The 144179-nt window shown below is 38.4% G+C and overlaps 4 protein-coding genes across 14 annotated transcripts in view; 2 read left to right on the top strand and 2 right to left on the bottom strand.

Annotated features, from left to right (window-relative positions):
* The first annotated feature begins 25319 nt into the window (after positions 1-25319).
* Positions 25320-35418, top strand: LOC136838707 (protein EURL homolog). 3 transcript variants are annotated; one of them, XM_067104116.1, is made up of 5 exons: positions 25320-25590; positions 25870-26052; positions 30363-30473; positions 31088-31150; positions 32495-35418. In XM_067104116.1, the coding sequence occupies exons 3-5, from the start codon at positions 30365-30367 to the stop codon at positions 32689-32691; spliced, it is 369 nt and encodes a 122-aa protein (XP_066960217.1). In that variant the 5' UTR covers positions 25320-25590; positions 25870-26052; positions 30363-30364; the 3' UTR covers positions 32692-35418. The 3 variants fall into 3 exon arrangements, with proteins under 3 accessions (XP_066960217.1, XP_066960215.1, XP_066960216.1); XM_067104114.1 differs by lacking the exon at positions 25870-26052 and having other exon boundaries at positions 25418-25590; XM_067104115.1 differs by lacking the exon at positions 25320-25590 and having other exon boundaries at positions 25698-26052.
* A 6405-nt stretch (positions 35419-41823) lies between these two features.
* Positions 41824-109411, top strand: LOC136838708 (intraflagellar transport protein 74 homolog). Of its 8 annotated transcripts, none has more exons than XM_067104118.1 (15): positions 41828-41953; positions 70458-71335; positions 72371-72427; positions 74525-74670; positions 78981-79151; positions 82959-83036; positions 83441-83603; positions 84428-84624; positions 91730-91906; positions 92420-92545; positions 93906-94007; positions 94146-94345; positions 97145-97268; positions 104293-104517; positions 105458-109411. In XM_067104118.1, the coding sequence occupies exons 2-15, from the start codon at positions 71275-71277 to the stop codon at positions 105671-105673; spliced, it is 2043 nt and encodes a 680-aa protein (XP_066960219.1). In that variant the 5' UTR covers positions 41828-41953; positions 70458-71274; the 3' UTR covers positions 105674-109411. The 8 variants fall into 8 exon arrangements, with proteins under 8 accessions (XP_066960226.1, XP_066960219.1, XP_066960221.1 ...); XM_067104117.1 differs by having other exon boundaries at positions 41877-42241; XM_067104120.1 differs by lacking the exon at positions 72371-72427 and having other exon boundaries at positions 41869-41953.
* A 25684-nt stretch (positions 109412-135095) lies between these two features.
* LOC136838919 (uncharacterized) lies at positions 135096-138937 on the bottom strand. The gene is made up of 2 exons (XM_067104610.1): positions 138903-138937; positions 135096-137949 (listed from the first exon to the last, which is right to left on the bottom strand). Exons 1-2 carry the CDS (start codon positions 138935-138937, stop codon positions 137406-137408), a joined length of 579 nt encoding a protein of 192 aa, XP_066960711.1. The 3' UTR covers positions 135096-137405.
* LOC136838709 (uncharacterized) overlaps positions 135096-144179 on the bottom strand; it is a 500953-nt gene continuing 491869 nt past the window's right edge. For both annotated transcript variants that reach the window (XM_067104127.1, XM_067104128.1), the window contains exon 22: positions 135096-137949. The gene's annotated coding sequence lies outside the window, so the exon portion shown is untranslated. The remainder of the gene's footprint in view (positions 137950-144179) is intronic.

Raw genomic sequence — 144179 nt, forward strand, 5'->3', positions numbered from 1 at the left:
CATGCGTGCTTGCATGCTGTGCAGCTATTTCCAATTCAGCGGAATTTCATACAACGTTGCACATTTCATGAGCAAAACAACCGCATACCTACACAGTGTGGGCTGCACAGTGTGTGTGACTTATTCAAGGATGTGATGGTGACTCGCTCTCATGTTGCCTCTGAGATAAGGCTGTGTTTGTCAATCAGGCTAAATTCATATTCATATGAGTACGCAGGTCCTTTAGTTGCCAGTGTGCATATTCAAGTTTATTTTGTCTACGTTTGTGCTAAGGCCAGGCCCGGTATGAGAAAGATTCAACTCTATGACCTTGTACTTAACTAATATAGTACTAGTCTGTCGATCTACGGTTATAATACCAAAGATTCAGTAAATTATGTAGCTTCGTTTATATTGGTTGAAGTTTGATGTGTTTTGTTATCCCATAAGCAGTGGCTGTTTTTCTTGACATGACGTGAGGTAAACACCACAGCGAAATTAGTGATCCGCTAACTCCACAAACTTTATGTTCGTTATTTACGCCTCCTAAATCTCACCCGTCTGCTTTATCTATCTATCCTTGCTTTAGCTTCGATTTTCATATAACAAAAGAGAGCCATCAGCTTACTTTAATGAGTCGAAAACAATTAACAAAAAAAGTAAACTAACTGACCATGACGGAGAGTCAGGGTCAAGACGGAAACTGAAAAGTCCCGACCTTACTGTAGCCTACCTTTATTCTGTATATACTGTATATAGGAACCAGTGGTGAAAGAGGCTGACCACAGGGCTGAATGACGACAAGCCTAAACGAGTTTATAATTAGTCGACTATCGACCTTACACAGGCAAAATACATGGATGCAGGCTCGCTCAAAAAAGAAAGGCATTTGCACCAAGTTTAAACTTCTGAGGTTCTGACGACTCCATTATATGCTTATGTGGATTATGCCATGGTTTCGTCATAGCTGAAATGAAAACTTCTAAGAAGATATGAAAATGAGCCTAACAAAAGAAAAGGAAAATTGGTAAGATTAACTGCCAATCTAGCACTACGTGGTGGATGGTGGGCCTACGGTCTGCAGGGAGTGCCAGCAGGAAAATGATGATCAGAATTATGAAAAAAATTTAATCAAAGTTGCATGTTAACAGTCATCATTGGACCAAGTTTAGCTGGTGGCACGATCTTCAATCATGAAGGAATTTGCCTATCAGAGAAAATAGGCTCAAAGTTTATACATAACCGTGACCAGTTCAGAAGTGAGTATAACATTAAAATAAATTCACTTCATACAAGAGTGAAGGACATGAGGGATAGCCTGGTTAGTTTAAATCTTCCAAAAAACACAACATTAACAGAAATCCCCATTAGAGGATCAGACTTATAATGGGCATGACCTCATTTTTAATCTGCTCGGAGCCAGATTTAGAAGTAAGGTCAAAAGTTCTCGGACCACTTCCTATGGTGAACATTGACATCGCCCACAAACACGAAAAAGAGGCTTTCCTGGTAACTTTTCTTATCTTAGCCATGACGATAAATGCAGCGCAAATAAAGGTTTTTATGACTGCAGCAAACTTCTGCAAGTTTGATCTCATGAGAGGTCTTAAGAAGAACTGAATAATAGATTAACTAGGCACGGGCGCGGCACATCAGATTCACGATTCCCGTGTAAACAGAAATAACGTTCTTGACGGGAAGTACAACGGACAACAGCTAGACATCTTAGACCGAGTTGGCCGTTGTGGAGTGATATCCACAACACCCACAATAACAGAACAAAGAGCAATGATTATTTTATCATGACTCCCATACTCTGAAATGTATTTGTAAACTTTTTGCAGAGAGTGTTTTGAGATGTTGCTTTGTTAAAGCAGAACAGTAACGACAAAACTACACTCTTTTTAGTTTCCAGTATGAAGGGGTGATATCTTTCAACCCTAGTCGACATAGTTAGAAGAATGACCTTCTTACACAGGTCATCGTTTCAAGAGAGAGAGAGAGAGAGAGATAGTAAGGGAGGGGACAGTGTTCAGTACAATAATTAATTATTGTACTTTAGCTTAGTCAGTAACCACAATCCATGTTGACTCACTGCATCATTTTTATCATAGCAGAGTCTACACTGGAGACCAATTGACGGTCTCTCTCTCTCTCTCTCTCTCTCTCTCTCTCTCTCTCTCTCTCTCTCTCTCTCTCTCTCTCTCTCTCTCTCTCTCTCTCTCTCATAAACGCAAAGGAAGAAACGCAAGTAGCCTACTGTCGGATGGAACTTCAGATCTGACAAGACTATAGATTATCAATCGTAAGAACAACTCACCAGATCAATTTGTTGACTCACCAAGAAGAAATACATAGTTCAGTATATTATTCTAAAACGAAAAAACAGATGTGAGATGAAAGAAATGTGAATATTTACGTTAATTTTTCTTTTAACTTTCACAAGAATTGGTAACCAAAACCAACTTCAACTCAGCGATTTTGAACCAGATATCAAAGAAGGCATCACGGCGACCCCATATAAAAATGGGAACAAGCTGGGAAGAAGAAGAAGAAGAAGAATTGCAGGAAATTTAAGAACTTGCACATTACCCAAACTGATAACATAAGAGCATCGTAGCTTCTCTGATGCAATGAAACAATATGCTGGGTATGATATGACGTCTATAAATACTATCAACTTACGCACGTGCGTAGTTTGTGGCGTATCACGAACGTACGAACTTACTCCCACAGGTTAGTCCCCGCCCCCCCAACCATGCCTGTGAACACCTGGCAGCATCTGGCATTCTACGTCTTGAACTCCCCCCCATCCGTAACTTATTTATATTTATTATGCAAAATAGTAAAATGGCGAAAGGAACATTACCTCATGAAACAATTAGATGTGACGAGTTACCGTAACATTTAGACGCAGTTTCTCGCAAATTGGTCTCGGCAAGATCCCTGTAGACATGGATTTTGGTCTAGGCTACCACAAATGTTCTGTCCATAGTCAATTCCCTTCTTTTTCCCCAAGCCTTCATAAATAGGAAGGTTCTGCACAAATTTTTCTAGAAGCTGATTAATAAATAATTAGTACTAGTATACCAACTTCATAGTTGAGCATACGGCTAATCTTAAGAAACTGATGAAGCACTTCTATCGAATAGGCAGTAATTATATATAGTAGCGTAATAACTTTGCAATTAACTAATAGTACAAGTAAAGAAAGGAATTACTAAAAGTAAACAGAAAACTCAGAATATATCAAAATCGTTTGCATATCCTGATAAACATCAAATGAGACTTCAAATATTAAGCAGCAGGCTCAAAAGATTTTACTCCCACGGGATGTTCTATGACAAAAATAATTTACGTTTAACTATACGCATCTACCAAAGTTCGTGTGTGGTGGAGAGTACTTTTTTGTGATAGTGACTGGAATACAGTATGAATACGAAGGTTGAATATAAATCTAGTTACACTATGCACTTAAAAAATAGCTTACATAAATTATTGGAACACTTAATTCTGTGGATTCAGAGTGGTTACTCCATTGATCCCACTAAAGTTGACTTTCGTAAATACAGTCAGTAGAAAAGGAATGAAAATAAAAGAAAAAATTACATCCATTTAAAAAAAAAGGCAAAGTTGACAAGCTTACACAAAACACACTTAAACGGGATCCATTTTCTAAAATAAAAACCTCATTGCAGAAGCTTTTCGACAAAGCTGAAGGATGGAGAACTGTGTTGAAGGAGGACCTCACCGACTGCTATTATGCAAATTAATGTGAGGGTACATTCGACTAGGGGCGACATGGATGCTCATGATTCGTTTGGTCAATATCATGACGGCAGACATTTAGAATTTACGTTAAATGTTGTCTACTTAATATTTAAAAGCAGTTCTGTTACCAAAGGAGCTACCTGAACATGCCCTAAAAAAAAAAACGTTCTTTAACATTCGTCTGTGCTAGCAACTCCTCTAATTTGTCTATTCTTTATGAGAATGTTCTAGAAACGAGAGGTTGAGTTATTTGATTAGGAATTATATGCGTCACAACGGCCGAGAGAGAGAGAGAGAGAGAGAGAGAGAGAGAGAGAATGGTAGGGTAGAGGGGATGTGATGTTTGCATATTCAATACGGCCAAGGTGTCTTGTCACACAAGTGTTAAAGGCGCCCTTTTCGCTCATCTAGTTTCCGTGACATCAGTTAATAACGAATACTTTTCTTCTCGGCTATATATTTAGATTAGATACCCTCACGAATATCTTAATTAATTCCAGACATCGTACAGATTGACATATGTTACTTTCTGCCCCTCACAAGATCAACCACGATGCAGGAGTGAGTCTAAGTTCTGAAAGAAGCATGAAACACTTACATCTATTTTTTTCTCTCTTCTCTCTTTCTCTCTCTCTCTCTCTCTCTCTCTCTCTCTCTCACCGTGTATCACTCTCTCTCTCTCTCTCTGTGTATCGCCTCTCTCTCTCTCTCTCGTTTCATCGAAGTTCACCCACCGAATCGAATCGCACTCATTCTCACCAAATCAATTAAATGGACCATTTAAAGAAACGCAATAGTTTCTACAAAAATAGGTTTATTATTCAAATAACCCAACAAGAAATGAATAAAACAAAGCAAAGATTAAAATGCATAATAAATGAAATATCGAGTTAGATAACTAAACTCTGAACTGCAAAACACTTCTGATTAAAGAAGTCTCACTATGGCTAATAGCCTGAAAATATCCAAACTCACACATACTCCCCAAATCAATAATTAGTCATGTCAAAAACCAGTCTACCACATGTTATTCGAAAAACAGTCCACACTGTCCACCGACATCTGTCCACAGACATCTGTCGGAAGAATCAAACATGATAGAAAACTCCCAAAAATATATGAAATGCAAAACACAATAATGGAAAGTGTAAAATGCATAGCCAAGATATGGCAAACGTAACATGACAAAACAATAATATAAAAGAGGTATGAATATTCATATTAAATCTCCCACACCAGTTCAAAAGTTCATAATGATTAGAAAATCATGGTAAAAATCACAAGTTCAATTTTCTCCCATAAAAACAGAGATTTCAAAGTCTACCTTATCTGCCGATTCAAAGCCTGGATCCTCTCCAAAGCTACGTCTAGACAACTGCAGTTCTATCACGTTAATGAACGATCAAACTCACTTTTAGGGCAGATTTTGGCGTAATCTAGATCAAATTAACGCACGTACTCACGAATATACATAACACTCGGAAGATCACCTGACTGGCAATATTGCTGAGGAATCAAACTATTTGTTGAACACAAAGATTTTACCTCGAGTCTCTCGACCTACTTCCATCTGACTCCATAAATTCTTTCATCACATCTTAAAGCATTGAAGCTATGAAATGCATATATGTGTCCTTTAAAATTGTAGCAGCCATATTTTCTGAAATAGAGCTCGGCCACCACATAAGAGCGTCTCGCTCTCTCCTTAACGGCAAACTAAAACAAAAGCATATGTATAAAACATAACAGAATAGAGCTATGCTCAATTAGCAATGTCTACTGCACTGCAGCTTTAAGGACTGCTCTCATGACGCACTTCCAAAGTCACTGGGGTTGAGTTCTTAGAGCCTTTACATGTAATCTTACAAACACGAATAAGCTTTACTACCCCCACAACAAGAATTATCAGTAAAATAGCTATTAAGACAATTAAAATTGTCGGCATAATATATTCCTGATACTGGAACATCACGGAATCGTCAATGTCTTCCAACGGTGGAACCGTCATTGGCACCTTGGTTGTAGGTACCTCCACTACCAAATGCTCGTTATGCGTATGACGCATAATTATCTTCTCGGAACTGTTGAATACAGCACGGCTAAGTACGAGAAATTCCGTAGACAGGATTCTGCAGGATGAATCAAACTGCTCGGACCCTCGATGAACGATGATCGTCGACTTGTTGCTCTGGCACATCATTGTAACTGCATACTCCTTGCAAAAACACAGCAGGAAGAGTACTGGTGGACTCAATGTGGTAATCTCGCAGGAACTGTCTAAAGTCACATTCTGTCGGAGTCTGTCTATGAACTAATGATAATTCACAACCACCCACAGACAGACACAACTCGCAACTGGAAAATACTGTCTGTCACACACACTTCTCTCTAACTAAAGCACAACTCGTCTTATAATCAACTCCCGAACCTTGATATTGATCTCCCAAAATGAACATGGTCTCTAATCTATCCCATGTCACTACTGAGTCTCCCAAAAACACTCGAAAAAGGTCTAATAACAAAAAGGTTTGATGTTCCAAAAAAACACTAATGGTCTAAGGTTTCATGTTACTGAACCAAACAAAACTACTAAAAACAAATGAACTAATTCCAAGTGTATCTCAGAATGTCACTCACTGAGTCTCCAAAAACACAACTCTAAGGTCTAACTCAAAGGTTTAACAAAAAAAGGTTTCATGTTACTGAACCAAACAAAAACTAATGCAAAAGTCAAAAACAATGTGAACTAATTCCAAGTTTGTATCTCAGAATAATCACAGTCAACTCACTAAACACAACAACTCTACGGAACTCACTCATAAAAAAAATTCTATCCAAACAAAAAAAAATACTCGAGAATCTATCCAAACACTAAAAGGTATCATATCTCGTAAAAGACATGAAAGTTCTACTCCGGTTAGCAAATATTTCGCAACACCTGACTAACTCTCAACAAAATAGCAATTGACGTAATGGCAATCGCTCCCATGATCATAACAATTACAATTACTCACAATACAGCTCCTTTAATTAAAAAAAAAAAGAAACTGGAAAAAATCCAAACACTCAAATACGATCTCCCAACCGAAAAAAAAAAAGATCAGACTTGTTCGGTCCGATATACTAAGTACCTCCCCAAAAAAAAAAATCCTAAACAACACACATATTGCGTCAGATGATGAAACACATCATAACACAATAACACACTAACACACGGGTCAAATCTCGTATGAAATTAGCCCATGTCTCAATTCCTAAAATCATTCGAAAACAAATGATTAAGAACTTCAACATCCAAAATGAACAAGAGAAAAAAAAAAAAAAAAAAAATATCATATATATACAAATATCAACCCATTTATCCTCTAACTATATACAAATATACAAACGTTCCATTACATCCCAACTTTCTTTAACTTCGAAATATGGGTCAATTTCGTCACTCCAGTGTTTACATCTTTAACTACAAATCTATTCCCTCTTTTGATCTCTACAATCTCAAAAGGTCCGTGGAACTTCGGACTTAATTTATAATTCAGATCATTCCGAACATTCACTTTAACAAACACTCTATCACCCATCGAAAAAGCTACTCCCCTCGATTTCGCGTTACTTTTCTCTACCATTGCACGCGAACTAAGTTCAAGTTCTTTACTGATACGTGCAAATCTTTCTCTCGCTGTATTTATCAATGAAGTGACCGTAACATCACCCTGAACACACTCTGGTAACAAATCAAAAGGTCCTTTCAACTTGTATCCATACAAAGCTTCTGCTGGAGATATCTTAATTGTGTCATTCATCATAGTATTGATACTATATCGCACTTCATCCAAAGATCTGTCCCAATGTGTATCGGAACCTCCCACCGTCATGCGCAAAGCTTCGATTACTTTCCGATTCGCCCTCTCACACAACCCATTTGCTTCAGGTCTATACGGGATTATAGATACTTTCTTTATCCCCAACAAATTAGCAAGACCGTCTAAAGTCTTATTAATAAACTCCCTACCATTGTCTGTGATCAGACATTCTGGAACACCATATCGACAAATTATCCCCTTAAAAAACGCTATAGCAACTTCCTCAGCTGATTTGTATTTCAGTGGGAAAATCTCGACAAAGCGAGTCAACTCATCAACAACTACTAATAAATGTCTATAACCATAAGCGGACTCTGAGAAGTTACCCAGAATATCCATATGCACTCTCTGAAACGGCCTATGTGGTATGGGATATGAACCCAAACGACACGACACTGTCGTCGCTGGCTTATTCGCATTGCAAATAGCACACTTCTTCACAAAGGCTTCTACTGCGGAAAACATATTTTTCCAAAAGAACTTTGACCTGACGTTTTCATACGTCTTGTCTACACCCAAATGAGGAGAACCAAATTTACAATGTACAATGTCTAGAACTTGTGGTACTAGACTCTCTGGCACGATGATTTGTGTAATCTCCCCCATGCTTCGAGTACTTCGCAAGTTATACTTAACTTTTCTCACCAATAAATTATTCTCCAACTCTAGACCAGAAAAAGGCAACTTATACCCTTTCTTCGGTGAAACTCCCTTAAGAAATGCCTTAGCATCTGACAACAATTTATCTTCATCTTGCTTTTGTTCCAGCAAGCCTATGTCCCAAGTGACATTTTCACCCGTAATATAACACACTGCGTTACTCTCACTATCACGAATAACAATCTCTCCCGAGACTGCCGACTCACTATTTCTCCCCGAAGTATGCACTGTAGGAACGTGTATGTCCTCTACATGCGATCTCTCAGAACTACTAATATCAGAGACATTAGACACCAAATATTTACTCTCTTCTCCCACACAGGATTCGGTGTGTATTTCCTCATCCTCGACCGGAAAATATCTGCTCAATGCATCTGCAACTACATTATGCTTACCTTCAATGTATTTGAGGTTTGCATCAAAATCTCTCAATGTTAGGAACCAACGTGCTCTCTTGGGCGACAAATTTGGCTTATTAAAAGCTCTAACAACGGTTGATGATCTGTAAAAATCTCAACTTTATTTCCCAACAACAACATCTTAAAATGAACAAGGCTAGAGACGACTGCGAAAGCCTCCTTGTCCACAACTGACATCAGCCTTTCGTTACTACCACGTGTTTTGAACTTTCTGCTATAAAAAGCAATTGGGTGTAATTTCCCCTCAAATTTCTGCATCAAACACGCACCTATACCTTCCTGACTCGCGTCAGTCACTAAGGTGAACGGTTGACTAAAATCTGAAACTTCAAAACTGGTGGGTTCACCAAAGCGTTCTTAAGCTTCTCAAAAGCTAATTGTTGACTATCACCCCAAACAAACTTAACGTCTTCTCGTAACAAATCTGTCAATGGAGACGCTATTGTAGAAAAATTCCGCACAAAACGGCGAAAGAAACCCGACATACCTAGGAACGAACGAATCTGTTTCCTGGTTTTGGGAACTGGAAAATTCACAATGGCTTTAACTTTCTCATCATTCACTCTAACTCCCTCTTTAGAGATAACATGTCCTAAATAGACAATTTTTCTCTTCAGAAACTCACATTTGGCCAATTTGACCTTTAACCCAGCGAACCGTAATCGCTTAAGGACTTCTTTTAACACCTTTAGATGTTCTTCAATTGTATCTGTGCATATGAGAATATCATCCATGTACACAAACACCGACTTTCCTAACAAGCCATGAAGTACTGTGTTAACCAGTCTAGTAAATGTTATTGGGGACCCTTGTAATCCAAAAGGCATCCTATTAAACTCGTAATGTCCCTTTGGTACCGAAAATGCTGTATATTTACGGCTACTCTCACAAAGGGGAACTTGTAAAAACCCTTGCATAAGATCTATAGATGAATATATATTCTTGCCACCGATCTCAACAAACAAATCAGGCAAACAAGCTACCGGATATCTATCTGGGCATGTTTTTTCATTCAATTTACGAAAATCTACACAAACTCTGATACTACCGTCTTTCTTAGGAACTGCAAGCAAAGGAAAATTAAACGGAGAATTGGACGGTCTGATAATGCCTTCCGACTCCCACTTCTGAACTTCTTTTTCTACTTCTTCTCTGATCTTAAAAGGAATTCGATATGCTGGAATATATATGGGATTTGTACCCTTTTCTAGGCGGATTGAATGTTCTAAAACATCTGTAACTCCTAATTTATCTCCCTTCAAAGCAATGATATCTAGATATTCTTTCAACACTTTCTCTACTTTATCTGAATATTCAGGATAATCAACTTTAGCCAAGTGTTCATGTAGAACCTGACTTCGGAACTGTTGCTCCTCGTTAGGAAACATATTCCCGTCTCCACAAAAACTCACTAATTTATGCTCTTCATTAAACTCTTCAAAATCAATTACATAAGTACCCTTGTGATATTTTTTCACTGAGTCTTGATAGCTAACTAATTCTACTGAAGTCACGCCTGCGACTGAAATTTCATTCACTGACACCGTACTCACAACGTCTTTGAATTTCTCGGTTCCCTCAACAACGCACACTTGAGAAGGAAACTTTTTCTCTTTCAGCGACACTTTAACTAATGTAGGAACTCGCGGTTGCAATTCAACATCTTCCAACAAAAATCCTTTGAAAGATCTTTGCGGAATATCTTCACTCTCTAATGAATGTGTTACACATGTCTCAGACTGTGTCTTAAGTTTCTCACAAGTTTTTTTCCTGTGTATATATGGAACAAAACAACCTGACTCACCTATTGTAATCCCCTGAACTCCCGTAAGAATGTTGATGTTATGTCGCATACAAGAAGGGTGTCCTAGCAAAACCATTTCACCTAAGGCTAATCCTTCTATGACCAAAAATGATTCTACTATTGTCTTTCCACCGATACAAAGCGTAAGAAATGACGAACCTAAAATATTCAGTTTCCTCGCTTGTACATCACACACTGTCTCACTAGAAGGGACTAATTTGCACTCTGGAAACCTCGAGTGAAAAAGGTCAGCATTTACTAAGTTAACTGAGCTACCAGAATCAATGAAAATAGAAATTTCATTGCCATTAGAGAATCCACGTACAATCGGCCTAGGTTCTAGTGACTCTACGACCTGATTAGTCATTATCCTGTGTCCGTTTTCGAACTTATCTTGTGAAAATTCTGCTGTTCCTTTGTGTATCTAGAACTTGCATCATGTGGAATTCTCCTGTCATATCTAGAAAAACCTCCCGGGACTTCCCTGAATAATCTCTACTCTTTGTGGCTGGGCAAAATCTCCATCCATGATCTGAAGATTTGCAAACTGAACAATATCTCACTCTGCAATTTGATTTACTATGGCCTATTTTATCACAATTAAAACAACGTATCGTTGTGACTGATCTCTCTGGAATTTTCTTCGATTCTACTCGTGCACATGTCTTCGCTGTTGCATCATTTCCCGAATGCGAGCGACTATCATTATTCTGTGGTTTGGAAACCGCAGCTGACATCTTTGCACCTCCCTGTACAAAACTACTGTCCAGTGTCGGGCATTTTGCTAGATTTTTGTTAATCTGTGCAAACAAAAAGGATTCGTCTGTATCCTGATCAATTCTCTTATCAAAACTATCTACAATTACATCTGGGACCGACGTTAAAAGGCAAGCAAAGTGTAACAATCTTTCAAAATTATCTAAGGAGATATTATTTCCAGTTACCCATGGAGAACCTGTTATAGATTTCTTTAACTCAACTACTGCATCAAATAAATTCGCACTGTATGTGACTAGTGAATCATTGCCCTTCTTTATTTTGAGAAACTCTCGCAAATTCCGAACTGCGCATTCACGTTGAACTCCGCCATAAGTAGCTCGTAGAAATTTCTGCAGTTCATTCCAAGTTTTACACCTTCTGAACCCGAAACTGCGTGCTCGTTTCCCAATATCTCCTTTATCTAAATCCAGAAATGATTTAGCCTCTGTTAAAGCTTCAGCGCCATTCGTAATTTTCTTGGAATTCAGATAATTGTTCACTGACTCAATGAAAGTTTCTATATTTTGGGTTGGCTTTCCATCAACTAACCCTTTAAAATTTGTAATTCCCGCACAAATGTTCGTCACTTTATGCACCACAATTGATTGGGATGTGCTTGCTGCATCGTCCGGCATTTTGTGAGTAATCACACGCCCTGAGCGTAACAACATAAAAAGAGAAACCAAAAAGAACACTAGAGAAAGGCACAAGTTACCCCTCTAAAAGAAGAATAGAAAACGGCGTTCTGCGCAACTTACGAGAATGGGGTACTTACCAATTTTGAAACAGAAAACGAAGTACCTATCTCTCAACTTGCTAACCTGTGACGTCACCCCTACTCGACAGCGAAGAAAAAAAAAGACACCCAGCGCGTTTCTAGTTGAATCATCACTTTGCGTAATTAACTCACAATCGCCACTATTCACACTTATTTGGGTATTTTGTTAACCCCAAAATTGCTCTAGAGATCATCCAGATCTATTTCACAACTCCCCACTCCCAGTACTCGAATAGAAACGGAAAAAAAAGGAAAGGTTCCCCGTATTTCACACGTAATCACGACCTACTCAGTCATTCAACACTGACCCGTCGCCTTAGCTCTTAGGTGAAGTCGCCTATGCCTTGGGCATCAACGTTACCAATTAGTCTATTAGCAATCTCCCTCTTTCGCCATCATTAAAGACATTAAAATCATGCTGCCACCATTTAAAATCAAAAGACACCGCTGCTGCCGCCATTTCATTCACCATTTAATTCAGACGGCTGCCAAGGACATTCATTTAATTAACGAGGACAGAATTAACACCTTTTTGAAGGTGTACGTAACGTGCTCCAACGATCTTTATTCATGAAACGGAGGCGTATGAACGTTCGCTCACGGCAACACTTACATCTATTTTTCTCTCTTTTCTCTCTCTCTCTCTCTCTCTCTCTCTCTCTCTCTCTCTCACCGTGTATCACCTCTCTCTCTCTCTCTCTCTGTGTATCGCCTCTCTCTCTCTCTCTCATCGTTTTCCGAAGTTCACCCACCCGAATCGCACTCATTCTCACCAAATCAATTAAATGGACCATTTAAAGAAACGCAATAGTTTCTACAAAAATAGGTTTATTATTCAAATAACCCAACAAGAAATGAATAAAACAAAGCAAAGATTAAAATGCATAATAAATGAAATATCGAGTTAGATAACTAAACTCTGAACTGTAAAACACTTCTGATTAAAGAAGTCTCACTATGGCTAATAGCCTGAAAATATCCAAACTCACACATACTCCCCAAATCAATAATTAGTCATGTCAAAAACAGTCTACCACATGTTATTCGAAACAGTCCACACTATCCCACCGACATCTGTCCACAGACATCTGTCGGAAGAATCAAACATGATAGAAAACTCCCAAAAATATATGAAATGCAAAACACAATAATGGAAAGTGTAAAATGCATAGCCAAGATATGGCAAACGTAACATGACAAAATAATAATATAAAAGAGGTATGAATATTCATATTAAATCTCCCACACCAGTTCAAAAGTTCATAATGATTAGAAAATCATGGTAAAAATCACAAGTTCAATTTTCTCCCATAAAAACAGAGATTTCAAAGTCTACCTTATCTGCCGATTCAAAGCCTGGATCCTCTCCAAAGCTACGTCTAGACAACTGCAGTTCTATCACGTTAATGAACGATCAAACTCACTTTTAGGGCAGATTTTGGCATAATCTAGATCAAATTAACGCACGTACTCACGAATATACATAACACTTCGGAAGATCACCTGACTGGCAATATTGCTGAGGAATCAAACTATTTGCTGAACACAAATAATAAATTTAGTAGCAATGAAACCTTTCGATAAACTAAATGGAACGCGTTTTTATCATCCACGCAGACATAAATCCACGCGGTGGTAATTTGTAGAAAGTGTCGTCTTCCTTCGAGGGATTTACGCCAAAGTGAAAATTTCAAAACACGGCCTCATAAGAACTTTTGTAAAGTTAACTGGTGCCCAAGCCTTTGCTCCATTAAGCGCTATTGCATATTATTACTACATCTTGATAAGACCTGGATGATCCATCGCGCGAAGACGAAGTTCTGATTCCAGTAACTGGACCTATCATCCTTTTGTTTAGCCGGAGATGAGACGTTGCTGAAAAGAGCAGAAACTTCATGAACTACATTTTATTTACTACCAGATGCTGGACAGTTTCTCGTGCAATTTTGAGGTTTAATCTTGCCAAGGAATTTCGAATTACTAGAACAATTTGTCGAAAAGAACCATCCCTCTATACAGGAAAAAAAAAATCACTGCTATGTCCAAGCTTCTCGCTGTCGTAGTATTGTGACAGAAACTGACTGTCTCCTGAAGAGGGAGGAAAAATGAAAAACTGAGATTATAATGACAGATACTGACACATCTCTTCGAATAAGATCAAAGCAAGCACAGGAATACGGTAACGTTACTTCAGATGCAATGACGTCAGAGTACCCAAGATTTCAGTCAGGCGACGGAGGGGTGAAGGGGAGCAATAATTTATCGCCACACAAATTTTATCGTTATTTCTTTTCATAAACCAGTGCTAAGGTCTTGTCACTGGTTTGCAAAGTAAGAACATATGATCTAGCTTTGTGTGTATGTGTTTATTTTCATAGACCAATGCTAAGATCTTGTCACTAGTTTGCAATGAAAGAGCATATAATATAGCCTCGTGTGTACGTGTTTGTGTGTGTGTGATTGCGTGTGATTGTGTATCGTATTAAAAGTTATTTTATACATCATCGCTCTGTGCAACTCCACCACTCATGTCTTTCCTGTGGTTCCACTTCCACAAATCTCCAGTCATCTGCCGTTCCTGTCTTATATTTTTTCTAACCCAAGTAGGCCTAGGTCTTCCAAATCTTCTGGTGCCCGCAGGAGTCCAGCTGACACTACATGTAGGCCTACTGTTCTTCCTAGGAGTTGTGTGAAGGGCATGTCCAAAACCATCTCCAGCTTCCTTTCATCGTTATCTCATCTAAATAAAGGACGTCCGTAATTTAGTTTGTGGAATCTTTTCCCACCCTATCATGTCATCTGACTCCTAATATTCTTCTTAAAGCTTTATTCTTAGGCCGACAAGTTCTTATAGAGGCAGTTTAACTGTTATTCCGTTATTCATGTCAGTATGTTAATGCAAATCTTACTAGTATACATACATACATACATACATATATATATATATATATATATATATATATATATATATATATATATATATATATATATATATATATATTGTGTATATATGTGTGTGTGTGTGTGTTTGGTTAATCATTACTTCTGGATTTTGATTGTTCAAAGATCAAAATCTGACGGCAGAATGGAATGCTTGCGTGACATAAAAAATTATTTCAAGAGAAAATCTGTTCAAATATTATCTGGAAACGGCAATGAATTTAAAGCATTATGAGAAATTCATGATGCAACTTCCAGTTCAGCTGCTGACGTTTCTACCCTAACAAATTGCTTTATTTTTTCAACGAAAACTGAAATTTACATCATAATTTATGCGTGTGATTTTGCATACAGACTCCAAACTCTGATGACAGGTGTAATGAAACGTGGAGATCGAAAGCCGTAGGTTTATATACTTCATTCAACAAAGATATCCTTCCATTATCCCGTGTCTCCTAGGGACGAATATCGATATTAAAATATCGGCACTATGTCGATATTAAATGAAGGATATCAGTATCGATACCGAAGAGGCAATATCGATATTGGGAATTTGGGAGTGGAGCAGTGGGCTGCAGATATATATATATATATATATATATATATATATATATATATATATATATATATATATATATATATATATATATATATATATATATATATATATATATATATATATATATAATTATTCAAAGAACTCGAGTTAATCTTAGACTGCAAGACGAGATGGAATAGCCTTATAAGCATGATAGAAAGATTTCTTAAGCTCAAGTAATGCATACCCAAAGCATTGCGAGTAATTCGTTCCACTGAGACCATTACTTCAAAAGACTGGGAAGCTTTGGAAGAAATGAGTGATGTGCTTCGTCCTTTTGAAATAGCTCTTAAAGGTCTGTGTTCAGGAGATACAACACTTTTGACTGCTGAAGTCTCCTTCAAATTCATAATAAAGAAGCTTTCTGAGAAGAATACGACACTAGCTAAGTCATTAAAAGAAAGCATGACTAAATACTATTCTTTAAGAAGACAACCCGAGATAGTAGGCCTGCTTAAATGTCTTCATGATGCTAGAATTTGAAAGCTCAGCCTCAGGATGATGAGCTTTTTAGCCTTTTTTTCACCTCTTTCTAAAGCTATACTCAAGAGAACAGCAGACAGACTTTTGAAAAGGCTATCCACCAAAAACAGCGTACAGTTGGATCAGTACGAAAAAGAAAGTGTAAGCCAACAAGAACCTTTCTGCTCCAAAGAGGTTGAAATAGCAAGTGGGAAAGAAGCAAAAGATGACCATTTAGTAGCAGAATTTTTGCAAGACATGGAGGAGCTACAGGCAGTTCCGCTAAGAAAGAACCTTCAGCAATTTCAGACTTAAACATTGAATTCAAAAGCTTTGAGGAAACGTTTAAAAGAACAGAAAACCTTGACAAGCTCTACAATGCTTTACTTTCAATGAAGCCCACACGCGTTGAATCTGAAAGGGCTTTCTCAGCAGCGGGGCTTTACCTCACGAAATTGAGATCCAATTTATCTGAAAATTCTCTGAACAGTCTATGTTTTCTGAAGTCAGTATTCCAAAACCTAAAAATAATTCTTTTGTTTTAATGAAAATTATATCAATTTTGTATTAGTTAGGTACTGAATTTTCTTTCTATAGAATACTATTTTTATAACATAAATTAATTGTATCCAACTGATAAATAGTTAAATACCCATTTTCATAATATGCAGTAAATTTTTAGTTTGAATAAAGTCCTAATCGAAAGTCTATTTCAACTTGCTAGAAAAAACAATGATATACTTTTTAACTAGTTATTCTAAAATTTGAAATTTCTGTTTGAGAAAGTTTTTTTTTGTTATTATGGATTTGCTGTACGTAATTGAAAAAGTTATTAATGTTTTTATTTTCAGCTATTGAAGGCTAGGTATAGGACAAAAACCATTAAATCTTGGATCAATAAAATATATAATTTTTATTTTTTCCTTATTTTCACATTAAATGAATGCAAATTTTTCTTAATATCGATATCAATATCGATATTTAGAAAATAATCGGTATCAATACTGATACTGAAATTTTTGATATTTCAACATCCCTAATGTCTCCTCACTATTTTATATTTATTTCACGACACAAGATTTTGCGGAATCAGTACTTGATAAAATCTGTGAAATGTAGGGTTAAAAATTCTGATTGTACCCCACCTCATGACTACTGTGTCTTGATTTTGAAGGTCACAACATCTCGAAAGCTTTGCAAATTATAGAGACGTGGTAAGACTGGGAATATCTGAATATTACCTTTAAGATGAATAACAAGGTATTGAAAAATATCTTTGAAAATATATCAGTGAAGTCATTAACTTGCATTAATCTCATAACCTTCGGTCTATCAGGGGGAAGGCTCATTGCTTATTTGGTAATAGCTCTCAAAACATATCACAACTGAACTGTTTAATCCAGTTAATTAGAATTACGAGCCGTGCATTAAAATGATGAGCGATATTACTAGGGGCTTTAGGACGGAAGAACGAGGCATTGAAACTTTGGTAGGAGGAACGGGCTACAGGCTCAGTACATTCGTCAGTTCAGTCCACGTTGGGGGAATATGATTTGTTGGCACAAATTCACTGCACTTCGGAATGTAAACAATACTGCTGAGTGTGAATGTACGATATTTGGAACCTGACATTGCAATTGGTATCTAGCGTTGTTATTCACATTATACAGTGCGTTCTATATATTGTAATTGTATATTTTGTAAATATTATTTTATATCTAACAATTAAAACATGATTTTCCCACGGAAATTACCTCGCCAAGTTGAGGGGTGGATACAGGCAGGGCTGCCACTCGCACTTTTCAGAAAACCCCAGATTCAGATGGAAAAAAATACCCAGATTGCTAAACAAAAAACCCAGCGCTATATATATATATATATATATATATATATATATATATATATATATATATATATATATATATATATATATATATATATATATATATATATATATATATATATATATATATATATATATACATATACTTAGTACCAGATAATTACATTAGACATACCCGGGATATAAATAATCTGAAGAACCTCAGGCTTCCAGTGACTAAGGGGATGGATGGAAAAGGCTCACGTTTGTGTTTCTAGATCCGGATCGCTCTCAAATTCAGATACTTTTTGTAGGGTCACTTCTTTTGAATTCTGCAGATCTTTCAGCCGTTTTTGAACCTTTTATGACAAACACCGTCCTTTACATCTTTTACAAGTTCTGATGTAAGTTCCCAACTGTCACTACTAAGACCACCTCTGGTAATTGCCTGTTTAGCAGGCAGCTTGTCTCGCACTGAATAAGGCTTGAGAGAATTTGTATTTTTTTATTTGACTAAATTGACTTGAGAGAAAACTCTTTCTACGGAGGCAGATGAGTGTGGAATATTGTTAAATTTGTCATAAAGCAGGAAAGCTTTTCAAATTTGGGAATATCAAGGCCATCCCTTATTCGCCGTCTACGTCATTCAATTCCTTTTCAGGGACAATTGATGGAAAACTAATTGCTAATTTGACAAGAGATATTGGTGACTTTGCAGTATCAAGAGCCAAAGCTGGATCCAAGATGCTTAAATTAGCAATAACACCATCTTCATGAAGAGGGAATCTTTGCTTAATTTGTTTTGATAATTGAACAAGAAAATTTAGGTAAACTGTTTTGAAGGTTTTCTCTACTTGAACACCAAGTGGCTCTTTTCTTCATAAAGCCATTGCTCTGCCACCTATGTACAAATCATCAAGTTTTTTTATAATTCTTTTCATTCATTATGTCACTCTCATTAAGTTCAAAGGATGCCATTATATCTTGTTTAATGAAACAATTCAAAAAGTTAGCATATTCAAGTGAAACCATTTTATGAAGTACATGCAAACTAAAATGTTCAGATTGGAATTCTGTATTCAGAGCATTTACTTTCTGCAGTATACATTCCAAGAAAACAAGTATATGCTTTGTTCCTCGGTTGTTCATTGTTTTATAAATCCCATTTGCTCCATCAACTACGTCTATTTTGGATTCAGTTTGAAAATAGAGCAATAAAGCATCCCATTGCTCCAGTATGACCTTGATCACATTACCATGGGACAACCACCTAATTTGTGCAAGCTTAGGAATTTTAGGAGGTGCTACTTTTACTGCATCTTATTTACAAAAATATCTTACTTCAATATAATTTTACAAAAAAAAGAAAAGATATCCGAGTAAAAAACCCAGAAACCAAGAAGGGAGGCAAAAAACCCAGATCTGGGTTGAAAAACCCAGGAGTGGCATCCCCGGATACAGGCTCCCGTCGACCATTCTTATCAAACTCATCATTTCGGCCTAAACATAGCAAGAGAGAGAGAGAGAGAGAGAGAGAGAGAGAGAGAGAGAGAGAGAGAGAGAGAGAGAGAGAATCGGCGTACGAAATATAACCTTTTGCGTTCTCCAGAAAATATTTGCCTAATCTTACTCTGAAAATACTAAGGTTGGTGAAGTATTCTGGCTCAATAGCCACATTTCCTGCTTTTAAGGTCTTATCTAGCATACGAAACCGATCAGATATTTTGAATATTTGAATCAGGTACCTGTCCAGGATAGGCATTACCTGCTCCTCATATCCACTCCAGTAAAAAAATAATTATTGCTAAGTTATTTAGCATTAATCGCTGAAAAGTAGCGTTCCAGTGTGCTAATTATCATAGGCCAATCTTCATGCAATAAAGTGATCTAGATTCTAGACCTAGCGTATTCAGAGTCTCTTGATTCAAATATCTCTGGTGGAACTCCAAGTTTTAGATTAGATAAGACTTATATACAGAACAACTAAACCCGGCAACGAGGTTTAATTGTTTGGTTATGTGCGATTTTCAAATGATAGCTAAAATAATCTTATCTTGGCGTTTCATTGTCTCGTGGCTTTCGGGATACCACGACAATAATTGTCATTGCGTAACTTATTTACCTCTTCACAAAAGATAATTGTCTATTAGCAGACGACGGCAGAATAGATCTGTTAGACTAAAATATGTTACTATATCGATATAAATATCTAACTGAAACATCCAAAATCAAACGAACATGATACAATAAAATATAAATTAGACCAGACCATAGACGGAGGGTATATATCTGGAGATGCCGTCTGTATACCAGTACTACATAGTTCGGTGGTCTTCCACCAGGGCAGCGAGGCAGAGCCTAGCGGCCACCTTTAAAGGTCTGGTAGCCGCGCAAATTGAACAGGGGCTTTGTGCAATTGTGAATTTTTTTTTATCCTGAACCTTCAGTGAGTAAATTTAGTGAATGCTTAGTGAGTGTTTATGGTTTAATGACTGTTTAGGATTAAGTGGATGTTTAGTGACAGTTTACTGAGTGTTTAGGGTACAGTGAGCATTTAGTGCATGTTAAGTATATCTTAGTTTAACCAGATCACTGAGCTGATTAACAGCTCTCCTATGGCTGGCCCGAAGGATTAGATTTATTTTTACGTGGCTAAGAACCAATTGGTTACCTAGCAACGGGACCTACAGTTTATTGTGGAATCCGAACCACATTATAGCGAGAAATGAATTTCTATCACCAGAAACAAATTCCTCTTGTTCTTCAGTGGCCGGTCGGAGATTCGAACTCGCGACCAACAGAGTGGTAGTTGAGAACGGAACCCGCTCAACCAGCGAGGAACTATTTGGTGCATGTTTAGTGTTTAGTGTATAGTGAGTATTGAGTATTCAGTGAGTGTTTAGTGTTATTGAACGGAAGTATATAGTTAGTGTGAGTGCATAATAAGTGTGTGTGTTTAGTGAGTGTGAGTGTATATATATAGCCTAGTAAGTGTAAGTGTTTAGTGAGTGTAATTATAGTGTGAGTGTTATTGTTTAGTGATTGTACATTACTATTTAGTTTGTGTTTAGTGACTGTAATGAAAGAAATTCCTGTAATTTACAGGAACCATTTATGCTAGACATTGCTTAGATCCAAGAGCAGATGCTTAGGCCTTGACCACCATGGTTGGAGTTCTTAGGTCAACCTGTCTTTGTAAGGTAATTTTTCTTTGTGAAATTGGGCCAAGTAATAATAATAATAATAATAATAATAATAATAATAATAATAATAATAATAATAATAATAATAAACAAGATAAAAGATAATATAATAGTAATAAAGTATATGGCCACCCGAGGTCACACGTTCGGCAGGGAGATCGCCACTCCATGTTATTGACGCTCTCTGGACCAGACCGAATATCTGATCGAGTTTTCGTAGTGCTGCAAATTAGACCTATACTTTGAGCTCCCAGGATATAAAACTGAATTATGTGTATAACGATGGAATAACTGGCTTTTCGGAAAGGCTATTCGAAAAGAGTTCCGTTTACCTAATGTTTCTGTAATGATAACCAAGCTTTTACGAAGCAGAAAGGTACTGGACATTGTACAGCACTACATCATTCATTTCCTTACATATGTCCCCAGTTCATTCGATGGTGTGGGACCGACCTTGATTTTTGGACAAAATTAGCACGTATTCCTCGCACAAATTCATTTTCTGTCCTACGCATTAGCACAAAGGCATCATTATCTTTGACAATGTTGAAATGAAATCACCGCAAGCACACAAATATGATAATATTAATCAGCTTGGGAACATCAACAGACCTCCGGTTACGGTCCGCTTGTTAGTTTCTTCCAGAATATATCACTATATTTTTTTTATAATTACACAAATTCTATGGACAAATATAACTTTGCAATTGTATTTCATTTCATGTCAATTCACTGTCTTGAACAAAATGTCTTGTCTCTTTGGAATCCACCAAAGATTATAGGCTCGAACTTCATAACTGATAGGTTTCGAACACAAGAGTATGATTTGTATCTCCGATCATTTGCACTGGAGTATTCGCTTCATAGTTACCCTTTCAGTGTCCTCTGATGCGCGAGCCCAAAAGCAAAACTTCACGACAACATAGGCAAAACAATGACCTTATTAGTTAAAGGTATGAGAGCAGATATCTCTCTCTCTCTCTCTCTCTCTCTCTCTCTCTCTCTCTCTCTCTCTCTCTCTCTCTCTCTCTCTCTCTCAAGCATGAGAGCAGCGCAGTTCGAAGGAACTTTCAAGTATAGTTGCTTATCTGTTTTTCGATCTCGAAAACATCTTTTCAATATTATGTGATGGACTGTAATTCCAAATCTCACTTCCAGATGTATAAGATACTTTTGATTTCGTTTAGTCGTCGTGCAGTGTGTAAAAAAAAAAAGTTTTACAGGGAATATAAAACAACAAAAGTTGATATAAAGTATTGTTTAATAGTACTAACTGATGAACAAAACGCAGGATTTAATGAGGAAAAATACGAAAGTGCTGACAATCGGGTCTGTATTGAAAAAAATAGTTTCAGTTTAATCGAAAAGAAATGAAACGCTGTATACCGGAGGATATCATTATCACTTAGAGCATCCGTTTGCAAAAATAAATTTATTCAAGCTAAGAGGAAAAAGATTTATAATTTGGCCGCATGTATTATTAAAATCAAGTCACGGTGTCGGAATAATTTCAATCTTCAATCTATATGGGGAGTAAATAATTTCAAGACAATGGGAAAGAATTTCAGTCAGACTGACCAAAGATTGAACGTTAAATATTTTAGTCTAGAAGACGACATCATTAGTCTTAAAGTCCCATGACTTTTCATGTTTTTAAAACCACATAAAGTCGCATATATCCTTGCAGATTCTCCACTGTCTGTCGCCCAAGTCTTTCGTGATGTGTTGCCGCAAACCACAGCTATGCATACACACATTCTCTCTCTCACACACACACACACAGAAACGCATATATATCTAGATTCAGTGCTTCCTGTAATTTGTTTTTAAATTCGTTGTGCAAGCAGTCCTTGCCAGCCATTACATGCGTTTCAGTTGCACATGCACTCAAGGCCATTGACAAGTTCTGTTTGATTCAAATCTATTGTCTTTGCGTTTGTTTACCTTATGGGTCTAGGAACTGTAAGCGCTTCAAGGCTGCAATTTGTCCTCGAAGGTAATTGACCTATGAAAACATTTGGATTGGATGAAACCAAAATCTCTGTACTCCTGTGTCTCTTTTTATCCATTTTGTTGTAACGGCAGATTAAAATGACTTGTTGATCTAGAAGATAATTGATTTAATGTAGATTAGCGGAAGGAACTTATACAATCCAAAATTTTCACATGGAACCGTTGTTTGCAAAGGGGACGTGGTACTATTCCTCAAAAAGAAGACAGCACTTGGAAAATATTACGAAACTGAAGGGCTCAGCTAACCAGGAAAGAACAACAGACCAAAGCCACAGACGCTATGTACATCTGTGTCTCCTTCAGGTGTTGTGTACAGATGTCTGTAAAGTTGTACATGACAGCTCCGTCCTCTTAACTAAGTCTCTGTTGTATTGATACTGTTAAATAGTGAAAAAACAATGCAATTACTGAGCATTTATGACAAAAACCTAAGGGTTTACAGACGTTGCTTCCTAACACGTTTCTTAGACATCACTCTGAAAATTTTCTTCATTAGAGGGAGTACGCATATTGCTCAAAAGTTACAGGCAAGTGTAAATTCTTACTTGACCTTCGAACTCTCTCTGATTATAACCTTGACCCTTGGAATTATCATATGAAATGCTGAATCTCCATCTCTCGTAGATTATATATATGGAGTTTAAAGTCATTATCTTCAGACATTGAAATACCAATGCCTTATAAACTTTTACCCTAGTGGATGGACGAGACAGACAGACAACAGAGAGTTCAATTGCTAAATGCCCTCAGACGGTAAACTTTAAAGAATGTTTAAAAGAATTTTTCTGTTATTTCAAGCCTAGGGTCAAATGTCTCTTAGGCATGAGGTTCCTATAAAAAAAGAGTACTAACAAAGCTTCCCATTTGATTCCAAAGACACACAAACCAATATGTTGTCTTGAGATTAACTCTGTCATATGACAAAAAGTCTATCTGTTAAAAACTCTAATTTTGAATTGTAAATATTTATGTTGAAAATGGCAGAGGTTAAAACGTTACTTGTTGTCTTGAGATTAAGGAAAGTCTGTTACTTGAATTGTTATATTTATGAAAATGGCAAGGATATGAGAGACTATAATGAAAAGGATGAAAGCTTTTGCATTCGGTAGCCTTCTGAGATGTTTGACACAACATTACATCGTCTAATATTTAATGAAAATCTGCTTGCTTTCTCGCTTGGGAATAATGAATGATTATTGAAATATTCTACACGAAGGCTCGTTTTTTCTATATATCCTAAGTAAATCTATCATAAAGTTGTCTAGAGTTCAAGATATTCTTTTAAGTTGCGAGACTGACCTATGTATTGTTGAAAGATCTTGTTTCCTGACTTTAAACGGTTTTATTTAGAATTTGTTTAGCTCTCACATTCACAAAACAGTTTCAAAGCCAGGGTTATGACCAGGAAACCCATATTCTTAAATCTTAGTGTTACTGGCTGGGGGGAGGGGGAATAAAAAAAGAAATTAGAAAGAAACCCAGGTGTAACTTCAAATCACAAACTAAATAAATCTTTTCAAAACTTTAGTGATGCATTAGAAGAATTGTGTCTAATTATACGTAGAGAGTTCAGATAGCCCTAAGATACCCGGGCGTCGAATTCTATGAAAAGCATTGTCATCATCAAAAGCAACGGCATATAAAGTGGCAACACCAGGAAGTTACTCAACTCCACCTACTCATTTATTATCAGTATCAAGTCCTTATTAATGCAGAAAGATTGTGTTGAAGTTTAGACACAGTCTTACTTCGTTAGGAGAATAAGAACTATTCTTCCTGCCATTAAGCAATGTAGGACTATAACAAGATCATTAATGAAACTAAGAACAGGATGGACGTGAAACAACTGAAATTAAGTGCAGATAAGAATGATAGCTGTATTGTGGGAAGAAGGATGTCATCTTAGAAAGGTTGGGGGAGGAGAGGCTGATCGAGACATTAAAAATGCTAGAAAATAAAATTGACAGGCTAATTAGTGATTGCTGTCCTCCGTAATTTCACAGTGCGGGCCTGCAGGTAATCTCGGCGAAGTGGACCAAGATACAAAAAAGAAAAAAGTAAACAGTGATAATGCAAAACTAGATTATTGATAGGCTAACTGTGAAATGACCAAATTGTTATCGTTTCAGCTGAACATCGTTAAAGTTGTTCAAGACTGTTTATTATCAGTGGGTCGTGCCAAACGTAGAATGAAAGGTAACGCGAAGACAACTCAAGCAAAAGAAAAAAAAAAGTAACAGGCTGGTTTGTTGGTTAGTCAAAAAGAAGCAGTTCTAAGAACTGAAATCAGGAAATGCCAGATTCATTGCAACTTCGGAAGTTTTGTTGATTTCTGTGAATGGAGCATCGAATACGGATTCACTAGTGACTGTTTTGTCAAATATCGGATAAGTGAGACTATCACTGACGTACATAGACTGCTTATGAAACGAGAGCCCACAACGAAATAACGTTTATCACATATCGAGCAAAGGCTTCCTTATGTCTTATGAAAATCCTTCTTTTAGTGGTGTTTACAGGTTAGTAATGCCTCTTTTTCTTATCCTTGCTTTCCATCCCATTGATACTTTGTTATACCTATATTCTGAATGAAATCCTTTGTTTCTTCTGTAATCCCAGGATGTCTATTCTAATTCTGGAGTTCCAGTGCTGTTAATGTTTAATGTGGAGCGGGATTTATTATTCTAACAACAAGTTTAGTTTATCTGTATAATACTGACTTTTAAAAATAAAATGAACACTGCTCAACGTGACTTATCTCAAGTACGAACGAACGAACGAAAGTGATTTTCACGCAGGTGTGAGCCAACGTTAGCAACACAACAAAGGAAGAAGAAGTCGTCATCAAAACACTCACAGCTGACGGGACCGTGGGCAAGGTCAGCTGGATTGATTTGTTTCAAGGATTATCGGTGCCCGCCGACTTCCTTCCTGCCTAGCAGTTCCTCATGAGATTGTGAATAAGCTGGAGAAAGTGCTGGGTGAGGAAATGATAAGTTCGCTTTGTTTAGAAGTATATGAAAACGAGAGTTTTCCTGTCTAAGGTAGATTTTTGTTTTGAAATGTTGGCAGACGATCACAACTTTGTCAGGAAGACGCTACGCTGGGTCTTTCGAGCTCAACTTCCTATTTAGCCTAAATTTACCTCCCTTCTGAGTTGAAAGGTGACTTAACTATTGCATAGCGTAACTGTGTTAACTAGTATAAGGTAGAATATTCTGGAAACTTCCCAGGCGAACGGCAGCCTAGGCTAGCGTTTATAAGGCCACGCCATGAATTATACCCTAAGCATTAACTGGTCTGTATTTATCCTTGAATGGGGGTAGTACATTTTTGGATATTAAGAATTGTATTAGCCATGCTTATGCCTAGTTCATAAGTAAGCCCACCCCTTAGGAGGGTTGTGCCATCAGTGCAGTTCACATGGTGTACTGTAGCCATTACTTGAGGTTCTTTGCAGCGTCCCTTCGAACCCCAGTTGCAGCCCCATGCATGCCTTTTAGTGACCTCTTTTCATATGCTCTTTCTTCCATTTTACTTTCCATCCTTTCCTAACAATTGTTTCATAGCACAACTGAGGTTTTCCTCCTTTTATACCTTTAAAACCTTCTTTACTCTGTTTCCCTTTCAACGCTGAATGACTTCATAATCCATGCTCTCAGCTTTTGGCCTAAATTGTAATTCTAATTCCAATATATGTTTTAACGTGTGCTGTGAATGTATCTGATGTTTGTTGCTTTTGCTGTAACGTTTTACTTTAATCCCAACGCCAATACCGTGAGTACTGTGTTCAGTACCAGCCCCATTGGAATGAATTGTTTAACATTATTATCATGTTAAGAAGACTTTAAGATCACAGCATATAAATTAAACTCTTAGCATCAAATAATGATTTGAAGTAAGTAAATACCAGCCATATTTGTCAGGCATAAGAAAGCTGAATCATTCAGCTGTTCTTAGGTTCTCCACTTTCAAATGCATTATTTAAAAGATTTTTGTGATTATCTATAGTGGCAAACAACTACTTTTATAAAAATGAAGGCCTACCCTTAATCTATCCCTAAACTTACATACTCGTATAACAGTTTTTGGAAGACAGGAGTTGGAGACTGGCATATATGAGTGTGTAAAAACTAATTAAAATAAGCAAATAGCACTGACAGGAATGATGTAGGGTAAAACATTTTAACTGAGGACACTGGAAACAAACTGACCTGGTCAGAGGCCAGGCATGCTAAAGTGATTCCAATCATAATTATTCATAATAAATTTCATATCCTATAATATCTAATCATGCCTCAAAACAATATTCATACAATATATGTTGATTAGCATAGTGGTGTGCTACATTTAATACCCATACAAAGATGATTACAGAATTATCATTGTCAACAGAGTTTATTTCAACCTTTCCTATTATGGGCTAGACGTAGAGATGGTTACAGAAATAAGCCAGAAACATTCCAGGCAAGAGGAATGTAGTGTTAGACAAGCTGAGTTAAGTGTACCTTAGTTTAACCAGACCACTGAGCTGATTAACAGCTCTCCTAAGTCTGGCCTGAAGGATTAGACTTATTTCAAGTGGCTCAGCTGAGTCGTCAGGGTTGGGTGTGGGGGACAAAGTGGTCACTACACGTGGCAGTAGCTGAAAGGTTGTTCCATCTCTGGGGAAGGCCAATGATTGATCTTTTCGTGACCCGATACAAGAAGAAACTGGAGGTGTTTTGTTTGGTCGGTCCGGATCCTTGGGCTGCGGCAGAAGACACTGCAACATCCTTGGGACAGTCGGGACGTTTATGCCTTTCCTCCCTTTCGCCTGACGTTCTTGTTAAGAGGGGGTGCGAAGTCCATCTTCCTCCAATGCCTTGGTGGGATGGAATGAATGGACGATGATGAGGAAGACAGAGATATACAACGTCTCTTCTTAGATTTCTTCATAATGGATCGACTGAACTTCTTCAGAAGAGCACCTTCGACTCTCTCCATCAGGGCTTAAACAAGGGAGTCAGGACCCCCTGAAAGAACAGATAGAGGTAAATCAATCGCATGGTCTCGTGGACCCTTCCTCGAACTGTCTAGAGATGAAACAATAAAAGAATGAGGAGGAGTAAAATCTTCCTGAGAGGACGATGCAATGAGATGCAAATCTGGTGAAGGAGTGAAAGAACAAGGAATGGCGACATCCAATGCTATTGGAGGCACAAAGCCTTACCATGACGGAATAGCCGATTTCCTCTTGTATTTGTTCGTCTTACCAAAATGCTTCCATTGCTCCGGAGACCAATCACGACACTCTGAACAGGGGTTAATTACAATGCAATCATTAGATCTGCATCTGCTACAAGTGGAAAGAGGACCAGTTTTGAGAGGGAAGATAATGAAACCATGGGTCGTTACCTACCCCAGGATATTTCCTCTGAGGCAAAGCAGCCTTAGATGATTCATGGGTTTGCATTTTCTTGAATGCAAATACTGTACACAGATAAGCACAATATATCACAGAAACACACAAACAAAAAACAGAATGAAAAACCAGAATGCCAAGGCATAGAAAGAACAAGAAGTATGTAAAAATTGGCTTCTATGATAGAAAGGGCAACGCACGTATTGCTTGAAGGCAGTTTGAGAGATAACTGGCGATTCATGGCATATGCGAAGGGGAGAAGAGGTTGGGCCCTGCCTACTCTCTCTCCCCACTGGCTGATGAACTCATGCTACCAAACCTTGTTCTAATTTTAACTGGATCCAGCTGCGCTAGAGAGATTCTCCCCTTACGTAAAGACCTCAGATGTGTTAGTTATGAAAAATACAAATTGATGAAAAATTTGTCATTTTATGAGATCTTTTTAGTGTATTTTGCAAAATACACCTGCCTCAGCCACAGTTGATGCCTATGCTTGGCAGTAGCCTCACTGACTGCCTCACTGACCAAGACCACCACTGCTGCTAGTTTTCCAGTTGCTCTTGATGTTCTTGCTGTTGCTGCTTAGGTAATTCCCATTGTAGATCCTGTCCCTTGTTGCAGATTCCCATGGTCATAGAGATTGTAGTAGCAAAGGCATGCTTCACACTCTTCCTCCTCCTCCTTTTAACTTTCTTCCTTCTTCCTTGCCTTCATATCTCTGGACCAGCGTAAGCACAGAAAGAAGGCCTGGAAGGCAGCTTCGACAAGAAGGCTAGGAAGGCTTTGTGCTGATGTTACAATCTTGGCAGGGTGATGAAAATCACTGCAACCATTCAAGGGAGCAGGTTATTGTTGGTAGAGACTAGGAATCTCATCAGTGCATCTTATTCAGGCTCTGACTTGTGATAATTTGGTCATTTTTGTCTTTGTACTTTGCAAGGAAAGTTTGCATCATGTTTGTTATATAGTAGTTCAGTGAGACCTCAATGGCGTATTGGAATGAAGCCAAGATAAGAGTTTTGAAGTTAGTGGGAAGTGACCAAAAGGAACAGATGAAAAGTAAAAGGCAGAAAGTAACATGTTAAGAACTTAGTGTACTTGTATTGTTTGTGATACAGCAAACAGTAAACATCCTGGGTGGGGGATGTTTTGCTAGAGCATTCCTTTGTTTGTCTTGGAGCACTGTTCTTCAGGAAAGCATTTTGCAATGCTCCGAGTTAAAGTCCTAACAAAGGAGCTTTTCCATCCCCTCTTCCTTTTAATTTGTGCTCCTGCAATTAGTGAACTTCACTTCAAGGATAACCTTTCTGTGACAAATGGCCACAGTTCTCTAATCTGCCAGGATTTTGCCATGAGACTTATCTCAGGGAGGGGAAACTTATTTCATTGCATCAGTGGTTCTTGTTTTCTGACAGAAAGATCATTCAGATCTGGAGATGTGGATGCCTTAGTCCCAAGTGTTTTTGTTTCATCTGCAGAGATGTCTTGATCAAGGCTCACATGTTAACATAGATCATTGTGCATGATATTGGCACAGATATTTTGAGCTTGTGACTCATATGATTTGTTGTTTACCTCACAGGAATCTCTTCAGCTGTATTTAATAATTTCATAAATAGAAACTATTAATATGAGCATTTTTTGTAGTTAGAGGACTCACTGTGGGATTACCATGCATGCATAATGAGGCAGATACAGCTGTTACTCAAAGTGTTGTGACCTTTCTGATGTTGTAGGTCTCGGTTACTAATGCTTCAGTTGTGTTTGTTACAGTTTTAAAAGTTAGTGAAAGAGATTTTGTATTGATACAGAAATAGTAAGATTATCATAGATTATGTTTTGATACAGATGTGGTAAGTTAGTGACAAGAGATCTTTTTGATTCCAGAAATGGAACAGGAAGTACTGATCAGGGTTTCCAATGCTTCACCATACAAGCCTCCCTTGAATAAGTGCCCGCTTGCAGCAGTTAGTTGGCGAAGAAGATCCAGAGATGAGTGTAAGTATGTTGCATGAATGTATGCATTATATTTATACAATTTGCTTGACTTTAATAATACAGTGTTGTCTTGTATAGCACACTGTAGTGTGTAGATGATACTCAAGGTTCTTTCCAGTATCCTTTTGGCTCCAGGTATATATTCTACCCTTTAATTTTCATCTGTTCCCTTTGGTGTCTTCTTATCTGTTGAACATTTTTATTTTTGCTTTGTTCAAGCTTCTATACTTTGCTGTGTTCCAATTTTCATCTTGTGTAACAAATTCTATGGGTAAGCCAAAAGAGATTCCGTAAATATGACTCAATGACCTTGGTAATTCATTTACAGTTATCGTCATGGTGACTACTTGACCTTTAGTAGCTTTAGGAGTACCTTTTCTGAAGTCTTCCAGTTACTGAAAAATCACAGACCAATGACAGTGCTGTACTTAATAATCTTGAACCTGTTCTTGATTTTTCAGAACAAGTTTTTTTAGTGTGTTATTTCCTTTTGGTATTTTGAGGTTGACACACTATGTAGTGTATGTACTCATGCATTATGCATTATGAAATACTACTGTATAGTCATACGTTAATTCCATTACACATTTTTTATTTCATAATATCTATTACAGTGTCTTCGCTATCTCTGTCTGCTCTTAAAGTGCTGAAGAAAGAATTACAAGACATCGTTCAAAGTGAGTAGTGCAAGACTTTTCTTTTATCTTATGTATGCAAGCTATATCTACTTAGAAACTGTAGATTATGAGAGTAATTAAGGCATTTTTATAATTCACAAGTACTGTAGAAGTACTATACTTTTTTGGCATATTAGACTAAATAGAGATAAGAGAAAACTTCTGTCACTACCTGCAATGCAATGGGGCATCCTTTATGTTTGATTGTGGCTTGTCATATCAGATTTTGTTAAATGTAAAATACTTAAATTTAGTGGCTAAATTTTTTTGGTTTCCTTAGGATAGAATTTTGAGCGTTAGCTGATACATGATGTGAAAATTTGAAGTAAATCCCCATGACCACAAGGTCAGTGAGCTTGCATATGTTATGATGGGCCCTGAAGGCATCAACATGACCCCCTTTGCTATTTTCCAGCACAATGGTCTTTGATTGATTTAGGTGAAGATTTGTGGGAAATGTTGCATATCATTGCACATTTTGAATGATAGGTCTTCATTTGTGAATCCTCCAGACTAGGGGGAGGGAGCAGCCCACTGGTAGAGGAGCAGTCTCTTTGCTTTCCCTACAGTTCTAAGACTTTGACAGGGAGAGGTTTAACCGAAAACTCATCTCTTGAAAGTAAATAGCTTAAAAGTCTTTAATGGTATCAGGCTATTAAGAAAAGTTCTTTGGAAAATATATATGGTCCTATTGAAGGGTCAGTCAATATCCTTCTGCAGCCATGCTAGCAAATAAGATTTTCTTATCAACAGTGGTTTGAACAGTGAGGTGAAGGTTTTTTTTTTGTAAGTTTTTACAGAACTTAGCAGAATTGTAGGGTGGTTCCTTTTTTTTCTCCCATGATGGCTTTAGGAGAATAAATTATCCCTGTCTACCAAAGTCCTCCCATTTAATTCCTCTCTGTCAGGATGGTTTCTACTAGCAAATGCCTTCTAAAATTCTTTTCAAGTGTAATAGCATCTGAATCTGTAAGTACAGTAGTTGTGTTGCTGATGATGGAATTAACAATGAATGTTTGCCTATTTTTGCTAAGTATGTATACTGTACCACTGTTTATCAAAAAATTTCAAGTGGAGCAGGATTTGTAAAAAGTGACAGTCCTCCATTTGAAATGTGTAGGGAATTACTTCATCTCTATTGTGAGATTTAGAATTTTTAGAATTTCAATGCCTTTTGTGTTATGGTTTCCAAATTGTGTATTCTGCAGTTGGATTCAAGATTCATGAAGCTGAGTTATTTAGGAGTTGGAGTAATTATCTTTTCTGCTGATAGTTGACATTCATTATTATAAATTTAATCCTTTACCAGAACAAAAGGTTTTATACAATTACTCTCTTTCCCAGATGCATCAGGTGAATTAGTAGGCTTGTTACAAGAACGCCAAGGATTGCAAGAAGAAATAGATATTCGCTCCATCACAATTGAGCAGTTGCTGAAGTTTGCTGAGAAGAGACAGCTTCAGCTTGGTGAGCCACTGGCTATACAAATGAGCATAGTCAGGAACCAGCACGAATCAGGTGTGGAAAGTGGATTAGGGTAAAACTGGTTGTTTTTTAGGGGAAGTAAACAGATATGAATTGAAACATTTATATAAAGATTTATTAGGATTTGCAGTTTCTACAGAGGTGTTTCATATTTAGGTACACATTAATGTGAAGTGTCTTACAAGTTGCTGCTGTTCAGTCAACGTATTGAACATGAAATTGCATATCATAAATATTTTACACAGTTACACAGTCAAGAGTGCCTGTATTGAAATTATTTGGTTTTGATGATGGGGATTTTTCAAGGTGATGGTAATGTATTTGGTTGTGACTTTGATTTGCTACACTATGCATAACAGTTTAACCCATGGATGGGCTCTCTATAAAGCTGGAAAAGTAATTCAGGTTTTAGATAGTTGCCACAAAGTCTCCTTGAAATCAGTGGAGTGCTTGTAGTACTATATTAAATTTTTAAAACTCATGACAATAAGCAGAAAGCATTTTATTCAACTTTTCTTGGTTTGGATTTTTAAACATTTTTTGTATACTTTTTTTATACCAAGACTCAAATGTTATTGGATGAAATGAGGGCAAAGAAAGTGTTGCATTGCTACAAGTCCTTGTTTATTCAATATTACGTTTCCGTAATATATCGGAATGTTTGTATCTTTACCCCTAATTCAGTATTCTGATTAAGACATGGAAAGTCAATGTTTATTAAGTAATAATAATACTGAAATAGTTATTTTATTGCTTGGAGTAGTATTTTTAAGTTCCATTGTGTAATCCTAATGTAGATATTATAGTTGAGAAGTAGTAATTTTTGTGTTTGCTCATAAATCAAGGATTGGTGGTGATTTCTATCTAGGAAGAGTGGTTTCTTATTGATGTTTAGTTTTTGTTAGTTTGGGTTTCTTGATATGATGTGTACACTTGCCTTATTGAGTACCCTGAAAGGATGAGCACTGATTATTGCCCTAGGCACTCACCATTTTGATGGATCAATTCCATTTTTGTGCAGCCTTATAATTAGGCTTTTGTTATTTCCACAGGTGCTTTTCTAGTGCTTATAGATGTGCATTAACTAAAAAATAAAAATATCCCCTAAAACAGGCATAAGCATGTTGTTATAGTGCTTAAACCAATTGTATTGTGAGGAAATACTGCATTTAATAACACATGTTTATCCAGTTATGTCCTAATGAAAGGCAGTGAAAATCCAAGTGCTGCTTGATAGTTGATAGTGTGAGCATTTTTACAGGTGAAACACAGTTGTAATGCTTGGAAACTCTCATTCATACTCTAACTGTATGTTTCCCTTGCTTTTTTCCAGCAATTTAGTATTCAGTTGATCAGGCTGGTCTATTCAGGTCATGCTACAACATACTGTGCAGTAATTTGATAGAGTAAGTGTTCATGATTACATACGATTGTCCATTCTTTCATGACAATCAGGGCTCTACACTTTATATGGGTTTTTACTGTCCTCAGTGATTTTTAAACTTTCAGGCTTGAGTACTTTGGTATTCTTCACACTGCAGGATAGACCTGAATAGTATATAGCATTCTATAAAACAAAAACGATATTGTTATTGATGACTACTTTTATGGGGATTGAGAAGTTTTTCTTAGTTTGCGTGATTATGCTTGATGATTGCCAACCTTTTAAGTTTTTCTTAGAGTTTTATCCTTTTATTTTGACTGATTGGTGGTTGACTATATATTCTCATACCTTGGCAAGTGACATATCGTATTCATGTGCCCTCCTTTGCATTAATGTAAGGTGATATTTCTATCCCTCGTCATTGGTAATGAATGTAATTATTCTGATTTTCGGTATTTTGTGAAGTGAGTGAGTTGTTCATGGTACAGATTCATGCCCTCCAGTAGGTAAATATTGTGCAGTTGTTTCTAGTCCACTTAGTGATTTCCGCCTAACTGGAAGCACTGTACTGTAGTACCTTTTATGAGTTTACATTGCACATGTAGCCTCATGTATATTATTTTTTAGTAACGAGTTGAATTACACATGTTACATTTGGAATAAAATTTCAGTGAAGATGGAGTACGAATCCCCTGTGTATTTGAAATAATTGGCTGCCAAAGTAGGAAATTTTTATTGTAAACGGACCATCTGAATATAGATTCCAGTTTTGTAATTCAATTCAACCTTATCAGTATTTTTTATACTCTTTGTAGTCAGTAAATGTACAAAGGAGTAATACATTTTACCTAGTGTTACCAAACCTTTCTTTCACATGTTAGTGATTAAGTGGTTATTTTATCTACTTTGTTTAAAAACATGCTAACATTTTGCCTTAAACTACCTATTTTTGTTATCTTTCATAATATTAAGAAGTATTCCTGTTCAGGTAGCAGCTTGTAATTACTGTACTCTATAATAATGTTTCCATCATAGTTGGGGTAGCTTTTAACTTACTTCCATGCACTTGTCAAATTTTCTTTCCATGTTCTGTAATATTGATATTTTTTATTTCACAAATGTGTTTCTTAATTGTACCTTGGTATGCTTTTAACTATTGTTTAGTAGGCTTAACATTTTTTATAAATTAAAAATTTTGTTGGGAATATAAGTTCCAACTTATATTCCCCATATATATTCAACTTAATTTGTCTCCGTGTTTGGCATTTTTTTACTGGTATTATGAAAACTGTAATCTGTCAAATGACAATTATTTCTCTCTTTTTAATAATTCTTGTTTTTTAGGATTAATTTTTAATTGTAGATAACATTCCAATATGAAATTACATTTTTTTTTTTTTTAGAAAATATGGCCCATTTTTAATATCTCTGATTTGTTCTTGTCCTCTATTCACTTAGCTTTTACATTTGTTTTCTTTTTTATTTATTAATTTTTTTTATGCACAAAGTCTGTCACATTCCTTGGGTAAGCACTTGAGTCAGGAATGCCTTCTGAGGGTTTTTGGAGCCAGAAAGATCTGAAGACTGGTAAAGAGTTTCCAACAATGTACACCAGCTTTGGGAACTCAAGACAAGTATTTCAAGTCTTGAGCATCATCTGTCTGAAAAAAATTTAATGTAGACAAATCACAAGGCTTTTGGAACCAATAAGAAGTATGTTTAGGAGACCCTACAAGCTTTTTATGTAAGACATATGGACAGTAATCTTCAGAGAAAGAATAACACAGGGATGGGTAAGGTTGAAGGTACCCCATTGGACTGGTAATACATTGTCTTCGGATGCAGAGTAAGCGTTTCTGCTCTGGTAAGCATTTTTGCCTCAAAATGATTACCCTTTGGAAACTTAGGGAAGCAGCGAGGCGCCAATAGTTTCAGGACTCATTTTTTTTCACTTAGAGCATTTATTGTTCAAAGACAGCTCTTTGGTTTCCTTGAATGTACAGTATTTATATCCTGTGTAGTATATCCATCATATGATTTAAGTGATGGATGTGACCAAAACATTTAGGATGGAATACACGTCCAACTGTAAGAACTTATTGCATTTAGCAGACCGAAACTTGGCTCTCACGAGTAATTTAAGTTAAAAATTTTGACCAAGGAATTGAGCAAAATAAATCTTTCCTAGTATTTTCAGAACTATCAGCCTGCCTGTTCCCAGTGTTACTTTGTGGTAGTTGATAATCCTTGGAGTGTACAGTTTGGTGACCATTGCTTGCCTTCTACTGCTAAATCTTACAACTGTCCTACAAAAGGCAGGGTTTTATTTCTTTTCAGGTCAAGCTAAACTTGCTTCCTTCCTTCCTTCCCTCCTCATTTTTCTTGTTTGTTGGGCCTGGACTAAATTTGAAAAAAATAGAAATATTCTAAATGTCTGCATATTATTATTGTAGATATGAAAAAAAAAGTTGTACTTGGGTGTTTATTACAATCAAGTTATATGGAGTTATCATAGCAAAAGTAGAAAAATATAAAATAAAATAATCACTAAGCCTAAGCCTTGTGCTATTACCAACATAAAACTGTAATAGATTAATGACTTTTGCTATTTTCTTCATAAGAAAGAAAATAACGAAAAATAACGAATATACTCCTTCCTTTTCTATGTCATTTCCTATAAAAACACTAGTGATATTAACTCTGATCCCATAAAACAACAATTGATAGACTGATAGATTTTTGCTCTATTCAGTGAAAAATGTATACTGTATTGTAATCACAGATATGGTTGTATAAACTACAGTAATTAATATTTTACACTAACTTAAATTATGGTTGTCATGCACACATTTGTAGTCACTGTGCTACTGTATTGTAAGCTAAGATACTCGAAAACATCCTACCTTGTGGTTGTTGAGCTTCGTGTGGTATCATACTTCAGTAGTTACTGAAAGTGCTCATTAGCTCTTATAAACTGTTGAGCATAATTTTTTATGCTATACTTGTATTAATTGTGAAATCAGAGCTTAGTACAAAAATGTAAATCAAATGCTAACTGTTTTCTTATGTGAAAATAAAAAGTCACTTGCGTTGTTTACATTAGTTTCTGTTCGCTTTGCATTTTGTTGATCATCAGGGTACATGTATTTCATAGTTGCCATAAGGCCAATGTACATTGCATGTAACAGTGAATGATTAATATCAGTGCAGTAATAGATGCTATGCATAATGACACATAAAGCTGCCAGGAACAATATTTTTAATCAATTAAATTGTAATTCTTGTAATTGTATAGAAAGGGAACCAGTTTAAAGGAAATGTCTTTCACTACTTTTCATAAAGGTTATTTCATATGCTTTGACCTGTTATCAAAGCTAGGGAAAAATCCATTGCAAATTGTATATCTATAAAGGAAGAGTTGATTTGTGTAAATAGAAATCGAGAGGCTTTATTTTCATTAAAAGAAACTGCTTTTTATGCTGGCTATAGTGATTTCACAATTATTTAGTCAGCAAAGTAACTCATTCTTTTTTTTTGTTTCACAGTCAAGAATTCATTTTTGTGGCACTTGTGTGGATGCCATATTTCCAACTATATTTTAATCTTCTGACTCAAAACAAGAGTTCTGTGACTCCTCCAGCTCTTTTGTGTCCCAGTTTCCATCCAAGGCTTCCCCCTCCGTTGTGCTTAACATTTCAGTTCACCTCTTAATCTCAGTGTCTCCCTCAGCTAAGGTTGAGGGAAGTCTGTATCATTCACCCTTGTTTTTTTATGGCATTATTTTCATCATGATCTTAATCTCTCATCCATCCAAAGTTTATAACTTCTTTACATTATTCATTTGGGCTGTAATAGTATGATTATGGTGACGTTTTATGTCTAGTGATAGCTGTCTATCATGATTGACATAATGCATACTCTTGTACATTAGTGTTTTTTCATGTTTTATCATCCCTGAACCACCAGATTTTTGTGCTGTATTTGTTTGATATTGTATGGAAGAGTTCTGGTGTTAATAACCCTCAGATATGTAATTTTAATATTGTACAATTAAAATGTGGTTTTAAAGAGCAGTCATGATATTGAAAGTGGAGGCATTGCATGAGTTTGAAATTTTTCTCTTGGTATTGTTAAGGATAATTTAGTTTATAGGTTTCTGATATTATGTGATGCTGTTCCGGTGGTTAATTGTTTTCACTGTGTAGTGATTTATTGTGATAGTATGTGTACTGTGGTTACAACAACGTTTAATAAATACATGGTTATGGAAACTTATGTATGATGAAGTTTTTTAATCAGTATTGGTATGGTTGTATTTTATGAAATAGTCTGACTACGTTTGTAACTTTACCGTATTTTATTAAGTGATCATATTGAAATAGAAAAGACCAGATACTGTATACATGTTTCATTCAAGTGCACTGATACTGAAGTTGTAGGTGATATATTTTTTAAGGTATTTTTTTGGCAATATGGACAGTGATTTTTCCTACCTATGGATAGGTCACATTTCACTGTGGTTTCCCCGAGTGTTCCTTCATTCCTCAAGCTTCAGAATATCCATGTGTGCTTATTATACTGCATTGGTACATTACCCATGTAGATGGATTTGTTCTTTTTATCATTTAGTCAAAATTGCAGTAGATTATTGTTCTGATACAAATGAAATGCATCTGTAAATAAATTTGAATTTTAGCTGTTTTCTCAGAATTCAATTAAAGAAAACAAGTTAAGCATTATATCAGTGTTTGTCTGATTTGACAGCTTAAAAATTGGTGATCTTAAATTAATTGCTCTGGTAATAATCATTTACTTGATTCTGGAAAAAGTTTGTTGTTTTTAGTAGAAAACAAATGATTATATGGGAATCTGCTTAATAATCATTTTGATTCAAGACTTGTTTTACTAGAAATGATGCTTGGGGAATCTATTATTATTATTATTATTAATATTACTATTATTATTATTATTATTATTATTATTATTATTATTATTACTACAACACTCTTGCTCACTGTAAAAAGTATTCCTGTAGAAGTGGAGTATCACATGATCAGCAGTACCTACCTTTTCTTGATGTATTTCTTCAGTTTGTCAACTTGAAATACATGTACTATGATCTGTATTTTGGGTTCATTGTTTTATGTTTCTTGGGCATTAAGCCAAAAAGAGGAAAGTTACGAAATGGCTAAGTATTTTTAAAGGTAGAAATGGGTTGTGAAATAAAACTCAGTGAGGAGTACAGATTGTAGTGTTACTGGTTGTTGGTAATGGTTATTGTTGGTATTGAACAGGATTGTGATGAAGTATAAAAAGAGACCTTTAATGTGATTGATATTATTCCTGTTAGTTAACAATCTCTTGTAGTGACTGATTTTATTTTTGTTGAATTTTGTGCAGTGCAAATATAATTCATTTTGGTTGAATCATCTTTTTTAAAGATGTAAACCACTTAAGAATTTGTTTGAAAATTCTTAACTTTATCACCAGTAGAGTTGGATAAAACTGCAGGTGTAATGAATTCAGTGTCATTAAGTGATTTTACTGAAGTTTTGAATGAATTGTGACTGTTCCTGCTATTATGTATTGCATTAGGCCTCTTTCCTTGCAACTGTAGGAGACACTACAAGATTAGTCTGAAGATTGATGACGCATTGAATTGTTCTTGCCTTACGCAGAGATGAGTGGATGTCATAGCCTACCTTAGTATTAAGAACATTCCGTTGTCATTGTTCAGTGGTGATCACTTGGTGTGAGTATGTATCTGAGCCTTAAATTGTTAATACTTTTGCAGAGAATGGACATTTTTTTGCAGTTGTCAATATAGAAAGCATTCTGTTGAAGATCCAACTTATATTAGTAAATGTTTTTACAGTTTATGTTGTATAATTTACCTACTTTAGGTAGCAGAAGGGGAATGAAAATGCAGATAAAGCAGGCAAGGCTGCCACTATCCTGACCAGATCAAATATACCAATTCCTATGGTATTTTACTCAAAGCTCATAATCATTAATGATGAATGGCAATCTATGCATATACTATAAATTTGACAATAAAACAATGAAGACAAGACAAACTGCCACAGACATTATAGACCAAATTATTTTGATGCACCATCTACCACAAAACTAGATCGAGACCTTAGTGCAACTGTGGGTTTTCAGTTCTATGTTTAAATCTTTTACTTTATTGCATTTATTTTCTATATCTCTATCTTGCCGTCCAACAACTCCAACTCTTTCTTCACTGTCTCTATTGTTTAGTGGCCAAACTACCCCAGTGCTTGGCTTGACAGCCTAGATTTTATAAAAATAGGAAATCGAGAGATTGTTGGAGGAAATACATAGCAAAAGAAAATGGATTAAGAACAATAGTGAAAGTGGCCCATATGTGAGATGTAATACGTATATCACTGCAAATTAAAATCTGAAGGTAAAATCATTCAATCACAAATACATGCAAGTTTAATAGGTGGTGTACGAGATTTTGTAAAATTCGACAGAAAATGGATGATTTAGTCTTATCAACCATATATGTTGATGAGTGCTGTCACTGTACCTAAAGCGGTGCACTGTTGGCATTACTATACTTATGGTTCTTTGCATTGTCCCTTTGGCCTACAGTAGTGACCTCTTTCATTCCTTTTACTGTACTTCCGTTCACATTCTCCTCCATCTTACTTTCCAGCCTCTCCTAACAATTGTTTCATAGTGCAACTGCAAGGTTTCCCTCCTGTTGCACCTTTAGATCACTTTGCTCTGTTACCCTTTCAGCACTGAATGACCTCTTATGTCTCAGTGCTTGGCCTTTGGCCTAAATTTGTTCCCTTCCATTCCATTCTATCGTCAAACACAGAAAATCACATACTCAGTCCACAAATTCTGGAAATAAAGAAAAATTGAAATCAAATGAACCACAAGGTATGATTGATGTATAAAAACATCAAAAGTTACGTTCTTATTGTAATAGACCGAATAAGGAAATTTCACCTTTATTGGTTCATCAGCATCTGGGAACACTCGTGTGGTATATCAATGAGTTCCAAGCTACGTTACTGTACATCACAGACATCAGGGATATAAGTGTGATTTGCGAATTACAAGGCTGGCCTGGGACCAAATCTGATTATGATATATATGGCCTAGCCTTTAAGTCGATGAAACATTTTTAACTAAAAGTTTCTTGCGTAAAATTTTACTTCACTATGGAACATGGTCAATTATTTTTAAGCAATGGCAGTAAAACTCTTTTAGCCTGTATAACCAGGTTGGAGGGAAACTTCAAAATATGTTCATTTATTTACTAAAAGATTGCAGTTAAGAAGTAATGTTTTCAGATGTGGTGTAATAATTAAAGGGCGTACCATACTTTGAATACAAATTTATATTCATACGTATTAATGCTGTGAAATCCCAGTGACTTGGGTGATGTATCTGTTGATAAATTGTCCATTTACAAAGATTTACAAAAACAAAAGCTCGGACATGTATTGAGAATTAAGATGAAGGCAAGCAATATAATGGATGTCAAAATGTGAGCATGTCTGTATGAATTCTGTACAAGAACAATGTTGCATATTTTTCAACTGATACTCAGATGAATACAAGCACTTTACAGTAAACGTCATAATGTCATCTTTTGAACACTTTTATTCTAATTTACATGGTACGAGAAAAATTATTAGTCTGGTGGGTGCATATGATGTATAAAAATGAAAATTATATGAAAAATAACTTATTTTATCCACTGTTATCATGATTTTAACTAAAAAACCCTGTTTGCCGTGATCGTGACTGGTCGATGGTCCGGGTTTATAGATAAAACATAGAAGATCGTTACCATAGCAACGGAACGCCAGTGCGTAAACAAATTCCATTGAGGTCTTCGAAACTGTCGCGTTCCTCTTTTACATAAAATCTTTTCATTCGATAAGGTAAATCTTACTTTATAAACTGCCCCCACCCCAAACGTTACATCTTGTATAGCAGAACGACGTGTGTCCAGCTATTTTCAGTATTACATACTAATATTCGTTAAATGTTGATGAAAGAATTTTTCAGCTAAGTTACCCTACAGGCCATAGGTTAATGTAAACATCGTAAGCCTTGCTGATCTTCAACTGAGCAACCTCCCAACATACGTAGGTCAAAGGTTACCCTAGGCTGGATCTTTGACGTATATCTGAAAGCAGTTTTGAAAATACAGAGTATAAGGGGAAGAGGTGAGTGCATATTATTTCAAGGTTAGATCATGTCACGAAGCATTGAAAATCATGGGTAGTTTGCAGAACGACGGGATCAGGCCCCGACACTAGGCTACTCCGAATAGAAGTTTAGTCCATTGTTTCCTATGATTAGTGTTATCTGGGGGCAGGGTTCTAGGGGAGCAAAGCCCTCCTGGTCAGGTAAGGGCACGGCACCCTAAGTGAGGTTAGGAAGGTAAGGTCTGGTTAGGTCAGGACATGGCATTCTAGGAAAGGTTAGGTTTGTTTTTGTCTGAGGAGTCAGTTTCCGTCGTTCTGCACTTGCCCTGCAGCATATTTTTATTTTTTATTTTAATTACCATTCTCTTTTGTTGTGCAAATTTCTTTTGTTTAGATGAATGTGTTTATTTTAATTATGTTTACAAATAGATACAATTATTTAATGTTAATTCTCTCTCTCTCTCTCTCTCTCTCTCTCTCTCTCTCTCTCTCTCTCTCTCTCTCTCTCTCTCTCTCTCTCTCTCTCTCTCTCTCTCTCTCTCTCTCCTTTACATCAGTGCCTGCAAGATCTTTGTGTTAGTGAGTAACTCCTGGAAGTTATTGTGAAATGCAAGTGGAACCTGCCTCAGAAGGTGAAAGCTTCTTTGTTTATTTTGTTCACTTAATGGCATGGAAACACAGCCTTAAGATACACATAAATGAATTATGTTGGCAATTAAGCATTCTATGAAGGTGATTTTGAATACATATATAAAAATTTTAAAAGGGAATTGTGCATAAGGGGTGGTGATGGAAAAAATGCTGTAAATGATGTGGTGCAGATATTGGAAGTCCAGATAACTGAGGGATTGGTTATTCTCTCTCTCTCTCTCTCTCTCTCTCTCTCTCTCTCTCTCTCTCTCTCTCTCTCTCTCTCTCTCTCTCTCTCTCTTCTTCTTCTTCTTCTTCTTCTTCTTCTTCTTCTTCTTCTTCTTCTTCTTCTTCAAAATTACCTTATGTACAACATATATCACTCATAAAAGGGGTAGCTAGTCTTTATTCTGTGCATGCCAGTTGCACAATAACTTTAACCATTATTCTTGAATAGAGTAGTTAGATGTGTAATGTAAACTATATCATTTCACGTAGTTCACCTTGCACCTAGAAATTTGGAACAATTATTGCTGTGTGAAGGGTCTTATAAACAATTGTAATCAATATGAAATTCAGATGGTGTTGTATGGTCAACAGTTTTGAAAAGGATAGCCTACAGTAGTTTGAAAATAAGTAAAATGATCTTCCTCAGCATGATTATAGAAACAGACCATTTAAAATGGAAGTTACCACTAAAAGAATAGAAGTTGGTGGGAATGAATCAAGAAATTTCATCCAACTTGTACTGTTATTCTTCACTGAAAGCTGATTCTTTTTATGGGTGCTGTTACATAATCTGTTTTGTTAATTCATTTGTTTTCATGATTCCTTTACTAAGTTAATGTAGTCATATTTTACTTGTTTTTTTGTGGTTATTTTGGTGTGAATGATTAGGAATTATGTAATTTATTCTCATATTGTTTAGTACCTATTACTATACTTTTTTTGGTGTTGTATTCTGTTGAGTAGTCATTAGGCCTTTCCAACATCTTTCTGCCTGTATAGGTTTCGGTTCTTAGTTTTTCTGTATGTTTTATTGACCATATCCTCAGACTTGTCTTTAATTATTCATTCACTTGACTGTAGAGAACAAAACGTTGCAAGGAAATATGCAAGGAATTTAGAGATTTGACTGAGATCAAACACTCTGTGAAGGTCCCAGAGGTGTTTGATTCCCTTTTTCTGGAATAGTTCTTATGTCTCTACAAATTGCAAGACTTTTGTAAGTATGTAGCGTTAATTGATCATTAGGAGTGGGTAAACCAAATGCTGAATAGATTTAATTGTAGCAAATATATAATTAAGTGTGAGTGAAACTTTCTAGGGTGAATGTTTCATCTATCAAATGCTCTTCTTGTAGAACTCAGTTTGTTATGTAAAGTTTCATAAGAGAGAAGTTTATACTTGCTCCTTTCTGCACTTTAATTCTCAAGAATTAATTTTCAGGTTGGTACTGTAATATTCTTTTGTTGTTCATTTACTTTCATTTATATCATCAAAATACATTGTGATAATTTTGTTGTTGCTGTTGCTACTAGTCTTACTTAGCAGGACAAAACATTCCAAATGAATGTATGCTGAATTTCATATTCTTATACTGTATACTGTTATGAATGTTTATTTCTTGTACTTTATTTTTTACAATATTTGAAGATGTTATGCTTGTTAGGATGCTGATAGATTTTACTTAAATATGGTATTGTGAAGTTTGTCAGTCTTGTGAGGTTACTTTTATCAAAAGTGAGGACAGTTTATTTCATTCATTTTGTCCAACGAATAATTTTGGTTTTGCGTCCATCCCTGCTTAAGATGATGGATAGTGGCTCAGAATTTATCCACATACAGATGTTTGTATGTACATTAGCCATCTCAGGAGGCTATTGATGGACCGTATTGAACTTTTGTTGATGGCACTGGGAAGCAAATAATAATTTTAAAAGGTACATGAATGGCTTTCTCTAGTGGAAGGACCAGTTATCCCGTTAGCTGAAGGTTCTCTAGTACTGTATTCTCTATTTTAGAGGGCCTTTTGTTCATAAATGCATCCACCAAAAGATGGGTAGTGCTTATGAATGACGAGAATGGTAGGTTTAGGATTCATCAGGAGATATCCAGCGCGTCAGAACTCATGGAAGCTAAGAAAGTGTTGAATGCTGTAGATGACCTTGTGATTGGCACTGTTGTTGTTCTGTTGTAACTAAATCAAGGAAGAACCAGATTAGAAAGATTTATTGTGAAACAGCTCTCAGGATCCTCTATTGGGTCAAAGAATAAGAGATTGTGCTGGCACCCAGATTTGTACTAAGAAAAACCTAGCTTTGTGGCAGATTCTTCCAGCTGGTATCATCAGAAATGGTCCTTTTATTTCCAGTATTTGCAAGACAGTCTAAAACATGTTTGAAAGTCATATAGTAGACAAATTTACTTTTCTGTGATAAGTGAATGCTCTGATGCATCAGATACTTAATTTTAAGGAATATACATTTTTTCCCTCAATTTAGAGGCCATTAATCAACAAGATGGTGTTATCCAAAGGCTAAGGCCTGATTGATAGCTCTCTTATGGACTTGACAGGAAAGGTTTGCATATCTGCTGTTCTTTTTAATCAGCCTAGGCTTCTTTTCAGCTTATCTTGAATTGGTTCTGCTACATTCAAATATTTAACTGCCCCATGTGTATTTATTCAGCAATTTCTGCATCATAGTTTTCTTAGTCATTAACAGAGCATACCCATCCAATAAGTGAGCTATGTAAGACCTCTGCAAGTTAAAGTGAGCCAACTACTCTTAGTGCCCCTTCTTGGTCTGAAGACTCTCTCAGTGCCCGTTCTTGGTGTGAAGACGTATTTGTTCTTGATCTGTTTAATCAACCCGATATCATGCGTATAACATACGAATAGCGGGTGATATATAGCTAGAAGTGTTTGTGAACTGTCGGTGATTAGATTAATGTCAGAATAGCACAATAAAACGTCGACTAAGGTGGTTTTTTTTCGAGTGAATTTTTAAAAATTGCACATCATGGAAGTGTCTAGTAACAACAGTGGTAAGAAATGGAGAAATCTTGCCTGCCTTGCAGAAAAACAATATGATGGCCTGGCAAATGAGGAACTAAGGTTTCTTATCACCGAGATAAATAACAACTCCAACCAAAAAGATGCAAAAACATTCACAGACATATTGAAAGGATATGATCCTTCAAGCTGGAACAAGTCAGCAGAAAACATAATGAAAATAATTGAAGGAATACCAAAGAAAGTCCAAGTGATCAAGAGGCTTACAAAGAAAATGTACATCAATCAACACATTCCAACAAAGAAAATTAACAAGGTAAATATAGTGAATATACTGATTGATGCAATAGGAAAACGAATGCCTAAAGCATTCAAGTCTATGTAATGTGTGGTATAGCATTGTAAATCCACAAAACCTGATAAGGAAATGCTATGTATGTCACGTACCAACTCACCCTACATGTGCAGAAGTACAGCTAAATAAAAATAAGGACACAAAAGTATTTTGCTCAACATGTCTTATATGGATAGACAATGTTATTAAGTCAAGACTTAATGTGCAGATAGTAGAGGATGAAGAAGATGAGGAAGAGGAAGAAGAGGAAAACGGAATAGAAGAAGAAAATAAGATTGAAGAGATAGAAAACAATAATGAAAACAAAGAACAGGATAAGAGTATGGATGCAGAGAAACTCATAGACTCTATACATGAGGCAATACAACAGCATACATACGAAGAAATAAACTATGACATGACAACACAAAATAAAATCCCAAAGAGGTTGTACCTGGATGTACATACTGACAGGAAAGAGCAAGAAAAAAAAAGAAAAGAAAGACACAGTCTGCACACTTTTGAAAAGAGGGAATTGCAGATTCGGTGAAAGATGTCACTACAAACATCCCAAGATATGTCACAATTATGAGATTTATGGCAAATGTGCATATCTAGACGGCTATGAGGTTGAATGCATCCATCTACATCCAAAAATATTCAAAAACTTGAGAGAAGGAAATGGGTGCAGATTCAACAAGAAATGTAGATGTATGCATCCTGTAGCCATGAAGAATGAAAATCAAAATCAAATACATATCAAAAATCAAAGACAAAATTAAGCAAATAAAGAAAGGAATAAAGAATATGAGACGAAGGAAAAAAGCAAGCCAACACCACGTTATGAAATGTCAGCATCACGATATGAGGCATCAGCACCTAGGTCGGTGCAACGTCCATCAGATGGTGATGGGTACAGGGCAAGGAACAAGCAATGCATTTATGATGCAAGGGGATGGTGCAGATATAGAGAAAAATGCTGATATAAGCACAAAATGAATAAATATAAAGATGGAAGATCAAACATTTTGGAAAAGCTGGATTTTTTAATGCCTGAATTTCTGGAAATGAGGAAAAGAACAACATATCAGAGCAGGAAAGAGGCATGGGAAAATCCTTATTATTACCCATATTAGATAATGGGGATAACAAGCAGACCATCATAGTTAGTTAGTTATAAATGATTTGTTTAACCAGACCTCTGAACTCTTTTAGGGTTCTTCTCGGGCTGGGAGGGAGCATCATAGTGATGAATGCACAAGGTTTAGTTTCAAGTAACTCAAAAAGAAAAATAGAGTTCTTAGAAGAACTAACCCAAAATGAAAAAATAGATATAATGAATATAAGTGAAACATGGTGTTCCCAAGAGACTGGCAGTGACGATCAGACAAAGGGATTTCTAACTTATAGATCAGATAGAAAAAATAGGAATCAAGGGAGAACCGCGATATATGGGAGAGACGTTAATCAAGAAAAAATCTGTGAGAAATATAGTAACACAGAATGTGAAATAATTGCGGTAGAATTTGGATCTGAAAAATTAGTGAATATTGTAATATACAGACCCCCAATACTAAAGAGTTTGACATAATAATAGACAAATTAGATAATATATGTAGAAATCACAAAGACTGGACTATACCCCTATCCGGAGACTTTAACTTTCCTTTCGTAGATTGGAAAGAACGAATAGTAGATTGTGGTTGTATAAATACAACCACAATCTCCTATTCATTCTATTGTATTTATACTTATTGTATTTATACTTATAAAGAAGAGACTAATAGTAGCTCAGAAGATAAGAGACAATTTGAAAAGCTATGAGAAATGCTACTAGAACATAATGTTCAGCAAATAAATCACCTCCCAACAAGAAAGGATAATACTCTAGGCCTAGTGTTTGTGAATGAGGTGAACTATGTTAAAGAAATAATAGTGTATAATATGAGTATTTCAGACCATAACGTCATAGAATTAACAGTCCGTTCCTAAGCAAGTGAAAACAGAGATAAGCCAGAGACGAAAAAGTGGGAAGGATTTGGAAAATACAATTTTTATAGTAAGAATATAAAATGGTCAGAAATAAATGAAGAATTAAAAAAAGACTGGGAAAACATTCGTAAGTGATAATATACAGGTAAATACTGATATATTATATAAAATATTAGAGAAAATATTGGATAAATATATTCCGAAGGAGAAAAGTAAACACCAGTCATGCAAACCAAGAGACAGAAGGATCTTGTTCCAGAAAATCAGAAAGTGGAAAAAAACTCTTGCAAGAGAAAAGAATGCATGGAAAGTGATGGACATAAAAAGTAAGATAGAAACTGCAGAACAAAAGATTATACAATCAAAAGAAAATGAAAAATGGGACTTAGAAGAAAAGACCCTACAAAATATCAAACAAAACCCCAAAATATTCTACTCATATGCGAAAAAGATGAATAAAAGAAGAGTAGAAATAGGCCCCTCTAAGAAAACGAAGGGCGATTAACGAATGAAAAAAAGGAAATATGCAACATATTAGCAGAAAGATATAAGCAAGAATTTACCCCTAGAATTGATAATGAAGATAATGATACAGGAACAAGAGATGAAAATAGTGAATACTTATCAGGCATAGATATTAGTGAAGCTGATATTGTGCAGGCTATCAAAGAAATTAAAAATGGATCAGCAGCTGGACCAGATGGCGTACCTGCCATTTTGTTAAAAAAAGTAGTTCATTCTGTCGCAAAGCCACTCGCAATATTATTAAGACAGGGAGTAGATACAGGCAAGATTTATGATGAACATAAATTAGCATATATCACCCCTATTTTCAAAAGTGGATCAAAACTAGAGGCAAGTAATTATAGGCCTGTGGGTCTAACATCACATATTATGAAAGGGTAATGAAGAAAAATATAACGAAACATTTAACGAAAAATAGCTTGTTTAATATTGACAACATGGTTTTGTACCCGGAAAAAGTTCACAAACCCAACTGTTAGCCCACTATGAAAACATATATAAAAATATGATAAACAAAAAAGATACAGAGGTAGTGTACCTAGACTTTGCAAAAGCTTTTGACAAGGTAGACCATAATATATCAGTGAAAAAAATTAGAAAACATGATATTGTGGACAAAGTAGGAAGATGGATAAAAGAATTTTTGCAAAACAGAAAACAGATAGTGATTGCAAACGATGAGAAATCAGATGAAGCTAAGGTAATATCCGGTGTGCCACAAGGTACGGGGTTAGCTGCATTGCTGTTTTTTATTATGATTGCAGACATAGATAGTAATGTTAAGGACTTGGTAGTGAGAAGTTTTGCCGATGACACAAGAATAAGTAGAGAAATTACCTGTGATGAAGATAGGAACTCGCTACAAAGAGACCTAAACAAAATATATGAATGGGCAGAGGTAAATAGGATGGTATTTAACTCTGATAAATTTGAATCAGTAAATTATGGTGATAAAGAAGGAATGATATATGCATATAGGGACCTAACAACAAGACAATCACAAATAAGGAAGCAGTTAAAGACCTTGGTGTGATGTTGAATAGGAACATGTTATGCAATGATCAAATAGCAATACTATTGGCAAAATGCAAAGCAAAAATGGGAATGTTGTTTTGGCACTTCTAAACAAGAAAAGCCGAACACATGATTATGCTTTATAAAATGTATGTATGTAGTCCACTTGAATATTGCAATATGATACGGTACCCACACTACCAAAAGGATATTGCACAAATAGAGAGTGTACAAAGGTCCTTTACAGCTAGAATAGAAGAAGTTAAGGACTTTGACTACTGGGAAAGACTACAATTCTTAAAATTATATGGTCTCGAAAGGAGAAGAGGATGCTACATGATAACACAGGCATGGAAACATAGAAGGAATTACTGAAAACATCATGGAGCTGAAAATATCAGAAAGAGCAAGCAGAGGTAGATTAATAGTGCCCAAAACTATACCAGGAAAACTAAGGAAAGCACACAGGACATTAATCCACTACGCACCAGCATCGATAATGCAACGTCTATTCAGTGCATTACCAGCTCATCTGAGGAACATATCAGGAGTGAGCGTAGATGTGTTTAAGAATAAGCTCGACAAATATCTAAGCTGCATCCCAGACCATCCAAGATTGGAAGATGCAAAATATACAGGAAGATGCATTAGCAATTCTCTGGTAGACATCAGAGGTGCCTTACACTGAGGGACCTGGGGCAACCCGAACGAACTGTAAGGTCTGTAAGGTGTAAGGTTTGGTGTCATGGAAGGGTTGCACTTGCTATCTCTTATACCAGACTAGCAGTTTTCACCATACATAAGAGAGGAGTAGTGACTACATATACCTATTATAAAAGACTACAGATCAACACTTATATGACCTCTCTTGTCACAAGAGAAAGTTAAAGGATTATGTCAGGTAATTAATTTGACAATGATTATGCCATTGTATAGTGGTTTCACTTAATACTTGTATTTAGTTGTAGTTGTAGATTCTCTTTATTGCTTGCAAGGTCTGACTCTTCTTCAGTTTCGGTCTTATGTATTCATTTTCCTTGTGCTGCTTAGTAAATGTGGTTGGAGGCAAAATGCTGAAAGTAATGACAGGTTATTGTCCTACTGTCACCTTGGCAATATGACTCGAAAATAAGTGCGTGATCTTCAAGAAATAAAACTTTACATTGGAAAAGTTCAGATTCTGGGTACTGTATTTTATTTGTATTTATTACCAATGGGTTCATGTCAGGTGTACAGTACTGGAGAGAGTTTACAATCTGTATTCCCTACCATTGGTAGTGAGGTGGAGATGCTACGAATATCTGAAACTGTACTGCAGTGAATTACCTTAAGCTTTGATTCTTTTTTGCCTTGGATATATAGTTCTGCTTACAGCCCGCAAAAATCCCTAGAATCAAAGTTTTGCAGTCTCTATAATTAAAAGTATAATGTTGCTGAAATAAAATTCTGCCTAGTTCTTGATCATGGGAAATGCATTATATAAATGTATTTGACATCACAATGTCAGTGATTAGATCGTGAGGTTGCCAGCATGTAAATTGCATTACGTTGATGAATGTGAACATAGATGTAAGCTGAGAGGCTTTTACATTTTGAAAGTCCTTTCAAGACAGTACCAGATGTAGAAATTATTACTAACTGGGCATCAGTTAAGTGGGTAAAAAGTTGGAGTCCTTCATTTTCTTGTATTGTGGCCCTTTCTCTACAAGATGTAGTGTTAAGCCTAAGTTAATTCATACTACAGTAATAAGAATTAACAGCTTTTATTACAGGTCTGTTAAGATGGCACAGAGGCCAATGACTGGTTCTTTGAGCATGAAAGGGAGGCCTTTGTCATCAGCTTCGCAAATGATGTCTTCACCTATTGTAGTAGGCCATGATAGCTTTGACATTTTTAGCACAAATTTAGCCATTTTGATTGTACGACAAGAGTGCTCCATTAGGAGGTGATGAATTTCAGAGATCGTACTCATTATACTTTATGTCACTAGTGTTTTATTGTAGCAGCTTTGTACATTATGTATGCCTCATTGCCTTTTCATTCTTTTGTATACTGTGGTTTGGCTCTTCATCGTAATGCAGCTGTGATCGGTGCATGTAAATCTCAATGAAAATTTGAATATTTCTGGTATTTGATCATTAAATTCAAATTGCATTCTGTATTCTTGAATTTCATCACTTTTTTGTTAACAGCTGCTGAGCTTCATTTTTCATGAATTAGTACTGTATAGTGATTTCTTAAACTTTTATATATGGTTATCACTGTAGAGAACTTTTTTGCAAGGATTATTTCTGAGGGAGGCCCCGTGTCACCCGGTGAAATTCCATACTAACACGAATTTCTAGGTATAAATATTGCTAAATATACCAGAGAAAAAAGCTTTCAGGAATGCTGGAGTTACTACCCCCAGATCGGCGTCTTCTATATTGAAGACGTCGGTATAAACAAGGGTGAGTGAAAGAATCACAACCACAGAGCCACACTCGATAGACATCCCCATGTCAAAACCCCGGGAAGAGCGGGAGCCGTACCAGCTCCCCACTCACTCACCCGCCAAGCGGCGACTCCAGCGCCATCTGAACTCATTCCATCTCTAGCACGTGATTTTTGTGCACTCATTATTTTTGTGCTCGTGTTTTTGGCTGTTTTTCCTGCTTATCAGCATGTCTTCCAGCAAGTTTACCGTCACCAAGTTAAGTACCATCTTATTGTGGGGTTTTTATGATAAGTTTGGCTGTTTCAACCCGTATCTTAATATTATTCGTGGTTGTTGTTATGACGCCGTGGTGTCCCCCATCAGCCATGTCGACCGCGAGATTCGCCCACCCAGCTTGTTCTGTTTGGGGCTTCTCTTTGTCGTTTACATTTCTTATCATTATTCCCCTAAATTCATCCTGGTGGCGTTTCCTGGGCGGGTTGTTTCGGTGTTCCTCTGCATTATTTTTGTTGAACCGCATATTGGGGTTCCTCCAATTGGGTTCCCGTCATTTTCCCGCTTAAGTTTCTCCCCAGGATGTTTTCCGCTTTGACATACTTAGCTACATTATTATTATAGTGTGACGTGCTGGTGCTATCAGTCTTTTATTGCTTTGATTTAGTTTGTGGGGGAGCGCCAGATACAGTTTTATTGTTTACTTACCCTGTCGCTCCTCTCTGTTAGGCTATGCGTCTTGCATGAGCACAAGCTTTTATTATTGTTTTGTGTATATATATTATTCTTAGTGATGGTGATTTATTTTAACTGGTTAAGTTGTGTGGGGTTCCCCTAGCCTGCCTATGTCACGTTAGGCTTGTATTTTGCTTCCTTTGGCCTCCCGCTCTCCCTTTTACCCTGAGTTAGGTTAGGTGTGAGGAGGGGTTCAGCAGGTAGAGAGAGTTTCTGTTGTTGTTCCTTCCACTGGCCGTTGTTTGGGTTGTAGAGTGAGACCCCATTGTCCTCCCCCTTCTATGGAGGGGTAGAGGCTCTTTCTGTGGGTGTGTCTCCTCCGTGCTTCCATAGCATCCTCCCCTTTCGTTCGGCTCTGGTTGGTTTTCAGCACGGGAATTTCTCTCCCCGTTGTTGCCTCCTTTTCCTTATTCCCTCCTGTTAGCCTAGGCTATCCCTAGGTACGGGTGCTAGCCTAGGCCACGCCTAGGTGTAGGGCGAGCGCGTTGAGGCCTTAGGTCGTTATCCCTTCCATCCCCTTATTCGGAGTAGGCTATGTTCTTCCACTGCTGGTATTAATTTACTTGGCGTGGTGTGTGTCTGCAGTCGAGCGGGTGAATAATCTTCCCCAGTCTCCTGTTTTCACCTGCTCTGGCCTACTCCCATCCTTACCCCTCCAACCCTTTCCACCCCCCCTCCCTACCCTAAGTCAAGCTCTTTGTCATCTTCTCGTGCGGGTGACGTCAGCTGGCGTTCACTCCGAGTTGTGGGGCCCTTTCCTGGTGGAGAGATTCGCTCCCTCCCAGGGCAAGTCCCCGGTGGCTTTTTGCTTGGCTCAATGTCTCGTTAACCCGCTCTCCTAGGATCGAGCAGGTTTCGAACATTCTTAGGGTTATTGGTTCTCCCCCTTTTCCGCGTTCGCTTGGCGTTCGAGATACTTTAGTTGGGGTTGACTGGCGCTTTCTCCGGCCCTTGTGGTCCTGCGATGTTTGTTAGCCTCACCCTACTATTGTTCTCTAGCGGTTGAGGCTTGGGATCTCCGGAGGGGGTGGTTCGGACCGAGTATATGGAATTAACCAGTTTCGTTCCCATCCCCTGTATTTTATATATGCATATACACTTGTTTTGTTCCGGGTGGCTCACTCCGCCGTTGGACATATTGTTATTACAGGGTCCGGTGTCCTACCCTTGAGTTCTGCCGTTTTTATTCCTGGCATCCCTTGTGGTAAGGCCCTGTTGACTCAGCTCTACCGTTCCGCCGGAGTATTCCGGTGGTCGGGGAGCAGCTTGCTTACCACTATAGTTACTTGATGGGTAGACCCGTCTCTGACGGGGGTTTTTCTTCCCGCCGGAGTACTCCGGTACTAGGTTTGAAAATACCCGTGCCTGCCTAATTTAAGTTTCTAGAGTGGTAGGTTCATGTACTTTTCACACTTACAGACCGTGCGTTGTGAGGAGCCGGGGTGCACCGCCACTCTCCATCAACCCTACGGGCATGTGGTGTGCCGGACCCACGCTGGCTGTGCGGTCCGGTTGGATGATCTTGTAGTTTGGCATCCTGACGGTTGCGAGGTGTGCTTCGCTCTGTGCAGCAGTGTCCAGGACGAGTCGGTAAGCTTGACTTTCGTTCTTCACGCTACTTTCAGTCTGATATGTGCTCATATTGTAGGTCATGACTTTTTGTTACAATATGTTAGAACTGATCCCCTGCTCTCTTTTAGGCTGACGAGTCCTCCAAGAAGGAGGCCTTAGAGTCTCTCCGCGCCTGGGTGGCTGGGTTCGGAAGGAACGTGCTGTCAGGGAAACCGTATGTCCTCGACGCTGGTTTGAGGGACCTTCTCTACCCTGGCGCCCGGATTGCTGCGGCCGTACCAGCTGATGTGGCCGCGCCCATCATTGAGCAGATCCGGGCCGCGACCCAGCCACCTCAAGAGGACCTGTACACGGAGGCTTCTGAAGACGTCGCCGCCTTAGACTTGGACCTGGAGCCGATGAATACGGAGCCGGACCAAGGGGTAGGTAGCGAGGTAAGTGAGGCAGCGGGGGCGGGCCCCCTTTTTGATTCCCCATCTTCCTCTGTGTCTTCCTTTTCAGGATTCACCAAGTCTTCCATCTTGGGGGACAGGGCTCCATCTGCTGTCCCCAAGTTGAAATTGAAGACGTCGTGGAAGGCGAAGGGCTATAAGTCCTCGTCTTCTCGTAAGGCATCTCCCTTCCCCCCGTCGAAGGCCAAGGTTGCGGAACCTGTGGCCTCCGGGAGCAAACCGAGCACCTCGGGCAAAGGAGCAAGTAAGAGGGCGCCCAAACCCAGCCCTCCTCGCCAGCCTGCCTTTGACCCTGAGGCGTTTGCAGGGATGTTGCTGGAACGCATCTCTTCGGAGGTGGAGGCGAAGCTTTCCAAAATTACGGAAAGACTTCACAGTCAGGAGACTCTGCTGGCGGATATGGCTCGCTCCGGCGGAGCCGCTCCGCAGTACGAGATCCCTGATACCGCTGACCTCCTCCTCTTTCGATGTAGGGAACCTGTGGCGTTTTGCTCTTCGTGCCATTCGTCATGAAGACACTTTGACCATTGAGGGTCTGGGCACGGCGCGTCTGGAGGAATTGGAGTTCTTCCCTCCTGATCTCTTGCCCCCCTACCCAGGCTTCGTTAGGCTGACGGAGGAAGACTGGATACGCTCAGACAAGGTCCCTAAGGAGACGGTGATCTTCCCTAGGGACCATGCCCAGTCTGCTCTGTTGCGCACTCTTACGGAGTGGCAGGCAGAGAACACAAAATTGACTCCCTTCAAGGGCAACTACACCATGTTTTCTCTGGGTGATAAGTTGCCCACTCCCTGCCTGAACAAAGTTGCTTTGGCAACGGCTCAGGCTTGCTTCGATGGCAAACCCTTGCCTCAGCTGAGGGAGACGGACTTCACATCCCTGGTATTCCCGGGAGGTGAGGAGTTCTGGAAGGATGCCCCGTCCACATTTACGGTGGGTAAATTGGACTCTTTCTCTCTGCGTCCCCTCTCAATTCAGCAAACAGCTTCCTAAACTCCCGGAAGCTCTCCTGAAGGCGGAGTTTGAGGCACGGTGTAGGCTAAGCCGGTCCTTAAACTCCTTGTGCTTGACAGAAGCGGTCGCCGTCTCCTGTGCAGAGGAGCCTCTGTTTCAGGTTCTGGCTAAATCCCTGTTGGCAGGGTTTCAGTCAGACCTGTATGACTTCATGGTGGCAAAGTTGGAGTGCCGCAAATTCATCTTTATGGATGCCACCATTCGTCATGAGCCTAACAAGCTCATGAAGAGTTCCATCTGGGGGGTTAATCTCTTCCCAGAGGACGAAGTCTCCCGCGTCCTGAGCGAGGCTACCAGGGCCAACCAAAGCCTACGCTCCCGTTGGGGTATCTCCGCCTTCAAACGGAAGACCCCCGAATCTGGCAGCTCCCAGAGTAAGTCTGGGAAACGTTTCAGGAGGCACAGGAGGCCTCAACACCAAACAGTGGTTCAGGCTGTCCCAGTCTCGGCGGTGGGCCAACCCTCCACCTCCAAGGCTCAACCCCAACAGTACGTGCTGGTTCAACCAGCCCAATCCCTTGCTGCACCATCGTACGTCTCCTCTCCGGCGTACAATCCCACCTATGAGGGCCGTGGGGTCTTTCACGGCCTTAATAGAAGCGCAAGGGGTCGCAGAGGTCGAGCCCCATACAGAGGCAAAGCTGGATCGGCCTCCCTGGGAAAATCAGGCCGTGGTAGAGGAAACAAACCCACTTCCTCCCACTGAGACCAGTCAGGTAGGTGGTCGCCTTTACTGGTTCAGAGACCAGTGGTCCTTCAGTCCTTGGGCACACAGCATTGTGTCCAAGGGTCTGGGTTGGAGCTGGATCATGGATCCCCCTCCCCTGACCAGATTTTACCAACCCCCCCTCGAAAACCCCACAGGATTTTGTGATGGAGCTTCTCAACAAGAGAGCAATAAAGGAAGTAAGGCACCTCAAATTTCAAGGCAGGTTGTTCACCGTTCCAAAGAAAGATTCCGATCAGCAAAGAGTGATTCTAGATCTGTCACGTCTAAATCGCTACATAAGATGCGACAAGTTTCGCATGCTTACGGTGGCTCAAGTACGGACTCTACTGCCGCGTGGAGCCGTCACCACCTCTATCGATCTTTCAGACGCTTACTATCACGTCCCGGTTGCGCGGAGCTTCTCTCCCTTCCTGGGTTTCAGACTCGGGAAACAAGCCTACTCCTTCAGGGTCATGCCTTTCGGACTCAATATAGCCCCCAGGAATTTTACGAAACTGGCGGAAACAGTCGTTCAGCAACCACGGTCCCGGGGATCTCCTGGCGGCTTACCTGGACGATTGGATAATGTGGGCTCCATTAGTACAGGAGTGCCGGAAGGCTACAGCCATAGTGATCAAGTTCCTGGAGTCGTTAGGCTTTCGGTTGAACAGGAGAAGTCCGCCTGACTCCGAGTCCCGGTTTCAGTGGCTGGGTCTCCAGTGGGACCTGTCCTCGTACAGGCTATCCCTCCCGCCGTCCAAGCGGAAGGAGATAGCTGCTGCTACCAGGAAATTTTTGAAGGACAAAGCAGCATCCCGCCGGTCTCAAGAGAGGCTCCCTTCAGTTTGCCTCTCGGCCCTTCAGTGTGGCGGAGACGAGCCAATGTCAGGCTCAGAGACAGAGTCTCTTCAATCCCGCGAATCTTGAAGCAAGGCTTCAATCATGGTCCACAGCCAGTGGCCTGTCGAAGTCAGTCCCACTCCAATTTTCCCCTCCGGCTTTGGTAATCCACACAGACGCTTCATTAAGCGGCTGGGGAGGGTACTCACCAAACCAAAAAGTTCAAGGGACATGGTCTACAATGTTTCAACAGTTTCATATAAACACCTTGGAAGCTATGGCAGTGTTTCTAACTCTCAAGAAACTCCGCCCCGCCGGCCAGATTCACATCAGGCTGGTGTTGGACAGCGCCGTGGTGGTTCATTGCATCAACAGGGGCGGCTCCAAATCAGGTCGCGTAAACCAGGTGATGGTAGCTATCTTCTCCCTGGCGAACAAACACAGCTGGCATCTGTCAGCCACCCACCTAGCGGGGGTGCGGAACGTGGTGGCGGACTCCCTGTCCAGGACTACTCCGTTGGAGACGGAGTGGTCTCTGGACGGGGAATCGTTCAATTGGATTTGCCGCCGGGTTCCGGGACTCCAAGTGGATCTGTTTGCTACGGAGAGCAATCACAAGCTTCCCTGTTACGTGGCTCCCAACCTGGACCCCCAGGCCTTTGCCACGGATGCGATGACCATAGACTGGAACAATTGGGAGAGGATCTACTTGTTTCCCCCAATAAACATGTAGTTGAAAGTACTGCACAAACTCAGGTCATTCAAGGGCCAACTAGCTCTGGTAGCTCCCTATTGGCCGAAGAGCAACTGGTTCCCTCTGCTCCAGGAGCTCAAGTTGCGGTGTCATCAGATACCCAAACCCAGACTGACCCAAGTAGTACAAACCAAGACTGTGTCAGCTTCCTTAAGAATTCAGAATGCCCTGGTTTTATGGACTTTATAAAGTTTGCTGCAAAAAGGGAGCAAACATTGACCCCGTCAACACTCTGTTTCTAGAATCTGATAAGAGAGATTCTACTCTCAGACAGTATGATTCAGCAGTCAAAAATTAGCATCCTTTTTGAAGGCATCTGAAGCTCAAACTATGACTACTAACTTAGCAGTTACTTTCTTTAGATCATTGTTTGAAAAAGGCCTTGCCCGGCCACTATTACTACAGCTAAATCAGCCTTAAAAGAAGGTATTTTTGTATGGTTTCAAAATCGACCTTACAGATTCATACTTCTCCTCCATCCCTAGAGCATGCGCCCGTTTGAGGCCGGTAACACGCCCACATTCTGTTACCTGGTTCCTCAATGATGTTCTGAAATTAGCTGCTGATACTGATAACTCACAATGCTCTTATCTGGATCTGTTAAGGAAAACCTTGTTTCTGATTAGCTTGGCTTCAGGTGCCAGAATTTCAGAGCTATCGTCTCTCGCTAGAGGTGATGATCATGTTGATTTCCTCCCGTCCGGAGAAGTCCTCCTTTCCCCTGATCATGGGTTCCTAGCTAAAAATGAAGACCCTCAGGACAGGTGGTCCCCCTGGAAGGTGGTGCCTCTTCCTCAGGACCAATCCTTATGTCCAGTATATACCTTAAAGTCTTATCTACAAAGAACTCCACAGTGTAAGTCGGGTCCTCTTTTTATCAGGAAAAAGGTGGAACTCTTTCGTTGAACGCTATAAGACAGCAAATTCTGTATTTTATTAAACAAGCCAACCCGGATTCAGTCCCAATGGTTCATGATATCCGTGCGGTAGCTACCTCTACTAATTATTTTCATAATATGGATTTTGCTGAACTTACCAAGTATACGGGATGGAAATCACCTCTAGTGTTTAAACGCCACTATTTAAAATCACTCGAAGCCCTGAAATTTTCTACAGTGGCTGTGGGGAGTGTCATTCCCCCACCTTAATTGTCCTTAATCCTTTTCCTTCCCCCCTGCCCGCCTGCCTCATTTATTTCTCTGCCTGCCTTTCTGGATCAATCATGCCTCACTGCCTTGCTCCTCATAATCGATGCTAGAATTACCCTGGTTATTGTTTGTCTTGGTGATTGGATTTTGATATGCTGTGAATTTAGATTAAGATAGAAGTACTGGAGCGGTTTTTATTTTGCTTCATGTACCTCAATTTCTGATTTTGTATATATCTCATTGTTCTTAGATTTAAGTTTGTATTTACCTGTTTATACCATTATATTGTGGGTGTCTTTCATTTCACCCCTAATTGTATTGTATTTTTGTCATTGTGTATTGCTCTTAGACTTAAGTTTACATATTCTTCATTGTGTCTTTATATTGTTGGGTGTGTGTTGTTCCACCCGTACTTACCTGTTATTAAATTATTTTTCCTTGATGAGATATCATAATTAAATCTATTTTTTCATAGCGTGTGTTTTTGTTCTAATCACCTTTTGTTTTCTTTGTAGCTTTGCAGTCTTGGCATGATTCTCTGTCACTATTTCACCGGGTGACACAGGGCCGAACTCAGAAAAGGGATTTTGACAAAGGAAAAATCTATTTCTGAGGGAGGCCCCGTGTCACCCGGTGACCCTCCCAGGAGCAGGTTTACCGCCCCCTACTTGCACATGCCAAGCCTGGGGTGGTGCTAGTCTGGAATGAGTTCAGAAGGCGCTGGAGTGGCCGCTTGGCGGGCGGGTGAGTGTGGGAGCTGGTACAGCTCCCCGCTCTTCCGGGGGTTTTGACATGGGGATGTCTATCGAGTGTGGCTCTGTGGTTGCTCGATCTGGGGGTAGTAACTCCAGCATTCCTGAAAGCTTTTTTCTCTGGTATATTTAGCAATATTTATACCTAGAAATTTGTGTTAGTATGGAATTTCACCGGGCGACACGGGGCCTCCCTCAGAAATAGATTTTTCTTTTGTCAAAATCCCTTTTTCCTACAAATTACAGACCTTTTTGACATCACTAATATCTTAATACTCAGTTATGACTAATAAACCAAGTGCAAAATTTCTTATTTAAAAATGGGCAAAGGGGAAAGCAGACAGTGAGTGAAGCCTCCTGTATTGAGAGATGCCCCATCATACTTGCTGAAAGTTCAGATGAGTACAAAATATTGTATGCTAATCTCTGTTCTCTTTCACATTCTCATTACATTTTTTACTTCAAAGTCTGTCTTGTGTTTGGTTTTTATGTCATGTCTAGGTCATGTTCCTGACAGCCTGTCCTAGGTCAAACTGTTCACAAGTTGGAAAGTGCAAATACTGCTGTAAAGTGTATGTATTAGCTGTCTTACTTCTTCCTAATGAATACCATATTCTTTGGAAGCTTGAATTTCAAGTCAGTGGTCCTTGTAGGCTTGTTCCACATGAATAGGTTTCATTTACTGATTAATAATAATGATATGTATTTCCTTATGCAGCACAATATATACAAGATTAAATTTATGGATATCATTCAGTTATATGCTGTTGTTATGTTTTTGCTATTGTAGTAGCATTGAGTCTCAGGAGGCTTTAGAAAGACACAGTGCAGCTTTCTTACTTCATTAACACTTAGTAAAATATACAGTAATTATTTACAAGTTAAGTGAATCGATGTATGAGTCGAAGTGTAAGTCAAAGTGTGAGCCTTGCTTTCTTGAATCTGGTTAACAACCCACAACTGGTGAGGCCTACGACCTCACTCTTCTAAGACTCCTTCTCTCTCTGCTTCTATCTGCTGTTCTCTCTGTCTCTCTGCTTCTCTTCCTTCCCTTTTGAAGGATTTTCAAAATGGAATGCCCCTCCTAAAATAGGCGGGCAACAGCTTCTGTCCAGCCCCTTGGTAGACATCTAATTGGCTGAAGACTTATCTAAGGACGTCCCTCTGGGTGTAATTAGATGAATTAACCCCTCCTTAGTAGGTGGGACTAATTACGTCACCGGAAATCTTGATTTCTGGCGAGATTGAAAAGGTCAGCTTCATAGGTAAGGCATTTGTGGCATTCCTTTATGATTTCGATGGTGATTAATCCTTGCCACTGCGCGCCACTGTTTGGCTACATAATCACGACACTCCTGCTTCGATCGTCATTCCTTCAACGATTTCAGTAGATTATACTCGTGCCCTGTTTAGACTACCTGAGCATAACACATCCTGTTTTGCTATTCTCTCTCTCTCTCTCTCTCTCTCTCTCTCTCTCTCTCTCTCTCTCTCTCTCTCTCTCTCTCTCTCTCTCTATGTCTTGTTTCATTATTATTCTATTTTCTCTCTCTCTCTCTCTCTCTCTCTCTCTCTCTCTCTCTCTCTCTCTCTCTCTCTCTCTCTCTCTCTCTCTCTCTGGTTTCTTCTCAGTTCTTTTTTCTGTCTGTTATATTTATGTTATTCATATATCATTATATCATTACACTATGTAGTAATTCTTACTGAATTATACATTGCAATGCTAACATTGTATACTGTTATTTCAAAAAACTTTTTTGCTGTTTTCACTTATTGTATACATGTGTTAGGCAGCTGCTCTTGTGCATACGGTACTGATGCCTCTCCTGAGTCACCAAGTCTTTCTTGTGTAGACAGGTTAAAAATCAGAATGGATAGATGTACACTATCATGCAATTGACGAGTGGGAGTTCAGGGGTACGATTCCTTTGGTTCCCAAGACATAGGACTTTGCTGGATTTCTAAGCTCCATTTCTTTGGTTGCCATTTTTTGAGTTTCCTTAAGTACCAAGCTAGAGCATGGCTAACTTTCATCTCCTTTCAGGTTAACACAGCTGAGGATGCTTTAGATTAGGCATTAGAGATACAGGCAGTCCCCAGTTTACGACAGGGGTTCTTAAACCGAAAATTGTCGTAAACCGAAAAATCATCGAAAATCGTCAAACATCCTAAGAAAGCCTTACTTTTAATACTTTGGGTGTATTGAAAACGATGTAAACTACATTTTTGTTGAGTTTTTTCATCAAAAAACTCCAAATTTTTATTATTTGGCCATTTTGGAGCCATATTTCTTCCATTGGATCGGTGTACAACATGTCGTAACCCCGGAACATGCGTCATAAACCGGGAAATAATTTCTGATGAATATATTTGAAAAGCGTCGTAACCTCGGAACGCCGTAAGCCAGACCCGTCGTAAACCAGGGACTGCCTGTAATAGGAAAATTTTCCATTCAAAAGAGTGCAGTGGCAAGAATGAAGAAGTTTGCCATGAAGCCAAAGGAAATACATACATTAAACTACCAAGTCCACCCAGTAAAGAACCCAGAAAGGAATGTGTGAGTACCATAAATGGTCAAGACAGAATTTAACTTATTCTGATAGAGAAAAGTAATCTTATGGCCCTGTAAGAGTCTAAGAGCAGAATTTTGGTTTCATAGACCTTTTTGCTAGAAGTTAGAACTTTTGTTTTGAAATTTTTAAATGTAGTAAGTCTGCTGATCAAATTATTGATTCAGGTTATCAGGTCCTTTTTTGGCTATGACTCGCAATCACTGTTTGTGGTTACAGTCCCAGGAGGACTTGTAACTGCCAGTAGAGAGGTAGTTCATGGCTCCCATCGTCATTATCATTTTCTTGTTCATCTTCACCTTATTCCTCATTAACATTATGATTTTTTGATGTCGTTGCAGCCACTCTGCAACAAGTTCTGGTATCACAGTGTTAGTTAGTAGTCAGGGTTTGTTTAATTCTTTAAGTAAAATGAAGGATAATTTATGATTGAGTTACTGGTATTAAATAAGAATATGGTAATCTCCACAAATGAGCATTGCAGTTGAAGAGCTCCAGCAATAATTAACTTGCTCCAAATTAGATGGTTCTTACATTCAGAACATATTCAAGACAGCGACTAACTTTTTTGTCAAAGAGACAGACTGACTAACTGAAATGTCCTTTTTCCATTTCCTCCAGTTGATACATATCTAGTCCTCAGAGTCAGGAGAGGAAAGGCTGTCATTAGGGAAATGGAAGGGCTCCCCTTACTGAAGTTAGTCTTGCTTGGTTTTTACTCTAAATCGTAACACTTAGTGTGTTTGTCATAGAAGGGTATTGAGGCTTTAGTAAGGTAACAGGTTTGTATTCATGAAATTGTGTATATATTTGAAAACTTTTGTCTTTGCTTTAAACATAAAGTCTTTTAAGACAAAATTTGTATGTGTGTAAGTGACCTTTGAAGTATTCCCTTAGTATATTATGTGTACTGTACTGTAATTATTCCATTGTATTATTTTAAAGCTTGGAGCTGAGAAATTTAGGAGAACTAATGGTAAAGGGTGGGAGTTCATAGGTATATGTGAAAAAGACTTATTAGTATAAAGGTTATTAGGGATTTCATATATATCAATGATTTGGAAAAGACTAATACATTATAAGTGTTTGTTACAGTCTTATAACACACTGTTGTACATATTGTGATAAATATTCGATGTAGATTATTGTAAATAAGCTCTATAGTGTTAGTTTATTTGCTGTATTGTTAGAAAAATTTCAAAGGTTTTAAACCTTTGAGATATCTGGGGGTTCCCAAGACTCACCTGTGTTCTGGCTTACTGCTTATAAGCTTTTATTGCAAGTTGTAAATATATTTTTTATGATACAATGCTGGTTTTGTTTTGATTTTGAAATGTAATATAATGGTGCTTTTTTTTGGCTTGTTCAATAGTAAAAAACAAGAAAAATAAAGTCAAAATAAATTGAAGTTAGTAAAGAACAAATTTCTTTACTTATTCATAAAAAATGTATTAAATACTGTAATAAGGTAAAGAGATACAGTATATAAATTCCATTTGTATCATGAAAATGTATAAATTTCCTTTTCGTTCTTTTATGTTTTATTGCTATTTATGCTCGTTATTGCATATGTAAAATTTAAGGAAATATATTAGAGGTGCACTGGAATTTGGTTCTGGCTGGTTTCTTCCAGCCAGAACCTCAAAATTTTTGAAGTTCCAGACAGAGCCATCATGAAATAACTGGTCAGAACAGGAACTTTTATTATACATTTAAGCAGCTACCATACTACTTAGTATGCAGTGATTAATAACATACTGTAGTTTTACTGTAAAAACCTTCATTAGAAAACACGCAAGACAAGCATCAATCATTGGTAATATACGTACAAAAATGTCCCTTCTCTTCATTAGTATGCTGAAACTGAAAGGTGAACCAGTGACTGCACTGAACTGTGTGTATTCACTTGCTAGGATCTGAGTTGGAAGTAGGAAGATTATGATGGGGAAATAAGAGTTGTTCTCCTGTTCGAAATAGTAAGCAAAAATGTTTTTTCTTGTGTATATTGCCCAGCTTCTGAAAATAGCCTTTCAGAATACACTGGAGAATTACGATAGGACATATACTTTCTGGTAACTTTGGATAACAATGGAGAAAGTATTGTATATTGCACTAGTACAGATAAATAGTGGCCCTAGTGAATCATCCCTTACTGGATGCGTCTGTACAGGTTGACCATTTGTATATCCTGTTAATACAGTATCGCATAATTGTGCTATTGTTCTAATTCTGGTTCTGGCCGGAAATTGATATGCTGGTTCTGGTGCATCCCTAAATATATCTAAACATTGTAATGATTCTCTATCTGGGACTGGCTTTATGTAATTCTCTTTGAATAGCTCCCAACTTTGGTGGAGATGGAATTCAGCCATCCCCTAACACCCTCCAGATGCTGATAGATTCCAAAATATTCATGATCAGATTTTTGCTATTTTTCTACAGAATTGCAAGGGTTGTAATTTGCATGACATCATTTGACATTATTGGAATCTCAAAAGAGTTAAGTGTACATGTGGCGTCTGTATTAATTGTTAAACAGTAATTGCTGTATAGGCAAACTGAACAACTATTTGTGTGCTTATTTTACTGAAATTTAATTGATTTATATACATTATTTATGTCTGTTTACTTTGAGCAGAACAAAAGCATTTTGATCAAAAAAGCATGCAAATGAATTGTTTGTTTGCCTGATGAGACTGATACTGTAATTAATATGAAGACTAAGAGAGATTTGAAAGATGAGTTGTACTTAGTTATTTTTCTTTGTTCAAATGAAAAGCAGTTTATTCCTATGTGAATACAAACCATTACCCTTTATATAGAAGTGTCCTTCAGCTTGAGCTGGAAAGTCATTGAATTTCATAACAAGATGGTTATGTAGTGGTTATGGGGGTGAGTGGGGAAATACCTTTCACTCACCTGATGTCTCCTATCAATTTTTTTGTAAGTAATCTAGGATAGACATCTCATTGCACTTTCTGCTAGACTGTCCATTGAACTTTGACAAGTATTTGTATTTGTTATGTGATTGTTTGTTGTTTTTAGGCTTATTTTTCCAAATAAAAGTACAGTATAAAGAAAAAACAAAACCAAAGATGTTAAGAGGGGCATGAGACTTCATGTGGACACTTCATGTCCCTTGTAAGTGTTGATCCTCAGAGATATTGTTCTTTTTGCAGAGGTAAGTCATGTATCCTTCTCTCACCCTGCAAGTAGTGTTCTGGTTTGTTGTCTGCTCAGTGGGAGAGGTAAGATAGGGAAAGGAACAAGTATAGGAAGTATTCACCAGACTCCTTTGGGGTGCATATGGCCTCTGTAACACCACCTAATTCTGCCAGTTCCTTTCTCCCAACCCCTGCTGTGCCTCTCACCCTGTCTCCAGTGAGTACTGCTACCTCTCAGTCCAGGGACCAGGATAATCGTAGTAGGAATGTTACTTACAATTCTCTCTACTCAGTGATGACTTGGATGCTCAGGCTGGTGTCTCTCATAGAGGGACCCCAACCCAAGCACTCCACTTGCCACCCCTTACCCGCAGTGATATTTCTGATGTCCAGGTATGCATTATTTGCTGAGCATCTGTGGAAGATGTGGCCTTTGCTTAACATTCCAAGAAGTTCCACAGTGCTCCTTGATCACCTAGCCACAGCTAGGAAGCAGGTTTCTCCGGCTCATGCTGCTACTGCTTTGGGAATCCAACAGTCTGTTCATCTGTAGCACCAGTGACAACTCTAACAGCCTTGACAAGCCTTTTGATGTTGGAGAAGAGCAAGCATGAGCAGGAAAGTGAAGAAATTTCCATGCTGTTCTTCTTCCTCCTCTTCCTCTACATCTTTAAGCTTGTCTTCCTCCCCTCCCTCTTCTTTGACTTCTCCCTCCTTCTGCAGGAGGAAGAAGGGGATTTTCAAGAAGGCCTCTCACAAGAAGTCTCTTAAGGGTTTGAGAGACTGGTCTTTCCAGTCTCTTGGGTTCAGTAGCTTTCAAACATATAAGGGTGATTGACTAGCTTCTGGCTGAGCTAGTATGAGACTCACAGAGCATGCACAGTAACCATCCCTGGCTCACAAGAACTGCTCTCTGCTCTTCTTTCATGTTTTGCTGGAAACACTCTAGTCAAGTCAGCTGGTTGTGCATGTGCTCAGTCTCCAGACTATGCTTGTGCAAACAGCAGGATCAGCTCTTCCTGTGTTGCTTCAGAAACACAATTGATGGAGCCCATGCAACCCTCTTGCTCAGCATTTCCTTGGTATACAGACCTTGTGTGTGCAGATATCAGATTACATATACTCTTCTACTCTTGCAACCCCAGAAGTACACATGGTTGAGGAAGCACTGGTCGCTCATTTGGCGCGTGCTTATTCTCTGAAGTATTTACTTGCCATCAGTGGTTTCATGCATAACATAGCAGTTCAGTCTGAGGAGGGTAGGGCAGGGTCTGATGGTGACCAACTTGCTCACTCCCATGATGGATTGGAGGATGGTACTATAAACATTTCTGTTACGGCCATCAGTCCTTCTGCTCCAGCTACACTGACTCTTGTGTGTTACCACAGTGAGATGAAGAGGTTGCTGAAGGCTCTATGGCCTCCTCTCATCTTGATGGGTGATCCATTTCTCATAAACCCTCTTGGGGAGCTTAGGTATGATTAATGGCTGTGTGCCCACCTTGTGATCACCAAGCACTTCTGCTTCAGCAGTAGCCTTTCCTGCTCAGATTATCATTGCTGTAGCTGCTGTAGCAGTTCCTGCATCTCCTGTCCCTTTTGGGAGGTCTGCAATAACTACATCATTGTGGGCATAAGAGAGGTTGGAGAGACTCTTGGTTGTAAGAGTTCAAAGAAACCCAAAAGCACATTATCCTACTCTTCTTCCTTATTGTACTCTTCCTGCTCATCCTCTTCACCTCCTTTGCTTTCACTGTCTCTGGACTAGAGAACAAATAGGAGGAGGCCCAGAAGGCAGCTTTCTGAAAGAAGGTTAGAGGTTTTTTGCTGACACTTTGTTGAAGAGATATGAATCCTGTGACTAATCAAGGAAACCTGTGGCCATGACTAGAGTAGGTGGATTGCTTTGTGAGCCTGTTCAGAGTTGATCATTGGTATTGGAGCTTGCTCATGGCCTACTCTCTCTTCTTGGGAGAAAAGGACTCACCTTGACTCTTCCTATCCTGCTTGTGCCTCTCCAGAGGTATAGAAGGAGAGGTCTTTGCAGCCTAGAACTACTGATCATCCAGATTCTTCTTGATCAGTCTGGTACATCAAGTCTGAACCCTAGCATGACTGTTCTTGTGTGTGGGATACTGTGTCACCCACAATGGTCCAGTATCATCCATCACGGGATCAGTTGCATGTATGCCTGTTCACCTAGACCAGTCAGCCAAGCTTGCCTAGCTGATTTTAGGTTTGAGAGCGGAGGAGGGGATTATTCTTTTTCTTCTTCAGTGCCCTCTGATCATGATTCAGTGTCTGAAACAATCTGTTCTGGAAATCCATTCTCACATTCTGATAATCAGGTACTAGGTCTGGATATGTCTTGTCGCTCCACCTTGGTCAAGGGTCTTTTTAGCATATTGTGGACCCTGTATGGCCTGAGGTTTCTTGCCTATGAAACCACATCAAACAGAGGACTATTTTGGCTAATGGTTAACTGTGAGTTGGTTACACCCAGTCTCAGGATGACCCTTGGGGTTCCTTGTTAACCATAAGCTGAGTGCTTATCCCTTTTCTGCCAAACCTTCAAGTTGAGGTGTTGAGAGATACCCTCTTGACCCAGACTGCTTCAGGAAGAGAGGCTTTTCTTCTGGGGCTGCATGTGAGGTGTCTGGTATTGTCCCTCATATCACAGCAGATGTGTACCATGTTAAGTGGGCTAGCTTCTGAAATTTGTATTGTATGAGGGGTTTACCTCCGGCAGAGCCACTTTCCAGGAGAGCCTCCTCTCTCTTCCTTTAATAATGGGCAATTACTAAGCTCTTTCCCAGGTGTTCCTGCTGAAGGGTATGTATCCCTGTCTCAGTAAAGGTCTCCATGCTCTTGAGAATCACCAAGTAGTCTTATGTGTCATGCAGACTCAGGTTGTCTCTGAAATAGGATGTGACTTATGCTCCATAGTAGCACCCAGACACCATATGAGCCCCTGAGGGAGGCTTCAGACAGGAGTGTCACTCAAGTCCTCCTGCCTCTTTAACCAAGTGCAGCACACAGAGAGTTTCTGGTCTATATCACTCTAGTTGTGGCAAAAACTCAGAACACTTCTGTCTCTGATAAAAGATTTGAAAGCTTTTTGATCATATTCCCCTGGGACTTAATAGGTGAGGATTATGACAAGACACTTTTGTCTCAAATGAGAGTTGTGTGATTTAGCATCTCAGCCCCAAGTGTCAAAGACTGTTTGTTATTACTGGCAGACACAGGTAGGAGGAGTCCAAGAGTGCCATTTCTTCTTTGGCTTTGTAAGGTCTTCAGATGGGAGCATGAGTTGTCGGGCAATGGAGATGGCTCTTGATCCTGAGTGAGGGACCACAAAGTCAAGGGCATTTCCCTGTCCTGGGCATTCAAGAGAAACTACTCAATGACATCACACTGAGGGTAGGTGTCTGGCAACACCAACCAACTGTAACGCTTTTCACTTTAGAGATATCACCCATAAGTCACTGGACACCTTCCCTTTAGGACCTGTATTGGCTACCCAACATGTGTAGCATCTCCAGTTCCATTAGACAGAAAAGAATTTCCCCTGAGGTTCACAGGTGTCACAAGGTTGGATGTGTGGAGGATGGCTTGTTCACCTTGCTGTATCTCTTTCCATTGAGTGCATCCTATCTCTGACTGTAGCTTTAGTTGGTAGATGTGACTCCCCCAGTCTCCTGTTTAATCAGGGGTTAGGGTAGATCAGTTATCTTAAGATCTAATTGTAATATTATTGCTGCCTCTTGAGTTGGTGTTCCTTTCACAGATGGAAGACTGGGCTCCTCCTCATTTCCTAGAAAAAGGTCACAAAAGAATCAACCCTGGCACAGGGCTCTGTCAGCCGCAACATCACGTATGGTAGGGTGTGTAAGCTGTTAAAGGAGTCATCCTTCCGTTGTTCATGTACATGATTGGGAAGCTGGCATATACAGGTGGTAAGAACATGACCTGTCAAGTTCTTCAAACAGTACCTCCCACCCAAGGAGTGAGTCTCATATAAAAGATGAAAGTTTGTATTCTTGTAGGAACAAATTGTGAGTTGGAGATAATTTGCATTTTTCCTAGATTTATAAATCTGAAGTCTTTTCAAATTACCTGTAGACAACTCCACACTTCTTCCTTTTGTAGAAGGAAAAAATGAGTACCAAGTGTTTGAGTGAGTGGATTGTACCTCTATCCTCTTTTTCATTTGCTAGTAGTTTACTACATTTTTACTAAGCTTCAGTGACTGGACAAGCTTTTGCTGAAGGTGTGTTGATAGAAAAGACTTACAGTTTGTATTGCTAGGATAAATGCAAAATCAACTTTCAGTAATGATACTTCAGTTCATAAGTTAGATATTCTGAGAGTAACTGGTAAAATTCTCTTTGATCTGTGTGATGTACTAGCTAGTCATACTAATATCCTTACTTTGTGTCCAAACCCTTTATCCAGTGTTTAAGTCTGTACTGATGTGGATTCCTTAGTTTACAGATGGTAATTTTTTTCAACTACTGCTATAAGGTTGTTGATGTTTGCTCATCACACTGAGAGTATTCTACACTTATTGCTTCCAGGAAGACATTAAAGAGTCTGAGGAGAATAATGCAAAAGAGGAAATAGAACAACAAGAGGAATTAAAGGATCTGCAGGACATAGAAAAGGAAAGTCAAGAAAATGGAAAACTAGAACAAGCACTGTTGAAATTCTGCCAATGACCTAAGGGAAACTGTAGAACCACTGCAGGGGCCTTTGTATGCACCATCAGAAGTTGCCAGTCTTGCAGAATTGCCCAGGGAAGTAACAGGGAGCCAAGTAAGAGTTGCAGATGGATTAGAGGAACCTGAAACAGAAGTTGAGGAAGCTATTGAAAATCCAGGAATAGATGACACACCATGGAACACTTCTGATGGATTAGATGAAGGTGCAGAATATCCTACATCAGATATTAAAGGACTTAATGAAACATTTGAGGAATCATGTGAGTCCATCGAAGGGCCAGAACAATTTTCAAAACCTGAGGAGTTTGTAGAATTTGCAGAAACTGGAGAAGCACCTTTACCAGATAAGGAAGCATCAAGACTTGAAGCTGTTGAAACACTAGCAAAATCTGAGGAAGTTTCAAGGGCTGAAGAAATTGTTGAAGCTCCAGATAAAACTGAGGAAATTTCTGAATCAGAGGAAGTTGCTGAAGTGCATTTTAAAGTTGGAGAAGTCACAGGATGTCAAGAGTTGATTTCAACATCACCAGGAGCTGCTGAAGAAACAAACAATAATAGCGAAGGGCCAGTAGAAACAGCTGAGCAGCCAAGTACCTCAAACCACACGGAAATACTACAAGTAAGAGGAGATTGGGAAGGTGCTGAAGAAATATCCCCACAACCAAGTACAAGTATGGCAGAATTACCACTCTCTCGTATAGGAACCTCATTTGGAACACGCCCTGCAACTTCAGGTTTGTAAAATTATTTTATTTTTTTTTTTTTTTTTCATCTTTCATCTCTAAAATTTCTGACTGGCTAATGAGGTAAACCATTAAAATTTATGTGTCCTGATGACATTTTAGTACTTCATTTAAGCATCTTGATTTACTTTATTGATATTATTCATGTTATAAATCTAGAGCATGTGGACCTGATACAGATTTTATTACAATTGGATATTCTAAGCATGTTGTATTGATTTTTAACTTTTATGTGTAATATTTACATGATTACCTATAGTGGACTGAGTACCAGAAACTAAATTTACTTAAATTAAATAAAAGGTTAAAAAACTGCATTAATGAAGGAAACAGGTGTTATCGTAGGTAACAGAGATTCATTTATAAATATAGGAAGATAAGTCCTCAATCATTAAAATCTTATTTGTAGGCTATTCAGCTTTTAGGAGAAAAGCACTTTGATATACTAGTTTGCTTAAAATGAGCTGAGATTGTTTATTTACTTTTCCATTAGTTATATGTATAAGCATATATACAGTATTCATGTTCTGACTCTACTACCCACAATCATTTGTCTTTTATCTGTCAGACAGGAGAAGGAGCCAAGGTGCATGTACAAAAGTATTTCAGTTTGGACAGACAAAAGACTGGTGAACCTGGGAACTTGCAGAACCATGAATAGGTCATAAACATGTTAATGTGGTTGTGATGAACAAATATTTTGTTTTATAATAGTGAAAGTAAATATATACAAATTAGAATTAACATATTCCTGCAACTAACAGCCATTTTACTGACGACAGTGTTATGTTGTTATGTGGAAGAAGGTTTTATCAGTATAAAAAAATTTCATGTCATTCACAACCATGTCACATATTATAGATGGCACTATATTTTAAATAGATATGTATATTCTCCCATATCTCACGCAGCTTGTATTTTTATGTGAAATTGTTTAAGTGGGCATCATCATTTAAGGTATACAGTTTAAACCTCATAACCATTATTATTTTTATGTCTAGTGTGAGATTTAATTGAATTCGACAGGGAAGAATTATGGAAACGATGATGTGCGACCAATGACACGAGGTTCAGGGATGCCAGGTAAAGATAGATTGAATTTGAGGTGTGTGTTGACTAAATACTTTACACTGATTGGATATTTGTGCTAGCCCACAAAGTACAGGTGCAGCAATTCACACAGGAGTGGTTTTTTTTTTTTCTTGCATGTGATGGGATTGGATGTAGTATACATCATGGTACTATAGTACTGTCATCAGTTCTTGAAGGAAACTGAGCAATCTAATAACAGTTTATAATGTTTTTGATGAAACAAGTTCATGTATGTATTTTACTTTATAAACAAAAATATGATTAGAACCAGATTTTCAGTTGTAAGATGCCTTTTGTCAAAGGACATTGAGTTGGTGACTAGTAATATTTTTAGGGTTAAATAGACATTTGAATGCTTTTGACTTGTTTAATGAAACTTTATTAGAACATTTGGTATACTTTGGTGTTCTTTATATACAAGGTATATTTATATAGTTTTTACCATTATCAGGAAAGTATTCTATACATTAAAACTATGTGAACTTCACACAGCATTCTGTTTTGATTTTTGTTTGCACTTTTTTATGTTATTTGTGTGTTGAATGTTTTAAAATAGCATTGATGTAGATGGTTACTTTCAAATTGCTTGGAGCATTTGCTTTTCTAGTCATAAGAATTTTTTCAGTACCTCAGAAACTCTTAATTTTAATATTAAAATTAATCTTGAGTTTGCCATTTCAGGACATTGCTGGACTTTCCTTCCTTGTTTCAACATATGGCTTCACTTGCCTCTCTTTTCGGCAGTTAGCTTTTTATTTGGGGTGAATTTATGAAACCACCTCCATCTCCTATGTTTGTCATTCCCAACACTTATCATTTGCCATCAACTCTTGGTCAGCCATGTATAAAACACTGGCTGTTGTGTGTTTTGTAACAGATAAATACACAAACCAAAGAATACCTGCTTATTTTGGCTTATTTTTATCCACATTGGATGTTTAACTCTGCAGGTAACATGGTCTTTACTGTGTATGAATATGCTGTGCTCGATTTGAGTGATGTTTTATGTGTAATTTCAGTTTTGAGAAATACTTTAATATTTAGTTTATGTAGTAAAGAAAGGTGCACCTAAATAAAACTGCAGAATTCTGAAATTATAACTAAAAAGTGAAAAAAGGAACCTATTTAGAAATCTGATTGCACCCTTATTTAGTCTTATCGCTAGTACTGTATCCAGAATCCATATAAATACTGTATACAAATTTTGCAGTTTTCCTTAGTTATTGACAGTCCTCTCATGAAGCAACAGAATAAACATAAGGTTTTGCAGTTATATTTGAGAAAAAACTGATTACTGTACGTGATTTATTGCATTGTGTACTAATTTATTTCAGTCATATGGAATAAATGAAATGAAAATGAAGCACACATGATAGATGTGTAAATTGAGTTTCACACACCTTTCACCAGTTTGATGGCAAATAGTACCTCATAGGTAGGGTGGTAGGTTTTTAGTTATGGTATAATGTATAGGGTTTAATTTATAATTAACACCTGTACAAAGTTTCAAGACATACTCTGTTTCACTTAAGCAAATCACTATGAGTGCTTTCTGCTCATCTCCTCTGCTAGTACACAATCATGGTCTATAGACGGTAAAGAAGCTGGAGCTATTGGTACGTTGGACGAGGATTCTTTGTATTGTTGTAGGTCTCACCTGTCCTCTAAAAAGTGCTTCACATATTTCAACTAACTGTTCAGCCCGATTTATTTTGCCTTCATTAAAAATAAAGTTAATTTGTTGCAGAGTCCTGGCGCTTACTAGTTTTCATTAATTCTTTATTTCACGTAGTTGAGTCTTAATGTCTAAAGTCATTTAGTAATGTAAATGTTTAAAAAATTTACCTTAGTTGCATTATGTAATAGTGTTAATTTACCTTGAGTGAAAAATTCTTAGTTTTCTCTTTTCTGTTTAGTAAGTCACAGGAAGCAAATCTCTTTATGCAACATCTTTCTTTGAAATATTTATTGCTTCATTATTAACTTTATATTTTTAGTTCTGTTCATATTTAATTTTATTTGAATATTTCTTTACATACTGCAGTCAGTATTTTGTAACAGGACTGATGTATGTTATTCCTTTATCAGTTGAACGCACGGCACCAGCTGGTGGTGAACGTCCCTTTTCAAGGGGTGTGAACATGATTGACCGTCCTCCTTCATACACTGGCATGGGAATGGAATCACGTCAACCATCAGCTTTTGGGGAGCGTCCACTGACACGTCATAGCCAGGCAAGGAAAGATTCTATTGTTTGTTTGTTATTTGAATGCTTTAAATATTTTTTTTTTATTGTGGTACTGTTTCAGAATATTTCATCATGCATATTACAAATCAGTTACTTTTACTAAATCCTTCCAAGGTGACATGAGCATTAATATACAGTATGTACTTTGAGAGTTGTGACATTGTTTCAGCTCCTCATCACGAAGTCAAGCAAGTGTCATATTGAATGAGACTGGTTGATCATAGACAATATACCATTGCAATTCTTTGTTTGCCTACTAAGGGGTTCTTTGCATTATCCAAAATGCATTGAGTAGCCACTCATTGCGTTTTTGTAGTACTGTACTGTATTGTTCCTTTCGAATGTTTTTATCATTATAAGATTTCATGAGGGGTTTCATTTTCTATTAGCCTACTCCAGGATTTTGGTATAATTGCTTTCTAGAGGAGGCTGATTGACTTTTTAACAAAAACATGCTTTTGAGGTGTAACAAAAACATGCCCTTGAGGTAAATGAACAATTATACAGTAATATAATACCATGTCACTCTCTAAGAATTAGAGGAATTTATTTCTGGTGATAAAAATTCATTTCTCGTCATAATGTGGTTCGGATTCCACAGTAAGCTGTAGGTCCCGTTGCTAGGTAACCAGTTGGTTCTTAGCTACGTAAAATAAGTCTAATCCTTCGGGCCAGCCCTAGGAGAGCTGTTAATCAGCTCAGTGGTCTGGTTAAACTAAGATATACTTAACTTTTTTTCTAATGGGGACTCACTTTCCACGAGAAAGATTACTAGCTGAGTCAAGCTTCTATTTTGCTTTCATATCAGTGATGTTTGACTTATGGCCTTTACATAAGGATGAGAAAGGTGTGTCATCTAAGACTATATTATAGGTGATCCTCTGGTTGTATTTGTAGTTGTAATGTTTTTTCATAATGAAGAGTCTAAGGGATCATGGCTTGGTCACAGAGACAATTGCATTAATGAACTTCCCTTCTTAAGTTTTGACATACCTGCTAGAGATTAATTTTTCTGAAAGTTTTTTGGTTTTAAATGCTTCCCCATAAAGCCTGAATGATGTCCTTTGCAAAAATACAATGTATTGATTGAAGTCATAATTATCACTTGCCTCAGACAAATATGATAATCAGCAGTCAATGTTGATAGATAAAGACTGAAGTACAGACGCTCCACTACTTACAAATGAGTTACTTGCTGAACGGCTGTTCGTATCTCGAATTTGTTCATAAATTCAGCGTGGTATATGCAAAGTCAGTACATACAGTACTATTTGTTTTATCATATTAAAACACAATACTAGTATATAAAACCTAACATTGAACAAATTATGATAATAATCCAGTAAAGTACTGTACAGTTTTCTTACCTTTGAAACTGGTGTCATAGGCTTGACATGATGGATGATGAGCAGGGGAGAGGCGGTATGGAATTATAGGGGTGGCGGGCCATTGATGTCTTCTTTGGGAAGGATTTCTTTTGCATCACTTTCTTTGGGAAGGATTACTTTAGCAAGGATTTCTTCATCACTTTCTCCTTCATTTGGGAAGAAGTCAATGGAGGTATAGAGTGTAGAGGCTCTTGAGGTTGAAGGCACTGGTTAAAGCATTTGTCTAAGGAAGTTTGCATTGTTTTTCTTTTCTTTTCATCAAATATACTAATACGGTAACACTGGATAGCATCATTGATTGTTATTGCTACTTTTGAGAATCTCTCAACATTGGGGTCCTGTTTTTCAAAAATAGTCAACACTTTTTCTATAAGAGAAAACCCCTCGGCCATCAATTTTGTTTCAAACTTCTTTAAGGGAACAAGTTCTTCTTCTTCTTCATGTTCTTCTGGTTTTTGCATTTCTTCCAGTTCCATTAAATCATCATTCATCAACTCCTCTGAATGACTCTCAAACAGCTCTTCAAGGTTCTCTTCCTCAAGTCAAGCTGTAACATTTATGTCAACGAGACACTCAAGGATTCCCCTTGCCTCCTCTTCTTGATCAAACCCCCTGAAGTCATTTACAAACTGTGGGCATAAGGCCTTCCATGCTCCATTCATGTGTATATTGCTTACCTCACGCCATGCAACATCAATATTCTTTATACAATTGTAAATGTTGTAACCCTTCCAGAAGTCATGTAAGATTGCACCTGGGTCATTTATCTCCTTTAATGCTTGCCTGTATATACACGAGTGTAATATTTCTTGAAATTTGCTATTACATCCTGATCCATTGGCTGAATGAGTGAAGCTGTGTTAGGGGGTAAATAAACAATTGTAACATCTGGATGGAAATCCTTAAAGTGCAGTGGGTGACCAGGGGCATTATCCAAAATCAAGAGAATCTTGAAAGGAATCCCATTCTTGCAATGGTACAGCTTGACTTTGGGAACAGAGTGATGAAAAAACCAGTCTTCAAATACAGCATGAGTAATCCAGGCTTTGCTATTGGGCATCCAGATTACAGGTAGAGAACTTTTTGTGATATTTTTCAGTGCCTGTAGATTTGCTGCATGATACATGAGAAGAGGTTTTAGCTTCAAGTCTCCTGATGTGTTGCCACCCAGCAGTAAAGTCAGCCCATCCTTCACCACCTTAAATCCTGGCATCGTCTTCTCTTCATAGCTGATACATATGTGTTTTTTCTAGCATCTTTTCCAGAATAGGCCTGTCTCATTAGTATTAAAAATTTGCCGAGGGGTATAACCTTCCTTATCAATTATTTCCTTGAGTATCTTGGGAAATTTTTCGGCTGCTTCTATGTTGGTGCTCGCTGATTCACTGCTAAGTGACACTTGATGCAAGTTAGCGCATTTTTTGAAGTGATGAAACCCTCCATGACTTGCAGCAAATGTTTTACCATCAGCACTTTCACTAGCCTTAGCCTTCAAGTCATCGAAAAGGCTTTTAGCCTTTTCCTGAATGAGCATGAGGCTAAGTGATGCACAACTTTGTCTCAGGTTTTCCATCCAGACACCCAAAAGTTTTTCCATTTCTTCTATCACCCTTCCCCTTCCCCTTCTCTTATAATTGTTGACTGCATTGGCACAGCACTTTTTGTGTGCTCCATAATTCTATCTTTGTTTTTAAAAATTATGCCAATAGTCAAGCAATTCATATTATAATGACATGCTACCTCAACCATTTTCTCACCACTTTAGAATTTCTTTATTATTGCCACTTTAGTTTCCATTGAGATAGCTTGCTGCCTTTTACCACTACCACTATCATCACTTGCTTTATGCTTGCCATTATCCATGATAGATAACGGATGCACTAAATATTTCACGATAAAATCACACAAGTAAATTGGAGCACAAGAGATAATGACTTAACCAGTTGTGTAGGCTTGGGAGTCTGGGACAGCATACTGGTTTATTGGCGTCAGCTACTGTGCTGTTCGGCATGGGTAGTGGCAGTAACTGTAAGTTAGCCGAGGCATGCAATACAAAATTTGAACTTATGGGTGGCGACCTGAGCAGTTCAAAAAATTTAATTTACAATCAATTGTGGTGGCCAGAGCAGTCCAAAAAAAATTTAATTTACAATCACAATTGTTCATATCTCTGGAAGTTTGTAAGTAGAGGAGCGTCTGTACTAATAAGCAAAAGTATATGTGGACAGTGGTGAATCATCCAAGAGAGTGTAAAGTATAAAGAAAATGAGTGAGGTTGAAAATGATTATTAAAGAGGAGGATAAGGTGGGTGAGGGAATAGACACAGAGGAGCACCAATCGAAATAAGGAATAGAAGTGTTGCTCAGTTAACAGTGATAGATAAGAGGTAATTAGATAAGAAACTGTAAGTGATTTTACAAAGTGGAAGAATGACAATACAAGTTGGGTAAGTGGTGCCCAGGCCATAGTGTCATATCCCCTGGAGATATAATGAGAAACAAATTTGATTCTTCGGTATCCTTTAAAGAGAATGACCAAAGATCATACTTGACTATGTCTTTCAGAAGTCAAGCTGGTGCTATGAAAGAAGAGAGGTCAATTCAGCACCCTTGAAAAGCCTTTGTAATTATAAAGTTTCATTACTGCAGAAACCTTTAGCATAGATTTGTATGATGTCCCAAGGTGTAGTGACTGATACGATGGCATTTCCATTCTAGATGCCACCCCTTCTTTCAGAAGTTCCAGATATTCTTTTGACAAATATTAAACAATTTTAAAGTTAGGTTTGTTTAATAAAACTCATAAGATATTTGGGATGAAGTAGATTTCATTTGCTGGAACATGGTTAAACATACATATTGAGGGCCTGATTATCCACATTCATTTTAGTCTTGTTCTTTCTTACAGGGAGATGGAACAAGTCGACCTACAACATCTGGACGACCTATCACTGCTAGACCAATCAGTGCTGCTTTAAAGGGAGCACCTGGTACTGCTTCCAGGCTTTTATCAACTGCAAGCATGCAACGGCCTGGATCAAGGACTGGTGTAGCTACTGGTATAGGATTCAATACCCCTGTAAGTTATTGATGACTTCATAGATCCCTTGAGTCAGCTTTCTTACTTGTAGTATTTTTTTACTTCTAAGTCTGTGAGCAGCAATAAGCATAAAAGTAATTTTGCTGTACGTACTGTACAATATATAACTATATTTACATTGTCTCTATATTTATGCATACTGAAGAGTAGTTGGAAGCCAGACTGAAAGATCTTAATGAAGTTAGGGATGCTGTGCCTGTGGGAAAACTTATTGTGAGATTTGAATGTTTTGCATACCTGTTGTGTTTGATGTCCTTTCAGATAACATGCTAGAATTCTTATGAGCAAACTGTCAAACTCTGATATTCAGTATAAAATTTTTCTTCAATTTTTTTTTTTAACAGTAAATTTCTATAACTCCTTTTTTGACTTATTGCCAGTATGATAGGCTCATATGGTTATTACAAGGTACATATACTATGATGCATCAAACGTATTTTTCTTCAGTTGTTCCCAGCCAAAGAACTCAACTCTTTACCTGGGTATGCTGGTAGACACAGTCATATCGAGAGGGTCTTTCCTTCAGATCAAAGGATAGAGAAATTCAAGACAGTCATGAAGTTGTTCTTATCGAAACAAAAACAGCCAGCACATCTATTGCAAGTTGTTCTAGGTCACCTGTCATCCTTAGAGAAGCTAGTCCCTCATGGCTGACTTCACCTTCGTTTGTTACAGTGGAGGTTGAAGGAGTTCTGGTCCCCAGTGAGGGACTCTCCATTCTTCTGTGTCCCTCTACCGCAGGAGGTGAGGCAGGATTTGGCATGGTGGCTGGACGATGGGAACCTGACCACAGGGATCCCCTCTTCATGCTCCTCTTCCAGAGATTCTTCTCTTCCCAGATGCCTCGACCAAAGGTTGGGGCCTCACATGGAAGATCTTCTGACTTCAGGGAAGTGGAATCAAGAAGAGCAACAACTTCACATCAATATCCTGGAACTGAAGGCAGCTTTTCTAGACCTACAGGATTTTCAGAATCAGGTAACACGACACTCCGTGGTCTTGATGTCCGACAATACCATGGCGGTGGCTTACAAAACAAGCCGGGGGCCTAGTCTCTCACCATCTTCACGAGTTGACAGTTCATTTACATCAGTGGGCAGTAAACTACTCGGTGGTCCTGTCAGCAAGATCAGCCAGGCAAGAAAAACGTAGTGGCAGACAAGTTGAATCGTCAGAACCAGGTCTTGGGAACAGAGTGGTCGTTACACCAAGGAGTGGTGGAAAGACTGTTCTGTCTTTGGGGAAGGCTGATGGTGGATCTTTTCCCCATCCACTTCAACAGGAAGTTGGAAGTGTTCTCAATAGTTCCAGACCCTTGGGTGGCAGCAGAAGATGCACTTCAACATGCATGGGACAACCTGGATGTTTATGCTTTTCCACCCTTTTGCCTGATTTGTCAGGTGATCAACAGGGTAATGACCTCCCAGAATCTCAGGATGACTTTGGTGGCTCCCTTGTGGCCTCATGCCAAGTGGTACCCCAACCTTCTGACTCTGCTGACCATAGCACCGAGAGAGATTCCTTCGTGACACAACCTTCTTTGTCAACCTCACGTTGAAAGGTTTCATCAGTCCATCAAGTTCCTATCTCTTCATGGTTGGAGACTATCCAATATCTCTTGCGAGCAAGAGGCTTTTCTCTCAGAGCAGTGTCAGAGATGTCTGGATATCTCAGGAAATCATCTACAGCCCTGTGCCAGGGTAAGTGGGCAATCTACTGTGATTGGTGTCATCAACGGGATTTCTCTCCGGTCGGAACTTCTATTCAGCAAGTAGCGGACTTCCTCATTTTTCTATGCAGGGAGAAGCTTCTTTCTGTGTCAGCCATTAAGGACTATAGAGCTGCCCTAGGGCTAGTTCTTCGTTTGAAGAGTAGCTTTTTCTTCCTCATGGGAGATGTCTATGCTTTTAAGAAGTTTTAAGCAGTCCTGTCCTCCTAGAGGACTGAAGCTTCCTAACTGGGATTTGACACTAGTTCTCAGCAGCTTTACTCATGCCCCTTATGAGCCTTTGTGCGGTTCATCAGATAGAGCTTTGGCCCTTAAAACAGTATTTTTACTTGCCTTAGCCTCAGCCAAGAGAGTGGGGAAACTTCATGGCCCCTCTTTTGAGGTGAAGCACTCAGGGGACTGGAGTTCGGTGACTTTTGAGTTTGTTCCGGAATTCGGAGCCAAAACTCAGAAACCACCTGTTCACGATGACAGGTTCGAGTCCTTTTTGATTCCGTCCCTTAGAGATTTCATTGGTGATGATCCTAGGGAAATGCTTTTATGTCCAGTTAGGGCACTAAGTCACTACCTAAAAAGAACTCGATACCTCAGACCTGGGTGTCAAAGGCTTTTTGTTAGTACTGGCCGGAACAAGAAGGAAGTGTCAAGAATACCATCTCCTTCTGGCTATGAGAAGTTATCAGAAGTATGTACAGTCCTTCTAATGTGGACAGTGGCTCATTGCATCCAAGAGCTCATGATGTCACTGGTTTCAGCCCTCCATTGCCTTCAAAAAGAATCTGTCAGTCCAAAAGGTTTTGAATCATCAAACCACCTTTACCTCTTTCTACCCAAAAGACATCACTCACAGGTCCTTGGACACTTTTCCTTGGGTCCGGTGGTAGCTGCCCGACAAGTTGTTTAGCTCATCCAGTGCCCCTTAGGGGATGTGTTGTATTTAGTACAGATGTTGGTGTGAAAGAGATTGTGATTGCAGTGAATGGCCTTCTTCCTTTCTCTTTTCATTCTTCATTTCCAGCATGCAGCAAAGAGAATGATCTTCAGTAGCTGGATCTGTCTATTTCTCGTCTTTTTATAAAATAAATATATCTCAGAAACAGAAGTGACGTCTATCTTCTCAGTAAACAAGAGAAGTTTCTTCATTGATCAAGGTAGTTAACCAATTGCAGATTTTTCTACACGAATACATTTCCTCTCTTCCTCCTCCTTACATTATGGAATGGTATTCCCATTGTATCACAAGCCCGGATATCTGGGTGTTAAGGAAATCTTTCTCCTTTGAGGCAGAGGCGTTTAACGCCTTCTTATACTCCAGTGGTCAGGAAGTGAGCCTGGGTGTGGCAGACCTTCAATCGGTCATAACTTATTTCTCCCACCAATAAGTAAGTCTCCCAATGTAATGACCCAATGGTTTGTATTTGTGTAGGAACAAATCACAAATTTTCAGTCAGTTTGTATGTTTCTTAACATACAAACCTGAAGTCTGCCATACCTTGATCATATGACACTTTAATTTTTTCATAATTGGATTCCAGCTGCGCAGGAGATTTTCCCAATGTAAAGACCTCAGGTTTGTTTGTTAGGAAAAATACAAATTGATTAAAAATCTGTGATTTTAACAGTAAATTATCTGCAACCCTTTTTTGGTATAATGCCGGTATAATAGGCTGTTTGGGATTTTTCTGTTATAAATTAAATGTGTTCACATTTCTTGGGAAATTCCTGGTTTATGCTGTTCTTGGGAAATTCCTGGTATATGCTGTTTGGGCTGATATGGTGTATATTCTTTGTTTATTAAAAGTTCATTTTGTTTCATGATGCTAGTAGCAATATAAATGTATATAAAGGGGTTTGGAACTCACTTCTTTATATTGTTACAAAATTTTTTCAGATTTGTGGATAAAAGCAACTGATACAATATACAGTAACCATGACTTGGAGCAATCTACTGATAGTGAATTATTCTAAAGTCATGTCTGAGAATGATCAGACCGCACTAATAATACATTTGTAGCTTTCAGCAGTTATTTTAGATTACAGTACTCTTGATGTTCCAGATCAGTGTTGTGGATCGTCCTATTACCCAGCAGGGTCTCAGTGGTATGAAAACTGGAGTCAGAGGACCACAAAGACAGGTATTACCATAAGGATGAATTAGATTACCAGATCAGAAGTGTTTATTGTTTCCTATTTTTTGTACATTTCATTTGTAAGTCTTCTGTTGATCTCTAGTAGTTCTTTTTTCGTATAATTGCATTAATATTTATGGATGATTATGACAAGTACACTTCCTTATCTGTAAATCTTTTAATGATTTTTGTCTTAGTTTCTTTTTAAACTTAATAATACAGTCCTGTCAGAGTTCGTGTATGGGATATGTGTACTTTTTCATATCTTAATTACACATTATTCAAGGACTTTGTGGTATCAAGAAATTAACATTAAGCTTTTATCAGTGCAGAAATTTCTTAGATACATTTTCACTAATGTTTGCATCATAGAAAAAAGGAAAAGAATGATTTGAACATTACTTTTGCAGGTGCAAGATAAGAGTTACTTCATGGGCTTGCTACGAACAAGAATAACAGACTTGGGTGGGGAAATCACACGACTAAACTCAGAAATATCATCTATGAAGCAAGAGCAGTCCACATTTTTGACTTATGATAAGCGTGTGAAGGAGATGGCTCAGGAACTAACTGGTGTGTAAATGTAAAATTGACCATTTGTATATCTTTAGTACAGTGTGTTGTACCTCAAGATTTTTTTTGTATTAGAGGTGCTTCTGTTCTGTTTGTATTTATAAAGTAAATTAGAAAATAAGCATGAAAATAGAACTTGACACTTTTCCCAGGAATAACTTATTTGTTCATATGTTTTAGAGGAAGTAGCAAATCATTGCTCATTGCACTTTCAAACTTTTAAAGTGTTAAACAGCAGCAAGCATTTTTTTTTTTTTTTTTTTTTTACTTTGAAGGCCTGGTTCATTAGCAGAAACTTGTCTAATTCCAAACAATATGCTGCATGGAGAAAAGAAAAGAGGGATAAGAGAAGTTAGGAGATCTCTTTTGTGCTTTTCTGACTGTATGGAGAGTTCTGTTCATGAGAGGTGGAGGAGGGGCTTGTTAGATGGCGTAATGTATGTTTCAAAAGCAGTAATGGTAGGAGGGGCTGTAATGGTAGAAGTAGTACTTCTTTCATTCCATTTGCCCTTTCCTAACTTGACTCCTAGCTTCAACTTTTGTTTCCCACTTAAGGAGAAATCTCAATAGTATAACCGTGTTTCATTTGACCCAGTAACATGGTAAACTGTTTGGCAGTAGTAATGATAATGTGTATAATAAATAGTAGATATATAGTCACTGGTTAACTTGCCCCAAACCAGTCAGTTATACAAATAAAGAAGGTGTATATTCCCAATGCTGGCAACTGAGCAAATAGGCCTTGATTGTTATCAGCTGCTAAAACTGTAAATTGCTTTTCATCAAAGAAAATTGATATTCAAATCTCATATTTTTCTTTGTAGAGCTGCAGGGGACGCTGGGCGATTATAACCTGCTTCTAGACTTGATCAACACGGATACTGAAAAACTAGAAATAGATGAGGAAACCAAAGCCCTGAAGGAAACTAATCAGGAGAACAGACACAAATTAGATGCACTGTTTACACGAAAACAGGATCTTGAGTCCATGATGCGGCAGTTAGAAGCAGAAATTGAAGAGGTGAGAGTTTTTGTTAGCTGTTATTCCTGTACAAATTAAGTATTATTAAAATGAATAGTCCAACCTTAGCCATTTGCACTCATTGTTACTGGAATGAATATGCAGTTAATTCTAATGGTCTTGCCTTTCCCTGTGTGAGGTTTGGTGTGACACACTTTTCTAGAAGTTTTATTCTAGGTTTGGCCTAATTGTGGAATGATCTTCCTAATCTTATAGTTGTTGGAACTTCGGAAGTTTAGACCTGATAAAAATTCTTTTTATTTAGAATGAATCTTACCTACTGCTCAAGTTAGCTTATATCTTTGTGCCATTAGGTGCAATCAGCAACCAAGATAAAACAACATAATGCTTGGCTAACCTGCTAGGATTGTCTCCTTAATCACCTGTTTCCCACCAGGTGGCACTGGAATGTTTACATTCTTGTCAGTATTCTTCATGCCATGGCCTTATGTAGACAGTGTGAATCACCGTTAGTAATGATTTTGATGATTTCTGGCTAATTTTCTCCTGTACTGTATTGTTCTTGTTCCCTGTTTGCATTATGTCACCTACAACAAGCAGAAATGAAAGCTTTAAGCTGTATGGGAAAGAGTTTGTTGAAGCTGAATGTTTCAGTCGTGCATGATGTTTGTGTTAGCCTACCTGTTGAGGCACGAGTGTGGTTTTCTTGATGTGAAGATAATAAGGAGTGATCTGATGAGAGTATGAAAATTTGTGAAGTATCGGAAGATGCTGGAGGGTGATAGATTATGTAGACAATTCATTAGGGCACACAGTAAGCCCACTCAGTCTTTTCCTGTTGTCATCGGGTGTTGCTTCTCCTCCTCTTCCATTAGCCTACCTGATAGCCTAAGTTAATTCCTTTCTCACTCCTTCTGCTCTGCCTTCTTTTGCTCCTTATGTGGTTCAGGAGAAAAATAATGGGTAATTGAGAAATATTCTTTTATTATGGTTAGAAGTTGACCGTATACAGTATATTAGGGCGAAGATCCCCCCCAGAGAGAAGGTGTCGGAGCCTTGGTGTCTGTCAGTAGCCTGCCCTCTGGACTGCCCTGGGTCTGTTGGTCTTTCCGCAGACAGGGAACCATTGCGTGTCTCAGGACCAAGGTCTGTGCCCTTCACCATCTCTCTCAACTGTCTCTCTGGTTCAAATTCGATGTGTTGGCCAGAGGAGTTATTTGGTAGTTTAATGCTCGTGTTCACTGGAGAGAGAGTGATTGTGATGTATGTGAACCGGTAGCATTATAGGGATACAGACATATTATATTTACTTTAGTATTTCTCAGCCATGTGTCAATTCTTCTGTTATCATTTACTCACCCAGTACAGTGACCCTCGTTAAGACGGACTAATAGGGGCCAGGGTGTCCGTCTTAGCTGATAGTCTGATTAGTCTATATATATATATATATATATATATATATATATATATATATATTATAATATATATATATATATATATATATATATATATATATATATATATATATATATATATATATATATATATATATATATATATATATATATATATATATATATATATATATATATATATATATATATATATATATATATATATATATATATATATATATATATATATATATATATATATATATATATATATATATATATATATATATATATATATATATATATATATATATATATATATATATATATATATATATATATATATATATATATATATATATATATATATATATATATATATATATATATATATATATATATATATATATATATATATATATATATATATATATATATATATATATATATATATATATATATATATTATATATATATTTATATATATATATATATATATATATATATATATATTATATATATATATATATATATGTATATATATATATATATATATATATATATATATATATATATATATATATATATATATATATATATATATATATATATATATATATATATATATATATATATATATATATATATATATATATATATATATATATATATATATATATATATATATATATATATATATATATATATATATATATTTTATATATATATATATATATATATATATATATATATATATATAATATATATATATATATATATATATATATATATATATATATATATATATATATATATATATATATATATATATATATATATATATATATATATATATATATATATATATATATATATATATATATATATATATATATATATATATATATATATATATATATATATATATATATATATATATATATATATATATATATATATATATATATATATATATATATATATATTATTTTATAAAGTATGGATAATTAACCAATGTAGAAACATTTGAATTAAAGCTTATGGTAAAAGATGAAAATTGAAGAATAAAACATGATAAAAATGATAGAATTCAGCCGCATATGTAGATGCCTAGGCGGAGACATGAATGCATAATTGTTAAGTAAAATGAAGTGGAGTCTCTAAAATGAAAAGTAAGATTTTTTCCTTTTTACCTTTTTTTTCATTTTAGTCTACTGTTAAATAAATGTGAGAATGATTAAGATCATCAGTAATAAAATAGTGGGACAATTAAGACCCTAAGTTCACTAACACATTTTGTTTTCAACAAAAACATTCCGTAAAATGCAAAAATATACATGATCAAAATAATTGTAATTCACCTTTTGAATTTTAATGGTAAGCATGAATTTTAATGATAAGCAAGACTATAAATACATTTCATCATATTGATCTTGGAGAGGGTTGTTTTTTATATTTACTGACGTTGTCATCAGTTTGCAGTTGTAAATCTGAGGATGGTCTGGGAATGGGATTCGCAAGTGATGATGCATCACCATGACAGACTGTTGTGGGATTTTTCATATCACTAAAGAAAATATTATATAAAGCAAATTACTGAGTAATTTTTGCCATCAGCAGTTAAATAATCACAATCATGGCAACATTCAAACTTTGTGCCATCAAGACATATGTCTATAAATAGAACAGAAGTAGAGGGCTGTCATTGGCTAGCAGATCCCCATGGCAACCAGCCAGCCAATCATGTTTTAGCTGTATTCTGTCTGAGAAAGAACTTTTGCTCAGAGAAGCTGACGATGACATAAGTGCACATGTTTTGAATACAATACGTAGTTTTTAATAGTGTATGTATTTTACTGGTTACATGAAGAATAGAATGGATTCCTTCTTATTACATTGAGTGCAAAATTGTTGGTTCAGAGATTTTTCAGCAACAATATATATATATATATATATATATATATATATATATATATATATATATATATATATATATATATATATATATATATACATATATATTTATTTTTTGCATCAGAAGCTATTTACTAAAGCTGTACAGTATTGACATACCTTTAAAAGAAAATTCTTCTCTTTAATTTCTCAAGGATAGAATTACGCTGCATAGAGGGAACAGGCAATTCTCTCTCTCTCTCTCTCTCTGTCATTTGCCAAGTAAACACAGATAGAATTACGCTGCATAGAGGAAACTATCCTAAATCGTGGTCGAACATTACATATTTTAAATCAGCTGACCCTCTTTGGTGTCTGTCTTATCCAATATCCTGATTAATGGGGTCCGGCTTAATGAGGGTCAACTGTATCGTCCTCTGAATGGAAGATAACAGTCCCCTTCTTACTCAGTGTTCCCCTCTATTGCCTCATATTCACCACCTTGTGATGATTATTCTTTTTCGTAATGTAGCGGCTCTTCCTCTAGAGTGAGTTAGCCTGGTGATAGAATGGCTCTTGCTTCTCAGCAGTAAAGTAGCCCTGCTCAACCATCAGTAGCCATTTTTGACAGTGTTCCATCATATAGAAAACTCTTAGCACTACCTTTGAAGAATTATGTTTTATGTCCAATCTCAGAGCTGGGCATTTTGTTCAATATTGACTAATCCATACTTTTCCGATCCAGTCAGTTATTTATCTGGGGATGAAGATTACCTCACTTTTTGGCATTTTTTTCCAACAGGGAGATAGATAGACAATTTTCTATACTTCTATACTTTTGAGAACTTTAATGGGTTGGTCTGTAGACCTCAGATGTCTAGAAGGCATAATGGGGGCCATTCTGAGAAATGTTTGATGTCAGAGAGTTGGAAATTAAACAACCTAAAGCTTTTGGCAGTTTGGAATGGTCTTATGCAAGCGGAACATCTAGTCAGAGACAATACAGTCACAGTCTTTTCCGATAATGCAACCTCTCAATTCTTACATAAGACTACAAGAAGACACAGATCAAGAGATTTGTTCAGGCTAGCAAAGAAACTTCCTTCTCCTTTGGACAGAGCCCAGCAACATCATTCTTTTACCTCATGTTGTCCAAGGGAAAAACATTGTTATTGAAGACCAACTCAGCAGAAAAGGGCAAGGTCTTCAGTCAGATAGTCTCCTCTTCCTCAGGTTTGCCAGAAGTTGTGGAACCTCTAGGGAGACCCAAACACTGCTGCCCAAAACATTACTCTCCTCAGTTTACTGCCCTCCATGCCAGGATCCTCAGGCATGGGCAGTTGATGCCTTCCTTCAGAATGGTTGAACTTAGACCTTTATGCTTTTCCTCTATTTGCTGTTTTAAGGAAATACTCAACAAGTTGTGTGGTTTGCAGAACACAAGGATGATTTGAATAGTTTGTTGGTGGCCCCAAAGGGAATGATTCCCCTAACTTCCTTTCCTGGTGGTAGATGTTCCTCATCTTCTTCCACTCAGGAAAGATCTTTTCAGACTGTCTTATTTGAGAAGATTCCATCTAACTTCCATATGCTTCATATGACCGTGTGGGGATTGTCTTTGTCTGTTAAGAGCTAAAGACATTTCTAGAGTGGCCAAGGAAGTAATCCCTGAGTCTAGAAGGCCTTCCACTGTTTGACTTGTGTATCAGTAACATTGGTCAGTTTATTGATCTTGGTGTTTCTCCAGAGTGATATCCTGCACCCGTTCACAAGATAACCTGATTTAAGTTTTGCCAGTATCCCAGGTATGCAAAGCAGTTTTCTGTCACCGCGATCAAAGGATACCACTTTATATTGCATTCAGTTCTGCATCATGCTGACTGGAGTATTGCTCACGATTTAGTTTGAGGAGGTTTTCTATCTTTTGTGCTGGAAATTTCAATCTTCCTATCATGGTTTACAATGAAATTTAGACGTAGACCTCCAGATTTTAACATAACCTCAGTTTGAGCCTCTTGATAAGGCATCACTTAAGAACTTTGAAGACACTTTTCTTTTAGCTCTTGCTACAGGAGAGTGTGTTAGTGAGCTTCAAGTCCTTTCTTGTATGTGGGCTTTGTTCTAGTGGTAACCTCTCTCTTTTCTTTCTTTGCTTAGAGAAAAGATATAGAAGTGGAAGCCCTTCTCAGGTTGGTGACAGTACCTAATTTAATTGCTTTGGTAGGCAATGCTGAAGTGGCTGGCTTATGTCCAGTTAGAACTCTCAAGGGTTTAAATTAGTGAGCTTCAAGCCCTTTCTTGTATGTGGGCTTTGTTCTAGTGTTAACCTCTCTCTTTTCTTTCATTGCTTAGGGTTTACCTGGACAAACATAAACCTTTAAGAGGAGGAGTTATGTATTTATCTAAGGTGTTAGAAGACCAAATACTCCTTTGTCCAAGAATGCTTAAGTCAATGCACATGGAGTTGATTCCTGAGCTTTTACAATTTTTGAAAATAATCCTCATGCCTTCTGTACTGTAAGCACATCTTCATTTCCTTAAAGCCTTTCGCTAAAGAAGGTCATGCAGTTCAGGGGAAGTGTAACTTGGTGACTCATATTATTTGTGAAATGTTCACATTTAGCATGAGGTGTAAAGCCCTTAGTCCTGTCGTTGCGGTGGAGGAGCTTTCTCCTGAACCAAATATGATAGTAACCCTGCTTTCTACCTTATCATTAGTTTGGAAATCCTGCTATTGAATTTTGGGAGCATGAAGGTATGCATTGGTGTATAGGAGCACACCTTCATATATGAAGGTGGTAGTTGTCTTTAATTCTGGACCGTCGGTTATGGGCTTTCGACTCAGGCACAGGAGTTGCTGGTACCCTACGAGATAGGGTCCTTTTTTCCCTGTAAGGATCCTCTGACAAGTCTTGCTACGAGGGCCTTACTCCCTGTTGTGGTTCCAACATCTGGCGACAGTACTTGCCAGTAAGGATCACACAACAGGCAGGAATGTTGAGAAGCTTTTTTCCCCTCATTAAAAAGCTTTTAATGAGGGCCGCACTAACCCACCATCCTCATGCAATGTGGTAGCCAGCTAACTTTAACAGTAGGTAAGATTCATTCCAAATAATGAGAATTTTCATGATAAAATTAATTATTTGGATACTTACCTTGCTATTAAAGTGGAAACCCATCCAGCCTCCTCACATCTTAGTGGGTGGTCATGAAGAATTCTGACAAGAATGTAAACATTCCAGCATTACCTGGTGGGAAACAGGTGATTACAAATACAGTCCTAGCAGGTTAGCCAATGTTATTTGTTTTATTTTAATTGCCAATTGCACCTAATGGTGCGAACGTATAAGCTAACTTTAACAGTAGGTAAGCATCCGAATAATTAATTTTACCATGAAAATTCTTATTTTTTTTATTTGCTGGAAGATGTTATCTCTCTTCAATTATCTTATTTTGCTTTATTTATCTTATTCTTCTTTATCTTTCTTATATAATTGATTCTTTAATTTTTAGTTTCCTTTCTATTTGTGGCTGCTTTCTCTGTTGGGGCCCTTGGGCTTTTAGCATTCTGCTTTTCAAACTACAGTAGTTGGAACTTGGCTTATCAGACTGTTAAAGATAATATTGTCTGTAATTTATGTACATATGGGATTTAGAAAACTTACATTATCAGGAAGACAGTTCACTTATGCTGTCAAGTCATTGAAACTACAAGATTTTGTGGGTGAAAATAAAAATTTTTTAAAAACTAAATGGGTTTTTTATTTAAAACCATCACTTTACAACTGCCTTCAGGCAACAGATCCCTTTCCATGCACATTTAAAATGACATTTTAAGTGACTTCTTTTCCTTGCAGGAACGACACATGGGAGAAAGTCTTGTGGAAGCTATGCAGCCAGCTCTGCGAAATAAATATCTTGATTTAAGAAATTTGAACGGCTCCCTATTACAACATCTTGATCAAATGCAGCATGAACTAGATGCTTTCGAGAACCGCAAAGCTGGTTTAGAGGATGAACTTACCACGTCAAAGGTGAGTGATTATCACATTTCATATTTTCAGACTTTGTGAAATAAAGTATATACTAGTAGTAATAGTTTTTTTTTTTCATATTACAGCCTATTAATCATAAGGTTTCTTATTCATGTAGAGCTCATCCAAGAAGTACTATTATCCTGGAAATAGTGCATGCCTTAGTGTAACTCCATAATGTCAGCATCTTATGATTTAAGTGTTTGTATGAAAAATTTTTACCATTATCATAAGAACATTATTTTCGTAACTCAGTTGCTTAATTCTAGATTTTTTGGCAAAAACTAATTATGCATTGCTTAGGTAGACATTTAAGTTTATGGTAAATTGTTAGTTTTCAGATTATTGTACAATAGATGTAATTAATATGAGGGGTTTTTCATGTTCTGCAAGTATTGGTTTTTCTGTTTATTTTCAAGTACAAACCCTATCTTGCACTTTTGTAAATGACTAGGTTTGTGAGAAAAGTAACCATAATATGAGGTACTGACTTTGCAGTATCAACTTTTCCAGGTAAAGCAAGATGCTGTGGTCTTGTATGAGAAGTTACAAGAATTGGAAGAGAAGAGAGATGAAATCATCAATGAAAATCAGAAACGGGGAACACCCAAGGAGGAGAGAGAAAGACTACTTCTTCAGGTAGGAAATGAGTACTGTTTACCTTTATTCAATGATGATACAGTACAATGTATTTGAGAAATTTTTGTGGCCTGATTATAGGATGAGAATGCGGCCTAATTATAGGTTGAGATTTCTGCTCACAAAATAGCGACCAGTCAGAGCATTAGCAATATTTTTGGCTTTGAAAGACATATCTCATGGTTGGAGTGGCAGCAGTAAACACTATTGACATACCTATTTTGTACTATTTTTTTATTTGAAGCAAAAATGTAAATGTGTTTCATGTAATTTAGGATGTTTATGTGTCATGGTAGGAAATAGTACAAAAGGAGTGTAATGCTAAAACTATTTTCTCTGGCATGTCAATATGAGCAAGTGACATTTTACATTTTAGGCATGTTGATAAAACATGACATATTTCACATGAAGCTGGAGTATATAAATAGTTGTGTTTCTCATAATTTAGGAATGTATTAGGTTATTATATAGCAGAGAGTATTTAATTTATTAAGAGTTTTTAAATTTCTGTCTGAAGATGGCTTTCTGCCGTAGATTTAAGTTTTATTACATATTACAAAGTCAATATTTAATTTAAGCTATAACTTTAGGTATGATTTTAATTTTGTTGCAGAAGCTGGACATCTGCAGCAAAATAATGTCTTCTATATTTTAAGTCTAAGAGTGTACTTTTTAGTATATGCAGATTCTTTTAATTGTTGTTAGAGATCAGTGACCCAAGCAGTCATGACTCCAGAGAAATCCAAATTACTTAAAGGCAACTATTTAAGTAAAATAGCAATACAGGCAGTCCCCGGTTAAAGGCAGGGATTCTGTTCCCAGCCGAGTGCCAATAACCGAAAATTGCAGATAACCGAAATTCGCCAGTAATTATTATGGCAATAAATGGCACTTACGATTTCAAAGCGCCAGTAAACTGCTTATTGCCGCCATTAACCTTCTTATTGGTACCAATAAACCACTTACCGACACCGATAAACCGCTTACCGACACCAATATACCACTTACTGACACCGATTAACTGCTTATCGATGCTGAATATCACTTACTATTGCTGAAAATCTGGTTAACGATGTCATTGGCCAAGTGTCATAAAACCAAAATGCTGTTGACCAATGCCACAAATATGCGAAGACTGTCTCTACAGGTATTATCTTATTATGGCAGGGCCTCTCTGGCGTTCATAAGTCCATCTTAAGCAAATTTCTTGACTGTGTTTAATGAACATAAATGAAACTCGTAAGATAATGAATCTGCAACCTTGCACCTACTGCGCAATCCTAAATAGGAGATATGTGAATAAATCAGTTGAAAAAGTAAATTAGGACCTTATGTTACTATTATATTTTGTTTCTTTTAGGTAAAGGAAGATAATGGAGAAATAGCAACAATGGAAAGGCAGATTGGTGAGGTTCAAGAGCAGATTAAAGGTATTCAAGACGAAACTAATCAGTTAGACCAAGTAAGTTTATGGCTTTCATTTTTGTACTTTGAACCAGAGTACTGTATTGAATTATTGCTACGGTACATGGATATTGTCATCTGAAAGAAGTGCTAACTGTTTTCTTGCTGTTTTATTACTGTAATGTGTTTCTGGCAGGAATTAGAAGAAAACCAGAGTGAGCGCAGTCAAAAGTACCGTGAACTGCGCAAAAGGGAAGAGACAATGGATCAGTTTTTAGCTACCTTTGAAGAAAACAAAGCCGAAGAAGTAAAGAGGTTGGAAGGGTTAGAGAACAACAATGTAGGATTACTGGAAAAATTGTCTCGCAACATGGCCCACTTTGCTCTTTTACCTAAGTAAGTAACTTTTGTTAAAGTTTATAAAGGGATTTTATACTGTACATATTTTGCTAGTAGTTTTATTAACCCTTAAATGCCGACTGGACGTATCGTAAGTCGACTAAAATTATCTGTCGGGTGACGAGCGGACATACTGTACGTCGACTACAAAAAATTTCAACCTTCGGTCAACTTTGACTCGACCAAAATGGCCGAAAAATGCAATTGTAAGCTAAAACTCTTACATTCTAGTAATATTCAAACATTTACCTTCATTTTGCAGCAAATTGGAAGTCTCTAGCACAATATTTCGATTTATGGTGAATTTTTTAAAAACTTTTCCTTACATCTAATTGTGGATTGGTAAGTTTTGAAAATTTCAGAAATTCTTTTGTCATTTTGTCGTAATTTTTGCACCGTTTTATATTAGCCGTTACATAAAGTTTTATATATGAAAATGTGTACAATTTCATGGAAAATACAACAAAAAACAACCCATGATTGTAGCTTTTATCAGTTTGGAAATATTTTCATATAAATCACGATAAGTGCCAAAATTTCAACCTTTGGGCAACTTTGACTCGACCGAAATGGTCGAAAAACGCAATTGTAAGCTAAAACTTTTACATTATAGTAATATTCAATCATTTACCTTCATTTTGCAACAAATTGGAAGTCTCTAGCACAATATTTCAATTTATGGTGAATTTTTGAAAAAACTTTTTCCTTACATCCACGCACAGTAACTCGGCCGAACATCTCAGAAATTCTTTCGTCACTTTGTTGTAATGTTTTTACCGTTTTATATTAGTCATTACATAAAGTTTTATATATGAAAATATGCGCAATTTCATGTAGAATACAACCAAAAATAACTCATGGTTATAGCTTCTATCAGTTTTGAAATATTTTCATATAAATCACGGTGTACCAAAATTTCAACCTTCGGTCAACTTTGACTCGACCGAAATGGTCGAAAAACGCAATTGTAAGCTAAAACTCTTACATTCTAGTAATATCAATCATTTACCTTCATTTTCCATCAAATTGGAAGTCTCTAGCACAATATTTTGATTTATGGTGAATTTTTGAAAAAAACTTTTTCCTTACGTCCACGCGTGGTAACTCGGCCGAACATCTCAGAAATTCTTTCGTTACTTTGTCGTAATGTTTGCACCGTTTTATATAAGTCGTTACATAAAGTTTTATATATGAAAATGTGTGCAATTTCATGTAGAATACAACCAAAAATAACTCATGGTTGTAGCTTCTATCAGTTTTGAAATATTTTCATATAAATCATGATGTGCCAAAATTTCAATCTTCGGTCAAATTTGACTCGACCGAAATGGTTGAAAAACGCAATTGTAAGCTAAAACTCTTACATTCTAGTAATATTCAATCATTTACCTTCATTTTGCAAGAAATTGGAAGTCTCTAGCACAATATTTCGATTTATGGTGAATTTTAAAAAAACTTTTTCCTTACGTCCGCACGGTAACTCGGCCGAACATCTCAGAAATTCTTTCGTCACTTTGTCGTAATGTTTGCACCATTTTATATTAGTCGTTACACAAAGTTTTATATATGAAAATGTGTGCAATTTCATGTAGAATACAACAAAAAATAACTCATGGTTGTAGCTTTTATCAGTTTTGAAATATTTTCATATAAATCACGATAAATAGAAAAAATTCGACCTTTGGCCAACTTTAACTCGACCGAAATGGTCGAAAACTGTAATTGTAAGCTAAAACACTTACAGTCTAGTAATATTCAATCAATTACCTTAATTTTGCAACAAATGGGAAGTCTCTAGCACAATATTTCAATTTATGGTGAATTTTTGAAAAAAACTTTTTTACGTCCGTGCGTTACGAATTCTTGCATCATTTTGTGATATTATTTTCTCTGTGTTGCTTTGATCGTTTTACAATTTGTTATATACCAAAATCATTGTAATTTAGTGTACAATACAAAGAAAAAAAATAACTCATTAGCTTTAACTGTTTTGCTCACAGCGTGATTTGTATACAATTATATATGAAATTTTTTTTTTGCGCTATCATATATTTCAATATTTATATATGATAATGATATTTTTTTTTCATTTCTGATGGTTGCATACTAAACTTCAGGCAATGTCAAAAAAAGGAGCCAAAAATGAACTCTTATTCTTAAAAACTAAGCGTGCTGTGATTTTTGAAAAAACTTTTTCTGCTTAGCGCTAACTCTTTAACGGCGGCATACGGCAGACACTTTCGTAAATAGAGGCTCGGCGTTTAAGGGTTAATTGCCCTTTCATATTAGAGAAAGTTCTTCAGGTAAGCCAGCATCATGAATTTAAAGTATATGAATCATAAATGAATAGATGAGCCACAGTGCAGTACAGTAAAAAAATTAGTATATAAAATTGATCTTCAGGGCTACCTATTTCTCAGGAGCTAGACCAGTATGGAAACTCTTCTACATACATAAGTGCTCAGAATACATAAATTTAAAAATAGTAGGGCTTCAGAAAATACCAAATAATAAAAACATTGTAAAAATCATCCAAAAAAATTAAAATTCATGGGAAAAAATTTTGTAGAAAGACTTGAAACAACTAGAATAAACAAACATATCAATATACCAATATTGAAAGATTTTCATACACAAATTGACAGTGCTATTGCTTGTTTATTGCCACTTCCTTTCTCTGTTTTAAATTTACCTAAAGCATCAGGGATAACTTCATGTCCACAAAATTGGCTGGCTATAAGTAATGGATTTGTTGTAAACTTTGAAAAATTATAGCTTAAAATTTCTTTTGAACAGTGCCCGGGACTTTGACATCATGAGGGGTGACCTTGCTTTTAAGGAAGGGGAGCTTGAGAAATCAAAATTCACAGAACAGGGGCTGAAGCATGAAAGACTCAGCCTTCAGGCTAACTTGCAAAAGGTAGGTGTTTATCTTATTTTTGGGGAAATGCACTCAGATATTTGCTTATTTCAAAACATTCTTTTACCACTCAACTAAAACTTGGGTATGAATGATTTACCACTTGACTGTATTTTATTGAAGTAAGAATTACTGTTTTGGTTTTGTCAGGATAGCTGTTTGGTCTGTATAGAAGGAATCTGTAGGTGGTAACTTAATTAGCTTCCCCCACTCTCAAAGTACTCACTGCCAGAGGTATTCATGTAGTGCCAACCTCTCATTTATCTTATGCATGTATGGAGGAGCTCTCATTTCTTAACATTTGTTGAAGTGCTGTCTCCAGCTTGAGAACCAACAGTCATAAGTTAATAGGAAATATTAGTAAAAGAAAATTGAGAAGATAGATTCATGTAAGTCGAGCCTCATTTCTATGACTTACAGGATTTTCAGGACCAGATGGAAGGTTGTATAACTTTTGTATTTCTTCATAACAAAGGAGTTCCTTGTACATGCAGGGTTGCATATCTTTTGGAAGGAGACCAGGATTTTCTCAGTAGGTTCATGGAGAGAAAGAAATTTTGGAAGACACTTGTGGTGCTTGGTTTAGGGGCTCCTTTATTATGCATTGTTAATCATTCTGAAAATACTGGTCTGATCCAGTGTAAACTTTTTTTGATAACTTAGTCGCTGTTTTGTCCTCAAGGAGTTACCTTCCATGGTTTACCAGAGCTCCATGGTGATCAAACTAATATCAAAGAATTCTCTTCTAGTCGGTCTTTTGGCCAGGTATTGTGTCATAATGATTAACATTATGACACATGATAGAGTATATAATGGACTCAAAAGATAAGAGGGCACTTTCCCTTATCTTCAGCGAAGCTGAACCCAGTTTTCCAACGTCAAAAGAACCTGCAAGAAAAAGTGACTATCACGCGTGCACATCCGCCCTCTTGTTTACAACTGGGCCGTTAAAAGACCAAGGAGCCATTACCCTCTGTTTGGTCTACAACAAATGGTTCACATCGTAACCAACGCTCCAAAAAAAGTCTACTTTTTTCTCCTTTTTATTATTGAGGATTATGGAAATATCAAAAATAGCAAGATAAGTGCTCAATATTAACTTCAAGTTAAAAGTTTTAGTTTTAAACTTCTGGAGTTTATATAATTTTTGCGTTAAAGCCGGAACCCGGCTCGTTGATTGCTAGCCTACCTAGTTTCGTAAAGCTTTGATTGCTACCTAGTTTCGTAAAACGAAAATTGTTTTAAATTGTAACTACATGTTTTAACTAAAATAAATGTTCCACAACTTATTATTTTAATATAGAAAATCCATTCAGATTATACGATGTCTACAATAATCTAGGCAGTAAGTGAGAATAATTCAGACTAGATTAGTAGTGGTTGTTGTCTGCAGCCTATGTCCTTGGATTACGTATCGTAAGTGGCCTGGCTTAGACCGAGGCCCTAGGATCAGATAATAACAATATCTGGGGAAAGTAAATTGATAGCCTAACATTGAGGCTACATATTAGTATAAATTTTTGTCTCCCTTTTATAAGCATGTGCTAGCCTAGGCATTACTTGATATCAAGTTAAGTGATAACATTTCATAAAACATCACATTTTTGGACTAAATTGTTAGCCTAGACCATGTAACCTAGGACTAGGTGAAATACTTAATTAAGACTAGATGAAATCGTAATCTGTGCTGGCTGAGATGGTAACCTAGCCTTAAGGCTACATACTTAGGTAGGCTAATTGTGTTTTGTTTATGTAACCCATACACTTGAGTGTGAATTAAATAATCCAGATTAATTAGTAGCCTAGATTAGAGTACATTGTAACCTGGTTATAAGGTTTACACATTAGTAATTACTTTTTATATAGTAAATCAAATAGCCTGGGATTGGATATAAACAACAAACTGGGTGAGACAAATGGTTGAACAATTATAAGGTTACATATTAGTAAGTTTTCTGTTTTTATAATAATCTGGATTAGGCAATACCCTATACTACGTTAAGAAAGAACAAAGAAGCCTAGGATTATACATAAACAGTATCCTAGCCTAAATAAAATAACTTAGTTTATGACTCGGAAGCATATCTGTAAGGTTACATGCTAGTAGGGTCTTATGTAGCCTATATCCTTAAAGGTGATATAAACCTAGAACAGGCAGTAGCCTAATCATATTCAGTAGGAACCCCCTTTTAAGGAATATCCTACTACAGTATTAGCCTAAAACAGCAATGGCCGAATATCAGATGAAAAGGTATCCCGGGCACATAAAACAGAAAAACAGATTATAAAAGAATTATTTTTTGTAAAGTTTATATCTTTTAAGTTGTAAATAAGCCTTACAAATAGGTTACGCAAGAACCTTCTAAGAAATCCTCTTTTCTTAGCTTAACGTGGATCATACTAGAATCATTACCCTAAGCTATATAAAACAGTAGTTTGGGTTAGTTAAACAAGTTAGTTCATAGCAGTTAGTCTGAATGGCATTACAATTGGAATTAGAAATTTCACTTGGCCATTGTAAAAGGACTAAAAGTGTATAAGTAACACAGCCATGTACAGGTATGAAAACTAACCTAAACCTTAGAGGGTTTAACATAGATATTTAATTAAATGCATTAAAATTGCACAATTGTAATCAAATTAACCTGTAATATGGAAACTATATGAGGAACTACAGAAGTGTCCCTCACTTAAAAACAATTAATACTAACTAACTTCTAATAACAACTTGCTTTATATCACTACAGGGCTGCCATTAGGCAGGATCCTCAGTTCAAGTGTTCTGTAGCAAATTGCTTGGTTCATTTTTTGCCAGTGGGTACAGCCCATACCACCTGCCATGAGCATAGTCCTTGTAAAAAACAAGGAAAATTTGCTTGGTCGCCAGATGTGGGCAAGATCTGTAGTATGCTCCTGGCAGCAAGTTTTAAGGATGAAACAGCTCCTTTTAAGCTGCTTTAAGTTGGGGAGATACTTCGGCCTTGGATTTGGAAGGAATCTCTGGTGAAACAGGTCAACCTGACTCCTCCGTTTGTATGAGTGACAAACACACAGATGCCTCGTTGACAGGTTGGGAGGACATTGGGAGGATTGTCAGGTGGCAGGAGGTGATCAGCCTCAGGAATTTTTATATCAATTTCCTGGAGCTGATGGCTGTCTTTTTGTCTCTCAAAAAACTCAAACCTCCAGAAGAGAGAGAACATAACCACAATATCCTACATCAGGAGGTTTGGATCACATTCACCTCCTCTCAACATGGTAATGTTAGCCATCCTTCAGATGGCGCAAGCAAGGAAGTGGCATATGTCTGCAGTTCACCTCACAGGGGGTCTCATTGTAATAGTAGACTCTCTATCAAGGAAAACGACAGCCTCAACAGATTGGATGTTGGACCACCACTCTTTTCAAACAGTAGTCAACATGCTTCCACAACTGGAAGTGGACCTGTTCGCCACATACTAGAATCACAAACTCCTAATATATGTGTCTCCAAACCTGGACAGTCAAGCAACAGCAAGAGATGCCTTCCTTAGGACTGGAACAATGGGAGGACGATATCTTTTCCTCCATTGTCCCAGATTTCAAAGGTTTTGAGCAAACTTCTAACCTTCATAGGAACGTGTACTTAATAGCCCCAAATTGGCCAAACAGGCATTGGTTCCTATTACCTCAACAACGGACAAAAAGACCAATTCCACTGTCGTCCGCTGTTCTATCCCAGACAGTAGGAGGGAAAGTCTCTTATGCATCCTCCTTTCTAAGCCGAGACCTTCATGTATAGATTTTTAAAAAATATATATCGTGATAATTACTCACCCAACATTGCTAGGTACCTAGTGCAAAAATTACGGACATCTATCTGGCATTACCAGTCCATATGGAAGATATGGTTAGGTTATATCCATACTGAGAGCCCAGTTGAGATTTCTGTAGAAACTTTATTGAAGACAAATGCCTTGTGGTTACAACAGTCATGGCATACAAGGCTGCATTAACGGAACCTTACTTTATGGATTCGGGATTGATTCCAGTATAGAAGTTGTCACTTCCCCTCTGCAGTCTTTTGCTCTACAAAGGCCCACTCTCGAAAGGCTTCCAATTACTTGGTCCCAGAACAAGGTGCTTAGACTTCTATCAACCCCTCAGTTCAGTAGACCCAATACAACCACATCATACAGGCTACAAAAGGTGATCTTCTTGATTGCATTAGCATCAGGAGCTCATATTAGTGAACTGGACTCTCTTAGATGGGGGACGATGCATCATGCAAATAGCTGACCATCAATTATTATTGTCCCCTGGCCCATCATTCCTGGCCAAGAATATGGATCCTTTAAAAAAGAAATCCATTCTTATAAGAAAATTCAATTTAGCAGACAAGACATTATGCCCAGTTAAAGCACTTAAGGTTTACCTAGAAGTTACGGCAAACACCCTAGAAGGTCCTATTTTCCTACACCCTAGCACAAACTAACCACTCTCCCTACAAAGACTGAGAATGACTACTGTTGCTCATTAAAAAGGGAAATCCACACACTTTCCATAGGTCACATGATGTTAGGAAAGTAAGTACGTCTTTGGCCTTCTTCAGAAATGTCTCTTTCGAAGTCTCCAAGTGTACAGGGTGGTCATCAGTTAAATTATTGCCACATGCTCGAACAAATTCGACTACACTGTATCAGTAGGTGGCATGGTTAGTCTTAACCCCTAGGCGCTGCGGCAGAAAACCAGGGGTCATATTGATGGTGAGTATGCTAACTATCGCTGGGAGAGGGGCGACAGTACTACAGCCAAACCCAGCTTGCTTAGGTAAGCCACTGTAGAACTACATCCTAAAACGTAAGTTCATGTATAGTTTCTTGTTCCTTGGTATCAAAACCTGGAGAGTATTTGGAATAAAGAATGGAACTTGAAATCTGTGGCTTGACCTTGGACCAGAAATGTTATTTCCTTTGGGGTGTTGGGATTAAAAAGTGAGAGCTTAAGCCATTTTTGTCACCTGTCAATTTCTTTGCAAAGCTCCTTGAGGATGAAACAGCAACTACACTATCAAAAAACAGGTTTTGACGTAGGAAAAACCTATTTTTGGTAGTCACTGTTGAGTCCTCAACACCATCCCACTTCCCTGACAAAAAGGCATGGGATTTGGGCAAGGGATCAGCCTGCATTGACCAACAGAGAGTAATGGCGCCTTGGTCTTTTAACGGCCTGGTTCTAAACAAGAGGGTGGATGTGCATGCGCGATAGTCACTTCTTTCTTGCAAGTTCTTTTGACATTGGAAAAACTGGGTTCAGCTTTGCTGAAGATAAGGGAAAGAGCCCTCTTATTTTTTGAGTCCATTATATACTCCATCACGTGTTATACTGTTAATCATTACAACACAATACCTGGCCAAAAGACCAACAAGAAGAAAATCCTTTGATATTAGTTTGGTCACCATGGAGTTCTGGTAGACCATGGAAGGTAACTCCTTGAGGACTCAACAGCGTCAAAACCTGTTTTTTCTGTTTTCATTGAATAAGAGTTTGTTACCTACCATCCTTCATTGGATGATTAATGCTTCCCCACATTAGTGAAAGATCCAAGATGCTGCTCATTGAAATGATATGTCCCCTTGCTTGGTGTAGATGGTTTTTTTTTGTCATCCTCTGATGGGATGGTTTGTATATCTGGTGTTCTTTCATATAGTTCTGACTAGTGATGTCCCAAGTGACACTGTCTTTTGTTTGTCTCATTATCACTGCAATCACCAGAAATTGGAAAAATTGTATCCTTTACTTAGTCTTTCAAAAAGACCCATGCAGCTGAAAGTTGAGATTTTTCTTATTTTGATCATCATCATTCACCATAATAAATGTTTTTATGTAAGGTTTTCTGTGTACAGCATCTGGTATATTATGAGTTCTCTCCACTTTTCTGTTTAATGCATTTTCTGAACCCTAGGCCATAGATCTCTTATGCTACAGCAAGCTGTCCCATTCTGTTCACTGTGATGTCAAAGGTAACAAGTTCCTCACTCTTTCTGTGTCTAACAGAACCAAACAGAATGTTCAGTACCATCCAACCTGTAACTCTTCCAACTGCTGCAACATAATAATTGTATGAAACCTTTATGAATCTAGTTGTAGTGATAATTCTTTTGAACTTCTGCTACTTTTGCGGGAGATGGAGTTAAACCCTCCAGATGCCATTCAAATGCCACCTAGCATCAAAATATTTGTGATAATATGTAACGATTTTCTTCGGATGACATCATCAGCATCTCAGTGGATGACATTTACAAATGTTTAAATGCAACTACATATGTATATGTGTGTGTATTTGTGTGTATGTGTATGTATGCATAATTTAGCACAATTTTTTAAGGATATTTGTTGGAACTGGGAATGGAAAAAATGTTTCTTGTATAAATTAAGAGTAGTGAATCTTTGACTTTACACTGTCTCATTTTATAAAAGGTTTCAAAGGAATGCTTTAGTTTTGGGTAGCAGAAGCCATTACTTTAAACTAGTAGAAGCAAATTCCTTACATTTTGTGGGAAATGAATACCACATGTATGTTAAAGACTGTATGATTTTACTACACTAACATTGAACTCTAGGCAAGATGATATGGAGAGAGATGATGGAAGAAACACTATTATTCTCTTGATGCTACTGAGGGACTTTTCATTTGGGGACATTCATATTATGTAAAACAAACTATATATTTTGGATCTTATTGAATTCAGTAAGGCTTTATGCCCATTGAATCTTGTAGGAAGCAGGCCATTAGTTTTGTGTGTGTGGGGTTATTGTCTATTACTGTAAAGCCTTGCTTGCTATGCAAAATCTTAGTGTGAGGTTCAGGTAGAGGAAATATAGTTATGGTACAATGATTTAATGATTTATCAGCATATTTCTTGTCATTTCGTGAAAGGTCTGTATGTTTTCTATTGTAAATGTTAGTTATCTAGTGTAGTAATATTGGAGGCAATAATTTACTAATTTTTTCATGATCATTATTGTGATGTTTTTATTGCAGATTGAAGCTTTAGAGAACAAAGTGCAGAATGAAATGGTTGAGCTCAAAGAAAAGTTGGCTCGCATGGAGACTGAACTGATTGAGTTCACCGATTTGGATAGTTTGAAAACGAAGTTGGAAGAAAAGAGAAAAGAACTTGTCAAGCAAAAGGATGAACTGGAACACAGAAAAACTTCTATTAAGCAGAGTTTGCAAGATGTTACAAATGAAGTCAGTACACTTAAGGTTAGTTATTTTCTATCTCGAGTGTGTTTTTATTATTTAATGTAATGGGTTCCCCTTGTCATTTATTGTCAGGAGAGCTCTAAATATTGTATACTAGTTATTGAAGCCAGTAGGGTGGTTAGTTATCACTTTGATTGATGCAACTGACCAGAAAATTAGAGCAAGGTTAAGCTAAATAAGTTAGGTGGGAGGGTCCTTAGGGAATGAATGAGAGATGAAAGGCAGGAGGCAATGTAGCTGGGTGCCTGGCAGTCCAAAAGACCTTTAGTATCATCTACAGTGTGCCATGTAAGACAGATTGCAAGTAATGCCCACCTACAAGTCCCAATTTTGTGACATTTGTTGTATTGTTATTCATTTAAATTCAACCAATATGAATGGGATTAGTATGTACTGAAGCTGTGTCAGCACTGTTATGGAACAAGATTCTCCAGATGTTGGTATGCCGAAATTTTGTTGGATATTATAACCAAACAGTTCAAGTAAAATAAACAGGATACTTTACTGGTGAATTGGGTTCACACTATCAAAATTATTCCAAATTGCCTCGGTGGTTTATCTTTTATGAGGTATATTTAATTATATCATTAAAACTGCCTTAACCAGCAGTGAGTCCACAGTCAAATGTGCAGGTCAAAGGTACTGCCTCATTATAAGCCTGTAAGATATCAGTTACCTTGGATTTATATAACTATGGAAACTTTGGATATTCTGTTTACCTTAGGTTGGCAGATCAAGAGACCTGAAATGAGGGTATGTATGTGTCTTAGTGCATTTCATTTATGTTAGTTAATATTTGTAGTGCTACATGGTTAACTGATATAAAAAATAATTAGCTATTGTATGATTTCTGGGTCTCGATGTATAGGCATAATGCCATCTACTACTATGTAAAATATTCAGTTAAAGCTTTACTAATTCTTTTTATTGCACATTGCAGACTCATCTGAATGAGAATGAAACCTATACACAACTGGTTAGCCTGGAAAAGAAATGGTCCCACCTTGAACAAACAAACTTCACGCTTAAGGAATTCATAGCTCAGAAGAAGGCAGAGTCAAACTTTTTACCCCTTAAAAATCAGGCAATGCATCTTGTTATGGAATACAATAAGCTACTGCATGAGGTAGTACAAAGTACTGGTGCCATTATGTAAAACTCTCTTTTGCAGATGAGAGGAAGTAATGTTTTTTATAGTATTACCAGAGATTTTCTGTTATTCACTGGAGAACTTAGTATATCTAATACAAACCATCATTATTCAAACCCTTGTTGAATCATGATTTGTTGTATGTTTACCAAACAGAGTACTGTATATACTCGTGTAACAGGAGAAGTCACATATCATGCGACTCCCAGATTTTCAACCATAAAAAATTATTTTATCATGTATCTCATGTATCATGCAAGGTCCTTTTTGTGAGACCAAATTATAATAGACTAACCTTTTTTCCTCCATCTCTTTATCCCAACTTTTAGTTAAATAAGTAAAAAAAGTTGCTTATAAATGAGAAATGGCTGTTTTGCTATGAACAACTGTTTTGCCTGCAATTCAACTATCATACAATAGTAAATAATTACCGTAGTTGTTACAAATGACATTAAGTAGAATAGAACTGATATATTTTTACATTATAGCACTGTACTGTATACCCTTTGCTACTGAAAAAAAGATCGGCAAGGAAATACACTGCTAAATTTAAGCTGCAAGTTGTAGCTGAAGCTGAGAAAACAATGTTAAAGCTGCTAATGACTATAAATTATTGTGCATCAACAAAATGGATGAAACACCCCTAAACTTCGATATGCCATCAAAGTCGACCGTAAATAAAATTGGAGAGAAAAGTATTTTAATCAAAACTACTGGGCATGAAAGAACACATTTACTGTTGTTTTAACATGTATGGCAGATGGGACGAAACTTTCCCCCGTGGTTATCTTTAAATGGAAATTGATGCCTAAACAAAAATTCCCGATTGATGTCATTGTCCACGTTCACAAAAACCTACACAATGCAATTTGTGCATGAGCGCTGTTTGTATTTTACAGTACAATACTGTAGTAATGTGAGAATATTGTAAGTACAATATTATTGGATACAGTGAAGTAAAGCATAACTTTTTAAAAGATCCATGGAAAAGATGCATATTTGTTATGTTTGTATTTTATATTACGATACAGTACTAATATGTGAATATTAGAATATTACACACGCCAATTGTATATCATGTATGATGCGACCCCCTTAAAATTAACTTCAAAATTAGGTCTTTAAAAGTTGCATGATATGTGAGTATATACAGTAATTTGTTCTGATCATCTTTTTTTCATATTTCAAAACTCTTCAGTGACTGGACGAACAATAATAACTGAATATTCAAGAAATGCACCACTTTGATATTACAAATTGTAATTATTAACAGTGGAATAATTAATTTAGTTTACAACTTTAATAACGGTATGGAGTGCTGTGTTTTTGTCATTTAACAAGAATATTCCACTTTTACTTCTGTGTGGAGGTTATAAACTTTGATAAAGTCATACTGTTTTTCACTGTGTTTAGGTAACTGCAATAGCAGACAGTATACACATATATTACTTATTTGTTTCATTGCAACCCCATCAGTTCTGGAATACCTAATCCTTGAGTTTCAAATGTTCCCAGGTTCAATCTTATCTGTCAGACAGAGGAAAGCAGTCTCTATATGCACTATCTGGATCCCCAAGTACATCTCTGTCACCTATCACTCTTTTGTGAACCTACAGTGCTGTTAAGAGCTCTGTTCCAGTGCAAAGTACTAATTTCCAAGTTTTCCTCATATAATCCTTTATTTTGACATAAATATAATTGATGGGGTTGTGATGAAACAAATTGTTTATGTTACACAAAACAAGGTTCATTCAAACCCATCAATCATATAGAGACTGCCCTCCTGTCAGCCCCATAAATAACACTGCGTCACATACAGAAAATGTATGTTCTTGAGACACACTAAAGATCCAGATGTTGCATGCATAGTGAGACTTAACATCTGCCTGACAGGCAAAAGACTATAAGCCTGGGACTATGCAGGACATGATTATCAGGTGTATATGTGATTGATAGGGTTGTATGAAAGAATTTGATTTTATGTTTTAAAAACGTAGTACTGTACTGGTCATTCACAGAATGTGATAGATTTAGTTTTAAGGATACAAGAATTATTTCATGGATTATTTTAGAATTGGAACTCCTTGGTCCTAGGAATCAGTGAATTTTTATGCAATACTGTATGATCCAGATTTGAATGTGGCCACAGAGAATGGTAACACTGCTTTGCACTTCAAGTCAGATGCCACAGTTAACTTTTGCAGTTCAGTTGTTTTATATATGTAAACTTATATAAAATCTGAAGCACTTTCTCTATTTATCTCTGTTTTATCACTCTCTCTCCATCTATCCCAGAAGGCCCTTTCACTCAAAGCGTCTTAGGTAACGGCAGTAATTAACTAGCGAAAGTGGCACATGGTAATGACATGGTAATTTTTGTAACTGCTATGTCCCAACTTCTAGTTAGAGTATAGTGTGCTTTTGAAATTGGTTTTGTATGCCGAAAAGTAATCAAACTGTTCAAGGATTTATTTGAAATTCACTCATTCTAAGTTTGTAAGTACATAATGAGTAAAAAAAAATAACTTTGGAACTCTAGAATATTTTTAGCACACAGTAAGCAAAATAACATTAAAGTCTAATATTACTGTATAATATATAAAAAATTAATTGTAAATAAAGATGAGAAGTGAAAGTAGAATAATGCTCTGAAATTTTGTGGATAGTAAATTTAAGTAAGTCATGCCTTTTGAGAAATTTAAACTAAGGTACAGATGATTTTATGATGCATTTATCGCTCAAGATTGTTATTGTAGAGCAGACACCAAAGATTGCACAATGGCATACTGTACTGGAAATTTGACCTTTTTTCTAGTCATCTGGGGCCTTGCCCAAGGACATTAAAAGCAGTACTCTAGTACTGTATCAGTAGTGCCTCAGCTTAACAGACACTTTAGGGATCTGGCTTTCTGATAAGTAACAAAGTCCGTTAAGTAACAAAGACCCTATATTATAGCCTGCCCTTAAATATTTTCGTACAGCTAACAGCAATTCCATATAAACTAACTAATACAATACACTTAACATTCAATTTAAGAGATTTATCTAAAAATACAGTGCATCTAAAATGGTAGAATAGGAAGAAATAACCACAAAATTGTAGCTATTAAGTACAGAAGTTTTCTAAGTTGAGGTGTAAGTTTATGAATGAATTGTTTAGAGCACTACCTGGTTTGTATCACATAGGAAAGTATATTTTTTAAACACAAGTCTTGTTACAAATGTCTCCTATTTTCTTACACATATTGTATAATAATTTAAAAAATAAAATGATGGGTTTATCTTAATTACCTTAAATTTGCAGCAAAATTGTTAACAATTTCATGTATTGTACAGGGTAGTGAGCAATGAAAGCACATGATTTTGTAACTGACTTTATATGTAAACTTCTTTGTAGTGTCAATATCCTTGCATTCTTTTGCAAGTACATAACCTAGTAATTCATGTGTGCCTTTATCTGTCAAATGTGGAGAACATAGATTATTTATCGTTGACATAAAGTTAATTGTTGAAAATATATTTTCTCATAATGTTCATCCAGAGGATCTGCAACACTGAGACATTGATTAGCTGGCTGTGAAGGCTTAAACTACTTTGGTATATTTGATGTGGTAGATTTTTTCTGACTACCTTACATTCGGAGTCAACGAAAAGAGCTGCAGAGAGGTTAGTAGTGTCTTGATTTCTCCCATTTCCATTCCTGGTCACTTGTACATGGCCTTCAATAAATTTATTTATGTTTGTGCCCCTAAGTTTACTTCCATCATTTTGAGTAACTTACCTAATCACCCTATTGTAAATTAACCCTGTTAAATAAAAATATATGAAGGTTGTTTTTCAAGGTTTTTTCTTGATGTATGTATTGTCTCATTCGCTTGGTATTATTTTTTGGCTAATTTTTATCCTTCCTTGAAACATTTTAGTACACTTGATATGTCTTTTTTATTTTTTACTTAGCTAATAGTACTGTATTCTTTTTTCATTCACAGTGACACTGTTGTTGAGCATTGTTGCTTCCTATTAAGTAAATAATTGTTCTTTATGACAGTTCTTTATGCTTAGCAAGAAGGTAAGCAAGAAATTGCCACACAAGCCCACTTGTAGATCTTTGTGTTTTGCTGCTCATAAATCACTGGCCCCCGTGCCTTAAGCACCTGCTCTCACAACGCTAGCTAATGCCTATACATGAAAATTAAGGAAGGGATCACATTTGGGTCATTATACAAAGCAGCGATACACAACCGGACCATTATACTTGGGTATCTCAAAGGAGAGGCCCGCAAAACAACCCTTAGCCTTGATATCACAAAAGAAAACTACAGTGTGATATTAAGCTGCCGGAGGGTCACTTATTTTGTTGATGATCAACTGCAGGTGCACCAGCAACAACTACAGAGTGTTAAACAGCCTGTACTTTACTTGGAAGCTGATTATTGTCATGATTACTATCCAAGCTGCTCTCCAAGAATGCAGAATGCCCCAAGCCCAAGGGCTCAAATAGGGAAAGCAGCCCAGTAACCAAAAAAAAAAAAAAAAAAAATGCTGAAGAATAAACTATACAAGTGTAACTGCGAGGTTTCCTCCTGTTACACCTTTCTACTGTCAATTTCTCTTTCAGCACTGAATGACCTCATAGGTCCCAGCACTTGGCCTGTGACCAAGTCTGTATTCCATATTCCATAAAAGAGCAATAATAAAGAACAAACAAGAAAAATATTAAATGAGATTCAAGTGAGCCTGCTAAAAAAAAAAAAATCATACCTAACAATGATTTAACAGCGTGATTAGGAAGATCATTCCATAATTTTGGCCAAGCTGGATAAAAAATTTAGGAAATCTGTTTAGTGCCGAGTCTCACCATAGACAAGGCAGGATTGTTTGAATTACCAGCAATTCCATTACTGCACGGTGTATGGTGTAGTCTGGGAAGATCTGAAGTCCGTGGATGATCAGAATTATGAACAAGAAACAGCAGTGCCCATGATTAATGCCAAGGTCTGGCATAAGAAATAATATACAGTAACTCAAGATTTTATAAAACAGTTCAAGGCTTGAGTCAGCTATTGAAGACCAAAACCACGGAACTACTGAAAATTTATCAGTATAAAAGAAAAAACCATTTCTTCTTCCTCAGGATAGACAGTTCCTCAAAAATCTTGGGAGACTTTCTCCACACACTAGTTTTTGTGCAGTCAAAGAAAAGAGATGCCAGATATGCTTTTCAAAAGTGAATTCGTATTCAAGAATGGCAGAAAATTTCAACCCTGGTTGGTCGGGGGAAGTAGCACCATCAGTGCACCTCTCAAGGTACACAATAGGCATTACTTATGGTTCTTTTTAGTGCCCCTTTTGTCCCTAGCTGCAACCCCTTTCATGCCTCTTACTTACCTCTGTTCATATTCTCTTTCTTCCATCTAAGTTTCCATCCTCTCCTAACAATTGTTGCATGGTACTGGTTTTCCTCCTGTTACACCTTTCAAACCTTTTTGTTCCGTTTCCCTTTCAGCACTGAAAGGATGTAGTGCTTGGACTTTGACCTGAATTTTATATTCCATTCGATAAAAGTTATAATGCAATGGTTGAGTTAAGCAAACTTTGTAATTCAAAAGACTTGAAAGGATCGTGTCCAAGAACTGCTTTTAGTTTAGTTAGGGTCCAGTAACCCAATTTCATTCCCATTTTTTTTTTTTTTGCACTGTGGTGATTTCAGCTAATTACTAATTCTCTCTTAAGCAAATCAGCAAATTGTAGGGTTACATTGGAAATTAATTTTGAAACATTAGAAGATATACATTACAGTAGATAATTTAGTACAAAAGAATTAGTTTACAGGTAAGTCATTAGACTGGCAGAGATAACATTTGTTTTGAAATGATCAAACATCTATGCCATGAGCTGAATCATATATTTTACATTTTTATTCATTTTTTGGGCTCAGAATTTCTTCCCTGAAGAATGGCCTTAATGCCATAATTAGTCCAATACCCAAACCATGAAAAAACCTGAATGATGTAAACAAATAAATTACCTCTGGCAAGTTCCCATTTGCAGATGATAAAAGGTAACTGAGAAACCAGCCACTAGAAATGACTGATTACCACTCTGCCATCCTCTGTCAGGACTATCTATAATCTATAAAAAAAGTCAATGCATTTTAACAATATCAGTTCGCCACGCCCACATCATCCCTACCCTACCCCTGCCTAACCCCTTCCCTCTTTCACGATATTACTCACAAGGCTGGCAGTGCTGTTCTTATCAGGTTCCCGCTATTTCCCGTCTCCAGATGGGTGGAGGGAGGAGGTTTCTTCCTTCTGGGGTCTTTTACTCCTCCCAGGGATGAACTACCCTCCAATGTGATCAGCGTCATAGCCAAGCAGTAGCAGAATAAACTGATGTGGTATGATAATGTTATGCATTACTTACGGTGCCAGGGAAAGCGGGTGTGATATTCTTAAAATGCGTCGACTTTAGTTAGGGTAAGTATCAGCGTTCTTGGTTTACTGGTGCTTGCATAAATAAAAGTACTCTGTTGGTCTGTTTTTTTTATTGGATAAGTTCGTAATTTAGTCTATATTAAAATGACTGTCATTGCTTAATTGACAGGCACTGTCAAGCAGTTTTAAAGTAATTATTTGTTAGTGGTATTTAAATTTCTGTCATTTCTGTTATGCAGAAAATTGTAATTAATTAAAATAACGAAAAAGGTATACCGGAAGTTTGGGATATTTTCATCTGGATGGATTTATTTATGAGATGTTGATCCCTGCATATCAAATACAAGTTGAACTTAAGCACTTAATGCCGCCCACCACCGTTCCCCCCCCCCACCCGACACACACACACACACAGACTTACGCTGTGTACCTTTTGCGATACTTTGTAATCTGTATCAGAGTCTGTATATCATCGCATTTATGAACGATAGAGACGACTGTGTTTGAAGAATCTAGTGACGAGTGCTGACATTCCGTCTGTAATTAACGAAGTTGTGATGGTTTTCATAGCCCTCATACTTATGTACGTCTACGTCTACTCATCATATCTTGAGGTCAATGGTTTCTCCTATAAGGCAGAATTGCTACTGTGATTGTTCAATAAACGGCCTTTTTGGTAGAATTCACCTAGTAAAAACTTAACCCAATTCCAAATTTTTCGATACACCCTCGAAATTTAGCACTTAATTTTACTAACGAATATGACATACTGAAGAAAGAAATAAATATATATAATATATATATATATATATATATATATATATATATATATATATATATATATATATATATATATATATATATATATATATATATATATATATATATATTTATATATACTATATATACTACTTTGGTCGTGTGCTATTTAATAATTGTTAATTTTTTTGTCTAATATGTAGTACTTAAATGTTTCTTTCACTTTCGGCATATGCCTCGTTTGAGTAATTCCTCAGAAAACAATAAAATGTTGCCTTTTACACAATACCAGGGGAAAGGTTTTACAAAATAAGCGGGGTTACATGATTTTGTTTTTTAATAAACGGTTTGCTGTTATTTCTCGAAATTTTCGGTCCCTGGAAGAAGACATCGTAACAAAACTGTGGGAACTTCTTGTAGCAAGTGCACTCAACTCCTTGGAGGCAGTCGTAAGTTTGGTGTCTAATTTTTATAATTTGAAACTTTAATTTAGGATTGATTTTTGAGTTATGCACCCAGACATACAAGCTGATGTTGCTTTACTAATTTGCATTACTAGAATAACATTTGTTCAGAGATATTGTTTGGTAACTTCGGCTACTTTAGGGCTATCCTAGGTCTACTAACCGCCCTAGGTTATTTCAAGTTACTGTTCGGACTTTCGCCTTTTGGTCGTCTTTTATATAGGAGTATGCCTCAGCCCGATCTGGTCGGCCTTTGAAATTTGGTTACTAGGTACAGTAGTTAAGGAGACGAAGAGAAATATCCCCACCCATCCAACCTGTAAGCATAGGCTAGGCCTATCACCAAGCACTGTTTTTGCTTTGGGTACCATTAGGCCAAAAGGCACATTCCCAACGTCCCTGCTGACTGCTGAGTTGGAACTTGTGCTTTTTTGTTTCAAGTGTTTTTGCAGAGCCACTGCACACTGAAGTGTGTTAAAGAATATATTTTAGTAATTTTTTTTACAAAAACCTAACCTAACATGTTGCATCGTCCTGACTTTGCTTGTGCCCGTAACTGTGTTTGTGGAGTGAGTGCTTAGGGACCAGGTAGGAACCTGACGCCAGCTCTTGCTCTTCAACGGCCACTTTTTGATAAATCTGAAAAAATGAGCAGTCTATCTGCCCACAGAAGCAGAGATTTACAATTTTCTCAAAATTCTATGGGTCCATATCCAATAAGGCATGTTTCTGTTTATTTACATTCCCCCTTTATTCCCTTTTCTTTGCTTCTGTAAGCAGGTAAATTGCTCATGTTTTCATTGTTTTTCATGATTCAATAAATATTTGATAAATCTGTGTGCTGATCTTGACTTTATGTAATGCAGTGAATTTGGACCCCTAAAATTTAGAATTACTGTTGATGGTGTCTGTTGTAGATAAGGCTGTCATAGATCCCACCAAGCATGCTTGTTACTGAGTGTTAACCCATTCTCTGTTTCACCTGTGGTTTGCCTGAAATGCACCTGTTTGTGTCAGCCCTACCCTTTTGTTTATGGTCCCAAGGTTTTATGCATTTTTGGAATGAGTTCCTATGTGACAGATCCCTGGTGTATGGTGCTCACAGGTATTTGGACAATCTGCTCACCAGTGTTCATGCTACTCCCCAGCCTGCCCATGGCTCGCCACCAGCCCTGGGGTAGTGTGGGTATGACAGTGCTTGAGTCCATTCACCCATTCCCTCTGCTAGTTTTGGTTGTCACCAAACAAAGGGAGCTAGGATTTTCTTCTTTCTTTTATTTTGATTTCTTCTAAGTATTGGGCATTTGCCCTTGAAGCTTTACATATCACAAGTGGTTAAAGAGCATCTTCGCTTTTCACTTAGCCTATACTGTATTGTAACAAAACTAGCTTGAGGGAGCCTATACTGTATTGTAACAAAACTAGCTTGAAGGATGATTTTGAGTGTATGTATACCTTGTTTATGTTACAAACATTAGGTATATAAAATTTTTAAATTAATCTTGAGACTGTATTATGATAGCTGTATTCCCACGTCAGGCGGGAGGACAATAAATGAAAAGTAAATAAAAACTAATAGGATCGTTTATTTTGAACCTTTTGTTCACCCATCCTTTACGGATGGTCTGAGTTTTTTCTCTGTTGGCATGCGAGGACGCATTGGAAAGTGTTTGTGATTTTGCTAATTAGATCCTTTTCTTGTATTTTATATTTGTCATTATATAGTATAATATAAAACACATCTTCCAAAGAGGAGAAAAAAGTTTCCAGTCTGTAAGGTACGAGGGTGCTTACTCCTGCTTTACTCTTCAGTTTACGATGGTCATGACCAACGTGTTAAATGTAGGAACAACGATTGCTAGATCAGTGTATGGGTTGGTCAGATGAAATAATGAATATTTATTTAAAGTATAAGCAGATGTGAGAAGCAGATAAATATAGGAAAAGACAGGAGAAAAGATTCTTCTAACTCTAATACGGGGAGTGAGGTTAGGTGTAAGTGCCTCAATTTTCATAACCTTTCAAATAGCAGCTCTTGCCGCTCTCCCTGTTTACCTAGTAATGCTTCTTCAAAATTGTCTCCTCTCAAAGCTCCCCATATTGTTCAAGATATGAGATTTGCCATTTAGAACTGATGTAGCTATAATTATAGTCTTAGGGCTACTTGCTGCTTTATTGGCCCAAGTATTCGACCTTTCTCGGGTTTCCCCCTTGCGGCAGAGGAAGTGCCAGCACCTTCACTCCTTGTTAGCCATACCCTAGCCACTCCCTGTGACGCTCCTTCTACTGTTGGAGGTACAGGGAAGCGGGGTGAGTCTGGGAGTGGAAGTGGTTTGTGCCCATTGTCCTCTTCATCTGGCCAACCTGGCGCATGTCACGTACAGGTTGGCACTCGGTCACTAAAAGACAAGCATGACAAGATCAAGCGAATTTCGGTAAATTAGTTTAGTAACATTCTTGTTTCAGAAAAGGGTGATGTTCGAGGATTAAAATAAACAGACTGATGAAATATTAAATAAAGTAACGTTAAAGATGATCAAATTATAAATAAGGAATTCAGTGTCACTTTCTATAATCCGATAACAGTACGAAAAAAAAAGTTCCAAAGCTAAACTGTTTCAAGTTATATAACTCAGCAAGTAACATGAACAGTGTAGTGTGCCTGCAGCTGTGTTTGTGGAGTGAGTGCTTAGGAACCAGGAACCGGGAACCAGGAACCAGGCAGGAGGTAGGTATGCTAGGTAAGTTTAAGCACACTCAATATCTGATTTTGTATCCTGTAGGCCTTGCTGCAGGCCGCATACACCTAGTGATCCCTGTCCAGGTTCTTCCTGTTGTCTTCCTTTGCAAGACGATTTGGTATTCACTTGGAGGCGTTTGCCTGACAATGTATGCTTGCTTGTTAGCAGGTGCTCACCTGGCAGCAGGTGCTCACCTGGCAGCAGGCACTTGTCTGGAAGGGGGCACTAGCCTTGCATCAGAAGCTCTTTTGCCAGGAGGCACTCGCCTGTCATTGGACGCGCTTAACAGCAGGCACTCACCTGACACCGAACGCTCCCCACCGGTAGACTTTCACCTGTCACCAGGCACCCATGTTCTACTTCTTGATCCCCCAGGCAGTCTAGCTATGCCGGTTCGTCTTCACATTTTTCATTCAACATGAGGGATTTTCATGCGAGTAACCGCGATCGGGTGTGTGAATACATTTGTTCTCCACATTCTCCTTCCTTTCTTAGGCGTTCTCATCAACTTTTGACACCTGCCTCGTAAGACAGTGCTAGTTACTCTTGCTTCTCGGAGAAGTAGGAGCTTCTGTTGTAGTCCCTGCTCTTCTCATTTGTCGTGCTTCCAGTCTTGGTCCCCTTCTCTGTCAACTTGGGCCACTCCTGTATATTCTAGGTGTCTTCAACCGCATTGTACATTGTGGACTCCATGGGCTGCTTGCCAGTCTCTGAGGCAGGATTCAAAGTATTCTCGAGCCTCTTTAGGTATTCTCGAGCCTCTTTTAGGCGTTCTCAAGTCTTTTAGGCATTCTCAAGTCTTTTAGGCATTCTTGGTTGCCTTTTCAGCACTGAGGTTCAGCATATTCACCTGTCAGTAGCATCAAGCAGATTCTTCTTTGATTGCTACTGTCTCAGTAGCAGAGCAGACTGGAGTATCTTCCCCTCAGCCAAGTGTTTTAAGGTCGGCTCCTTTGGGATTTTCGGTTTTGCCTCCTGCTACCTCGATGTCAGTGCAGGATGGTGTGAATAGTCAGGAAGGCTTTGTTTCCTGTGCAGATGATTCTTTGGTGCCAGGTGCCATGGCACAGAGTGCTTCTGTTTAATTCATTTTTAGTGGAGTTGAAATTCCTTTCATCCCAGGGAGCAGGAGGTTCTGCTGCTGTAACCCTTGCTTCCCAAGGATTTTCCTCTATGAGCCTGCAACTTACGAATTTGACTGATGCTGATGAAGAGCAGGTAGTATCATTAGCTGCTCGGAGACTGATTAAGGTTTTTGCTAGCAAATTTCCTGATTCCTTCGAGGAACCAGTACGGCAGTTCAGGATTCAAGGTCCCATAGGATTGCTAGGCTGTCTCCTAAGGCATATCCCCTTCCGTCTCCAAAACGGGCTAAGTTGGCACTGAACAGATTTGACTTAGTGGTAAATTGCTCCATTGACTTAGTGGTAAATTGCTCCATCAGAAAGTTTCTTCTAAAAGTTCTTCCCCTTTTCTTCCCCTCTTTATGAGAAAGAGGAGAGCGATGTCTTAATACTAGGCAGTTACCCTTTATCGGATGTGGCTATAGCAGCGATAGATGAATAGCAAGTGAGATCGTTTCCACACTTCTGGAGATCTTTTTTGACTGCTTAGATAAAGCAGTTTTAAACTCCCTTGGTAAGTCCATGCATGCCTTTAACAAGGCAGTTGTCAAGCGTAGGGAACAATTGTGTTCTTTTTGGCTTCCTCTGTCTCTTGGACAAAGAAGGTTGACGTTATCGCACATCACCCCTTACAGTCTTTACTGGACACCTCATCGTTAGGTGCGATAGTGCAAAAGGTTGAAAAGTGGAAACCAGATCTTTGTTGCATCGCTCTCAAACATTTAGGGATAAACAACTAAGGCAGCAGCTGCTTCTGCAGTTAATGCAAGTTTCAAGGTTCCCCCCAGGCAAATGGGCAAGTCATTGGAGCCCTTGAGCCAGCCCTTTCGAGCTTTCAGGAAGGACAATGAGCGTCCTAGAAATCCAGCTCCTGATAATATGATGCATCAAGCCCCCAGTCCCCGGTAGGAGGGAGGTTGAACCTTTTTTATTCAGTTTGGCAGGAACTGGAGGCAGATCCTGGGTGGTGGAGGTACTGTCTGAGGGAAACAGCATCCCCTTTCTTCTCAGCCTCCTCTATCCAGTTCTCCTGTGGAGTTTCCCCTCTTATCTTCACAACGAGAAGTTCCAGATGTGAGAGGAAGTAGTCGCTTGGGCTAAAAGGAGCTGTGGAGATAGTCTTGGGTTGGTTGATATCAGTGGACAATGGATGCTTACTTCCATGTACCAGTTCACCCAATTTCAAAGAAATATTTGCAGGTTGTTTTTCAGGGCAATGTGTACCAGTTTTGGGTGATGATGTACTTTCATCTGAGCTCAGCTCCTCAAGTTTTACAAGAATCCTATCGCAGTTGGCGTGGGCTCACATGTAAGGCATTTGGATTCTCCTCTACCTGGACGTTGGCTGATTCTAGTGTCCAGTTTAGAGGGGAGCCTGAGGGCGAGAGATACTCTTTTAAAGTTGGCAAGTATGTTGGGAATACTGTACTGATAAATGTTTCAAATTTCAATCTAATACCTACTCAGAACCTTGGTTACCTGGGAATGCTTCTGAACACCAAGAATTCCTTGGTTTCTCCAAAGGAGAAATACATCTTCCACCAAGGAAAGGTCTTCTCAAACAGCTAGGAGGTATGAGGTTTCACCAAAACCTCCCCATGCTTCCGCTAACTGCATGGAGAGACTCTACCATCTCTTACCAGCAAGAGGTTTTTCAAAGGAATTTAGAAAGTCTATCCTTAACTCCAGAAGGGAGTTGACTAATGCACTGTATCAAAGACAGTGGGCAGTATATAGGGCTTGGTGCTCCATTAGAAGGCTTTCCTGCACCCCTACCTCTGTGAATAACATCATTAAATTCTTTTTTTTTACTTGAGCTACAAGAGAGATTTTTCAATCCCAGCCATTAAAGGGTATTGACCCATGTTAGCCTAGATAGTTCATCTGACATGGATATTAAGGAGGCCATCTGCTCCTTCCAGGTGATATTCCTAAGTCTCCAACTTAACCCCTGGGCTGGAATTTGGATGTTGTGTTTACGTATTTATGCATGCCCCTATTTAAGCCCTTGAGCACAACCTCCCTTAAGGATTTGACTTCACTACCTAAGGAGCAGTCCTTTCTTTTCTACCCCGTTTCAGGGCCAAGATTGACTTTGTCTCATCCTCTGCCTTGCACTTCCGTGATCCCCATTCTGTCCTCTTTGATACCAGATGGGGGAAGAAACTTCCCTATATCTTTGCAAAGGACTAGGGAAATCGGGCAAAATGTCAACAACCTTTTTTGCAGCCCTTGGAAATGTGACTCACCCTTGTCAAAGAATGGTATGTCTTGTCTGTTCAAGGCTCTGGTCAGAGAAGTGCATGAAGATCTAAACTCGACTCTTTTACCATCAGCTTAAAGTAAGATTCCACGATGTGCAAGCGGTAGCAACCACTTTCTTTCTCTGGAGAAAGTTGTCAATGCAGAACAATGGAGGCATAACTTCGTATTTGCCTTGCACTACCTGCAAGATGTGGAAATCCAATATGAATTGTGCAGAGCTCTTTCACCCAGAGGCTCTTTTGCTCCTCATTACGGCAAGGGAACTCATATCCTGAACAATTTGGGTAGCTGTGCTCTAACCTGTCCTATGTAGTTGGGAAATTGTCAAATTTTGGGGAGTATGAAGGTACCCATGTTGTATTAGGTGAGGGCCTTCATTCTTTTACCATCGTTGCTCTGCTGGCCTAGGCACAAGGCCTTGTGTCGCACTTGCATTGGAGTGTGAGAGGCATCCCTAGCAAGAAACCTCCAGCGTTGATTAGAGCTCTTGCTACCTAATGAATTAGTCCTAGCTTGGCGACAATACCAGCAGATGGATGCAAAGGCCCGTTCAAAAATTATGTAATGCCTTAAGGGGGGAGGGGGTATGGTGAAGTGTTATGAGCGTGACAGTGGGGTGAGGGGGCTGCAGCCATAAGTTACATAACATTTTCAGATTTCTTCCTTTGTTTCTTATGAAAAGATGTAAATGTAGAAGGACAAAAGAGAGATAGTAAAGATTCTGCAATAGACTTATTATACTGTATTTTAGTAATACAGTATTGAGAATATGGTATTTACGGTAATTTTTTTTGCATAATTATGTGTTTGAAAATATCGCAAACTCAACCCTTGTTTGTACTAGACTTTAGTATATTATTGCATTAAAAAAGGAAACATTGCACTACAAAAAAGGAAACATACTAATTCAAGGGTGGGGGTGGGTGTTTAGTAGCCGTTACATAATTTTCAAGGGGGTGTCTGGACATGTGTTATGTGAGGCATGACAAGGGGGTCAGAAATTACCTAAAAAAGTGTTAACTAATTTTTGAATGGCCCCTGTAAGTAGCATCTTATTCTGGTAGAATTTTATGGTTTTCTTGGGGGTTATTAAATTTGTCCTCGCACCTTTCCTACCTTCTTTGCTTAATTGCGGGAATCAGCTATCAAAATAGAGAGGTAAGATTCATTTCAAAAATAGAAATTTTTATAATAAAATTTATATTGCAATACACTCCCTGAACACCTGAATTAGCCCTTGTTACCCACCAGCCGGAACTACATCCCCGTAACTTTTACCCATTAATTGGGTAATTAACTGTCAGCATTACCAACGCTTACGGGAAAATCTTGTCAAAATGAGTTACCTGAAACACCATTGGCAGTGCTGGTGCAAGTCCCAGCCGAGCGAGGCCGGGTTCCCCAATTGCTTTCCATTGCCTTGCTGCATGGATGTTTCCTGCTTCAGGCGAACTTTTGGTTATTAGCCCGACCCCTGTGTACTGACTTTATCGAAACTGGATAATGACTGGACCGTATTTTTGCCTTTTTCTCCTGGATTGTTCTTTTGCATCAGAATTTTCTCTCCTGTCTGGACTTTTGGCTCCATTTTGACTTGCCATAGATAGTTTGGATAAAAAGATGCCCCCTTTGGATAGCGCAACTACCTCAACCTCGGCTACAACTACTGTGACCAAGACTGCTACTGCTGGAGACGCTGCAATCCACTGATCGTGCACAGCTTGCAAAAGGAGGATGAGTACCCTCAAACATGACAGATATCCAGTTTGTATAGCATGTAGGAAGGTGCAATGTAGCTTAACATTGAGATGTGACGAATGTAGGTCACTGTCAAAAGATCAGATGGAGGATTATGTTAAACATAGAAAATCTCTAGCTTCCAAGAACAAACATAGGGAACCAGCTGCAGAAACTCAGTCTAGACAAAGAAGCTATAGAATCTGAGTTATTTAGGAAGTTAGAGGATAAATTATCAGCTAGCATGACAAATTTATTTTCTAGTTTCATGACAAAGTTATCTGAATTCAAAGAGCAAAATATGAGTGCTAGGGAACTGGAAACTAACCATTCTTTTTCAGCTTCCCTGCCTGTTCCAGAACGAGCCTAAAAGGGTGGCGGGGGTCATGGAGAACCGCAATCCTTGAAGGTAGGATCTGCCGGCGCCCCCGGCGCAGAGCAAGCAGTGTTAGCAGCAGTTTTCCCCCCTTTCTTCGGATAGTGGAAGTTCAGAGCTAAATTTAGACATAGGATTGATGCAGACGAATAGGGATAGTTAGGTAGCAAAGAGTGTTGGAGAGAAGTTGAAGATGCAGTCTTCTTTGGGGGCATGTGCAGTTAAGGTTCCGGGATCCTTGTTAGATCCAGCAGTGGTTCTATTTCCAGTTGCAGTCTCCTTGCAACGAAATGTTGCTAAATCTGTCGAGGAGGATTTAGATTTAGTTGTAAGTTTGTCAGGTTCAGGAAGGTTGGAGGATTTCCCTTCCTCTTCGAGAGTTCCTTTTCCTTCTGGGGAAAAACTTTTGTCGGTTGGTGATGGTAGTTCATTTGATAGGACGTTAAATGTAGCAGAATATAATGCTAATTTATTGGGTCTTTCCAAAGGGTATAGGTCATCGGTCAGTCAGTGTTTTAATATAGGGTTTCGAACATCCATGATTATGTAATGAAGAATTTTCCGGAATTCACAAATGATGTATTACAAGACTATCAAGGGGGACCGGAGTCTGTATGTTTTCTTTCTCTAAAATCTATGGCCTCTTCTGTAACCTCAGATTTTTCCCTATCCTCTACTGCTTCCAAACCTTCTTCCGCTGCTCTTTCTCAACTTCCCTTTCAGGCCACCTTTTGGGGAACATTTTTGTTTGCTTTGTTAGTTCATCCGGCATCTATGTCATTAGCGGGTTTGTCTTCGGTGCCAGCTGTGGCGAATCCTGTACCTTCTCAGGCTCCCGATCTAGTTGCTGTGGCAGTTGGCGGCATGCCTGCCTCAGCGTTTAAGGTTTCGGTACCGATAGTTTCCGTAATTGCCCTGGTACCTAAGCTGCCTGGTGTTTCGTCTTCTGTTTCTTTGGGTTTGGTACCTCATAATCTTCCCTTCAAAACCCTTTCAGGTTCAGGGCCAGTTGGGACGTTCTCTACCTGCCCAACATCGTCGGCAGGAGTGCCAGTGGTGACTCCGAGTGTGGCATCTTCCTTCTTTCTTCTTTTGGTTCCTCCTTTCTCAACTTTTCCGACAGGTTCCTGTCCTTCTGGCTAAAGCGGTCTACGTAGGTTCGGGTCATCAGGGACCCTTTCCCTCTTCTTCTTTAAGTAGGATACCTTCTGTTCTGGATTCCCAGTCTCATGCGACTGCTACATCCGGGTTTGCGTAATGTGGGTGTTGCGGTCTCTCCCCTCTCAGGATGGGCCATGTCCGCCTGGGTGTGACCGACCCAGGTGTTGTGTCATCGTCTTAGGAGGGTGCAGGGTTTGCGCAGCCTATTTCTTTGACTCCCAATATGTTGGGGACTGATTCGTGAGGGATCCGTGTTGCGCATCCAGGTGTGTCGTGTTCCGGATCATCAGGTGCAACGTTTGCTAGGGGTCAGCCTGTCTCATTTCCAGTTTCGGCTCAGTCGCACCAATTCAACAAAGACTGTTCCTGTGAAGAGGAGGATCAGATACCAGAGGCTAGTTTTCCTTCAGCCAATGAGTCTGAGTACAGACGGGTGTTGGACTTTATCCACTTGCTGTATCCACAGTCCAAGGCTCCGGAGGAGCCGATACAGCATAACCAAGCTATGTTCAAGTCGCTTTATGCAACAAAACCGGTGGTAGCACAGTCACCAAAGAATCTAGTCTGGTTTGGCAGGGTCGAGCAGGCTTTGAGAGGGGCGGACATTAGGTTGGCAACCTTGATAGGATCGGTTAAGCAGGATTCAGCCTTGCTTCCTATTCAGAAGGGCTTTTATAGGGTCATGGGTAACCCTTCTGCGGGTGTTAGGGTGCCACTGAACGAGTTGGTAGAGGCTCTTCTATCTTGGGTTCCACCATCGAACCATCTAGTATCCATTTCGGCCAGGGAAGCTAGTATTTTGGAAGACACCTTCCACAACCAGTCGAAGGCATTGTCACACACTATGTGGATGGGGTCTGATGGGGTTCCTCAAACAGGATGGTTATGCTCTGTCAGACCCGACTCTTTTCGACAACCTCATCACTTTGGTTTCCACGGGGCTTGCACACCAGGCGAAGGTTTCCACAGGATGTACAGTACTGTGTTCTTTGGGAAGAAGGGGAGGGACTTCTATCTAAACCACCTGCCTCCTCATTTTCCTGACATTCGCAAGAGGGCACTGCTGAGGGCTCCATTGGCACTCGGCAGCAGTTTGTTTAGAGAGGAAGACGTTTCGGCGATGGTCAACTTTGTGTCGTCTACCTCGGCAGTGAAGTCACAGCAGGGCCATGATCAGGGTTGCAGCGCAGAGTGCTAGATCTCCGAAAGGGTCCAGAATGTCTTCTCCTTCGAAGCGCTCTTGCTCCAAGTCTCTGGCAAGTTCTCCTAAGAAAGTATGTTTTTCATCCAAGCTTTGCAGTTCTGCCTTGGATCTAAAACCTTCCAATCGTAAGAAGGATTTTCGGAAATAGGGGACATTCCCTTCGCCTGCACCTGTAGGAGGTTGCCTTGCCCCTTTCTGGGACATCTAGGAGGAGTGGGGCACGGAGAGTTGGGTAGTGGAAGTCTTAAGGAACGGTTACAGAGTTCTTTTGCACTCTTGTTCTCCACTATCCAACTCACCAGTGCATCTTCCCAGTTACTCCCCTTCTTCCATCAGGGGGTTAGCTTTGGCAGTAGAGATCCGAGCCCTTTTAGAGAAGGGAGCCTTAGAGCCCGCTCCCCCCTCTCTGGGGTTCTATAGCCGGATCTTCGTGGCCCCCAAAGCGGGAGGATCTTGGAGACCTATCGTAGATCTCTCGGGTCTCAACAAAGTTGTAACCTCGATGAAGTTTCACATGGAAACTTCCCAGTCGGTGCTGCGGTCAGTCCGGAGGGAAGATTGGATGATTTCAGTGGACCTCAAGGACACTTATCTCCAGGTTCCGATTCATCAGGAATCTCGGAAGTTTCTTCGTTTCTTGGGTCCAACTGGAACATTTCAGTTCAAAGTCCTCTGCTTCAGCCTGACCACAGCACCTCAGGTATTCACAAGGGTGATGTCTCCTATTTCGGACATCATGCATCGTTGGGGCTTCTGAATGAGAAGATACCTCAACGACTGGCTGGTTCAAGCTTCATCAGAAGGCGAGGCTCTGCAGGCAAGGGTTTTTCTTTTGAACCTACGCCAGAAGTTAGGCATAAGAATCAATTTCGACAAGAGTTTTCTGTTTCCAACTCAAGTAAAGATGTACATGGGAATGATGATTCAGACGTGTCTTTTGAGGGCTTTGCGATTTTAAGCAAACTTGAAACTTTTATGTCAGACGAAGTTCAACCTGTGAGCTTATGGAAAAGCCTGCTGGGCTGGATGGCCTTCCTATCCCTTCTTGTTCCAGGGTCTCGTCTCCGGATGTGTTCTCTGCAGGTGTGTCTAAGGAATCGCTGGGACTTTTGAGAAGAGAACGCTTCAATAATCTGGGACGATTCTTGCCTGAAGGATCTCTGGTGGTGGTCAGAAGAACATCATCTGACCACTGGCGTAAGATTGGACTTCCCCGGTCCAAACGTACGCCAGTACACAGACGCCTCAGGGAATCTCAGGCTCAGGGCCTTTGGAGGGATCTGGATCGGGAGGAGTCCATAAATTACAGGGAATTAAGAGCAGTCAAGGAGGCTCTAAATTGCTTTGCAGAACAGGTAAGCAACAAGACCGTAGCATTGTTCTGCGACAACGTTATAGCAGTATCGCATCTCAAAAAGGAGGGGGGAACAAGGTCACAGGTGTTGAATGATGTAGCACAGAGTTCTCCATTGGTGCGAACACATGGTTTCGCTTATTCCCCAATTCATGTCGGGAAAGCTCAATGTCTTGGCGGACGCTCTGAGTAGGTCACAGGAAGTTCTCAGAGGAGAATGGACATTAGTGCAAGATGAGGTGCAACTGCTGCTGAAGAGATGGCCAGTGATGGTAGACCTATTCACCACCAGGATGAACCATCACCTTCCAGTCTACTTCTCCCCAGTAGCGGATCCCATGTCCTGCGGGACAGACGCAATGTTGCACTCATGGGACAACTTACAAGTTTATGCATTTCCTCCCTTCGGGATGATACAGGAAGTCCTAGCAAAACTCAGGAGCTGCAAGAACACTCAAATAAACTTGGTTTGCCCATTCTGGCCCCAGAGACCTTGGTTTCCGGACCTCCTGGACCTGTTGACGGAAGTTGCGGCTCTGGGAGGAGAGATTTACTCAGCCGCACTTCCACTACTTCTACCGGAACCTTCTGCGTGCTGAAGCTAGCTGCATGGAGACTGTCCAGCGAGTGGCCCGTCATGCGGGACTCTCTAAAGCAGTGGCTAGACAACTGTCTTTCTGCTTAAGGAATTCAACCAGGAAGTTATACCAGGCCAGGTGGGCAATGTATCGTGGATGGTGCCGAAAACAAGGGCATTGTATTTCGCGCCCGTCAATTGCGAAAGTAGCAGACTTCCTGCTATCTTTAAGGAGAGACAGGAGATTTTCTTACTCTACAATTGCTGGGTACAGGTCAATACTGAGCAACACGTTCCGCTTTCACCTTCCGGAACTCTCAACTAGCAAGATTCTTAATGATCTGTTAAGATCTTTTAAAACAGAGCGCCCAATTCTTCCGCTTTGGGCCCCCCTTGTGGGATTTAGCGGTGGTGTTGAATTTCTTAAGATCGTAAGCCTTCGAACGTTTAGAGTCTCTGCCCCTAAGGCAATTAACTAAGAAGGTTCTATTTTTAATTGCACTGGCTATGGCCAAGAGAATCGGAGAAATTCAGGAGGTATCCAGGACAGTCTCCTTCTCGGGGAAAGATATTTTTCATTCTTACATACTGGAATTCGTGGCAAAAGTCCTGAATCCTTTGCCAAGGGCATTCAAGGTCGCATCCTTAGAAGACTTTGTAGGAGACGACATTTCCAAGATGCTATTATGTCCAGTTAGGGCTTTAAAAGTCTATCTGTCTCGGACCGAGAAACTTTTGCCTCGCCTCTGAACGTTATTCGTTTCTCCTAAATGCCCTTCGCATTCGATCTCCAAGAATGCAATCAGTTTCTTTCTTCGGGAGGTTATCCAGCAAGCGTCGGAAGGCTCTTCATCAACTTTGGAACCTTCGACTTCGTTCGTACGTCCGAGGGCGCATAGTATTAGAGGAATGGCGACATCTTCGGCCTTCCTTAGAAATTATTTGGTGTCGGCGATTTTAGAAGTGGCCACTTGGAAGTCAGTGTCGGCGATTTTAGAAGCGGCCACTTGGAAGTCGGTGTCGGTCTTCACTACCTTTTACCTCAGGGACATCTAATTTTCGTCGGAGAAGGGTTACTCGCTGGGTCTTCATGGCGGCCAACACGATCTTGTAAATGCATGATAAGGTCGGGGCGGGGGCGGGGAGGAGTTAGGTATTCAAGCTAGTCTAGGAATTTGGAATTCTCCATTGATCAGGATCCTCAAGGGGGAACATTAGGCAGGACATTAGCATGATGAAACTAGGCTGAGCCAGGTTGATAGGATCTTTTCTCCAAAACTCCCCTTTTGCACAGATGTCGGCTGCAACGTACGGCTAAGAACCCGAAGAGACTGCACATTCAACTTCTCCTCCATACATCGTACCCCTCCATACATGAGAGTGCTTTGATTAGCCACATGGGAGGTTCATCATACCCCTCCATACATGAGAGTGGTTTGATTAGCCACATGGGAGGTTTGTTGTTCTCCACTACTCATGGGAGGCTGTGATTAGCCACGTGGTAGGTTGGTTTTTTGCTACTCTGTATCCGTGAGGAGCTTTGAATACCACATGAGAGGTAGCTCAACTCAGACAGTACTGAGACTTGAGACTGACGTCAAGGGTACTCTCCACAGGCATCCTCTCCTGCCGAGTGGTTAACCAGGTGAGGATACATGCATATAGGCAGAGTAGGTGAATAATGAGTTACCTGCCTTCCCGTTTGGCAGGTCGGGCTGAATTTAGGTTGATCCCACCTCCTTAAAATTTTGTTAATCGGGCTAATTCAGGTGTTCAGGGAATGTATTGCAATATGAAGTTTCCATAATAAAACTAATATTGTAATACTTACCTGAACACCTGAACAATTCCCACCTTCCTCCCCACTTCAATTTGATTAGTAAATTACGCAATTGGGGAACCCGGCCTCGCTTGGATGGGACTTGCAGCAGCGTTGCCAACGGTGTTTCAGGTAACTCATTTTGACAAGATTTTCCTTTAAGCGTTGGTAATGCTGACAGTTAATTACCCAATTAATAGGTAAAAGTACGGGAATGTAGTTTGGGCTGGTGGGTAACCAGGGCTAAATCAGGTGTTCAGGTAAGTATTACAATATTAGTTTTATTATGAAAACTTAATTTTCTAAATACTTACCTCAATTATGTATCATCCCCCCACCTCCCCCACTGGGGACAGAAGAAAAAACTGAATGGAAAACTGTAGGCGCTTAAACCACCCGAAAGGGATGGGTGAATAGACAGTTCAAACTAAATGATCTTATTATTTTTTGTTTACTTTTCACTATATGATCCTCCCACCTGACCCGGGAAAACAGCTATCATAATAGAGGGGCAAGTATTTAAAAAATAATTTTTATTATAAAAATCTCTATTTTTATGTTATTTTAACACACACAGACCAAAGAAACACATGAAGCTTGGTAGAAAAGTGGTCCATTTAAGTGGCCAGGCTCTCAAGCACAACCTTCAAAGAGTTCGCAGATTGAAGGAAACATGTAGGCATAGGCTAACAAAAGGTAATACTGTAATAACAGCAGTGAACTTATAGAGCAAAGGCAGTAATTCATCAAATGATCTGACCTTTCTGTTGTTCAAAAAACACAAAGGTGAAAATCATTTCAACCTGCTCTGCAGCTGTAACTATCTGAAATCGACCCCAGTTTTGAAGTAGTTTTCCCTTTGTTTATCATCGATTGATAGCTTGTCAATGGCCACATCATGTTGAAAGCATCTCATCTCATCCATTTATAGACTGATGTGTGAAGTTACACTGTGACTTTGTCCAAGTTTCTGATACTCAGGATTTTAGAACATGTAATACGGTAGTATTGGCCTCAACGCAGCTACTCCTAGACCTGCCTTGCTAAAGGTGTCAAGGCAAGGCATAACCCTTATGCCTTGGAGGTAGTGACTTTTTACTGCAGCCAGAAGATGGGGCTAAAATACTGAATATCTAAGAAAAAAATTACTTTTGTAGCTTAAGAATCATTTTCAGTAAGTCAGTAAAGTATAGATTAATTATACTGTATATCAAAAAATAGAGGTAAAGACATGAAATTTAGGGTGGAAGTATTTTAACTTCAAAAACAAGAAATGTCCATAAACAGTTGCAAAGTAAAAAATAGGTACATAGCCATTTCATTGCTCCCCAAAATTATATGGAATGATTTGATATAACAAAATTGGCTTGCTTAGGTGTGAACACTACTTTTTTATTGAAGTTTCAGTTTGTAATAGCAGTTTGCATACTATTGTATTACATCAGGACGTTTGTGACGTGTCTTAAAGCATTTCTCATGTTCAGGCTGAACAGGAAGTTTCTGGTATTCTGTTCTCCCATTTCAGACCCCTTGACATTGGTAGAAGATGTCTTCCAACACCCCTAGTTTTATTACCTGGATGGTTATGCCTCTACCATTCAGCCTGATTCATTGGGTGATCAATAAGTCAGTACAGTATAGGCTAATCATAATGTACATCTAAATAGAGATAAAGAAATGAATTTTAGGGTGGAAGTATTTTAACTTGAGCATTCTTCAAAAATAAGAAATACTGTATCCAAAAATAGTTTTAACAGTAAAAAAAATAGCTATACTGTACAGTATTTTCATTGGGCTCCAGAATTATTTGGAATAATTGGATATAACAAAATGGCTCTATTTAGGTGTGAACACTACTTTTTGATTGAAGTTTTAGTTTGTAATAGCAGTTTGCATAGTACAGTATTCAGAAGAGTCCTGCATTATTTCAGGATGTTTGTGATGTGTCTTAAAGCATTTCTCATGTTCAGGCTGGACAGGAAATTTCCGGTACAGTATTCTGTTTTCCTATTTCAGACCCCTTGGCATTGGTGAAAGATGTCTTCCAACAACCCTAGTTTTATTACCTGGATGTTTATGCCTCTCTACCATTCAGCCTGGTTCAACCTGGTTGATCAAGAGAGTTTTGGTTACTCCAGGTCTCAGGATGGTTGTGGTTGTTCCTCATTGGCCTCAAGCTGAGTTGTACACAGATCTGCTGATTCTTGGTTGAGGTGCCAAGAAAGATTCCTGTGGCCCACCCTCTTTCGTCAGCCACATGCAGTTCACTCCCTTCTGCTTCATACAAGGAGGTTATCCAGTGTATCCTGTGAGAGAGAGACTTTTCTTGCAGAACTGAATGGGAGATGTATGGGTACCTCTGTTGTTCCTTCGGGCACATGTACCAAGGAAAGTGGGGCATCATCTGAGTTTGTTGTTGTAGGAGGGGTCTGCCTCCGGTCCGAGCGTTTGTTCAGCACATTTCAGACTTCCTCATTCTCCTTTTGTTCCTGCATGAATACAAACCCTCGGTCTTTACTTTTGGCGAAGTTTGAAAGTGTGGCCGTTAAACTTTTGTAAGGCAGTTATGGTAACAGATACCTAAGGTAGGGGTGGGGGTACCACCCACCCAACCAGTATGTATTCAATCTCTTCGGTTTACTTTTGGCCACACTTGAACTCTTGACGAGACATGCTTTTCTTCTCTGCCCTGCCATTTGGCCTTTTTCCTCACGTTGTATATTTTACATTTGTAATTTGAAATTTTGTGTTCCCGATAATGATGGAAATCAAGGAGGACCTTCGTTGGTGGAATTCCAGGAAGAGACTGTCAGAAGGAAATCCCTTCAACCTCTGAACCCCAGCCTAGAGCTCTTTTCAGATGTGTCGAACCTAGGTTGGGGAGCTCTTTTGGGGTTGAAAGAAGTTTCAGGTACCTGGTCTCAGGAACAGCAAAACTGTCACATCAACGTAAAAGAATTACAGGCGATGTTTCTGGGCCTATAGTGCTTTGCTTCAGAAATTTTGGGGGAGGACAGTAGCAGTGCATTTAGACAGCTTGACAGCACTGGCGTACATCAAGAAACAAAGGGGAATGACGCTCGAGTGACAACGCATTTTATCCAGGGGAGACTCAATGTTCTGTCGGATGAATTGAGCGTCAGAGACAGATCCTTCCCACAGAATGGACATTAAACCCGTTAGTTTGTCTGGATCTGTGAAAGCTCTGGGGGAAACCCATGATAGATTTGTTCGCGTCGTCCAGGAATCACAGACCACCTCTCTTCTGCTCACCTGTACCAGATCCCTTGGCATGGGCGACCAATGCAACGTTGCGGGACTGGTCGGACAAAGATCTGTATGCCTTTCCCCCATTCAGTTTAGTGAGACAAGTCATCAACAAATTCTGGTCTCATCAAAACCTGTCCATGATCTTGAAATCCCCCTTCTGGTCAGCAAAAGAGTGGTTCCCTGATCTGCTAGAACTTCTTGCGGACTTCCCGAGACTGCTTCTACAGAAGCAACAACTTCTCAGGCAACCTCACTTCCGATGGTTCCACCAAAACCTGTCTTCTCTGGCCCTAACAGGATTCAAACTGTTAGGCGACTGCTCCGAAAGAAGGGTTTTTCAAGAGCGGCTGCAGACGCAATTGCAAAGTGTAGAAGACAGTTAACAGATAATGTCTACCAGGCTAAATGGTCCATCTTCAGGTCTTGGTGCAGATGAAATAATGTGTCCTCTTCTAATAAGTCTGTAGCAGAAATAGTGGACTTTCTTCTGTTCCTATGCTCCACTAAAGGACTTTCCACCTCTACTATTAAAGGCTACAGAGCTATAGCTCGGTCTTCCGCCGTAAAGGAATGGACTTATCGTCTAACCAGGATTTGTTCGACCTTATTAAGTCCTTTGATACTGCAAAGCTTAAAGAAAAACCTTTGCTGTTCTGGAACTTAGACATGGTACATAGTGGCTGGCCGGTTCACGTTTTGAGCCCATACAATCTATCTCTTTTAAGTGGTCTGACCAGGAAAACTTTTTCTGGTCGCCTTGGCCACTGCCAAGAGATTCAGTGAAATCCATGCTTTGGACAGAAATATCGGATTTTGTCAGGGGAATGCAGTTTGCTCCTTTTCCTTAGACTTTTTAGCTAAGAACGAATCGCCATCGAATCCATGGCCTCGTTCCTTTACGATCAAGAGCTTGTCTGAGATAGTAGGGCTGTCTGAAGAAGAAAGAGCTCTTTGTCCAGGAAGGGCCCTTAAGTTTTATCCTAACAGAATGAAGGACATTAGTGGTACTTCAAGGAATCTTTGGTGTTCTGTGAAATATCCCTCTAGACCCTTGTCTAAGAATGCCCATGGTGAGTGAAGACTCACTCTCTTCTTAGAAGGTAAAACCCCATGAGATAAGAGAGGTTGCTATGGCTTTGGCGTTTAAGCACAATTCATCCCTCACATCAATTGTGCAAGTGACACTTTGGAAGTGCAAGTCGGTGTTTGCATTGCATTACTTAATGTAGGGCCGGCGTTCGAATCTCCAGCCAGCCGGTGAAGAATCAGAGGAATTTGTTTCTGGTGATAGAAATTCATTTCTTGCTATAGTGTGGTTCGGATCCCACAATAAGCTGTAGGTCCCGTTGTTAGGTAACCAATTGGTTCTTAGCCACGTAAAATAAGTCTAATCCTTCGGGCCAGCCATAGGAGAACTGTTAATCACCTCAGTGGTCTGGTTAAACTAAGGTATACTTAAGGGGTATCGAGACTCTTTATGACCAGTGCAGTACCTTGGGTCCGTTTTAGGTGGCTGGCATGGTGTTGGAGGAGGAAACATAGAAAGCAATGTTCTTTCTTTTATCTCTTCGCCTTGCTTAGGGTGTTGAGTTTTTTGGGGAGCCTGGGAGTAATATGTACTTGGAGTACCCTCCGGTCTTTTGGTTTTAATGGTTGGGTATTGGTGTTTTTAATGTGGTTTTTGGTGGTTATGGTGACTATTTACTCTGGTTATTTTGTGTGGTACTGCCCCCTGGGCAGGGATGTCTTGTTGTACTTTGCTAGCCCTGGGAAATTAGTCCATTGCTACAAAGCACCCACTGTACTAGTAGGCCCTCAAGGCTTTACCGCCCGCCTCTACTGGATAAGATGAGCACCAACCAGAGGCAGTATCTACCTGTAGCAGCTCTGTTATCAGGTAAGGTTCAACAACATTGATTCAATGTTAGCAAATTTCTATTCTCAAACTCATTACTATTAAAAATGTTTTGGGATAGATATGTCCAACATTCCCACGTCCCACTTCCACTCACTGTGGGAATCAGCTATGTAATTACGGGGTAAGTTACTTATGTAAAATTTACATTTTTATAGTAAAATAAAGTTTTATATATACTTACCCAGTAATTACATGATTGGAGCCCACCTGCCTCCCCTCACTTGGATATAAGGGCATAAACAAATTGAAGCTCTTTGCCATGTTGTACCATCTCTTACACTCGAAAGTGGGCGGGGCATGTCGCCATAACCAAAACAAACTAGCTTGACCCGCAATTTCAAAATTTTAAGTTGCCAATTAAAAGAAATTAGTAGCTATGTACTTATTGCGTAAGTATACATAAAACTTTATTTTATTATAAAAATGTCATTTTTCCTTTTTATCACATTTTGGGGATCAATGTGAACAAGAAATCCAGTCTCAAGCCCAAACTTCAGATGATGTGCAGTATTTTGGCAAGCTGATAGACATAACAGCAGTGAGCTCAAAGAGGTCATAAGACAGTGGCTCACTAGGTAGGAACCACCAGCTCGACTTTGGCAGGTTATTCTGAGTCACTTGGCATCCTTGGAGAAGCTTAGTCCTCATGGGTGACTTTACCTTTGCATACTTCACTAGTGCTTAAAATAGCATTGGTTCCCTATGTCTGACTCCCCATCACATTCTGTGCCTTGCATATAGGAGATGGACATTATGAGGGGCAAGAATTATGTAGTGTATGCTAGTGGCTTTCTTAGGGCTTTAGGATAAAAGTATAAAACCATGGCCTGCCAGTACTGTAGCATGGATGTAGAAGAACCTGAGGTGATCAGATTATATAGTGCACACAGAAAATGAGAAGAAAGGAACGGAAACTGGGATGACATGGAGCCATAACTGACATTGCTCTCTCTCTCTCTCTCTCTATAGCGTGCACAAAACAAGGAATGCTGGGAAACAAATGTGGAGAATAACAGAAGCATCAAATATGCAAAGAAATAAACAGAAATCCTTTAAAAGGCAAGCGTACAAAAACATACCATCCAACATGCAAAAGCTAAAGATAATCTAATGCCCAGTAATGAGAGTATGGGTTGGTTTAGAATGGAGGATAAGTCGAAAGGGTGAGGACATAACCTACCCCAAGGGTTAAAGATTGCCTAGTCTCAAGGCAAGGAGTATTAGCATGTCACACACTCCATACACAAGTTGAAAACACTGTGCCCATGTAATCTCGACTGAAAACAATTAATATTAAGTAGTGAACATTTTGTTATCTTTTAGACAAGCCTGTTTGTCAGTCAGAAAACTATAAGGAAAGGCTGAAAACACGACTGACTAACAAGGTATGTACAGCATTGCTAAAATAGAGAATGCTTTGTAAAGCTGGCCCACCCATTTAGTTGAGTGCAGTCACAGGAAGTCATTGTAATTCAAAGGTATATGGGTATGTATGGGTATAAGAGGTCACTGTGGTTGTCAGAATCTATAAGTCCTGTAGGTAAGTTTTCCTTGCTGGCAACTTAAGACGGGTGTAGATGTGTGGTATACAGAAATTGATTAACATGATTTCCAGGCTGTGGATGTGAATGTAAGTTGCTTTAAGTGATGGGGTTAACTTACCTAATAAGATATGTGGAATGCAGATAGAAATAGAAAAGAATTTGACATTAACAGTAATTTCCAAAATTAAAATTCTAGTCATCTTTCCTTCATTTGTCATTTTTCACCCATATTCAGTACAAGTAGCAGAAATAGAGTACAAGTAACACATTAATGGTGTGCTTAAACACAAAAGGGATTTTATGTGCACATCTGCAGACATCCACTAATGAAGAGTGATAATTTTCTACTAATTTACTTTGCATATCAGCAATTGGGAAGATTTTTAGGTCCACAATTAAATTTTTGTAGATCTTGAATAGTTCCTGGGGTATTGGTAATTCTAAAACATCCTGTCTCAAGATAAGAATAAATTTGATTGGTTGTTAAATGTTTATAATAATGTAGTCTTGCCAAAGTAAAGCTTCAACTGCTCTGGACAGTTCTGAAAAAACCTCTTTTTCTTGATAGGTTATTGATCAAGAAAAATCATTTACAGTACTTTTAGGATGACTGTGATATAATCCATTTACAATGCTTTTAGGATGAAATACAAGTATAAGGACTGTTTACAAACTGTCTGACACTTCTTGCTTTATTATAATTTGAGTGGTTATTGTAGTTTTACCGATTTATTTTTTATTTACAGGATTATCCTTTACAATACATTTCTTCAAATATCACTTCTTGACTGAGTATAGAGAGATTGTCCTTGCTACAAGCACAGCACAGAATGCCTCATGGATCAATATACTTCTCATAATTCCTCAACTCATCTTCATAAATTTACACTACTGTGGTCTAGTCTACAGGCTCTTTAGCAATTTGGGAGATGCCTCATTTGTCAGGTAAGACAATTTTTGTATTCATGGAGCTTAAAATGAAGTTTCCAAAATTCTTTAGATGCTGACACTCAAGGAAGTTACAGAATCTACAAAATGCTTCAGAATTTGATTGATAATTAAACAATTTGTACATTAGTTTTGGAAATTACAAAGATTTTAACTTTATATTTGAGAAGTAACATGATTTTAATTTATAACCATAGGATTTATAGTGTACAGTACTAAGAACTCACATAGTAGATTTTCAAAATATAAGATGTGATTTTGACGAATAAAATTTATATTACAAGTTCAGTCAGTAATATATACAAAAAATATATGATTTTAAAATGTACAGTATGCTTACTGTGATTATAGGAGAACTGACAATCCAATGAAAGACTTGTAAATTGTGTTGATTTTTTTAGTGGAATTAATAATTTACCATGAAAATTCAGATGAAATCTCATACAGTAAAACAAATGATTTAAAGTACATAAACTAACAGTATTCAATGACTAATGATAATTCCTTACACCTCACAATTACCATTCACTCAATCACAACCATACCTGTGAGCAAATAAATTCAAATATTTTTCTGGAAATATATAACTTAAAAATATAAGAGCCATATCCTGAGTAAATCTCAATAGGAAAATGGTCTATTGACAGCAATGGGCAATAAATATGTTTAAAAAAAGGGGTTTACTTTTTAATGTTTAAATGTTTACCATATACTGGTAAATACATTTTAAATATTGTAAAAGTTCGTGTCCATATACAGTACTGAGCCTCACATATATGTTTTAGTGTGTAGTTGTAATTTTTCCTCAGTACTCGGCTAAGAAAAATTAATGTCCTTGCAACAACAATTTATAGCACACACACATCATGCTACATTCTATTTGTTTACTCAAGTTAAGGCTCTGATAACCAAGTGCTATCACTAAATATTATTTCAACAATAAACTCAGTACAATATTTAAACTTTTTCTCTTTTTAAAGAATCATTATACAGTTTGACTGTTCTTAATCTCTTAAAAGCTACTAATTTGAAAAAGAATTTTGAGCAAAGTAACAGTTTGTCTACAGAATCTATAAATCATATAATGATTACACATTGTTTAATGAGGCAGTTTCTCAGGAACTATAATTCATAAAAAAATCAATATACTCTGTACCAAGCAACAGTTACTAATATACTATATATGGATGTATTTGTACATTTTTTTGGCACCTCATAGTAAAAGCATGTAAAAATAGTACTGTTCAGAACAGCCATTTATTTTGAGTGAGTAATCCTCTTCACTTCATCACCATTAAGCCTAACTGGACATTTTGTAATTGATTAAAGGTTCATCTTTTATTTTTAAAGACTCACACTGGATATCTGACCAGAACTAAGGACTGTGCAAATTGAAATCATGGATAATTGTTACCATTGACAAGGTCATTCATACGTTGTTATATCTAGTCACATATAACACTGGATTTACTATAATCACATTAATAAAATTAAGCTTTGACTCATGAATATAAAATACTGAAGACAAACATGCAACGTAGGAGTTTCAACATTGTCATCTATACACATAGTAGCACCCTTTATCACTCCATACAAGAGACACTTCAGATCTGTTCAACAGCACTTACAATTCCTGGCTCAACCTATTTATATTTTTTATCACAAAGAAAGAAGAAAATGGCACTTAAAACCCATGTCAAAAGTAACAAAATTATGTACCGCATAATGGTTTCATGTAGAGGTTAAACACTTGAAAAATTGCACTTTCTACTAGTTTCTGAATAAACACTTATAACACTTGATAAACTTAATAATATTTTAACATCAAATGCCAGTGGAAATTCAAATAATGAGACTAGCACATAATTCTGGCACTGTATGTTTCTCACAACTATCAGAAAGAAACTGTCAGTTCTGTAATCCAACTTTATAATCGTAGCCAGTTTCATGAATTCAGTTATTAGAATGCATTTGATTATGCAGTAGATTACAGGCATCTCTGTCACCGTTTTTATTCTAAGCATAATTTTCAGCATTATTCTAAACAGCAGTCATATTTGAAGGAAAATCAAAATTTCTGATTGTATCTTCTCCAGTTTTTGGATTCTGCAAACGAACATAGGAAGAAATGTATCCATCTCCATTTTGTGGTAATAGAGGCTCTACCGAGGGACCCTCACCATTTTCATGGATGGCACGATTCCAGCTGGGAGAGTTAAAGGAGGTAGGAGGATTTAATGAACTGGGAGTAGATTGGCCAAATGTATTAGTTAAAAAAGATGTAGGTTGAGACAAATTGTTCATCTGCACTGCACTGCAGTTTGGGAGGGTATCATTTCCTGATGGATTACGTATTCGAGTAGTGGGCAATCGTGTATTTGGTGCCGAAGCTCTTCGAATATTCTGTTCAGTTGGCAGCATCACAAGTTCCAGAGAATCTGTATCATTCATTTGAACAGCAGCTGATGGGACCTCCAAACAAGGTGTAATAAGGCGAGGCCACATGGTCAGATGTTCCATCATTTCATTGAAAGTTGGCCTTTCCGTAGGAATTTTACTCCAGCAACTGCGTAAAAGGCGTTCCCTGAAAACATAAATTATGAATAAGTGTGTGCATTCTTCAAACAGTGAACCATTACATAAGGCAGAAGGCATTTAGTACTGCATATTTAGTTTTATTACAATAGCTGGGGCCACCATGGCTGTCTGCTAGTAGCAGACAACATACTAACTATTCCAACAAACACAAGTGTTAAGAGGAGAAAATAAGCTAATCCAAACCTTTTTTATGTCAAAGTAAGTAAAATTTCATCATTATTATCAACCAAATAATGTTGAAGTGCCTGACTGATATAGAGTTGCTCTTATCAAGTTTAAAAACAATAACTACAGTATAACTAGTTTTGATATATATCATTGGAAGAGAAAAAGGAGCATGGCTTATATTTTGAAGTTCATAGTACATAAAAAAAAGAAGTGTCTTATTAATCACATGTATATTTGTGCATTTTCACTGATCAAATATTTTATATAAATAAGTTACACAATTTTGACTTTCCAGCAGCATCTAGTCAGCTGTCAACATGGTTTTCTCAAGTTTCAGTTGGTGCATGTTGGGAGTTGGTAATCTAAGCTGTGGTGCTCTAGCCTATTGCTCCATCTGTCAGCAGTAGCAACTTGCCCTTCGTACAATCTCTGCTACTCATCTTCACAGTTGTTGTGAGTGTTCCTTAGGAATATTCTCCTTAATTATGAACATTAAATTACTCATGTCATTTTTAAAGTGTTAAAATTTGCCAGATCTGATTGACGTAAATATTCCATTTTTACAGCCCCAATGCAAGTTATGCCTATGTAGTACTTGTTTTCTATGTGGTTACACACTGTTAAATTAATTTGGTATTGTTCCTTTGGAAATATAAACCAAAGCCTTTTATACAGAAGTATCCTCAGCAGTAGTTAGAGTGGTTGTTAAACATGATAATGATTTGTTAATTGGTGGTTATGAAAGGTTAGTGGGGAAATACCTTTGCTCACCCACTGCCTTCATGAAAAGTACTGTAGATGTCCATGGTGCACTGCACTCTCTGGTTTCTTTGCTTGTTGAATGTTTGCTTATTGATGAGGGATTATTACTCTTAACTTTTTTTCTTTTTGTTCATACACAGGACAAACCTTTGGTCTTAACGTAGGGGAATTTCTCTAGTGCCTGCTGGAGTCCGGTTAAAAACAGCACAAGGATTTGGTGGCAATTGGAGACAGCCAATGGGGGTGAAGGACCAACAACGCTGTGATGTACCAGTTTCTCTCTAACCACCTTCATAGCAAGACAGCGCTACTGCCTTTCTAGCCAAGAAGCCGGTTGTTTTAGCACTTCCTGCCCATATTACACCTTGGCGTTCTGGTTTTCATTCTCTTTTTGTTTGTGTTTTTCCATGTGATATTGTGTTATATGTGTGTGTTTTGCATTCCTAGATATGCAAACCCATGCATCATCTAAGAAACCCAGGACTCAGAGAAGATGCCTGGGGTTGGTAGCATCCCTTGATCTCGTTATTTGGCCACCTTGGATACAGACCCCCATTCCACTTGTAGCAGGTGCAGATCTAATGATTGTAACATAAGTACTGTACTGTAATCCCTGTTCTGAGTGTCATAATTGGTCTCAGCAATGGAAGAACTTTGGTAAGAAGATGAGATGTTAGAGGAAATCGGCGGCTCCATCTTGGGAAGGCTTCTCCCTCCCAGTGGTGGGAGATGCATCAGTTCCTTCTTGTTCTATCTCTTCCTTGCCAAACTCTTCTCTCGTTGCATCTTCTTATCTGGAAGATTTAACTCATTCTTCCGTTGCGTTGTCTTTAGATGTTTTGGGAGGGGGTTCGGGAGATCTTGTAATTGGTGTTGCTTCCCCTGCTCTTTTGGAGGGGTGGGGGAGCTCCCCCCCTATGATGGAGGAGGCAGCTCCCTCTTGTACAGTCTTTTCAGGGATGGATGAGCAGAAGCTTTGCGAGTGTCGAGTGCCTTTAGGTCTTCCAGGGGTACCAACCATTGGCAGCCTGTTGTCCCCCTGCAAGTCTTCCCACATCCCAGTGTCGACCACCATGACAGGTTTCCAGATCTTCAGTTTCTGTGACGTCATCTCAACTTACAATGGCTCTATGTGTGACAATTTCTGGAGCTACAGTTTCTGTCTCAACTGTCATTGGCTCTCCCCACACCATGCACTGTGCCGTCACCATCCGTGTCACTTCCATCGACTTCCATCCCTGGACCTTCTATGTCTGCTACGTGAGCCGAACCTCCAGTTGGTTCTGAGGCTTACTTTATCTTCCCTCCAAGAGTAAGTCTCCTTACATTAAGACCAAAGGTTTGTACTGTGTATGAGCAAATGACAAATTTTTAATAATTTTGTATTTTTCATAACTAACAAACCTGCAGACTCAATATATATGGCCCACCTCAAGCCACCCCTCATTCATTTACCTGGCCTGGAAGAAAACTGGTACATCACAGAGTTGCTGGGGTAAAACAGGTCGAGCTGTGCCGGCCTCCTTCACCCTCATTGGCTGTCTCCTGTTGCCACCCAATCCTTGTGCTATTTTAAACTGGACTCCAGCAGTTGCTAGAGAAATTCTCTTATGTTAAGACTGCAGGTTTGGTAGTTATGAAAAATACAGATTGATTACAAATTTGTCATATTTCTAATGAGAAAAGCCATTACCAATGCTGTTGTGAAGGGCATGGGCATCCTCATGGGCACTTGATGTTCCCCATAACCATGGAACCTCACAGGTACTGTTCATTCTGCAAGGGGAAGTATGCACCTGGTTTTTCTCCTGGAAGGGTTGCTTTCTCTTCAGTGGGAGAAGTTTGGTAGGAAGAGGAGGAAGGACAAGAGGCATTCACACTACTGATGTTCATGGTACCAGGAAGGCATTGTCAGAGTATCTGCAGAAGATCTGGGCTACCTTGAATAAACTTGGTGGTCGTCCTTTATGGCAGTTCTTGACAGTTTGGTTGCTGAGGAGGAGGATGTCTCCCTTCCTGTGCTTGTTGCTGCTGCTTTGGCAACCACTTAGGAGGGGGATCCTCCTGTAGTAGTGGTCTATGGTTGCTACTCTGGGCTATGGGGTGTCTCCGTTCCAGCCTCAACCATACTTTTGGTGTTCAAGACCACCTAGCATAGGGAAGAAATGTTCAACATTTGTCTTCATCCTAATCCTTCTCGTTGCATGCATCTTTTTCATTCTTAACTTACCCCTCCCCTTATAGGAGGAAGAAAAAGGGGAAGTCTGAGGCCTCTTGTAAGAAGTCTTGACAAACTACACCATAGTCACCTGTGGTTGATTGTCTAATCTGGCAAGGCAGGCACAGGCCACCCCACACCAGCCCACTTAGACCAGAGGGTCATTCAACCCTTTCATCTTTCTTTGGGAATACCTTTGGCTAGGTCAGATGGTGAGTTGCAAGCAATTTGATTCTTGAGACAGGTTCCCTCTAGGTCCTTCCACCTCCCATGCATGTGGCTTGCTGCATTTTTGGTAGGTGCGTATGCAAGGCAATTTGCCTGCCTGTTCCTTTACTCCTTCCACTTGTTTGGCCGCTGCTGAGTGTAAGATGCTAGGTCAATAGGTTTCTGATGTGAACGGCATTCAGATGGCAATTTTATTCAATCTCCTGGTGTACAGCATTCTGACAAACTCTGAAAACAGGAATAAGCAAGGGAGCTAAAGTAAGGTGCATTTTCCTTTCTGGCATTAAGGAGCCCAGCCTGCTTTTGGAGATCTAATGGGAGTCCCTTTACTCAGGAATTTCCAGAATTACTGCTTAGCAGCATTTTTGAGAGATTATTTTGCTCACTGATGTGAGTAATAATCTCAGGGAGACCTCCTAGGCTCCACTCTTGCCATGGTCTCGTTGGTTCAGCTTACCCTCAAGTGTGCCTCTGAGGTGAGACCAACAGATAGGTGTTTTGGGCTAGGTGGTTAAGGAGTTCCTTGCACCAAACAGATCAAGAAAACTGCCTCCCCGCCAATTTTCGTGCACTTGAGTAGATACTAAATACCGGTTGATGTATACTATTCCTCATGCATTGGACTCGTCAAAATGTTGGCTGACAAATGACCTTCCCCTGGGGAGAATCTGGCAAGTAAAATGTCCTACTCAGCCTCTGAGATGAGTGCCACTGCCTCCCTGCCAATTTTCATGCACTAGAGTAGATACTAAATACCGGTTGATGTATACTATTCCTCGTGCATTGGACTCGTCAGAATGTTGGCTGACAAATGACCTTCCCTGGGGAGAATCTGGCAAGTAAAATGTCCTACTCAGCCTCTGAGATGAGTGCCATGGTATTTCACCTCTCTACCTGTTAGGTCAACCTTGGATTGGACATCTTGGTAGATTTTGCCATGACAGGGTTCTCATCCCAAGTTGAGAGAGCATGACAGGATTCTCATCCCAAGATGAGAGGGTGAAGTTTCAGAACTTACTGGTTGTTGGAAGGGGTGTTTACTCCTAGCACACCAGGTTTACAACCTTTTTGCTGACCTTGTACCAAGAAGGGACATGGGTTTGTCCCTTTCTTACCTGGCAAGCTTCCCATGAGAGAAGTCTCTTGCTCAGGAACAGCTTAGTGGAGGCAGCGGTGGAGAGGAGAAGAAAGGAGTCCTGTGATGCAGCAGTGGAGAGAAGAAAACGAGCTCCAGAACATAGCAGCAGAGCGGAAGAGAGGAGTTGCAGGATGCAATGGTGAATTCAGAGACAAAAGTCCTGGGACACGTCGACACCCCCAGTAGCCAACCCCTATGGACAGCTAAGCCTTCAGTGTTAGAAGTTATGAATGGAAAGGGCTCCCCTCAGAAACTGGCAATTCAACGGTTCTGTTTTTGTCCCCCCACCCCTCAAAATTCAATTTTGTTGTAGTCTATCTTCCAGATTTGCCAAAATCTCTAGCCCTGTCAGAGGAGTTGAAGAAGGGGTGCTATTGAAGTCATATCATGTCAGGGTTTTACAGTTGTCTTTTGCTTGCTGAGAAGGCAAGTGGTGGGTAGAGACCAGTGACTGACTTCTCCTTATGGAATGAGCTTGTCTTACAGACTTGTTTCAAGATGGAAACAGTGTGCCCAGTATTGAATCCATCAGAGGGGGAGAGTGAGGGTTGAACTCTCCCCTCCAGAAAGGTATCTGCTTAGAGATGCATTGAAAAAGTTAGGGTGCACACCTGAAATTCTCATTCATTTTGGGAGTTGGGCCATATGACACTTCTGCATATGAATATTGTGGATATGCAAGCAATGTGGCTAGCATTGCAAGCATATGAGAGACCTGTTGGTGGGTCACTCTGTAATGCTGATGAACATCACAACCATAGGAGTAATGTTTTAGCATTAGTAGGGTGAAGTCATATGTGCAAAGTGTATAGCAAGTTGCAGAGAAAGTTTTTTTAAGCTCTGGGGGTTCTTGAAGTATGTTTAACATAAGAAAGAACAAGAAACTCCCAGTGTTCTGCTCTTCAGTTCCAGATCCCAGGGTGGTGATGGAAGATGCTTTCCGACACCTTCAAGGCATTCTGGATGTCTATGTGTTTCCGCTGTTCAGCCTTGTTCACAAGGTGATCAACACTCGAGAGCTGATCACCGACCCTGGAGGCTTCTTGTTGTCCCCAAGGCAAGTGGTACACAGATGTGTTGACTTGCTTACCTTGAGGAACAGAAAGATTCCTGCATCCCACTCTACTCTGTAATCCAGCATGTTCACAGATACCACTAGGCAATACACATCCCTCAGCTTTGCACAGGTAGGTTATCTAGCAGTATCCTGCAAGAGAACTGGGCTTTCTCTCAGGGCCACGATGGAGAAGTCTGGCTATCTCTGTTGTTCCACAGTGGATTTGTATCAAGTGGACCCTCTCTTTTGGTCAGTATTGTAGAAGGGATATTGCTCTGGTTTGAGTTTGTTTTTAGAGATCACAGATTTCAACCACCTTTTTTGAGATAAATGTCTCCCAGGTCTCTGCAATGAAAGGCTATCACTCAGTCTTACCCCAGGTACTCAGACTTTAGGGTCTGGATCTTTCCATTTAGGAGGCATTATCCACACTCATTAAGAGGTTTGAGCAGTCTTATCCTCCTTGGGAACTTGTCCTCTCATGAGACAGGCTTTGAGTGGAGATTTGACTCTTCAGACGGAGTTTCTGCTAGCCTTGCCTTAGTGAAACTCGTAGCCTTGGCCTCAGTGAAACTGAGGCTAAACAAGTGGGGTAGTAACCTGGCCTTTCTCATCCAGTCTGGCATGCAAGAGGGATTGGGATCC

Source organism: Macrobrachium rosenbergii, chromosome 5 (assembly GCF_040412425.1).
Source record: "Macrobrachium rosenbergii isolate ZJJX-2024 chromosome 5, ASM4041242v1, whole genome shotgun sequence".
NCBI lineage: Eukaryota > Metazoa > Arthropoda > Malacostraca > Decapoda > Palaemonidae > Macrobrachium > Macrobrachium rosenbergii.

Excerpts from the sequence above, each read along its gene's own strand:
- LOC136838707 (XM_067104114.1), top strand. The coding sequence starts at position 25,560 with ATGAAAATCCTTCTTTTAGTGGTGTTTACAG. Across the intron at positions 25,591-30,362 it reads TCTTTTAGTGGTGTTTACAG|AAATGGAACAGGAAGTACTG; the intron begins GTTAGTAATGCC and ends TTTTGATTCCAG. Across the intron at positions 31,151-32,494 it reads ATTACAAGACATCGTTCAAA|ATGCATCAGGTGAATTAGTA; the intron begins GTGAGTAGTGCA and ends TCTCTTTCCCAG.
- LOC136838708 (XM_067104118.1), top strand. The coding sequence starts at position 71,275 with ATGGCAGAATTACCACTCTCTCGTATAGGAACCTCATTTGGAACACGC. Across the intron at positions 74,671-78,980 it reads CACTGACACGTCATAGCCAG|GGAGATGGAACAAGTCGACC; the intron begins GCAAGGAAAGAT and ends TCTTTCTTACAG. Across the intron at positions 84,625-91,729 it reads TAGAAGCAGAAATTGAAGAG|GAACGACACATGGGAGAAAG; the intron begins GTGAGAGTTTTT and ends TTTTCCTTGCAG.
- LOC136838919 (XM_067104610.1), bottom strand. The coding sequence starts at position 138,937 with ATGGACATCTACAGTACTTTTCATGAAGGCAGTGG. Across the intron at positions 137,950-138,902 it reads ACTTTTCATGAAGGCAGTGG|GGAACGCCTTTTACGCAGTT; the intron begins GTGAGCAAAGGT and ends TTATGTTTTCAG.